This window comes from Oncorhynchus kisutch, linkage group LG3 (genome assembly GCF_002021735.2).
Source record: "Oncorhynchus kisutch isolate 150728-3 linkage group LG3, Okis_V2, whole genome shotgun sequence".
NCBI lineage: Eukaryota > Metazoa > Chordata > Actinopteri > Salmoniformes > Salmonidae > Oncorhynchus > Oncorhynchus kisutch.
The window spans coordinates 50,134,226-50,278,404 of NC_034176.2; the positions used below are offsets into that span (position 1 = coordinate 50,134,226).

Sequence of the window (144,179 nt, forward strand, 5' to 3'; positions counted from 1 at the left end):
AAACTAGTGACATGCGTAATAGATAGTGCTGGTACAGTATGTTGAATAATTTGAAAGCAAAAAACTACCAACCAATTTTTGTGTGTGAAATCCTTAGACATGAGATAATAACATGTCTAGCCGGATATCTAAAAGGTTGCATCTTGCTACAGATCTATAAAGATGGGTACCCTAAGACTGGACTAGGGTACTATATGACAAAGACTTGATGTTCTCTTGTCAGTGATAGGGATCAGCACTCTCCCATCATTCTGTGAAAATGTTAGTCACATTTCTGTCAGTTTCTCCCGCTTCACCAAATGACGGGGTCAGCTCCTCAGCTCCTCAGAAAACCTCCGATTAATGCACCTTTAAAACCATGACAGCTGAAAAACCCAAGTTTGATTCTTAGAATGTCTATATCTACATAAGGTCAGACACACCAGGAGCTGTGCCTTGGAGAATAATGTCTGCTCATCCTCTCAATTGATCACTATATGGAGTACCCTGGTTTAAATAGCAGGTTGCAAAAATCCCAATAAAGGACAGGCGCATAGAGCCAGTTTCCCGGAAACAGATTAAGCCTAGTCCTGGACTAAAAAGCATGTTCAATGGAGATTTTCCATTGAAACAGGTTTTCAGCGCAGGACTAGGCTTAATCTGTGTCTGAGAAACCGCCCCACAATGTTGCATGGTTATGGCTTTCTCACCTTAGGTTGTATAGGTTGTATAATTTACATTGTCAGCCTGGTTAATTTTCTGTATTTTCCACCCACTTTGGCTACCCTGAGGTATCTGGACAGGTAGTGTGGCCGGTGACAGTCATTAACAATGGCTGGTGCTGAATGAAGACAAACGGTAGACAAGGCCAGTTTCCAGTAGGGCTAAGCTGCTTACAAGATAAATACTCACAGGGTGACCCTTCAGTCCATGATGAACAACCTCTTGTGCTCTGCACAGCCTCCGCCCACCACCTCCTATAGCCAGACCAGACGCTGGGGGAAGGGGCCACTATGAACTCACCTTCTTTAGCCCTAGATGGAATGTACCATAGTAGCTCATTAGGATACCTTCAGGTGAAAGAAATGGTGGCAAAAAAAGAAAAATAATATCATAGACTGGCAAGATTCTGTCCCCAAGAACGACTCAAGGTATTGAGCTACTTCAATTCCATCAACTCGCCAATCCGGTCATAAAGCAAGGACGAAAATGGATGTAAAGCAGCAGATTCGATCTCCCTTTTCACTTGTGATTGAATTACTTGGGCACTCTGGATACCTACAGTACACACTACAAACCCCAATATTTTCAATATTTACATTTAGAATATTGTATTACAAGGATGCTCCTGCCTGTTTTAAAAAAACGACTCATCAACTAAATGTTATATCAAGTTGGGCAAATGCTAGGTTTAAAGCTGTTTTTGAAAAGAGAAACACAATGCACCCCCTGCTCCTCCATGTAGTTACATCCAGAGGAACAAGGGCACTATTTTGGATGGTTTTCGACACACCTTGCCAATTAAATCTCAAAGAGGGATTCTCTGCTACAGTAGCTGTAATGTTTGTGGTTCCTGTCTGTTCGGGGACCAAGGTCAAGATAGGAACCCCTAGGCCACCCTAATTATGACCCAAAGCCATGCCACTCAAGAGCCACTGGGGTTGCAGGGTCAGAGGTCAAAATCAGAGTGGGGGTGCCTAGAAAGGGATGCAGTCCGCACCTATTGTCCATTGATGTCTAGTGCATACCTCTCTGATATACAAGGCTTTGATAGAGGTGTTTATCATTAACTTGTAAGATAGTGATACATTGATGTTTATATCTGGTGCAGATTTTCATGAATCAATGTCACACACACAGTCCAATAGATATTGGATTATCTTCTGTTCTATTGAATAGTACTTATAAGGCCTATATTCTGAGTACTTTGTGTACTTGATCTAATATCAAATTGTATTCAAATCGATATCGCAATAGATCCTTAGATTAAGGATCAACAATGTTTAAAGAGGAAGACAAGACGTCTTTTTTTTTTGTCAAAAAAATTTAATTGGTTTAATTTGAAATTGCTACTGTATCGTCTGATCTCTGGGTGCTAGCTAGGTTGCCATTAAGAGCTTTTTCACAAGATTTTGCATTCCCCATACAGCAACTGTCTTAACACCTATATACTCCTGCATATGTTGTATATCACTTGTCATGATTGAGAAAAAGAAAACCCTCGTATCATTTCTGTAGATGATCAGCTTCACTTCTTCCTCAGTATGAAAACTATTTTCCTACTCTCTCCTACTGTAGAATCTAAAAATAAGTCAATAGTAAAGGTTCCCTGCTTCCCGCCAGCTTCCAGACCCCCAGCCCTTAACCTTTCCCAAAGTTGCAGATGAAATGTCAGCGGCAGACCCTCAGGTATAAGTTAGAGGCCTAACCGGACAGCACCATGGTATGAATCACTGTCATTCTAAATGTGGAATCAGCAATTCCAGACCCATCCTATCTGGACATTTAAAAGGGAAAAGGGCTGCTCCAGGAGCTTTGGTATTGATTTTTTCCCCGAACAAAGAGACTTTCTCTAATACATGATACATCATAATCACTTAATTTGTAACCTTGCCACAACAGATGTACAGGAGTTTCAAAACAGACATTTACCTGTAAGGGTACGGACCGACTCTTGTGTCTAACAATGACACACTGAGAACAAAAAGTATGTCGGCCCTAATGTATGGGGTATCTACAGTATATCCTCTATTGAAATTGTTTACACAATGAAAATGTGGGTCTTTATTTGGTCTGTTCATGTCCATTTTCCTTTTCTCAATGAATTTGACATGATTGTAAGTCACAATGTACTGTCTATCTGCGTTTTGTCTTCAGTGTGTTACTGGTAGAAAAAAATAAACATCTGAAAATGATGGATGGCCTCCAAACAAAAACACTGTTTGAGGAAAGAGGGACAGTGACATATACATAACTCAAAATCGTAGTGTCTGTTTTTGTTACAGCATATTATAATATTGTCTTTATTATTTTCTGTCCTTTGTCCAACATTCTGAAGTAGAAAATGACTATAATTTATCCTTGTCGATTGTATATGTTTTAAATGTTTTTCTGATATTTATTGTAAAGATGTGGGAATTTAAGCTTAAGCCAGGGTTCCCAAACTGGCAGCCTGCAGGCCAAATATGATTTTATTTGTCGCCCCAAGTTTTCTGAGCAAACAAAGATAATATATATATATATATACTTTTTAAAATTGTTGGCCATAAAATAACGTAAAACCAGCAGCGAATCAGCTCCAAATAATCTCAATTTGGGAAATCTGTTCCAAAGTATTCCCAAACATATTAGAGAGATGATCATAAAGAAATGTGAGCAAGGTTTGAAATTATTATGTTTAAGTCAGATATTATATCTAATTGGGATTATTGAGGTCAATTTGCAGTCAATAAATTATTTTTAATTATGTTCCATTCCCCCTGACCATCCGTTCAAGAAAAAATCGTCCCGCGGCTGAATCTAGTTGATGATCCCTGACGTAAGCTATCATTTGCCAATAACTTAGTTAATTATTAATAGCCAGAGAAATGCACTTTCTTAACAACCACATTTCCATTTTCATTTTGATTTCTAATAGGAGAATCATCAAACAAAAGGTTCAATCAGCCCCCACCCCTCCCACCCACCGACACACCCCACCCACCCTGAACACTTTGCAATCTGGGCTAAGATGAGGATGGCGGCCCTTGAAGTGGCCCGGTGAACGATGTGAGACACACACTGATGCCTCCTCTGTCTGATCTGCACTGAATCTCCTCTCCTCCTCTCCTGGGCGGCGAGGCTCACAGCAGATGCCACACTGCATCAGAACCAGTTTGCCTTCCTCTCTCGGACAGTCTAAAACACTTTTCCTGATCTCTTTCATCTTGATGGATTGTCAATATATGGATTGTCTTGCTCTCTAATTCAGTGAAAAAATCTAGTTTTCCATTAGTCTCTGCCTCTCTAATTTTCACTACAGCTTTTCTAAGTGTAATTATTAAAGGCAGATTCAAGAAAGCAATTACTGAACTAGTGTTCGTATCTTTGAAATCTTAATAAGCAGACAGAATGGGGTGTGGAGAACACAATACGATGGTACAATTCCCTGCTAGCCTTGTTATCACCTGGCACTATCAATTTATGTTACTCAAATTTAGCGTTTAAGGGTATTTACCAAAAAAAAAGAAATTCAATACTAAGCCAACCGATGATGTGAAAGTAATAGCTATATTATATTGCATGACGCAGACATTCATTGGTCAAACATTTACAATTAAATGTTACTGTATGAAAGGATATACTCAGACTGGCATCTACAGATTACTGCTGTATTGAACTGCAAGAGATGCAAATTCATTTATTAGAACAACATGTAAAAGTATTGCAAAAAATCAGGGATGGACAGAGACCAGAAATTGTCTCTTTTTTTACGAAGCATTGTCATCGAAGTATACAACTGTATGTACAATGCGATTTATGCGCCAAGACAACAGAACATACAACACTTCCAAACTAAATGGGTACAACAAAAACATCATGAAAAGAAAAAAATCCTGAGACAAGACAAACAAAAATGTAAAAAATGTGTTACCCCTGAACCCCCTCAAGTTCAAATCAAATCAAATGTATTGGTCACATACACATGGTTAGCAGATGTTAATGCGAGTGTAGCGGAAAGTTCCTCTGCTGGTCAGGTCCAATCTCCTGATGAGTTGAGGTGGTCTGTGCATGGTTCTTCCTCTGACCCAGTGGGCAAAACTGGTTGGAATGACACCATTTCAGTGGGTCTTCAAGTCTTTGACATGAGACAGTATTGTTTTAGTCAATACAGTGGGGATGATACCATGAAGCTATCTACACCACAGTAAACTCAAGCTATTGTACCACATTCAAAATAGATGCTTGGTACTGCCCTGGTCCTCCCTGCAAAAATGTATACATCTTCTCTCTAGACCACAAGTCTCATCTATGAGGAATGGTAGGCACTTTATGTTGATGACAGCTCAGCTTTTCATTTATGATATTACGCTTCTCAATATACATCATTCACAACATCACATTATTCATGTACTGATACTGATGTAGACATTTTCATACGCTTTATGTGCAAGGTGTTGATTTGTCATGTCGTGCACTTCTAAGAACTTTGCTGCCATCGACAGAGACTACCCACTGGGCACACCATGTCATTTCAACGTGGACAATTGGGTAATATTTGGTTGAGACGTTGATCAACAACCTATATTCACCCACTTAAAAAGACAGACAAAAAAGTTTGTTGAATTTCCAATGTGTTATCAATTCTAAAAGCACAACCAAATTCCGATGGAAAAACAATGTCTGATTTTTGGTTCAGTTGTCACCCAAATGTCTTTCACTCTGCTTTCAACCATTTAAAAACACAACAAAATTCAAATGGGAATACAATGTCAGATATTTTGTTTATTTATACGACAGATTAATATAATAGCAGAACCAAATGACCTGGATTACAGTAAAAGTACATGATACGAGTGATCAATGCCATTCGAGATTCTGTACAGATTAATACAGCAATTGTGAAGATCTCCACAGACCTGCGATGACCTATGCATGCTATCTTGAACATGCTTTATACGATTACATAAGAAGAAATGTATAGTTGCAAGTAACCTCAAAATTTAGCCATGGTTGTGTTACTCATTTTAAGGTTCATGTCACGCCCTGGCCATAGAGAGGTTTTTATTCTCTATTTTGGTTTAGGCCAGGGTGTGACTAGGGTGGGCATTCTATGTTCAGTTTCTATGTTTTTTGGTCCACACCTTCTTCATACGACGACCGTTACAGTTCAATGGTATAATTGTTTGTAAAAAAACTTTCCCTTTCGGCTATTTATTGTATTTCAAAAGGGATATTGTGTTTGGTTGTCAACCAAAACTAAACATTTGAAGGAGATTTATCTTCTGCTTAGAAAGTTTAAATCTGTGCCACTGACTTAGTCTGGCTTTAATTCCAGTTTGTCTACAAATTAATAATTGATGTGTTGGATTCACGATCTCCATCTCAACCAAAAATCTAAGTCAAAGATGGAGAGATATAAACTATTCATTTGTAGACAAACTGGATTAGTCTACAACTCATTCAAATGTTGATATTTGGTTGAGTTGACAACCAAACACAATTCAATATCACTAAATCTCTTACAATTTGAAATCAACCAGAGCTTGAAACCCTATACCGATTGTATTGTCAATTGTTTGTTGAATTCTGGGTGGAATTGAAACAAAAGCTATTGATGACTTTGCAAATGTTATATACAGTGCCTTCAGAAAGTGTTCAAACCCCTTCACTTATTCCACATGTTGTTGTGTTACAGTCTGAATTCTAAATGGATTCAAGTCCTTTTTTTTCTCAACCATGCACACACAATACCCCATAATGACAAAGTGAAAACATGCTTTTAGAACTTTTAGCAAATTCATTGAAAATAAAATACAGAAACATCTCATTTACATACAGTAAGTATTCACACCCCTGAGGCAATACTTTGTAGAAACACCTTTAGCAGCGATTACAGCTGTGAGTTTCTCTGGGTAAGTCTCTAAGAGCTTTCCACACCTGGATTGTGCAACAGTTGCCATTATTCTTTTCAAAATTATTCATGCTCAGTAAAATTGGTTGTTGATCATTGCTAGACAACCATTTTCAGGTCTTGCCATAGATTTTCAAGTAGATTTAAGTCAAAACTATAACTCGACCACTCAGAAACATTCACTGTCTTGTTGGTAAGTCATAACCACCATCGATAAAAGACAGTACTGTGCAGCTGTCTTCATCGACCTGGCCAAGGCTTTCGACTCTGTCAATCACTGCATTCTTATCGGCAGACTCAACAGCCTTGGTTTCTCAAATGACTGCCTCGCCTGGTTCACCAACTACTTCTCAGACAGAGTTCAGTTTGTCAAATCGGAGGGCCTGTTGTCCGGACCTCTGGCAGTCTCTATAGGGGTGCCACAGGGTTCAATTCTCGGGCCGACTCTCTTCTCTGTATATATCAACGATGTCGCTCTTGCTGCGGGTGATTCCTTGATACACCTCTACGCAGACGACACCATTCTATATACATCTTCTTTGGACACTGTGTTAACTAACCTCCATACAGCTTCAATGCCATACAACACTCCTTCCGTGGCCTCCAACTGCTCTTAAATGCATGCTCTTCAACCGTTCACTGCCCGCACCCGCCCACCCGACTAGCATCACTAATCTGGACGGTTCTGACTTAGAATATGTGGGAAACTACAAATACCTAGGTGTCTGGCTAGACTGTAAAATCTCCTTCCAGATTCATATTAAACATCTCCAATCCAAAATTAAATCTAGAATCAGCTTCCTATTTCGCAACAAAGCCTCCTTCACTCACACCGTCAAATATACCCTCGTAAAACTGACTATCCTTCCGATCCTCGACTTCGGCGATGTCACCTACAAAATAGCTTCCAATACTCTACTCAGCAAACTGGATGCAGTCTCTCACAGTGCCATTAATTTAGTCACCAAAGCCCCTTATACCACCCACCACTGCGACCTGTATGCTCTAGTCGGCTGGCCATCGTTACATATTTGTCACCAGACCCACTGGCTCTAGGTCATCTATAACTCTATGCTAGGTAAAGCTCCATCTTATCTCAGCTCACTGGTCACGATAACAACACCGACCCGTAGCACGTGCTCCAGCAGGTACAGTGCCTTGCGAAAGTATTCGGCCCCCTTGAACTTTGCGACCTTTTGCCACATTTCAGGCTTCAAACATAAAGATATAAAACTGTATTTTTTGTGAAGAATCAACAACAAGTGGGACACAATCATGAAGTGGAACGACATTTATTGGATATTTCAAACTTTTTTAACAAATCAAAAACTGAAAAATTGGGCGTGCAAAATTATTCAGCCCCTTTACTTTCAGTGCAGCAAACCCTCTCCAGAAGTTCAGTGAGGATCTCTGAATAAAATACAGTTTTATATCTTTATGTTTGAAGCCTGAAATGTGGCAAAAGGTCGCAAAGTTCAAGGGGGCCGAATACTTTCGCAAGGCACTGTATATCTCACTGGTCATCCCCAAAGCCAACACCTCCTTGGCCGCCTTTCCTTCCAGTTCTCTGCTGCCAATGACTGGAACGAATTGCAAAAATCACTGAAGCTGTAGACTTATATTTCCCTCAATAACTTTAAACATCAGCTGTCCGAGCAGCTAACCGATCGCTGCAGCTGTACATAGCCCATCTGTAAATAGCCCATCCAATCTACCTACCCCATCCCCATATTGTTTTTATTTACTTTTCTGCTCTTTTACACACCAATATTTCTTCTTGCACATCACCATCTGCTTATCTATCACTCCAGTGTTAATTTGCTGAATTGTAATTACTTCGCTACTGTGGCCTATTTATTGCCTTACCTCCTCACGCCATTTGCACACACTGTATATAGACTTTATTTTTTTCTATTGTGTTATTGACTGTACGCTTGTTTATTCCATGTGTAACTCTGTGTTGTTGTTTGTGTCGCACTGCTTTGCTTTATCTTGGCCAGGTCACATTTGTAAATGAGAACTTGTTCTCAACTAGTCTACCTGGTTAAATAAAGGTGAAAAAAACTCCAGTATAGAATGGCTTTGGATTTTAGGTTATTGTCCTGCTGAATGGTGAATTAGTCTCCCAGTCTCTGGTGGAAAGCAGACTGAATCAGGTTTTCCTCTAGGATTTTGCCTGTGCTTAGCTCCATTCAGTTTATTTTTCATCCTGAAAAACTCACCAGTCCTTAACATACCCATAACATGATACAGCCACCACTATGCTTGAAAAAAATGTAGAGTGGTACTCAGTAACGTGTTGTATTGCATTTGCCCCAAACATAACACGTTGTATTTTTGACAAAAGTTCATTGCTTTGCCAATTTCTTTTGCAGTATTACTTCAGTGCCTTATTGCAAACAGGATGCATGTTTTGGAATATTTGTATTCTATACAGGCGTTCTTCTTTTCACTCTGTTAATTAGGTTAGTATTGTGGAGTAACTACAATGTTGTTGATCCATCCTCAGTTTTCTCCTATCACAGCCATTAAACTCTGTAACTGTTGTAAAGTCACTATTGGCCTCATGGTGAAATCCCTCAGCGGTTTCCATCCTCTCCAGCAACTGAGTTAGGAACGATGCCTGTATCTTTATAGTGACTCGGTGTCAAAGGGACATTCAATATTTGCTTTAAAAATATATATTATTACCCATCTACCAATATGTGCCTTTCTTTGCGAGGCATTGGAAAGCCTCCCTAGTCTCTGTGTTTGAAATGCAGTGCTTGACTGTGGGACCTTACAGATAATTGTATGTGTTGGGTACGGAGATTTAAAAATCATGTTAAACACTATAATTGCAGACAGAATGAGTCCATAAAACTTATTATGTGACCTGTTAAGCCAAATTTGACTCCTGAACTTATTTAGGCTTGCCACAACAAAGGGTTCAATTTGAATTCATTTGTAAACATTTTGAAAAACATAATTTCACTTAGACATTATGGGGTATTGTGTTTAGTGACAAATAATCACAATTTAATCCATTTTAGATTCAGGCTTTAAGACAACAAAATGTAGAACAAGTTAAGGGGTGTGAATACTTTCTGAAGGAGCTGTAGGCCTAAATAGCATCATTGATTATATATGAGTCATAAAGCATGGTCACATTTAATTGATCTATTAAGCCTATACCCTTTGGAAAGACTTTGATAGCAACAGTGACTCTATTTAGTTTTTAAGTGGTCTAATTAGTTCTCAGTCATTCTCATGATAGCACATTGGTAATAGCCTGTGACAAATATCATAGCTGGGCTGGGCCTGGTTAAAACCCTGGATAGAAGACCAAAGGGTGGCTGTAGATAGATCATTCCATTCGCTCCTTGCCAGCCATTATTATGAGTCGTCCTCCCGTCAGCAGCCTCCACTGGTGGTTATAACTATGAAGATCTGACGTTTTTTTAAATGTACAAATTCAACATATTTTATACAAGGTTTGTCTGTGTTGAAATTTGGTTACCATGATGACATTATCCTGTGTTTGAAATTTTTACCCTCAAAACCACAATTTACTTTAAAAAAAATCATGTATAAAAACATGTATTTTCCATGTAGATTCCACCACCACAATACATTGACGAATAAACGTTGATTCAACTAGTTTGTGCCCAGTGGGAAGGAACTTTGTGTTTGAAAATGACCTCCGCAGTAGCCGTCAACGTTTGAGTAATTTCCAAAGTAGCAAAAGGAAAACTGTCAAGCTAGTTTCTGACATAAATTTCCATCCCTCAGTGTCAAGTGACACCAGTGAAAGGCCAGGGGAAACTGTTTATTGATCTGTGTAAAACTATTCAAGGGAGCAGATGAGGTTATATCTGAGATAGGCACTTACCAACCAAGACATTATGCTGCCCACCAGAGTGCTTTAAAGAACACAACTTCATTACATCACGCCACTTGTATTTATATCATTTTAAAGACCCTGCTGATTGGTTTGTATAGGTGTTGATGGGAGCGGCTTCCTAGCACATCAGAGCTATTAACTGATAATCGTGCCCATTCATAATCTCCTGCATACTAAATGCTTGGATGTCACAGTGCATTTACAGGGCCAGGAATTGGAACGTGGCCAGTTAATGAAATGGGAAGAACTCCAGCCCAAGCCATTTGACACTGCCAGCTGCACCCTCTCACAATTAAATTAATTCCATTTGCAATTCTGACCTTTCCCCGAAGCGAACAAAGAAAATAGGCAGCAGGAGACTCGATTTTGGACCGCTCACAATGAGGCAAATGATCTTTTCTCAACGCATTCATAATGGCTTTGATTGTTGGTGACATTAATAAAAGCACTTGATCAATATCTTCAATCAGATTCTCAAAGAAGTTCAATTAAAATAAAATAACAAACTGAATTTTATAACATCTGCACTCTATTGTTTTGCCATTAATTTCAATGGAAAGAGCGGAAAAGCAGTTAACTGCTCTTATTGCCATGAGTAGACAGTGAGGGAAAACTGTCAGAGTCCATAAAATGCCCATCACAAATGATAATGTGCTGTGCAGGAGTCAGCACCACAGCTCTCAAGATGGGAAAATATTGGCAAGTGTCAGATAGCCAATAGATTTATGTATGCAAATGTGCAGGATCAATATGTCTGCCATTGCTGAAATTCACAATGGCTTTTGTGGTTCTCAGGAATATTTTCTGTCAAATAAAATCAAGTCGCAGAAAAAACTGAATATGAAAGGAAAACAGTCCTAACCCGGAGGAAGAGCAGAGATATTGTGAAAAGGCCACTGTCAATGTTCCACAAGGACTTTCAGCATGATTAAATCAACAATGAATGTCACCAAAAGGACAAGGGAGAAGTATAGCTACATCACTAAAGCATTTACATTGTGGTATTGAAATTCACTTTGTGTCCTTCAAAAACATTTATTACATTAAATAAATATCTCTCCTCCTCCACGCGTCCTACAAAATGGTACACCCAACTACTTTACAAATAAAGAACTGAATAGATAATATGAACGAGAAAAAACAAAAACAAACTAAGCACAAGGGGACAGACATGCTTGTAACAAGACAGTGGCATTGGTACCCATGGGAACTCAAGTCAAACGTAAAGGTTGTGGTATCTGCATAATCATTACCACTTGGACAGTAAGTCATTCTGTGAAGACAATCAATGTTTTTTTTAAGGAATCTTAAAAACAAGGGAGAGTGCTTTAACGAAGATCTAGTGGTCATGTAAATGGCCAAGTTGACAATATTGCTATAAGCAATTGAGAAGTAATCTGAATTCACATACATATTCTAGTTGGTTAACAAACAAAATACTATTATATTATTCGGAGTGGCTGCACAACCTTTGTTCGACCCACCCTTAAGGCCGCTTTTCCCTCATTTTGAAACCTCCTTTTAATGCATATTATTCACCCCATAGGATAAGAAGCACCTCGTGTATGGCAGTCTCTAACTTAGACTAAAGTGATAGCACTCTAGGTTCAAATGCTCTTAAACAAAACACTTCAACTCCTTTAAATGCTGTGTCCACACTTGCAGACAGTGACCCTCATTTGGAAGTGCAGATTGAGCCCAGTTTAATAGTCACCCATGGATAATATCACATCTTCTGCATTGAACCAGAACAGAACGACTTGCTCATCTGAGCACTTTTCTAGTTATCAGGCCTCATCTTCTCTGACTCCAATGACCCGGAGTCCCTGACGCCAGAGGGCCACATGCTCAGTGTTGAGCTGTGGAATTAAGGTTAGGTGGTAAGACACAGAAACTAACGGGAGCGCAATGGGGAGTCATTTCTCTTCCAGCCACAAAATGAGCAGGCAAAGGATCATCCGAGACCACATGAGCCCCACTATCAACAGATAAGAGAAAGAAATGAATACGATTGGGCACTGAACTTCAGCCCTCCCTTATCCTTTAGTATATGAACTCGAGACAGATTTAATAGAAATTTGCGAAATCAGGAAACCCTAATATCATGCAATCTATCAGTGAGTTAGCTGTGGTACATACTCTTTGCTTCACACTAAAAGTCTGAAAAGAATACTAAAATCAAAAATCAAATTGTATTTGAAACAACAGGTGTAGACTAAGACTGAAACACTTACTTACCGGCCCTTCTCAATATTGCAGAGAGAGAAAATACAAAATAATAGAAAGATAATAACACGTAATAATAAAAGTAATAATAAATACACAATGAGTAACACTGTTTATAAAACTTATGTCGTTCACATCATTTAAGCGTGAATGTCATGTAAGCGACTGAGCAAACACTTTGGTATGAATGATCACCCTGTACAACTTTGACTAAAATATGTAAAGAAAAACCAAAAGGCATAACCAGGCAGATTACACAAAGACCACCAAAAATAACCACTATGGGAAACAGTTTATTTTACATCATGTCCACAATCCTGCATAATTACAAAATAGTACAATCAGATGCTTTCAAATATTTGTTATCTTTATTATCTCTTTATCAGCACAACCGTATAGAAAAATACAAAGCCCAGAGAGTAATCATTGCTCACTGATAGTGACAGTGGAAAGACAAATGTCTAACCACTGGGACGACTGCTAGAGATCTGGGAGAAAGGGGGCTCACATTTGCAAGCAAATTATATTTTGGGAGAGCTGGCAGCAGTGTGCATGACAAACTGGTGCAATTTCAGCCATGTCGCAGGAGCAGGGCGATATTTGTCTCATGTTGGCAAGGGTTAGTTTCCTGCTGTACGTAGTGCTCTCAGATTTGAATCGCTAGGGGTCCAGGGGCCTTCTCTTGACAGGGCACAAATAATTACAGTACACTCTTTTCAGTGTACTCTATTATATTGCTCTTCTTATCTGTGGGCTGAGGGTGTACTTGATCAAGTAAGGTCACTGTATTTTGACCACAACACACCATTACATTGCTATTTGGAGATATGATAAATAAAGCCAATGCTAGACAACATTTTTATCTGTTCTGTAGCTTTTTGTTCATTCGGCTCTTTTTTTTTTACCTCATAGTGTACATATACTGAGGAATGTTAAAACTACAAAGGGAAAATAGAGAGAAAATACATTCAGAGTGTTTTTGTGTAATTGATGAGGTAAAATAAATGTACCTACATTATTCTAAACCTGCACTGAATGCCTCCGATGTCAGGATAAGTCTTGGTCTATAGGATGCAGAATAGGCTTTTCTAGAATAATCCATGCGATCACTTTGTGTCTCCTTTACAGTGCAACTCAAACAGCACTCTTACAAACAGCTGATTTATTAACAATATGTTATTTACATAGAAATGTAATTGCATTTAACTAAAAGCAAATTACAACTTTAAATACAAATGTACAGGATATCATATCCAGAGTACTGAATACAGTGGGCTAGAAATAGTTTTTTCCCCATAAACAATCACATATAAAAATATGTTTGGAGTAGCTCAACCCTGTCACAATTTATTTTTCCTTCTTTTTGATAATAAGAAGAGGCTATTGATGCATGTTCCATGCAGTTCCTACATGGAACACAGGGTGTGTCAGTAAGAGAGAGACAATACTACAAAACAGTACGACAAAATCCTATAGTGAGATAAGGTTCATACAAAATCAAATCAAATGATATTTGTCACATGCTTCGTAAACAACAGGTGTAGACAAACAGTGAAATGCAGGTCCTTTTCCAAAAATGGCGAGTTAAAGATGAAGATACACATTTGAATAAAACATTCAAGTAGTGACACGAGGAATAAATACATAGTGAATAACAATAACAAGTAAAAATCGCTATAAACAGGGAGTACCAGTACCGAGTAAATATGCAGGAGTAAAAGGTCATTGAGGTAGCTATGTACATACAGGGGTAAAGTGACTAGGCAACAGGATAGATAATAGAATGTAGCCGTAGCATATGTGGTGAGTGTGAAAGTGTGTAAGTTTGTGTGTGCGGCATCAGTGTGGATGTGTGTACATATTATATATGTGTGTGTGTGCACACAGCAGGTATCGTTCCTCTTTACAAGAGTCAGAAGGGAATCTGAAATTACAATTCCATTTTCAATGCTTCTCTATGAGTACAAATTTGGAATTTCAGTTTACTTCCTGAATTGAAATGGAATTTACTCCCAACCCTGGCCCTGACTTTTATCTCACCAACAAACAATATCCTAACTAACCGGTTTAACTAAGAATTGGTTGAATCAACCAAACGTTTGATGAGGTGGCATTACATGTCCCACTGAAACTAACTATGGGTGGATATATTTAATTCAAGATGTAGTTTAAGTAGTACAGTACGTGACAACTTGTAATCATTAGTCCAAACAAATGAGTTTCTATTGGAGAAATTCAGGTGGGTCCCTCCCCGTTTTGTCCATTTAAGAACATTTTGCAACAGAATCGGCATAATGAATACACCCCTGATATGATTTTGGAGTGTTTCCTGTTACAACAGCTTAGTCTCCTGCATTGTATCAAATCCTGATAAAGGGTAGGAATGTGTATGCTATTGAAAACACCTGTGAGTTTCTCGTGAAACTGGGCTTTGTGGTTCCCTGCAAGAGCGCAAAATTGAGTGGTGTCAATAGTGACATGGTGCCATACACAAAGGCCCTTAAGGAGTGGACTCACTTCGTGTCTCTCATAATGGGCTGCCTCACATATGAATTTCCTCTTTTACAGATACCTAAAGCAATGCATTAATAAGACAGCTTGTCAATATGACAGCGACAATGCAAAGTCATGTGCACTGGACTTTCTGACAGCCTCTTTGAAGACGTATTACGCAGTTCTAAACACTGGACAGGACATGTCGGGATGGTTGTGTTCTGTATAAAGTTGTTGGGCTACAAAGAGACGTAATACTGGCCAGTAAAAGAAAATCAAGTTGTAAATTGGCCACTGCTTATAACAAACTGGTAGTTCTATCAATAAGTGTACAAAACAATAGAAACAACTTCCTAATACGGAGTTGCACCCCCTTTTGTCCCCAGAACAGCCTCAATTCATGGAGTCCACAAGGTGTCAAATGTATTCCACAGGCCTATGTTGACTTCCAATCCTTCCCACAGTTGTGTCAAGTTGCCTGGATGTCCTTTGGGTGGAGGACCATTCTTGATACACACGGGAAACTGTTCAGCGTGAGCACACTCCAGTGTGCCTGGCGCCTATTACCATACCCCATTGAAAAGGCAATTAAAATGTTTTGTCTTGCCCATTCACCCTCTGAATGGCACACACAAACAATCCATGTCTCAATTGTCTCCAGGCTTAAAAATCCTTAAATCTCCTCCAATTTATTGACACGGGTCGAAGTGGATTTAACAGGTGACGTCAGTAAGGGATAACAGCTTTCACCTGGATAGTCACCTGGATAGTCGGTGATGAGAAGACATTAGATGTGTTCCTAATGTTTGTACACTCAGTGTATGTCTCAATAACATGTAGTGTTAGTGTATTAAAGTATATTTGAATGAGAATGAATGGAACTGTTAAAGAAAATAAACAAGCTCTCCTCAAAAACTATCATGTGGTCCGCATGAAATGCGTATGAAGCACCGTAGTAACCGAAAACTCCTTCGTGTACAGTACAAATATAAGGCCTGTCAGTAAAAGTGATATGCACAGCGACAACACCATTTCAAAACATCACAACCAACACCGAGATACATTCCTTTATTAGAATTAAAGTACTCAAACATTTGCGGCACGGGAATGTAAAGTCAAAAGAAAAGGCTTTCAAATTAAACAATACAACAAAAAAATCTAGTAAAAGAAATCAACCATTGCACATTAGGTGGCAATTATTAAATGCACAAATCATACTGGTAGTAAATAAGACAGAGTAGTAGTGTTTGATCAATCAGGGAGTGCGAAGTCCCTGGCTTATCACAGTCCTCGTGCGGTTAATCTCTCAACAGAAATGGGACAGGTGCTTCTTTCAGGTGAAATCATAGGGTAACAGAGCAATTCTCCACCAAAATTAAGTGGTTTTATTATGCATGTCAAAACGTGTATTTTGTTTCTCCATGCATTCTCTTGAAGGCGTGATCTGGACGTAAACATAAGAAAATGTGTGATCATCAGACAGGGGTGCTATGGTTGGCAAAAACGCAGGCAAGGCAGGCCATCCAGTTATTATGCGATAGCTTTGGCTTCGGGTAAGAACGCCTCCCAATACTTTATCAGCTGTGGAGCAGAAGGGAAAATACAGCGAGAATCCAATTAGCTACATGACCATGCATTAGACTTTTAAGGTAATCCTTAGGAAAATGAAGTTCATGAATGTCTATTGTCAGTATAAAAAAAAATCTAACAGCAAAACATTAGGTGGTATTGGGCCCATATGTTTATTTCCCTTTCAAATAGTATATTAAAAAAAAAATATTATTGCAAAGTATGTTTTCAGGCATATTTTATTCTGAGTATTATGCTAATTAGATAGTATGTAGAATTCTGGGAAAACATGCAAGAATCACTGAATTGTCAACATATTTTAATACATTTCGTAATGAAACATAAATTATGACATTTGTTACAAGTTGGTGCAAGTGGTGTGTGTGTGTGTGTAGTTATGTCATTTTACTCTCCCACTACACTACCAATAGGAATCCAAACCCAGATATGCTGTACCTGCTGTTGTGTTTGCACAAGCGACTCCAGGTATTTAATAATGACAACTTTGAAGTCCTTCACTCTTTCTTTCTGTAACAAGAGAGACATGGTCACAGGTCAGACAAAATAACATTATGATGAGAACACATACGGTCGGTGTAATAAATCACTATCAAAACTATCATAATACTGCAGAATTTTTTAAATATATATTTTAGTTAGGGCTGTCCTGATATCACAAATCAACAATTCAGTGTTTATGGAAACATCAAACTACCAATAAGGGTAAACATTTGCACTTCTCTTATTTCTAAACTTTAGTTTAACAGGCCCCTCCCATCCACATGATGCCCATATTCTGGGGCGAAACCAAATACACAAAAGGTGTTTTATCGTGTTCATCATACCTCGAATCGGCTCACTTCTTTTCGAATGGTTTTGGAAATCAGCTCAAAGTCTTTTTCACCTTGCTGGACCTTCCCCTCCAACTGCAAAGACAAAATGACAAGTTCTCTCCACTAAGAAAGTCCACGGTCCAAAACAAGTACACAAGTGTACAGATGTATTCTACACTGGTGTACTGGATTTATACACTAACCTGTTGCATAATTAACTGTTACTGGTCAGTTACTACTGTATACATTATCCATTAGTCAATTGCATTTGGAAAAAAATGTAAAAAGGTATTAAGTAATTACTAGTAATGAGGATAGACAAATTCTCAGGAGTTGTGGGGTAAAGTAAACTCACTATTCACGGAGATGATTGACAATACCAAGTTAATGGTGAAGCAATGCATATTAAGTTGGAGTAAAAAAAAGTTTGAATTTAAGACAAGCCCATTTTTACACTTGCAAATACGAAACAGTCCTGTTCGTATAGATAGTGTAAGACAGTCACATGAAGCAGTGCACAATGCTGTGCCAATTTGCACAGTCCATTTATATATTCAGTTCATTAGGTTTTTCAACCCTCACTTTGTCAAATCCTCATCCCCTAGTCCAGCATTTCCCAAACTCTGTCCTTGGGACCACAAGGGGAGCACGTTTTGTTTCTTGCCCTAATAGTACAGACGATTCAAATAAAAAAACTTGATGATTAGTTGATTATTTGAATCTGCTGTGTAGTGCAGGGGGGGGAATAACTCAAACGTGCACCCCTTGGGGTCCCGGGGACAGAGTTTGGGAAATCCTGCCCTAGTCCCAAAGTGATCACTTGTCTATTGATATCATTATAAGTTTCAAATGAACTAGCCAAACATAGTCTTTTGTCAAAGATGATCCATGTGACACTAGATAGGCACTCCAATGGGTGCAGTTTAGTGGTGAAATGGAGGGAACTGTAAGTGATGAAGAAAAGTAAATTTAAAAAAGCCAAGCCCAGGGTCCTACCTCCTCAATCTCCTTGGTAGAGGCATGGCAGGGAAAATGCAGAAATTAAAGAGGCTGAAAATGTTTTGTTCTTAAAATAATTCAAACATGAACCCACTGTTGCCAAACACAGGTGAACTATAGAGGAATGGCATTCCACTGATCAAAGCAAACAGTTAATAGGGTAGTAGCCGTTACAGGAGTCACCCTGGTTAGCATGCAATACCCAAGACAGAAAGGGGAGATATTCAACTTAAAAAACAACCCCTCTGTGAATATCTCCAGTAGCATGCGTTATGACAAAATGTCTGGATTAATCTACCACCCCCCGAATCTTATTGTCCTTAGTGTAATACTTATCATTGACCAGAGGGGGCAGTATGGTTCAATATTTGGTAAATTAGTAAGTACATGGATAATACAAAAATATGCTTTATTGTCACATACACAGGATAGATGCAGTGAAATGTGTTGTTTTACAGGATCAGCCATAATAGCAGGCCCCCCCTGGAGCAAATTATAGTTAAGTGCCTTGCTCAAGGGCATAGATAGATTTTTCACCTTGTCTGTTACAAACATCCTAAGCAAAGTACTTCTTAGGTTTCTCATATTTAATGCAAACATTTATTTATGTTTAAAATAAAGTGTAAAGTATGTGCATACAATTCAGAAGCGTTTTAACAATTGAATCGATGGCAATACACATAGGGAGGAGATGTAGCAGGAGAGGAAAAGGAGAGAAATAAATAGTGTTCTCATAAAGCTAATGACATTTAAGTTGAGTAGCGGAACATGTAATGATGGGCTAATTGTAAGCATGTCAAAACTGATCATATTCAAATGAGCAATATAAGCTAACGCTAATCATTTGTGACTCTTTAACCAGTTTTTCCAACCTGATGCCCAAATAACAGATCTAGAGATGAATGCCAAAATAAACTCAAGTAATTGTTTTACCAAAACAACCGACACACTAAGGTTAGCTTGCTATTCCAAATCAAGGAGAGCAACTGGGGTTAACATGCTACATTCAAATTTAAACACCCCTTCAAGAGTACCTGAATTTCCAGTCAGTAATGGAATGTGAAATAAAGCTTTAGGTGAATTTAATTAAGCTTATGTTTTGGGTTAGACTCCGCTTGATTGAGTAGCATCCAGATACTATTCTCAATACCATTTTAATGTTGTCAACGTGAAAACTTCTTGAATACATTTTGTAACTAACTTCACTGAACAAAAATATAAAACGCAACATGCAACAACGTCAAAGATTTTACTGAGTTGCAGTTCAAATAAATTCATTAGGCCCTAATCTATGGATTTCACATGACTGGAATACAAATATGCATCTGTTGGTCACAGATAACTTTTTTTATTTTTAAAGTAGGGGCATGGCTCAGAAAACCAGTCAGTATCTTGTGTGACCACCATTTGCCTCATGAGGGCGATACATCGCCTTTGCATAGACTTGATCAGGCTGTTGACTGTGGCCTGTGGAATGTTGTCCCACTCCTCGTCAATGGCTGTGCGAAGTTGCTGGATAATGGCGGGAACTGGAACACGCTGTCGTACACGTCGATCCAGAGCATCCCAAACATGCTCAATGGGTGACATGTCTGGTGATTATGCAGGCCATGGAAGAACTGGGACATTTTCAGCTTCCAGGAATTGTGTACAGATCCTTGCGACATGGGGCCAAGCATTATCATGCTGAAACATGAAGTGATGACGGCGGATGAATGGCACGACAATGGGCCTCAGAATCTCGTCACGGTATCTCTGTGCATTCAAACTGCCATCAATAAAATGCAATTGTGTTCATTGTCCGTAGCTTATGCCTGCCCATACCATAACCCCACCATGTAACACTCTGTTCACAAAGTTGACATTAGCAAACCGCTCGCCCACAAGACGCCGGTACAGTTGAAACTGGGATTCATCCGTGAAGAGCACACTTGTCAAAGGTGAGCATTTGCCGAATGAAGTCGGAAACGATGCCGAACTGTAGTCAGGTCAAGACCCTGGTGAGGACAATGAGCATGCAGATGAGTTTCCCTGAGATAGTTTGTGCAGAAATTCTTCGGTTTTGCAATCCCACAGTGTCAACAGCTGTCTGGGTGACTGGTCTCAGATGATCCCGCAGGTGAAGAAGCCAGATGTGGAGGTCCTGGACTGGCGTGGTTACACATGGTCTGCGGTTGTGATGCCGGTTGGATGTACTGGCATATTCTCTAAAAAGGTTGTTGGAGGCAGCTTATGGTAGAGAAATTAACATGGTAGAGAAATTAAATTCTCTGGCAACAGCTCTAGTGGACATTCCTGTAGTCAGCATGCCAATTGCACGCTCATTCAAAACAAATCTGTGGCATTGTGTTGTGTGACTAAACAGCACATTTTAGAGTGGCCTTTTATTGTCCACTGCACAAGGTGCACCTGTGCAATGATCATGAGGTTTAATTGGGGCAGCAGGGTAGCCTAGTGGTTAGAGCGTTGGACTAGTAACCGGAAGGTTGCAAGTTCAAACCCCCGAGCTGACAAGGTACAAATCTGTCATTCTGCCCCTGAACAGGCAGTTAACCCACTGTTCCTAGGCCGTCATTGAAAACAATAATTTGTTCTTAACTGACTTGCCTAGTTAAATAAAGGTAAAAAAGAATCTATAAAAAATATCAGCTTCTTGATATGCCATTATTGGCAAAAGAGGAATACTCACTAAGAGGGATGTAAACACATTTCTGCAAACATTTTGAGAGAAATAATCTTTTTGTGCATATGGAACATTTCTGGGATCTTTAATTTCAGCTCATCACTTTACATGTTGCGTTTATGTTTTTGTTCTGGGTGTCCTGCCACTATATAGCTGCCCTCCCTTGCAATTCTATCCAGCCTATTTGAGCACACGTATCATTCAAATGTCTGTTTGCTTGTTAGTGAGGTGCATTTTTCGCTTACCTCTTTGATTTCGTCCTGAGCCTGCTGTAGCTTGTCAGGCTTGTTTGCGAACTGGAGTTTGGACTCAGCCTCACGCTTCTTCTGCAGCAAGAGCTGGGTGTCCTGCCACTTGGACCAAGTCTTCATCCGGTGGTCAAATACACCCTACGGAAAGAGACAAAGCATACGTTTAGGTTCACTGCTAACCTCACATTAAAAGGAATCGAAATGGGAATGTGCCTTTATTACAACAGCCAAGACAAAATGTTGAAAAGCAGAATTAGGGCCTGCAACAAGGTTTATAGCAGCAGAAGGCTGGTGTGTAAGTTATTTTACTCTAGGTGAAATTCAACAACTAAAGAACATTGGAAATGTATTGCAGATAATGAAGCCTTGGTAAGGGTATACATTCATAGGACTGTGCTAGGTGTCCAATGATCAAAAAAAGAAGGTGATACGCACATCCTAAACCTGAGAATATCAGTATGGGCTAAAAAATAATACAGATAAAGAAATGTGAGGCCCACACAGAATATATCTGTTCCCCAGTGCTTTATTCCAGCACAGTGGTACAGGTCTCCAGTGAATACCTTGACTGCAGTGATGAGACGTACATAGTCCCCCAGCAGCTCGGAGAACAGGTAGAAATCAGCGTAAGCCTGGTCCTGGTGCAGCTGGTCGATCTTCTCCTCCACCTCGGCCAACTGCGACAGGGCCCGCGACAGAGCTGTGTGGTCCTCGGAGTTCCCAAGCATGGCTGCCGACTTGGCGAAGGATGCCGTGTTTACCGACAGCTCTGAAGATGAGAAGAGAAGAGAAAGTGATCATGACATTGTTCAGAAAGAGAGCAGGTTCATAGGTGAAGAATTGAAAAGTGGTCCAATTTAAATGGTTCACAAATAATGTGCAAGACAATTAAAAAGGTCCAATGCAGCCATTTTTTAAAATCTCAATATCAAATAATTTCTGGCTAACAATTAAGTACCTTACGGTGATTGTTTAAATTTAAAACAATTTGTGTTTTAATTTAAAACAATCAAATATAAAGAAAAACAGCTTCTTAGCAAAGAGCAATTTCTCAAGCAAGAATATCGGAGGGACTGTCTGGGAGTGGTCTGAGTGGGGAGAGGAAAACGGAAAACTAGCTGTTATTGGCAGAGAGGTTTGGAATGCGCTTTCTTGTTGGTCTATTAACTGGTAACTCCACCAGGCAAGCCAAAACTTCATCCCGCCAAAACAGACTGAAATTATCTTTTCAAATAGTTCTTAAACTAAAACGGGTTTATCAAACTTTCAAACATGTACAGTATCATTCTAACCTCAGTGTGGAAATATACAGTATATAAAACAGGAAATCACGTGTTTGACTGCACTGGGCCTTTAACAAAATAACAACATTGTTCAATTGAGAATTGTATTATACATGGCAATCGTTTGATAATTGTAACACCAGATATTGTCCAGAATTAGACAGCACATGATATATACAGTTGAAGTCAGAAGTTTACATACACTTAGGTTGAAGTCATTAAAACTTGTTATTCAACCACTCCACAAATGTCTTGTTAACAAACTATAGTTTTGGCAAGTCAGTTAGGACATCTACTTTGTGCGTTACACAAGTAATTTTCCCAACAATTGTTTACAGACAGATTATTTCACTGTATCACAATTCCAGTGGGTCAGAAGTTTACATACACTAAGTTGACTGTGCCTTTAAACAGCTTGGAAAATTCCAGAAAATGATGTCATGGCTTTAGAAGCTTCGGATAGGCTAATTGACATCATCATCAATTGGAGTTATACCTGTGGATGTATTTCAAGGCCTACCTTCAAACTCAGTGCCTCTTTGCTTGACATCATAGGAAAATCTGAATAAATTAGCCAAGACCTCAGAAAAAAATTGTAGACCTCCACAAGTCTGGTTCATCCTTGGGAGCAATTGCCAAACGCCTGAAGGTACCACATTAATCTGTACAAACAATAGTATCTATATCCACAGTAAAATGAGTCCTATATTGACATAACCTGAAAGGCCGCTCAGCAAGGAAGAAGACACTGCTCCAAAACCGCCATAAAAAAGCCAAACTACGGTTTGCAACTGCACATGGGGGCAAAGATCATACTTTTTGGGAAAATGTCCACTGGTCAGAAGTGTGTGGCCATAATGACCATCGTTACGTTTGGAGGAGGAAGGGGGAGGCTTGCAATCCGAAGAACACCATCTCAACCGTGAAGCACAGGGGTGGCAGCATCATGTTGTGGGGGTGCTTTGCTGTAGGAGGGACTGGTGCACTTCACAAAATAGATGGCTTCATGAGGAGGGAAAATTATGTGGATATATTGAAGCAACATCTCAAGACATGAGTCAGGAAGTTAAAGCTTGGTCACAAATGGGTCTTCCAAATGGACAATGACCCCAAGCATACTTCCAAAGTTGTGGCAAAATGGCTTAAGGACAACAAAAGTCAAGGTATTGGAGTGGCGATCACAAAGCCCTGACCTCAATCCTATAGAACATTTGTGGGCAGAACTGAAAAAGCGTGTTCGAGCAAGGAGGCCTACAAACCTGACTCAGTTACACCAGCTCTGTCAGGAGGAATGGGCCAAAATTCACCCAACTTATTGTGGGAAGCTTGTGGAAGGATACATGAAACGTTTGAACCAAGTTAAACAATTTTAAGGCTGTGCTACCAAATACTAATTGAGTGTATGTAAACTTCTGACCCACTGGGAATGTGATGAAAGAAATAAAAGCTGAAATAAATCACTCTCTGCTATTATTCTGACATGTCACATTCTTTAAATAAAATGGTGATCCTAACTGACCTAAGACACAGAATTGTTATGAGGATTAAATGTCAGGAATTGTGAAAAACGGAGTTAAAATTAAGTTGGCTAAGGTGTATGTAAACTTCCGACTTCAACTGTAGTATATTAAATATACATTATAGGAAGAATTTTACTGGCAGTTTGTGAAAAAGCACTACATGCGGTGCAATCAAGTTTTGGAGTAATTGCAGAGTTGCAGATATTTAACGCACTGCTTGTGCATTTAAAAGAGCAGAATGTGGCCTTACATGTCTAGAGTATGTCTCTAAACTGGGTCTCAGGGTCAGGACTCATGGGAGGATTACCTTTCCGGTGGCAGACCAGACACTCCACACTAGCATGCAGTTTTCTGAGTTGCAAGTCGAGGTTCTCAAACTGCTGGTGCTTCTCCTCAAACCACTGTTGACACTCACAGAAATAAAATCAAGCTGAAACATAATACAGTTTCTCCACAGAATTAAATTATAATAGTATGAATAAGTAATGATAGTAACTATGTATGTTTTCAAAACATTTGCAATTATTGATTAATAAATAAATTAACACATTACATTTGAAATTATTTTTACATACTGAGTCACCCTGTGCGAGATGCTAGGTTTACATTCAACACATTGACGGTGTAAGACAGGCCCCATATCCACAAGCTATCCAATGCCAAAAACGCTTTTAACAGTTTACATTTGAATGACAAGTGTATCAAAAATAAAGGCAGTTAATAAATTGCAATGAAGTGGAAAATAAAAATAATATAGCTTTTCCCAGTAAGGAAGGAAAGGACCACCCCCCGAGCAGCACCTGGCTTGTGCCTCTACTTCTTTTCACTCACACAATCTTAGAATTCAAGTGGAAAGCCTCATTAATTCGTCTCATTATTCAAGTCCAAAAATCAGCCCTTACCGCATCCGATTCATTCATCTTGATTGTCATTTTGTTGACAGCGTCGGCAGCTTTGTTTACCATCCTCAATATTCCGGCCCCACTCAGCGCCTGGGTGCTAACCGCTCTCGGCAGCTGGGATAAAATGACAAATAAGTGCAAACAAACCGGTTAACAGGCTAGGGCTCCGACCCAATCCCAGAGGGAGCCCCGCGCCAGGAGCTGTGTGGTGTTTTCTCCACTCCCATACATTTCAATGTTGTTAGAATCTAATTTAATCCATTTACTGGGAAAACTCTCAGAGGAACAATGGGCAAAAATAGCTTTCAATTGCTTTCAGCCATTTATCCTTCTTTTCTACAGTGGCATTTCATTACATCTGGATTAATACAGTAATTTCATTGGAACATGTTGCTGTGACACTGGCCATTTTCAAAACAAAGGTCACATATGTTCTTGAGCTTATCCCAAACTATTTCCAGAAGTTGGCTTTATTAAAGGATAGTGAAATAGGGGAAAAATATCACCACAAAATAACAAAAAAAATTCATTCTCAATTGGGTGTCGTACACAGATTGAGATTAAACGCTACCTCTGAACTCTCCAGGAACATCATGACATCCGGATCCTTCAGCAGGATGGGATGTTTCACTGTTCTCATCAGATACCTATTGAGCATAAAAGAAAAGGTTACATTGTGTAGATAAATCATTACCATGCTCAGTGCAGAGGTAACAATTAATGAAAAAATATTAAATACAGTTGGGCTAGGATTTGCCAGGGACCTCACAATACCATATCACGATACTTGGTCCTGTGTGGCTCAGTTGGTAGAGCATGGTGCTTGCAACACCAGGGTTGTGGATTCATTTCCCAAGGGAGACCAGTATGAAAAAAATACAAAGATGTATGCACTCACTACATTACGTCGCTCTGGATAAGAGGGACTGCTAAACTACATGAATGTAAATGTACTTAGGTGCCAATACAGTATGTATTTTGATTTTCACAATTCTATATGTATTGCAATTTGATGTTCCAAACAGATTGCTCTCTATATTTCTGCTACAGAGAGACAAAAGCACATGAGAAAATTAGTTTTGATCCTTGTGCTTAAAACATGGCTCACCATTTAAAAAAGGAAGATGGAGAACAAGCTATAGGATCTATAGGATAAAAAACACCAGAGTTTTGGCGCAGGTACAGCAGACTAATGTTAACTAACGGTACCTAGCAACACCAAAAATCGGTATGTGGAGACAAAATGTGGAGACAAAATATCGATATAATAGCATCCAAAATAATATTGCAATATGGAACTATCACTCAAAATTGTCATCCAATTCAAATTGGCTTTGGTAACCCCCCCCCCCTTTTTACTCCTAACATAATGGTCATTTTGGACAAACAGTTCTATTTTTGTTTCATGAGACCAGAGAACATTTATCCAAAAAAGCACAATCTTTGTCCCCATGTGCAGTTTCAAACCGTAGTTTGGCTTTATGGCGGTTTTGGAGCAGTAGCTTCTTCCTTGCTGAGAGGCCTTTTTAGATTATGTTGATATAGGACTCGTTTTACTGTGGATATAGATACTTTTGTACCCGTTTCCTCCAGCATCTTCACAAGGTCCTTTGCTGTTGTTCTGGGATTGATTTGCCCTTTTCGCACCACAGTACGTTCATCTCTAGGAGACAGAACATATCTCCTTCCTGAGCAGGATGACGGCTGTGTGGTCCCATGATGTTAATACTTGCGTACTATGTTTTTGTACAGATGAACGTGGTACCTTCAGGCATTTGGAAATTGCTCCCAAGGATGACCCCGACTTGTGGAGGTCTACCATTTTTTTTCTGAGATCTTGGCTGATTTATTTTGATTTTCCCATGATGTCAAGCAAAGAGGTACTGCGTTTGAAGGTAGGCCTTGAAATACATCCACAGGTACACCTCCAATTGACTCAAATGATGGCTTTAGATGCTTTTGATAGGCTAATTGACATGACATCATTTTCTTGAATGTTCCAGTCTGTTTAAAGGCACAGTCAACTTAGTGTATGTAAACTTCTGACCCACTGGAATTGTGATGCAGTGAATTATAAGTGAAATAATCTGTCTGTAAACAATAGTTTGAAAAATGACTTGTGTCATGCACAAAGTAGATGTCCTAACCGACTTGCCAAAACTAGTTTGTTAACAAGAAATTTGTGGAGTGGTTGAAAATGAGTTTTAAATGACTCAAACCTAAGTGTTCCGACATCAACTGTATAGCAAAACAGCATTTTATCATCTGCCCATTGACTGACATGAAGGTCAGCGTTTACAAGTGGGCAGGGTGTCAGCTTTGTACACCTCACTGTTAAAGAACCTAATCCTGATGGCCAAAACAATTAACTTGAAGTAAGTTATTTGAATGCATATATATTAAAATACCTTATGTTACAATTAAAATTAATTGTTTTGGCCATCAGGATTCAGTTCTTTAACAGTGAGGTGTATAAATCGGACACCCTGTCCACTTGTAAACACTGACCTTCATGTCAGTCAATGGGCAGATGATAAAAAGGGCAGAGAAATGTCAGGGCCTCACTTAACGTAAATTGTTATTCGATTCATCAGAATGGGCTAAAACCAGGGATGGGGCAGCAGTAGTCATCCTCGGGCTGAACACCGAAAATGTTGGACAGCTCTGTCCAGAGGATACGGTGTGAAGCTCGGGAGGAAACCCTCCCCCATTCACGTGTTGACAGCCTCGAATCCCTGGAGCGCTGTGATAATTATTTACCTAATATTTCTAGGTTAACCTTTCAAGCCACAAAAGACCAGAACAAGAATGCTCTTTAGACTGAAGGGGCTTTTCACGTAAACGTTTTGTGTAAGACATGAGAGCTGTCTCGTCTGACAAGTAGGGCATTAAATGAGCTGCGTGGCGAGGATCATTCACTGTTGGAGGACAGGCGTGGATGTATGTCGTAAAGATCGCCAAAACAAATGAAACAGCAGAATAATGATTTGATGGAATGGTTACATGTTTGCAGTAGGTCTGAAGTACTGAAAAACTACTGATTTTGAGAAGGGTTTCTTGTATGTTCATAGATACCTTTCTAAGGCTGATCTTCTCTTCTCGACAAATTCTGCAGAAGACAAATCCTCTTTCCCAACTTTGACCTTAGTCATTCCTGTAGATGAAGACATATACAAATGTTTACACACAGTCATTCCTGTAGATGAACAACGTTGCCCAGGCAAAATGACTGCCCTCTTTACACACTACTGTAGGAAATATCAGCTCTGCTGTTTTGCTACCACAATTCATGACATACATGACTAAACTAGCTAATGCAACAATAATAATAATAATAATAATAATAATAATAATACCGTATTCAATTCAATTCACATTCATGCAGATTTCACTCACCCACAATGCTTTTCTCTGGAGCGGGAGGGACTATGTATCCTATATGCAGGTACCTGGAGGCTAGTTTGCTGTGCAAGCCTAGAAAGTCACTAAACCTCCTCCTTACAGTGGTTTCATTCTTGCTGAAAATGGTCATAGAGGTCTAGATGAAGGAGGAAGAAGACATTGACAAGGCAAGAGTGGAAAACGTCATTTTTCTTTTTAAACTTATCACAAATAATACAACTTATTATGTACAGTGCATTCGGAAAGTATTCAGACCCATTCACTTTTGTCACGTTACAGCCTTATTCTAAAATGGATTAAATAGTTTTCCCCCCCCTACACCCACACACACAATTCCCTATAATGACAAAGCAAAAACAGGTTTAGACATTTTTGCACATTTATAAAATAAATAAAAAACGGAAATATTACAGTTACATAAGTATTCAGACTCTTATCTCAGTACTTCGTTGAAGCACCTTTGGCAGCGATTACAGCATCAAGTCTTTTTGGGCATGACGCTACAAGCCTGGCACACCTGTATTTGGGGAGTTTGCCCCATTGTTCTCTGCAGATCCTCTCAAGCTGTCAGGTTGGATGGGGAGCATTGCTGCACAACTATTTTCAGGTCACTCCAGTGATGTTTGATCGGGTTCAAGTCCAGGCTCTGGCTGAGTCACTCAAGGACATTCAGAGACTTGTCCTGAAGCCACTACAGTTGTCTTGGCTGTGTGCTTAGGGTCGTTCTCCTGTTGGAAGGTGAACCTTTGCCTCAGTCTGAGGTCCTGAGCACTCTGGAGCAGGTTTTCATCAAAGATCTCTCTGTACTTTTCTCTGTTTATCTTTGCCTCAATCCTGACTAGTTTCCCAGTCCCTGCTGCTGAAAAACATCCCCACAGCATGATGCTGCCACCACCATGCTTCACCGTAGGGATGGTGCCACGTTTCCTCCAGACGTGACGCTTGGCATTCAGGCCAAAGAGTTCAATCTTGGCTTCATCAGACCAGATAATCTTGTTTCTCATGGTCAGAGTCTTTAGGTGCCTTCTGGCAAACTCCTAGTGGGCTGTCATGTGTATTTTACTGAGGAATGGCTTCCGTCTGGCCACTACCATAAAGGCCTGATTGGTGGCATGCTGCAGAGATGGTTGTCCTTCTGGAAGATTCTCTCACCTCCACAGAGGATCTCCAGAGCTCTGACAGAGTGACCATGGTCACCTCCCTGACCAAGTCCCTTCTTCCCAGATTGCTCAGTTTACTGGGCGGCCAGCTCAATCAAGAGTCTTAGTGGTTCCAAACTTCTTCCATTTAAGAATGATGGAGGCCACTGTGTTCTTGGGGACCTTCAATGCTGCAGAAATGTTTTGGTACCCTTCCCCAGATCTGTGCCGTGACACAATCATGTCTCAGAACTCTACGGACAATTCCTTCGACCTCATGGCTTGGTTTTTGCTCTGACATGCACTGTCAACTGTGGGACCTTATATAGACAGGTGTGTGCCTTTCCAAATCCAATCAATTGAATTTACCACAGGTGGACTCCAATCAAGTTGCAGAAACATCTCAAGGATGATCAATGGAAACAGGATGCATTTCGAGTCTCATAGCAAAGGGTCTGAATATTTATGTAGATAAGGTATTTCTGTAAAAAAAAAAAACACAAAAAAAAGATTTGCAAAAATTTCTAAAAACCTGTTTTCACTTCGTCATTATGGGGTATTGTGTGTAGATTGTGGAGTATTTAAAAAAAATCTGTTTTAGAGTAAGGCTGTAACTTAACAAAATATGGAAAAGTTCAAGGGTCTGAATACTTTCCGAAGGCACTGCATATTTTTATGTGGGGAAAAAGTCAGTTATCAATTCTTCTGTGCTGGTTAAAAAAACATTTTCATGCAATAGGTTTTGGTTACACTTGTAAAATCTGTGCCCATATGGAAATTCTGTAAGAGTAATATATATATATATATATGCCAATTATTTGACTGTCCGATCTCATTCTGTCTCCTATCAAAACCCTTAAATTTTTTTGGGGGTGCCAGCGAGAATGACATAAGAAAGACGACAAGCTTGATTAATCCTCCTCCATGTATATCTCACCAGGTCAGGATATTTCAGCCTCCATATATCCACTAGTTCCAATATATCCACGATATTCGTGATTTCCATAAGAGCATAAGGGTGATAGTTTGTAGTTTGTAGTGTGATTTCCTTTACGGCCCACTGAGGTATTTAAAACTCTATTATAATCTCCCACCATAACAATAGAGTCTTGTATTGCTTGTAGGTTTGATAAATTATTATATTTATTTTCAAAGAAGCTTGGATCATCATTATTCAGACCATTTAGATTAATGAGCCAAATCTGTCCAAAAACATATTTAAAAGAATAGACCCATTCATCGAATAATAAAAACTTAACAAATATACTTATTGTACAGGTACTAAAAAAAAAGGGAATCACTTTGTTGTCTTGAGTCACCTCATGATACAGTTTACAAATAATAACTACAGTGATATCAAATATGGGCACTAAAACCATGCCTATTAACACTGTCAATCTATTTGTTGCCTTCTGCCCTAACATATAGTATACCCCACTGAAAGTGTGGATACGAATGTGCAGTACATGTGTATAATCTTAATATCAACTTCAACGGTAACCTTCCCTGATAACTTTTTGGGGAAAGTTACCAGAATTTTGCAACCCTACTCTGAACTTGTCCCAAGTGAAAAAAAAAAAAGAAGTAGAATATGAAGATATTTTCCTTACCTTTGTAGTTACTTTGTATCCCATGTAAGCATTCATTCCATCCCCTTAAAGAAGAAACATAAATATTAGCGTAAACCAAAGTCACGGCATTGGTTTAACTATTCTCTCCTCGATACAACAGCATTGTCGCTCATTTTCTACTTGAGAGAATAATACAAAGTATTCATCCCCTTGGATTTTGTTGCGTTACAAAATGGGATTGAAGTGGATTTAATTGTTTTCCCCCCTCACGGACCTACACAAAATGCGGCATCAACATGAAAAGAAAATTATATAAATTAATAATAATAATAATAATAATAATAATAATAATAATAATGTCTTCACCTCCTTTGTTATGGCAAGCCTAAATAAACACAGGAGTCAACATTTGCTTAACAAGTCACATAATGTTGCATTGACTCACTCGGTGTGCAATAATAGGGGTTAACATGATTTATTTATGACTGCCCCCTCTCTGTACCCCACACTTACAATTATCTGTAAGGTCACTCAATTGAGTAGTGCATTTCAAGAACAGATTCAAATCACAAAGACGAGGGAGCTTTTCCAATGCCCCGCAAAGAAGTGCACTGATTGGCAGGGTAAAAATAGAAAGAGCAGACAAGGAATATCCCTTTGAGCAAGGTAAATGTATTAATTTGGCTTTACTTGGTGTATCAATACACCCAGTCTCTATAAAGACACAGGCGTCCCTCCTAACAGAGTTGCCACAGAGGAAGGAAACCGCTCAGGGAGGCCAATGGTGATTTTAAAACAGTTACGGTGTTTAATGGCTGTGATGGGAGAAAACTGAGGATGGATCAACAACATTTTATTTACTTCAGAATACTAACCTAAATGACAGAGTGAAAAGGAAACCCTGTAGAGAGAAAAAAAATACTCCAAAACATGCACTCTGTTTGCAAAAAGGCAGTAAATGTCCTAAATGTTGTATTCTGGGAAAATACAACACATCATTGAGTACCACTCTCTATATTTCCAAGCGTAGTGGTTGCTGCATCATGTTGTGGAAATGCTTTTCATCGGCAAGGACTGGAGGAAATCTGGTGCAGTCTGCTTTCCACCAGACACTGGGAGACAAATTCATTCATTCCTTTTCAGCAGGACAATAACCTAAAATCTATACAGCAGATGCTTACCAAGAAGAGAGTTCATGTTCCTGAGTAGCCTTGTTACAGTTTGACTTAAATGTACTTGGAAATATTTGGCAAGACTTGAAAATGAATGTTTATGAACAACCAACTTGACAGAGCTTGAAGAGTTAAGAAAATAATAAAATGGGCAAATATTGCACAATCCAGGTATGCAAACGCTCTCAGAGACTTACCAAAAAAGATTGTATTGACTCAGGGGAGTGAATACTTATATAATGAAGTTGCCGTTTTATTTTTCATTAATAACAAAAACAAAAAAAGCATTGTCTTCCAGTCACTGAGCTAACGCTAGTTAGGATTGGCTCACAAAACCACCTCTTACTTCCTTCAGACTGAACACAGAGACATAACAATGGTATCCATGAGTTCATCTGACTCTGGGGAAATAGACAAAGGGCTTCATTGCCAAAATCCCAAAGTATCACTTTAATATATGAATACATTAACACGGTATTAAACGTACCAACTTTTTCTGGATCGGACACTGCTATATGCATGTCAAAGGTGTCACCACTATCGTCCTCTTCAATCTAAAAGGAAAAAAATATATTATGAAAGTTGCACTCTCAACCTCTCCTTGCAGTAAACCTTTTATACTACCAATGCTTTGGAGGCTAACATTTGTGGTATTAAAAGTCCACCTTGCCCTTTGTGTTATGAGAATGCTCCATGGTGAAGTTTCCCCAAGGTACAGATCTAGGATCAGCATCTCCTCCCCCAATATGAACCTTAACCATTATTTGGGAAAATCCAAAACTGGCCCAAGATCAGAATCTAGGGCCAACTTAACCCAACTACTTACCTCATCCAGGGATCTCTCAAACATCTCGGCAGTGCCCAGGCCCATCCTGGGGGTGAGCATAGCTGTGGGGGTGACTGGGGTGATGGCCGGAGATGGACCGTCTGACAGGATGGGCTCCCTCTCTGGACTATCCAGAGAAACCTCCTCTGTTGCTTCTGAAATACAGACAAAGAATAGAGAATGATACAAACAAAACATTACACTGGAGAAACAAAATACAAGTGATGACTCCAAATGGAAAGGGAAACACTTGGAGAATTATGGTATTCACGTAGTGCTACGGTTTAACCTTTGAAGCGCGTAATACAAACGCTTCAGAGTTAAACGGTTTATTTTTAAAAAGGGATAGTTCACCCAAATTATAATTTGCATTTGTCTTGTTTCAAGTCCAAAACATCTTACAATAACTTTGAGCTAAACAATGAATTTTACACTTTGGGATGATTTGGACATGAAATGTGAAAAATTGCTATATTCCATTTGACACCAATCACTTTTTGACCACACACCTTATTTGAACAAAACTTAAAAGGACAGTTGAAGTCAGAAGTTTACATACACCTTAGCCAAATATATTTAAACTCAGTTCTTCACAATTCCTGACATTTAATCCTCATAAAAATTCCCTGTCTTAGGTCAGTTAGGGTCACCACTTTATTTTAAGAATGTGAAATGTCAGAATAATAGTAGAGAGAATGATTTATTTCAGCTTTTATTTATTTCATCACATTCCCAGTGGGTCAGAAGTTTACATACAGTCAATTAGTATTTGGTAGCATTGCCTTTAAATTGTTTAACTTGGGTCAAACGTTTCATGTAGCCTTCCACAAGCTTCCCACAATAAGTTGGGTTAATTTTGGCCCATTCCTCCTGACAGAGCTGGTGTAACTGAATCAGGTTTGTAGGGCTCCTTGCTCGCACATGCTTTTTCAGCTCTGCCCACACATTTTCTATGGGATTGAGGTCAGGGCTTTGTGATAGCCACTCTAATACCTAGACTTTGTTGTCCTTAAGCCATTTTGCCTCAAATTTGGAAGTATGCTTGGCGACATTGTCCAATTCGAAGACCCATTTGTGACCAAGCTTTAACTGATGTCTTGAGATGTTGCTTCAATATATCCTCCCTCATGATGCCATCTATTTTGTGAAGTGCACCAGTCCCTCCTGCAGCAAAACACCCACACAACAGGATGCTGCCACCTCTGTGCTTCATGGTTGGGATGGTGTTCTTCGGCTTGCAAGCCTCCCCCTTTTTCCTCCAAACGTAACAATGGTCATTATGGCCAAACAGTTCTATTTTTGTTTCATCAGACCAGAGAACATTTCTCCAAAAAGTATGATCTTTGTCCCCATGTGCAGTTGCAAACCGTAGTCTGGCTTTTTTATGGCGGTTTTGGAGCAGTGGCTTCTTCCTTTCTGAGTGGCCTTTCAGGTTATGTCGATATAGGACTCGTTTTACTGTGGATATAGATAATTTTTTACCCGTTTCCTCCAGCATCTTCACAAGGTCCTTTGCTGTTGTTCTGGGATTGATTTGCACTTTTCGCACCAAAGTACGTTAATCTCTAGGAAACAGAACGCGTCTCCTTCCTGAGCGGTATAATGGCTGTGTGATTCCATGGTGTTTATAATAATGTACTATTGTTTGTACAGATAAGCGTGGTACCTTCAGGCATTTGGAAATTCCGCCCAAGGATGAACCAGCCTTGTTGAGGTCTACCATTTTTTTTTCTGAGGTCTTGGCTGATTTCTGTTGATTTTCCCATGATGTCAAGCAAAGAGGCACTGAGTTTGAAGGTAGGCCTTGAAATACAGCCGCAGGTACACCTCCAATTGACTCAAATGATGTCAATTAGCCTATCAGAAGCTTCTAATGCCATGACATCATTTTCTGGAATGTTCCAAGCTGTTTAAAGGCACAGTCAACTTAGTGTATGTAAACTTCTGACCCACTGGAATTGTGATGCAGTGAATTATAAGTGAAATAATCTGTCTGTAAACAATTGTTTGAAAAATTACTTGTGTGATGCACAAAGTAGATGTCCTAACCGACTTGCCAAAACTATAGTTTGTTAACAAGAAATTTGTGGAGTGGTTGAAATACGAATTTCAATGACTCCAACCTAAAGGTATGTAAACTTCCGAGTTCAACTGTACCCATTTGCCCATGGTAGAAAGAAACTTTTTGGACCTGAATGCAAAAACATTTAGGAGATAGAGAAGCTCAAGTGTTTACCCATTTTGCATACCTTACCATGACTATCCTTGACGGTTGAGATATCATATATATATATATATATTTTTTTTACAAGGCCAGCCGTGCCGCCCTGTTCTGAGCCAATTGTAATTTTCCTAAGTCCTTCTTTGTGGCACCTGACCAAACGACTGAACAGTAGTCCAGGTGCGACAAAACCAGGGCCTGATAGTGTTAAGAATGCAGAGTAGTGCTTTATTATGGACAGACTTTTGTGATTTTATACACCAAACAGCAATGGGTGTGCTGAAATAGCCGAATCTACTCATTTGAAGGGGTGTCCACATACACTATATATACAAAAGTATGTACAAAATTACATGACTGTAGCTCAAACATGGGCAGGAGAAATGTTTGTTCAAAGTTTGGTGGGAGACAAAGTCTAATTTGCTGAAATTCTAATGGGCGGAGCTTATAGGTCCTTATAGGACACATTGCTCATGAGGGGCTGCATATTCGTACAACATTTCATGACTGTAGCTCTAACAGGACAGGCATCTAACAGGACAGATATGCTTGTTCAAAATTCAGTTGATTACTATAGCACCCCCCTTGGGCCAATCAGTGTAAATGCCGGTCCTCTATGGCAAGACGCATCTTTCACCCAAGTTTGGTCAAAATCAGGCCAGCGTGTTTCTTTCTTAGGGGGCTTTCACACACCCTTAGTTTGTTTCGTTTGGACTGGTGTGAACACCATCTGCACTTGGGAGCACACTAAACAACGCACTGTGGTTTGTTCAAAAAGGGTGGTCTCGGCCCGAACGCAGACCGGACCAAACACACGAAAATAACCAGAGTTGCACATTATTATTGGTTGTGCAGCATTATAACTTTTTTATAACCTTAGATCTCTGAAATATTCTGTAGGTACCAGCACATTTATGAACTCATCCGATGCAGATTAGAGAAGAATGTGATTAGATTAGAAGAATGTGCTATACCGGGGATACAGGCTACTGATATAGGCTATAGTCCTATTCACGTCGCAGTTAGAGCAGCGATTGAACTATTTACTCCTGCATGTTGTTGGAAGACAAGTGATGCTTCATGACAATCAATAAATGGATTTAACTTGAGTATCTTTGTCCATTAAACCAATGACTTGCATGGACACATGGTTTTGTTTCGGAATTTTGTTCATTTGACAATGAGAAACCAACCAGACCAATTTTTTTATATTTAACCTTTATTTAACCAGGCAAGTCAGTTAAGAACAAATTCTTATTTTCAATGACGGCCTAGGAACAGTGGGTTAACTGCCTGTTCAGGGGCAGAATGACAGATTTGTACCTTGTTAGCTCGGGGGTTTGAACTTGCAACCTTCCGGTTACTAGTCCAACGCTCTAACCACTAGGTTACCCTGCCGCCCCTGAAGAAAAATACAAATGTAACAACAAATAGTCAAACTCGGATTTGAACTGTAGCTCAAAACTGTGTGAAAAATACCTTAAATTGCACTGTATGCTTTTATTACACTGTATGCTTGAATGATGTACATTTGATAAATTGTGTTAATTCAGGGATCCCTTGAAAAAGAGGCCTTGGTCTCAAATGGGACCAAAAATAAAGGTGAAATAAAAAAAAATTCAATACATTTCAGGCACATAAAACTCCTTAATACTCCTCTAATACTCCTTAGTGTATGGGTTGCTCAGTTGGGTGTCTAGGGTATAGGGTTGGAGACCGTTCCATCATGATAGGAGAATAAATAAATAAACTATATTTCCAATTTATTTTAAATTGTATACCCCTTATCTGCACAAAGTGGAAAGCTCTCTCTCACAACGACTCCCATTGTTAGGGCGGAGACATGAGCATCTCGTCATTATATAGAGATCTCTGGTGTAAATGGGAAGATGCACAGCACAGAAGGAGCGAACTAGACCAAAAAGACAACATGAGAACAAGAGGACAGAAACTCTCATAAAAACATTAAATACAAAAAAAAAATTGATTTGAAAGATTTGGAGTATTGCATTTGGAGTATTGCACAAAAACAAATTTGAATTAATAAAATTAATTCGATATATCGCCCAGCCCTACTTCAGACTAGGGCTGTTACGGTGACCGTATTACCGCCACACCGGCGGTCACGAGTCATGATGGCAGTCAAATACAACATTACCGTTTAGTCACGGTAATTATGCTTCTCCAAGCTCTGATGCTGCTGATTGTCATTAGTAACCTACCAAACTTGCTAAGGTTTGTATCACAACTAAAGTGGCCAAATTACTTCAAATGAAGCACATTAATTCGCTTTACAATGGGTGTAGAGCCTAACTGCCATTCATGCACAGCGCGTGAGTTTAAAGTTTGGGAAAGATAATTTTCAACATAAAAATGCACCTTTATAATAAAAGCATTAAATGCATAATCTCATTTGTGGTCACTTTTGAGAATGGTGTTTTCCTGCTAATGGAACATATGCGCTGCGCTTATGTAAACAAATAGCCTAACAGTTTATCAACATTTTATGCTTAACGTTCTCATCTGTTGCATCAGCCTCATTGCTTAAAACATGTTTTTTGACGCTAGTGATTGTATTAATTTGGGATCTATCGCATCCCACAACGGTTCCAGACTATGTTGGAAATATTTATAGCACAGAATAGGTCAACTTTTGTACTATGGGGGACAGTAGATTGACATAGCCTAGAGCTTTTGCTAATAGAGAGCCTGTGTTATTCAGCAATGTTTAATTGTATTCTTCATACTATAAAATAACACCATGGAATTCTAAGCAAATCTTGTCTGCTAAATGAACTAGCATAGCCAGATCAGGGCCTAACATAAGGACAACTCAGAGTATGCTATTCTGTTAATCTGAAATAGAATACATTTTCTTCATATCATAATTCTTTGGACCTGTCTAAAATAAATAATGGCTTTATTGAGATGGTGTAGGTTATATTACAAGGATTAATTGGACTTTTTCAAAAGTACATGTTCCAAAGGCCTGCATCAGAGGCTTGTAAAGGCTATGTGTGGAAGCCAGGAGACGCTAAATGTGTTTATGTTAATGAAAGCCAATCACCGTGAGACTGGCAGTTATTTGCATGACAATCACCGGCTGAGAAAATGTCACGAACGCCACAGCCCTACTTCAGACTAGAGGTCGGCCGATTATGATTTTTTTCAACGCCGATATCGATTATTGGAGGCCCAAAAAGCCGATACCGATTAATCGGACGATTTTTATTTATTTATTTGTAATAATAATAATGACAATTACAACAATACTGAATGACCACTTATTTTAACTTAATATAATACATCAATAAAATCAATTTAGCCTCAAGTAAATAGTGAAACATGTTCAATTTGGTTTAAATAATGCAAAAACAAAGTGTTGGAGAAGAAAGTAAAAGTGCAATATGTGCTATGTAAAAAAGCTAACATTTCAGTTCCTTGCTCAGAACATGAGAACATATGAAAGCTGGTGGTTCCTTTTAACATGAGTCTTCAATATTCCCAGGTAAGAAGTTTTAGGTTGTAGTTATTATAGGACTATTTCTCTCTATACCATTTGTATTTCATTAACCTTTGACTATTGGATGTTCTTACAGGCACTTTAGTATTGCCAGTGTAACAGTATAGCTTACGTCCCTCTCCTCGCTCCTCCCTGGGCTCGAACAAGCAACACAACGACAACAGCCACCATCGAAGCAGCGTTACCCATGCAGAGCAAGGGGAACAACTACTAGAAGACTGAGTGACAGTTGAAACGCTATTAGCGCACGCTAACTAGCTAGCCATTTCACTTCGGTTACACCAGCCTTCGGTTACACCAGCCAGCTTGAAGTCATAAACAGCGCAATGCTTGACGCACAACGAAGAGCTGCTGGCAAAACGCACAAAAGTGCTGTTTGAATTAATGTTTACGCGCCTGCTTCTGTCTACCACCGCTCAGCCAGATACTTAGAGACTTGTATGCTCAGTCAGATTATATGCAATGCAGGACACGCTAGATAATATCTAGTAATATCATCAACCATGTGTAGTTAACTAGTGATTATGGATTGATTGTTTTTTATAAGATAAGTTTAATGCTAGCTAGCAACTTACCTTGGGTTACTGCATTCGTGTAACAGGCAGTCTCCTTGTGGAGAGCAACGAGAGAGAGGCAGGTAGTTATTGCGTTGGACGAGTTAACGGTAAGGTAGCAAGATTGGATCCCCCGAGCTGACAAGGTGAAAATCTGTCGTTCTGCCCCTGAACGAGGCAGTTAACCCACAGTTCCTAGGCGGTCTTTGAAAATAAGAATGTGTTCTTAACTGACTTGCCTAGTTAAATAAAATATATATTTAAAAAAAAAATAGATATATATATATTTTTTTTCTTTAAAACATTTTTTAAATTATTATTATTTTTTAAATCGGCGCCTAAAAATACAGATTTCCGAATGTTATGAAAACTTGAAATCGGTCCTAGTTAATCGTCCGTACCAATTAATCGGTCGACCTCTACTTCAGACCACTGCAATTTACAAAGACTACTTTTAACAACTCGCACAGGAAATGTAACAAAAACACTTGAGGAACAGTGCAGATGCAAAGCTTGGTAACAGAATGACAGTTTGTGCTGTTGGTGCCATCATTCTGTTACCATGCTTTGCAGCTGCACTGTTCAAGTAAATCTGTTTTTGTAAATGTTCTGTGTAAATTGTTAAAAGTAGTCCTTGTGCATAGCTATTTTGCATTTGCATTTATACCATGGACAAATATGTATAAAAAGTTTCATTCAAATCAAAAGGGCTGCGGTCAAAAAGTGATTAAAATCAAATGGAATGACCCCTAGGGGATATCCACTTGGATTGGTTTTGCGCCATAAGTGCAAAAAAAGTTAGCATTTTAAGACAGTGGGCAGGTAAACAAAACCAAAAATAATAGATTGGTGTCTTCCATAGACTGCTTACAGCAGGGGTAGGGATCCCTGGTCCTGGAGTGCTACAGTTTTTGAAGACCAGGTGTGTTGAATTTAGGCAATTATTGAACTGCTCAATTAGCTCAGTTGGTCAGGTGTGGTGCCTAGCTGGAACAAAATCCTGCGGCACTCCAGGAACAGGGTTGCCTACCCCCCGGCTTAAAGGGTAAGGAAACCAATAGGACATTTTGTAATTTAGGTTAACTATCCCTTAAATAATAGAGTTAACCGAGGAGAGGCATTTAATCAGAGGTGATGGGAATACCTGCAAACAGATCCTCTGGGTCATCATCCAATGAAATGTCTTCTTGCTTAGGTCCATTTGTGCTGATGCCTTCTGCAGGCATGCTGGGTGGATCTGGAGATGAGGGTTCTGGAGACTGCAGAAAAGCACAAACGTAATAAAAATAACAGAAGCCCAAAGACCAAAAGAAATCTGATCAGTTAAGACTAATCTTATTAGGGGAACATAGGCCTAGATAAAAGGTTAAACCAATGTTAACTTAAAAACCAATTAATTTCAGTATAGGCCTATTATGTGACATGTTGGAAACAAACTAGCATATGGGCCTACAGGAACCAAGTACAAAAACTGAAACTGTTGCATCATCACGTCCTCAGATGACAACATTATTTTATTGGAAAGTAAACACAAAAAAAAACACATGTCAGGTTCCAATGAAATAGGATATGAGCAGCCATACTGTAAAAAGGAGGAATCATAATGGGCAGGAATATATTGTTTTAAATGAATTTAAAAAGGTGCAAAAATGTTATTTTCAGTTGGTGTACAAAACTAAAAGTAAAAGACACCGTCACAATTCAAGAACACTTTAGAGTGTGCGTAAATAAAAGCTGAGCTAAGGAGAAAGGAGCGGAAGTGGGACTGATAATGGGAGGTTTCCTCCACCTACTACTCAGCACAGGATAAGAGAAATCAGGAAACTCTCCTTGGCATCAATGTTTGTTTGCTGCTGAGTTCAAAATTAAAGTCCACCACAGGCAAAAAAACAGCAGCAGCAAAGCCGTATGCCTCGATCACACTTACAGCGTGTTTGCGCAAAATGGTATGTAGCATGATCTGGATGTGTGTAGCAAAAGTTCGACATTCACGGAATGACGCTGTAGGTGTAACATGTTAATGAGGCCTCGATCACACCTACAGTGTCATTGCGTTTTGGTACACCAGAAGTACATTCATTTCCAATGGAATGCTGCGTTTGCCTTGCAGCATTGCGTTGCAGAGGCAGTTGCGGTGCATTCTGTGTAGTGCATAGGTTGGATTTATCAAACATATGCATCAAATGGCACACGTAGATGGCTTGACGGAAAGGGTAGCAAAAGGTGAATGTTGAACTTTTGCTGCACACATCCAGATCATGTTGCACAATGAAGCTGTAAGTGTCTTATCTGATGGGCCTTCAGGCTTCACATTCAATCAACATTTTTTGCTTTTGAAAAGTAAAAGTTAAGAAAACTAAGTTGGGGCAAAAACCTACCACTTCCTTGATAGTAGAAAAGATATGACAGAACATTAGAACATTAATAAAAAATAAAATAATAATAATAATAATAACAATAATAAGAAGAATTGTGTGGGGGGGTGAGGCAGCGGTCAATGGAGACTACTCTTAACCTTAGTCCCACTCCACTTAAAAGTGCAGAAAGAGGTCCACTTAGTTAACATGTATGCTCATCATTTTTCAGTTGTTTATTGGACATTTCCAAGGACCATCTATGCAATAAACACACACCTGACTTACACCTGTAAATTCACAGCTCACAAGGGAAATGTATGACTGACGGAGAGATTATGGTCTACATTTCAGGAGAGTCAACTTCTAGGATTGGGCTCGTGCACTCTCCCATAATTGGTGATATTCCAAAGAGATATTTCTAAACGTTTGTAGAATATTAGGCTTTTAGCATTTTACAACTAAGAGCATAAGACCGCCTGTTAAATAACTAAAATATCAAATATAAATTGCACAGGAACAAATTCGGCTAAAGACCAAGCTAATGTTTGTAGAACTCCAATGAGTGTCCCATTGTTGGTTTATCCCATTTTAAACAAATAATATGATATTAAAATTGTACCACACATGTGATTATCCCCTGATCTATTGAAAACCCGGAAACCAGTAAACAGCGCAGACGTTCTGCGTTTTTCTGACGCACGGCTGAATCTCAAGAACAAACCCCCTCCCAGTATGCGTTATTGGCCATCATCAGGATAGTGAGCTGGCTACAGATTATCATTCATGATTATAATAAACTGTAGTGGCTACTTTGTTGCATGATTTTCATTTAAAGAAACTAACACCCGAAGCACAACCGTGTCATAAGCCTAGCAGCATCTAGCTCACAACAACGGAAGGTCGCCTGACTTACTTGTCGTCTAGTACTGTATCAATGAGCATCAAGCCCCTAGTTGCTTTCAATTCTCGGCCTCGGATCACTCTTACCTCTAGTGTAGTGACAGTACTGACAAAAAAGCCTTCTCCATCTTCTATTTCCCTGAAGTCAGTCTGTCCTGCATCTCCCAGTGGTGGCGGTTCCATCTCCGCAGCCATCTTCCTTTAGCAATAATATCCGAGTAAGAAAACAATCGACAGAAAGGAGTCAGGAGGTTCGCTAGCTGTCATGTGACTCACAGGAACAGTTTAGTCAGAGAGGAAGAGGCGAAGCGAGAGCATTTACTCCGCCCAAAAATCTGTCCGCGTAAACTATGCCCTGTTTGTATCGAGGTACACGAGTAAGTGTTGAATTACGTGAGGCTTATTTGACCGAATAGAAGTTTGTAACAGAAGACTTTTGTACTGATATAAGGAAATGTACGTGGCATTACGGCAACTTTGAGAAAAACGACCACGACAGTTGTACCTGTTGTTCACAAGCGTATCTGCCCTCTCATCGCCCTTCTTCAATTATTGAGGGCGTGTATGTTCATTGTTAGAGCGGTCACTTGGCTATCTTGTCCATATAATATATGATCTTTGATTTAGTCTTGTGACAGCTGGCGCTTTCATGGAGATCATATTTCGCTCTGGTCGCAGTAACTCATTTAGTTTATGCTGATGACGAAAAGTACGATGACCAAGTGCAGTGTTTGGGTGAAGTGAAGTAACATTACATGTAATTCAACTACATTTTGCAGTAGTTGAACTAAATTCAAATCTGGTTTCAGTAGTTAATACAAATTGTTTTGCCATGTAGCAGTGTAGCTAACTACTGGAACTACACACTAGTTATTTTGCTAAAAGGCAAGAGAATATGGATTAAGTAGGCAGTCATTTCCTTTCTTTTTCGGGCATCAGACCTGCCTAATTCCCACTTGACACATTGTTTTAGTGTTTAATACATTGTTAACATATGACCCCAAAGTGATATGTTCTTGCAATTTGTAGTCTATGACATTTAAGATTTACATATGAGTTTTTCACGAAGTAGTTTGGATCTAGTGAACTTCCTTTTTCAAAGTAACTTTGGTTAAGTAAATCATATTTTTCTTAAACTGATACATTTGGATTTTGGCAATGAAGCCCTTTGTGTATGTACTTCAGTCTGATGAATGCTTGGATACCATGTTTATGTCACTGCCTGCAGTTTGTAGGAAGTTGTTAACTAGTGTTAGCGCAATTACTGATTCTATAGTAATTGCTAGCATGCTAGTAGATAACAGAATCCCAGTCATTGTGCTTACACTAGTTAGCATTGGCTCACACAACTACTTCTAACTTCCTTATTACTGGATGTAGAGACATAAACATGGTATCTGTGAGTTCATCTAACTCTGGGGAAGTAGATAAATCCGGAACTGTCACTTTTTAAGGGTAGATTTAGTGTAGCTAAACTTCTTTCAGTGTAAAGTAATTGGTAGATGGTAATTCTCTCTTCTCTGAGGACCTGAACCCGAGGACCATGCCTCAGGACTACCTGGCCTGATGACTCCAGTCCACCTGGTCGTGCTGCTGCTCCAGTTTCAACTGTTCTGCCTGCGGCTATGGAACCCCGACCTGTTCACCAGACGTGCTACCGCATCTCTCTACCGCACCTGCTGTCTCTAACTCTGAATGATCGGCTATGAAAAGCCAACTGACATTTACTCCTGAGGTGCTGACCTGCTGCACCCTCTACAACCACTGTGATTATTATTATTTGACCCTGCTGGTCATCTATGAATGTTTGAACATCTTGGCCGTGTACTGTTATAATCTCCACCCAGTACAGCCAGAAGATGACTGGCCACCCCTCAGAGCCTGGTTCCTCTCTAGGTTTCTTCCTAGGTTCCTGCCTTTCTAGGCAGTTTTCCCTAGTCACTGTGCTTCTACATCTGCATTGCTTGTGGTTTGGTGTTTTAAACTGTGTTTCTATATAGCACTTTGTGACATCGGCTGATATAAAAAGGGCTTTATAAATACATTTGATAGATAGCTTGGTAAACTATACTGAACAAAAATATAAACGCAACATGCAACAATTGAATTGACATTACTGAGTTCATGTGAAGAAATCAGTCAATTGAAATAAATAAATAAATTAGGATTAGGGCCTAATCTCTGGATTTCACAGATAGCAGATGTTCTGAAAGAGCTGCAAAACCTGGACCCATACAAATCAGCTGGGCTTGACAATCTGGACCCTCTATTTCTGAAACTATCCGCCGCCATTGTCGCAACCCCTATTACCAGCCTGTTTAACCTCTCTTTCATATCGTCTTGAGATCCCCAAGGATTGGAAAGCTGCTGCAGTCATCCCCCTCTTCAAAGGGGGAGACACCCTGGACACAAACTGTTACAGACCTATATCCATCCTGCCTATCTAAGGGCTTCGAAAGCCAAGTCAACAAACAGGTCACTGACCATCTCGATTCCCACCGTACCTTCTCCGCTGTGCAATCTGTTTTCCGAGCCGGTCACGGGTGCATCTCAGCCATGCTCAAGGTACTAAACGATATCATAACCGCCATCGATAAAAGACAGTACTGTGCAGCCGTCTTCATCGACCTTGCCAAGGCTTTCGACTCTGTCAATCACCATATTCTTATCGGCAGACTCAGTAGCCTCGGTTGTTCTGATGACTTCCTTGCCTAGTTCACCAACTACTTTGCAGACAGAGTTCAGTGTGTCAAATTGGAGGGCATGCTGTCCGGTCCTCTGGCAGTCTCTATGGGGGTGCCACAGGGTTCAATTCTCGGGCCCACTCTTTTCTCTGTATATATCAATGATGTTGCTCTTGCTGCGGGTGATTCCCTGATCCACCTCTATGCAGACGACACCATTCTGTATACTTCCGGCCCGTTCTTGGACACTGTGCTATCTTACCTAACGAGCTTCAATGCCATACAACACTCCTTCCATGGCCTCCAACTGCTCTTAAACGCTAGTAAAACCAAATGCATGCTTTTCAACCGTTTGCTGCCTGCACCAGAATATGCCGACCTAGAATATGTGGACATCTATAAGTACCTAGGTGTCTGGCTAGACTATAAACTCTCCTTCAAGACTCATATCAAACATCTCCCATCTAAAATCAAATCTAGAATCGGCTTTCTATTCCGCAACAAAGCCTCCTTCACTCACGCCGCCAAACTTACCCTAGTAAAACTGACTATCCTACCGATCCTCGACTTCGACGATGTCATCTACAAAATAGCTTCCAATACTCTACTCAGCAAACTGGATGCAGTTTATCACAGTGCCATCCGTTTTGTTACTAAAGCACCTTATACCACCCACCACTGCGACCTGTATGCTCTAGTCGGCTGGCCCTTGCTACATATTCGTCGCCAGACCCACTGGCTCCAGGTCATCTACAAGTCCATGCTAGGTAAAGCTCCGCCTTATCTCAGTTCACTGGTCACGATGGCAACACCCACCCATAGCACGCGCTCCAGCAGGTGTATCTCACTGATCATCCCCAACGCCAACACCTCATTTGGCCGCCTTTCGTTCCAGTTCTCTAATGCCTGTGACTGGAACGAATTGCAAAAATCGCTGAAATTGGAGACTTTTATCTCCCTCACCAACTTCAAACATCTGCTATCTGAGCAGCTAACCGATCGCTGCAGCTGTACATAGTCTATCGGTAAATAGCCCACCCAATTTACCTACCTCATCCCCATACTGTTTATATTTATTTACTTTTCTGCTCTTTTGCACACCAGTATCTCTACCTGCACATGACCATCTGATATTTATCACTCTAGTGTTAATCTGCAAAATTGTAATTATTCGCCTACCTCCTCATGCCTTTTGCACACAATGTATATAGACTCTTTTTTTTCTACTGTGTTATTGACTTGTTAATTGTTTACTCCAACACTCTGTGTTGTCTGTTCACACTGCTATGCTTTATCTTGGCCAGGTCGCAGTTGCAAATGAGAACTTGTTCTCAACTAGCCTACCTGGTTAAATAAAGGTGAAAAAAAAAAAAAAAACTAGTAATACATTCTAGGGTCTCCCGAGTGGCGCAGTGGTCTAAGGCACTGCATCTCGGTGCTAGAGGTGTCACTACAGACCCTGGTTTGATCCCAGGCTGTTTCACAACCGGCCTTGAACGGGAGGCGCAGCGTCGTCCGGGTAAGGGGAGGGTTTGGCTGGTGTAGGTCGTCATTGTAAATAAGAATTTGTTCATAACTGACTTGCTTACAGAGTTATATAAAGGTGAAGAACAATGAATGCATCTGTTGGTCACATATACCTTTAAAAAAAAGGGGGCCTCACAATGGGCCTCAGAAATACACTTCTTGTGCATATGGAACATTTCAAGGAGCTTTTGAGACATGGGACCAACACTTTACATGTTGCGTTTATATTTTTGTTCAGTGTATATTTTCAGAGTACCTTCCCTAACACTGCTCACATGATATTTATGTATTTCCAGTATCACTAGCTGGAGAGCAATTGAAAAAAATGGACCTATTTAATTTCCACAGTAACTTTGCACACTCTTCGGAACCTTGCCTATGGAAAAGGGGCTTCTAAAAGGCCTGCAGATCTACTATGTGTACAGTATCAATGTAAATAGGCCTATGGTATACCTGCACTGTAATTATGTGTACCTATGCTGTAATATAATTGCAATGTAAATACATTTTACATTTACCACTTTTTACACAGAAATGGCTCATTGATGAATAAGGAATGTTATACCCAGACACAAAGACTTGATCACAGTTTATACACATTACTGTACACCTACCTCTATGCTAGTTTGTGCTATATATTTTAAAGGTTTTGCCACTCATGATAAAGATAGGCATAGGATTACTTGTAGAAGATACTAGCTAGGCTACTCTGTGTAAAAAGTTGGAATATCTCGTCAGACAATGTATTGGTGAAGAAGACATCTTGACATAACTTTACAGAGAATGCTTAGAAACATGGGAGGTTTCCATTACCTTGTCTAATCCATTGTGTCACATATCACATCAGCAGTATGGGAGACATGTTCCAACAGGATACAAAGAGAGAAAGGGAGATGGGGAGATTATTTTATTGATGTCACAAAATAGGGTGACTAGGCTATTAGTTAAAGAAGTATAAAACTGTGTTGGATGAATTGCATCGCACAGGACTGTGGGTGACTTAAGGAAACTGCGCCCACATCTGTCTCTAACTAAATGACAACTGTAAAGGTAATTCCCGGGATGCAACAGGATAGGGTGACAAAATGTTTTAAATCCTCAAACTAAACTCTCGCATTGAACCCTGACAGTTTGAGAGCCCAAGATAGGGCCCCACGGGACACCATCCCCCACTCCCTGCACCCTCAACCCCCTAGACCCCCCCAGTCCAGAATCGCAGACGGGCTGAACGCAGGCATCGAGCTGTAACGACAGTGCACTTGTCTGCCCCGCGATAATGAGCTGCTATTTACAGCAAATAAGGTGGCTAAGAGAACACAGGCCTAAATGAAGCGCTGGTGAAGCCGCCACTCCCCTGAGGGCAGGGCCAAGGGCCTGGTAGGGAGGCAGGCCGGCATTGAGGGACTTCTTATTCCTTTCTCCGTGGACACACTTCTGAGCTTTAATGGGAGACACTCACCAATCAATGGAATAGGTTAAAGGAGCCATTGCATTCCAATAAATGTATGCTGGGCCCATCCGACTATGGCATTGGAGTGGGTTGAAGCACAGTGTGACATACGCAATGAAAAGTGCAGCCCCGGAAATATTAGGCTACAATCTAATAGGAAAATAATAAATCCAGGGCATGATAAAGAAGTTGAATAATGACTGGATGTTAGAATAAAGAGGGTTCTCCTTGGATCATTGGTTGCACTTGCAGACATTTCCCCTTCTGTTTAATAAGAACTCATCACTATTTTTTAACACTAGATTACCTAATCTGATCCCAGATCTGTTCGTGCAATAATGTCAACTCCTTGTCATGGAGCACAAACATATCTGGGACCAGGCTATAGATTACCCTATGTCCTAGAAATTGAATAATTTCTAATCATAAACCAAGGCATAATTTTCACAATCAACTTTGGTAACGGTATATAGAAGGTCAAAGTGGGACTAGGTCAGTGGTTCTCTAACCATATTTCTTGCCACACCCAAACCAGGAGGACCCAAGAGGAATTGGCTGGCTGGCTCCTGACTGATCCATTTGGGAAACACTGGTAGGCTTTAGGCAGCAAATAACTCTCTTTCATAATAGTTTTCAGAAATAGAAGGTGGTGGAAACGTCACCTTTCCTCCGTCAATATAACTCCTGGTTATGGTAAAGGATGCCCAGTAATGGAGTAAGCTTTTTCTTCCTGCTCGTAAGCATGATAATGTTTTATAAAACTCAGTATTGCATGACCTCAAGGCTGCACTGTACTTGAAGTCCACTACAAAGGATATCATTTGTAAAACTACTGGAGCTGATGTCCCAGACCCAGGTTAAGCCTATAGTCCTGGAATAAAAATCATTTTCGATGGAGAATCTTCATTGAAAGTGCATTCCAGGACTAGTCTTAATCGGTGTCTGGGAAAACAGCCCAGGAAGTATACAATTAGTCATGCTTTGTTCTTTCATAACTTTTACATTAGACATTTCAAGAAATGTGTGTCTTTCAGGAAATGGTAATGTGAGGAATCTGTACACACTGCAGATTGAGTCAGCGGGAAGAGTTGTCCAACTGGAACTGCTTTCATGAAATGACAACATAGAAAAGCATTTGGGTGAATAAAGTGGCTTACAACACAAAGTGAGACAGACAGACAGCATAGGATAGATGACAGAAGTACCCTTTAAAGGCCCAGTGCAATCAAATGGGGTTTTCCTGTGATTTGTATCATATACATGTAACTAACACTAAATGTGTGAAAAATGTGATCAGTGTTATTTCCTGATAGTTGCTGGTTGAAAATATAATTTACACAGGACCTTCTAATCCTGTAGGTTTGGCATGTGTGGAGTTTTGGCTTGATGGGTGACATCCCCAGGCAGTATAAGTTCATAGACCAATAACAAAGAGAATTTGAAACCTCTGCCAATAACACCATCGTTTTCAGGTTACATATCCCTCCCATTTGGCCCCTCCAATTAGGCTCCTCACTCAGACCACTCCCAGACAGTCCTAGCAAAATTCTTGCTTGAGAAATAGACTTTTGCTGAAAAACTTTTTATTTTTTACAATTGGAATGGGAAAGTATTAGAGTAAGAAAGGACGTTGAGATAAAAACAGCCACAGAAGTTTTTGGGAAATATATTTTTTAAGATTGAGTTGTATTGTTTCCAGAATACCTGTCAGCTACTTGTTTGAGAAGGAGTTCTCAGGCAGGCAAGCAGCCTGACAGCAGGTCAAGGGTAATTTCTAGCAGTACAAGAACACCACTCCGTACGGACACTCAGTGGACTGACAGACATAGGTACCCTCTATAAGGAATAATTTGACAATCTCTCTGAATATGACAGCAGCTATTGTTTTCTCTATTCTCTCCAATGGCAGCTGTGCACAGTTGTATCAACCAGGTATGCGCACCATTGGTGGTGGATGAGGTAAATTCCCCATTACAAAGTAGTGTTAAACACGGAAATACACAAAATAAATCCAATCTATTGTTATCATTACAGTAATCTCGGTTAACCCTTAATTAACTAAATTCTCCGTAAATGGTCAGCTGCTCGATTAAGTTACGGGTCCATATGTTAAGAGAAGAGATGCTAGAACAAGGAGTGGAACCAGAACAAAGAGCTCCACCCTATCTCTTTGTTTATGGGCCGAATGTCCCATGCGCTTCCGAAATTCGAAAGATGCTAACACCTGCAAAACCGTAATTTGTCCAAATAACCAGTGCTGAAAAATTCAAACACCGGAACTGCTGCTGCTCGTTATCCCACGCATCCCATTCCTTCCCGACATATTCTACCGGTACCAGTTACGTTTACGTAGATATGTCCATGAGAGATTATCATTACATAATTCAAGAGATGCCCACTACACACATATTTCAACACATACTTGACTTCATACTGTGCTGCAACACTGTACTGTACGTACATAAAATGTTTTCCTTTCTCTCTCTCTCTTCCAAAGGGAAAATGGGTATCATATGTTGCAACTTTCAAAATATGTAAACTGCAATAAAAACCCATTTGTTTATCATGATCTTCTACTGATGCTATTTTCACATTTCAATCTTTAATTTGTTGGGTGACCATTATTTGCCCTCTTCTCCTCTTATGAGTGACTGTTATTAAAGGAGCAATCTGGGATTGGTAGATACATTTTTGGACGCATAAATTAATGATATATAGCCATTGATTCTTGAAGAATATAATTTATAAACGCCTCATGAGCTCAGTTCAACTGTCGTTCGCCATCAGAACCTAAAATCATTTGTAAGCAATGTGATTGTAAACGAACTTAAAGCATGGCTAAAACTATAATTCTCATGGATGGTTAGTCCTTGCTTCAATAGCTCTGTTTAAAAATTTGAGAGTGGTTACATTTCTTCAGCCTCATCCCACAGCTGTTTACCAAATCAAGGGGTGAGGTCTCCGCTTTGTTGTTTTTCAAATTCTGGATTGCCCCTTTGAGATGTTAAATAGAGTGTTTTACTATTATGGAATGTGTCCTAAATGGCACCCTATTCCCTGTGTAGTGCACTAATTTTGACCAGGACCCATAGAGCTCTAGTCTAAAGTACTGCACTATATAGGGAATAGCCTAGGGTGCCATTTGGGACAGGACCCATGTTTGGTCTGGAGCCATCTCCGGGGACTAGGGATTAACAATGAGCTGCCTGTCTCTAGTGGCTGTGTTGACAGACTTCATGTTGTTATGATTTACAAGGTGCTCTACAAACAAGCATCATTATTAATGCTGTAAAAAAGGGAAAGATATCATTCTCTATTATCTATTTCCTCCTCACTAATGCAAATCAAAAAGTTGACATTACAATTTCATGATGTGCTCATGAGGTATTTTCAGACAGTTAAATAGTAGTTGTAATATACATCTGCCAGATGACCCCTGTTTTGCAGTATATTTCTAAAACACATTTGATGCATACCAGTCTCATGCCCACATAAGTCAAATATACACTATGTAATGTGTGGTATGTTTATAAGGGGTCCATCAGGAATAACTTAAAAACCCAAGCATTCCAGTCCAAATACGGAGTGTGAATGGTGCTGCTTTCTAATTCCAAAATAGCACTCGCTTAAAAACCAAATAGCCATTATTCTTTCTTCCATGAATATGAAAAAAATATATTTTTATTTGCAAATTATCTTTTCTACTCTCTGGTTATGTATATTAAAATAGTTATGATTATTACGTTATTACCAATCACTTAATGTTTTTAGCATACATAAATGATACATTTGGAGGTTTTAATGAGTTTGCATCATCATAAGAGTTTTTGCTCTGTTATGAACATGCTCTATATTGAAAACTTGACTGCTGGCATGCACATTTTTGGGAGGATTGCATTAACGTTTTGAGTGTAGTATAACTTTAAACATACTATAGCAATATACCGGGTATATGTTTAATACGGCACAGAGACAAGACCTAACTCCTTTTCTTTGTGGATAACCCTTACTTAACGACTTCAATATACCAACAGACAATTAGTCCATGTGACCTAAGACTTTTGGAGCCTGATTGAAAATCACTGGACTTTCAGGTTCCACCTAATTTTTCATTCTCAAAATGTCTTTAAGTAAAAATAAAATTGCTTTGAAAGACTACCTGTTCATTGCTGGATAAAGATGACAGCTTTTGACAGCACAGGTAAATAATATCAGCAAATAAATGTTGAGATAAACAAAATGGCTTTGGTTTGTGAGTTACAAGATGTAAAACAGTACTAAGAGAATGAATGATGCTGTTATTTTGTCTTTTTGCATGTGGTGCAACTTGAACAGCAATGCTTCCCTCTTCTGGTACACTGTGGAAGGAACAATCTACCCTAATGGATACCAAGCATTTTTCTGAATGAGTAGATGGCCATTTGCTATCTTAATATAATGCAACAATGACTAACCATATACGATATAAAGTTGCAAATGTCTTATTGTGAGCAAATCTATAAAATAACAAACTCCATGCAATACAACGAGTGAATGCTGGATACTTTCTTTTTTTTTTTTACAATCTTTTTACATGCAAATGTGTTTGCTTGTGTATGTACAAAACTGTGTCTTACAAAAATGTGCTTTTCAAGTTGTTCCTATGCCATGAACAAAATAATACGTGGGGCTTTTGTGATGTATCATTGTTTACCGGCTCCCAGGTTCAACCAGCATGCATGTGAGCAATACAATTACCTTTTTTCAAAGGTTGCATTTATTAGTATCCATCATCTCTGCCATTACATCAATTAATGCTGTTGACGGGTGAAAGATTGTCACAGGCCAGGCAGAAACCTTTTCCCATCCTTCACAGGGAGAAGTTTCCTCCTAGCGTTTTTTTCCACTGGCATTTACTGCTGTCATCCCAGAAACAACAGAGCCCAGTGGTGTCAATTATATTTGATTGACTGAGTAAAGCACACACAAATAAGCCAAAACAATGGACACAAAAATCTATATATGACTCCCCTTGTCAAATCAAGTGCTTGTCTCCTCCATTTTCATGTTGCACACCAGGCCTGGCGCCCCATGCTTAAACGTTTCCTCTCACACCATCACCCAATTAAACTCCCTGGGTCTTCAAAGGTGTGGAATGGCTCCCTGGGATATTGACTCAAACTGTTGTCCAATAAATGAGGTCTAATTTGTCAGTTTAACTTCACCAAAAAATTGCTCGTTTTTTGGAACATGAACTGCGATCTGCTCCTGTGGTATAAAATGAAAATGTCTCTCAACCGATTCCCAAACTGATGCATTTTATGAATGTATTCAATTGACACTACTCACATCTGTGAATTATTGTTAGGCTAATTGTGTACCTATGGAAAATGTTTCATATTGTGGACTAAGATTAAAAACTACAATTAGTGAAGATCCATTAGATTCCTTTGGGATACTTACATGTAATAAATATAGGTTGATTTCCTGCAAAATACCAACATATTGTTATGTATAACGTTACAGTAATGTGTTTCTGATAGCATGAAGCCACAACATGTATAGTGGCTATAACAACAACATACATTTTGATGTCTGAACAAACCATATTGAAAGATTGTCTTAAGTGTCACCCCATGAAAAATATATGATCTTATTTAAACCCATCAGTCTCAATGAACTATCTCAATAGAACAAACCAATGACATATTACACTTTGATACAGCCTATCTATTGGTTGAATTGGGTTTAAAAAACAGCATAAACTCAATGTGTTGTATCTAAAAAAAAATTGCCAACCTCTGTCAGGCTCCTTAATATAGAGTAGTCATCTTTAACTATGCTTGCTAAGAAATGATTGAATGGGCTCAATTGAATGGACTCCTTTATTTCCTGTTCTGATTATTTGTATGTACTGTATTTTTGTTTATTGAACCACACCCCACAAGACATTCCCTGCACAGGAAAATAAAGTTACTTGAATTGAATACTTGGGGGGACACAACTTACATTACATGTGTAATAACTCTGTATTACCTCATCATGATGGCATTTTATCTTGATTATGGATTGTGGTGAGCCAATACTGGCTCATGACTGCATTTGGACTAACATCTGAGAACGACCCAGGTAATGTTTCAAACCGTAACAATTTCAGACTTGTTTTGAATCCACAGAATCATACAGACAAACAGGAGACAGAAGACAAGTAATGGTTTATTTCAGCTCGGAGTTTGTCGTAACTAGTGGGAGGGTGCAAAGCATCATCAACATTTGGTTAATTCCGTCTTTGTGCATACAAAACCTAACAACTCTTTTACAAAATGTAAAATACACTTTAGGTTTAACACCGCACATAGACTAGAGCAACTATTGCATTTGTACTGAAGGAAGTGTCAAATTCATCGTTTGACATTTTGTCAAATATGTGTTACACCAAAGATAAGAACAAAAAACATGATCAACCATTTATATTCCACCAGAGCCCTAACAATGCTATCATAATTAGAAAAGGACACGTGTCCTCATTCTCGAAGTGTGGTTATATTGAATCACTGCATTCAAACCTCTCATCAATACATGTCACTGATACAGACAGGAACTCAAATATTGGCAATAACCAACCACTGCATAGATAATGAAACTACGAATGACTAGAAGTGATGTGAAGGAAGCTTTAAATATATACAGTGGTTGCAAATACACTGAACTAAAATATAAACGCAAAATGTAGTGTTGGTCTCATGTTTCATCAGCTGAAATAAAAGATCCCAGAAATGTTCCACATGCACAAAAAGGCCCATTGTCGTGCCATTCATCCACTGCCATCACCTCATGTTTCAGCATGATAATGAACAGCCCCATGTCGCAAGGATCTGTACACAATTCCTGGAAGCTGTCCCAGTTCTTCCATAGTCTGCATACTCACCAGACATGTCACTCATTTAGCATGTTTCGGATGCACTGGATCGACAGCATGTTCCATGTCCCGCCAATTTCCAGCAACTTAGCACAGCCATTGAAGAGGAGTTGGACAACATTCCACAGGCTACAATCAACTGCCTGAGCAACTCTATGTGAAGGAGATGTCACACTGCATGAGGCAAATTGTGGTTAAACCAGATCCACGCCCCTACCCTTTTTTTTAAGGTATCCGTGACCAACAGATGCATAGCTCTATTCCCAGTCATGTGAAATTCATAGATTAGTGCCAAATGAATTCATTTCAATTGAGTGATTTCCTTATAAGAACAGTAACTCAGTAAAATCTTTGAAATTGTTGCATGCTGCGTTTATATTTTTAATTCAGTGTATATGCTTTGTGCTAGTGCACATTAAGTGCATGAGAAAAACCACAGGTTGTTTTTCCAATGGTATAACTGTGTGTGCATAAGTATACATACTCTAATACAATTGTATTGGATACTTCAGAGGACACTTCAGTTACAGATAAATTGTCAAGTTGATCAAATACTGTGAGAGAAAGTACAATGCTTTTTATTGTGTCCTTTAAAAAAAAAAAAAAAAGGCCCCTAAACAGCACTAGCTTTGCTCTTGCCCTTGGAGTGCCCACATGGACTGGTTTTAACCTCAGTTTTCCTGCCAGGCGAGCCCTGGGACACACCACAGCTTGACTGTTTGACAGAGGGAGAGGTTTGGACATTATTATTGTTGCTGTTCTGATTTCCACTCAGTGATTCCATTAGGGAGCGGAATGTCCCGAACGGGCGCTTCACCGTCTCAGACCCTGTGGGAGTCCTACCTCCGGCTCCTTCTTTACTGTGGGCACCCTTGGGCGGCTCACTCTCTGGTGGCCCCGTCTTGTGAACCACCTGCTCATCAAAGGTCACCCTCAGTTTCAGGTTCTGGGAGGTCTTCCTTCGAGAGGTAGGCGATTTGAGTGCACTTTTGGGGCTCGTCGTGATCTTTTGTCCATTGTTGTAGTCGGGGAAATCTCCACCGGCCTCCGGTTTCCCGTCAGCGTCAAGCTCGCTTTTGTCCGATGTGGGCGAGGGGTATCCATCCATGGACTTGGAGGTGCTGAGGGCGAAAGCTGACTTGTGCTCGGTGGTCGAGGTGTGCTTCTTCATGCCCAGATGCAGGCTGCCGACAGGTTCCTCGCTCTCTGCAATGGGCAGGTGGCTGGGTCTCTCTAGGCGCACCCCTGGGGGGGGGCCATGTTTGGCCTCTTCAGGGGGGTAGGTGTCCGAGTCAGACTCGCTGAGAGAGCGCTGCATGATCTGCTTGAGTCTGGCCAGCTTCAGCTCCCGTCTTTCCACCACCCCCATCCTGCGCAGGGGCCCAGGGTTGGCCCCGTTCAGACTAGGAGGCCCCGCTTTGGAGCCCTCCTGGAACTCCAGGGACAGCTTCTCCTTGGTGCACACCTTGTCTGAGATGTCTTTACCCAGTAGTTGGCGCAGGACAGTGTCTGAGTCGACGCTCCTCTGCCTCAGGATCCAGTGGCCATCCCCGGGGGTCCCCTCTGCGGTCAGGGTCATCTCAGGCCACGCCTCCACAGACGGGACATGGGAGCTGATCATCAAAAAGACAGAAATGACTGATTTGGATATATTTAATTTACATGTACGTGCTTGTAATCAATGTGTAGACGGTGAATGGTGTACAGTACAGTATGTGGTGGAAGATCAGACCTGGGCGATCGTGGCAAAGTTCCCTCTGCTTTTAAGGGATCCAGGTGTAGCTGAACTTGATTCTGTAGAGCATTCGTCTTTGTTGCTTGTCTGAAATTTTTTGGAACAATATATAATGATAACACTGACATGCATTCAAGGTAAATTAACCAGCTAAGGAAATCTTCATTTTTAAAACATTGATTCATAAAAATTAACCTCCAGAAAATCCTCAGTGCATCTCCATTTCCAAAACGCTGTATAGAAGAAGTTTGCATGCTAAAAATGTACATTTTCTGAAATACTGCGGTTATTACACCCTTTTAAAGAAATGATTATTTATTTTTATCCACATTGGTGTAAAGACTAGGTTTATGTGCATCCCAAATGGCACCCTATTCCCCATGTAGTGCACTACTTCTGACCAGCACAAAGTGCACTGATAGCCAGAGGTGAGACCAAGTCCCTATTATTCGAGTAACAAGTGTTGTAACAATGGTACATACGTCTTCATCAGACTTATTGATTATTAATAATATTAACAATCAACATTCATACATGGAACAATAATTCTCTATTGTGCAACGTACTGACTCCAAAGTGTGGCACACAGTCCACGTAGCCTAGAATAGGCACTGAGGTGGGCGCAACCAGAATGACAGAGACATAGGACACAGAAACACGGAACTCCGACATAAACAGGGAAATATGAGAAACGATACATTGAATTAAATAAACAGAACTTCCACCACATGAGTCTCACAAACGCTCATGTGAACAATAAACCTTGCGCTGCCTCAGAGTGTAAGAAATGTTAAATTAAAATGTATCGTATCAAACAGAAAAGTCCAAGTGTTGCAATAAATAGTACGGGCATGGAATGATGAAACGCTAGCAATTATTGTCAGATTAGATTAAATATAGATTTACCATGTATGCATTTAAAACATGTGAAAGTAACAGCAACCATTTCAACAAGAAAACAAAGCTCTCTGTCGAGAATTGCGCCACAGTAATAATGAATTTTAACATCAAATTCCAAATGTAAGATTCATAAGTAAACTTTAAATTTTAAGCAATTTTGACATACCAAAAGACCAGTAAACCTATGCTATTAATTGTTCCTTGATGCCCCATTGCTGGTGAAGTTTCATTTACATTTTAATTACTTAACAGATGCACTTATCCAGAGCGACTTACAGGAGCAATTTGGGTTAAGTGCCTTGCTCAAGGGCAGACAGATTTTTCACCTAGTCAGCTCGAGGACTCAAACCAACAACCTTTCTGTTACTGGCCCAACGTTCTTAACCACTAGGCTGTCTGCAGTTAATATTCTTGATCACCAATTCTTTGGGGAGATGCATATTTATTTATTATGGCAATCCTCTCTCACTACCATTTCATGTTTGCGCTGCACCTGTACAGCAAATCAGCAATCTGTTCGCTAGCTCACCCGACCTGTGTTGAGGGTGTGAGGGTCGAGTGTGCATTTCACTAGCCAATCTGTTGCCTTTTTTGCTAAGGCGATGCTGTGGCTACTGTCTCTGACTGCATGGAGAGTGATCCGCGGAGACTCTGTGCCACAATGAGTGACAAAATGTTACAAAACCTGGCCGGATAATTTCAAGTCATCAGTCTCAAGTCTTGAGAGTCCAAATCAAGTATTAAGTTATTTTCTTTTCTATTAAGTTGAGTCTCAAGTCATCAAATTTGAGACTCGAGTCCAAGTCATGTGACTCAAATCCAGAACTCTGCTAATAGTACTATATAGGGAATAGGGAGTAAGTTCAGACAACACAAGTAATCTGAGGTGAGTTAAAGGCCGCATCCTGAATAACACCCTGCTCCCTATATAGATAACTCCTTTTGACCAGGACCCATAGGCCTCTGTTCAAAAGTAGTGCACTATGTATGCAATAGGATGCTTTTTGGGACAGATCAAAAGAGTCAGACAGGAACCTCCCACTCACTCGTTGAGCTGCTTGGTGAGCTTGACCACCTGGGAGGCCAGCGACATGCACGTCTCCACCACCACCAGGTAGCGGGCGCAGGTGGTGTGGCCCTGCCGTTCGGCGCTCTGGGAAGGCCTCTCGCCGCCCTGGTTCTGCACGGTGACGTTGGAGCCGTACTCCACCAGGGTCTGAGGAAAGAAAGACATGCTGCTTTGTCAGTTCATGTAGTAGGAGCTCCAAACAAAGACCTATCGGCTGTTAGTAGTGTCTGAAATGGCATTGAAGCCTTACCAAAATAATGAATAGCTGTTCAAGAAAATGGTACAGAAAGCATTTAGTGCAAACGGATGGGCAAACATCCAAAAAGTACATTTACAAATGTCCTTACTGTCCAGTATTCTTCCTCTAAAACAACTTAGTTTAACAACAAAACATGCAAATGAAATCTGTATTATCTAACGTACATAGAAGTGCAGAAACAAAGTAAAACAATGTTTTCAATGTTTCCTAGGCCCAGCTTGTCTCTCTGAAACATAGTTAATGTGGTCACCGACCGTACTTTGATACGTCTGGCTTGCTGAATCAACAGCCGGCCCGCATCCTCATTCTATTTTGTAAAAGCACAGTCTAAAGTACAGATCCTCTCTTTTATAGACAAGGGCACAATAGAATGAGCGGATATATTACTCCTGATTTGTTTCCTGCTGTTGATTCAGCAAGCCAGGAACAAGCAAACGCTGCACTTGACACATTTACAACATTGCTTATTCCAGTTACTAATAAGCATGCATCCAGTAATAAAATGACTGTAAAAACTGTTCGATCCTCTTGGACCAAAGAGGAATTAAAAAAATGTATGGTTGAGAGGGATGAGGCAAAAGTATGGCAAATAAGTCTGGTTGGCAAATGTACTACAAATTAAGAAATCATGTGACTAAAGTAAATAAAAATAAACTTATGAAACAAAGAAAAATTATATTAAAAAAATGATAGTAAAAAGCTTTGGGGCACCTTAAATGAAAAAAAAAAAAAGAAGCCAACTCGGCACCATCATTGAATCAGATGGCTCATTCATCACAAAGACCACTGATATTGCCAACTACTTTAATTACTTTTTCCATTGGCAAGATAAGCAAACTTGGGGATGACATACCAGCAACAAATGCTGACCACTACACATCCGAGTATATCGGACCAAATTATGAAAGACAAGAATTATATTTTTGAACTCCATAAAGTCATTGTGGAAGAGGTGAAAAAAGTATTGTTGTCCATCAACAATGACAAGCCACCGGTGTCTGACAATCTGGATGGAAAATTACTGAGGATCATAGCTGACGATATTGCCACATCTTTAATTTAAGCCTACTAGAAAATGTGTTCCCTCAGGCCTGGAGGGAAGCTAAAGTCATTCTGCTACCCAAAAATAGTAAAGCCCCCTTTACTGGCTCAAATAGCTGACCAATCAGCCTGTTACCAACCCGTAGTAAACTTCTGGAAAAAATTGTGTTTGACCAGATACAATGCTATTTCACAGTACACAAATTGACAACAGACTTTCAGCACACTTATAGGGAAGGACACGCAACAAGCACAGCACTTACACAAATGACTGATGATTGGCTGAGAGAAATTGATAAAATGATTGTGGGTGATGTCTTGTTAGAGGTGTTGACATGTTGTTAACATTATCGATCATTCTGCTGCTGGAAAAACGTATGTGTTATTGCTTTACACCCCCTGCTATAATGTGGATAAAGAGTTACTTGACTAACAGAACACAGAGGTTGTTCTTTAATGGAAGCCTCTCAAACATAATCCAGATAGAGTCAGGAATTCCCCAGAGTAGCTGTTTAGGCCCCTTGCTTTTTTCAATCTTTAATAACGACATAACGGCAGTCACAAAATGTTAGCAGCCGGTGATTGTCAAGCAAATAACTTCCGGTCTCACGGTAATTGAACATTAATTAACATCAATATATTTAGCATCTCCTGGCCTATGCCCTCCCAGGCCCACCAATGGCTGTGCTACCCAGCCCAGTCATGTGAAATCCATGGACTATGGCCTAGTGGATACATTTCTTTGAAATTGTTGCATGTTGCATTTATATTTCTGTTCAGTATGTATACAGTGGGGCAAAAAAGTATTTGGTCAGCCACCAATTGTGCAAGTTCTCCCACTTAAAAAGATGAGAAGAGGCCTGTAATGTTCATCATAGGTACACTTCAACAATGACAGACAAAATGAGTAAAAAAATCCAGAAAATCACATTGTAGGATTTTTTATGATTTTATTTGCAAATTATGGTGGAAAATAAGTATTTGGTCAATAACAAAAGTTTATCTCAATACTTTGTTATTTACCCTTTGTTGGCAATGACAGAGGTCAAACGTTTTCTGTAAGTCTTCACAAGGTTTTCACACACCGTTGCTGGTATTTTGGCACATTCCTCCATGCAGATCTCCTCTAGAGCAGTGATGTTTTGGGGCTGTTGCTGGGCAACACGGACTTTCAACTCCCTCCAAAGATTTTCTATGGGGTTGAGATCTGGAGACTGGCTAGGCCACTCCAGGACCTTGAAATGCTTCTTACGAAGCCACTCCTTCGTTGCACGGGCGGTGTGTTTGGGATCATTGTCATGCTGAAAGACCCAGCCACGTTTCATCTTCAATGCCCTTGCTGATGGAAGGAGGTTTTCACTCAAAATCTCACGATACATGGCCCCATTCATTCTTTCCTTTACACGGATCAGTCGTCCTGGTCCCTTTGCAGAAAAACAGCCCCAAAGCATGATGTTTCCACCCACATGCTTCACAGTAGGTATGGTGTTCTTTGGATGCAACTCAGCATTCTTTGTCCTCCAAACACGACGAGTTGAGTTTTTTCAAAAAGTTCTATTTCTGTTTCATCTGAACATATGACATTCTCCCAATCTTCTTCTGGATCATCCAAATGCTCTCTAGCAAACTTCAGACGGGCCTTGACATGTACCGGCTTAAGCAGGGGGACACGTCTGGCACTGCAGGATTTGAGTCCCTAGCGGCGTAGTGTTACTGATGGTAGGCTTTGTTACTTTGGTCCCAGCTCTCTGCAGGTCATTCACTAGGTCCCCTCGTGTGGTTTTTTTTATCATTTTGACCCCACGGGGTGAGATCTTGCGTGGAGCCCCAGATCGAGGGAGATTATCAGTGGTCTTCCATTTCCTAATAATTGCTCCCACAGTTGATTTCTTCAAACCAAGCTGCTTACCTATTGCAGATTCAGTCTTCCCAGCCTGGTGCAGGTCTACAATTTTGTTTCTGGTGCCCTTTGACAGCTCTTTGGTCTTGGCCATAGTGGAGTTTGGAGTGTGACTGTTTGAGGTTGTGGACAGGTGTCTTTTATACTGATAACAAGTTCAAACAGGTGCCATTAATACAGGTAACAAGTGGAGGACAGAGGAGCCTCTTAAAGAAGAAGTTACAGGTCTGTGAGAGCCAGAAATCTTGCTTGTTTGTAGGTGACCAAATGCTTATTTTCCACCATAATTTGCAAATAAATTCATAAAAAATCCTACAATGTGATTTTCTGGATTTTTTTTCTCATTTTGTCTGTCATAGTTGAAGTGTGCCTATGATGAAAATTACAGGCCTCTCACATATTTTTAAGTGGGAGAACTTGCACAATTGGTGGCTGACTAAATACTTTTTTGCCCCACTGTATATATATATATATATATTCTTTGGGGTGCCAAAGAATCAATATCTTCAAAAATAACATTCTTGAAGCACACGGCAAATAGTTGTGTGAAAAACCCAGCAGCATTTCAGTTCTTGACATAAACCGGTGCGCCTAGCACCAACTACCATACCTTGTTCGAAGGCGCCATGCTTTTCCAACAGCCACAGAAGGATACATACCTGAATGCAAGTGAGATGGCCGTACTGAGCAGCTACATGCACTGCACTGTTTCCGTACTGGTCCACTTCGTCCAGAGAAATGGCTTGCTCTTGCATGAATTGGAGCAGCCACAGCAGAACCTTTTCCTAAAAGAGAGATCATGAACATCCAAAAGGACAAAATATACACTAAAAAAGATTAAAGAAAATGGGATTCAAAAGTCATACTATATAATACTAAGTGTGGATAGATATTGCGGTAACAGAAATGCTGCAGTGGTGACCACACTGCAATATACTGTATATATTTACACTAGAGGTCGACCGATTAATCGGAATGGCCGATTAATTAGGGCTGATTTCAAGTTTTCATAACAATCGGAAATCAGTATTTTTGGGCGACGATTTTGCAGTTTTTTATTATTTAATTTTATACCTTTATTTAACTAGGCAAGTCAGTTAAGAACACATTCTTATTTTCAATGATGGCCTAGGAACGGTGGGTTAACTGCCTCGTTCAGGGGCAGAATGACAGATTTTCACCTTGTCAGCTCGGGGGATCCAATCTTGCATCCTTACAGTTAACTAGTCCAACGCTCTAACCACCTGCCTCTCATTGCACTCCACGAGGAGCCTGCCTGTTACACGAATGCAGTAGAAGCCAAGGTAAGTTGCTAGCTAGCATTAAACTTATCTTATAAAAAACAAATCAATCAAACATAATCACTAGTTATAACTACACATGGTTGATGATATTACTAGTTTATCTAGCGTGTCCTGTGTTGCATATAATCGATGCAACGCTGGGGGATGATTTAACAAAAGCGCATTTGTGAAAAAAGCACAATCGTTGGACGACTGTACCTAACCATAAACACCAATGCCTTTCTTAAAATCAATACAAAGAAGTAAATATTTTTAAACCTGCATATTTAGCTAAAAGAAATCAAGGTTAGCAGGCAATATTAACCAGCTGAAATTGTGTCATTTCTCTTGCGTTTATTGCACGCAGAGTCAGTGTATATGCAACAGTTTGGGCAGCCTGGCTCATTGCGAACTAATTTGCCAGAACTTTACGTAATTATGACATAACATTGAAGGTTGTGCAATGTAACAAGAATATTTAGACTTAGGGATGCCACCCGTTAGATCAAATACAGAACGGTTAAGTATTTCACTGAAATAATAAACGTTTTGTTTTCGAAATGATAGTTTCTGGATTCGACCATATTAATGACCAAAGGCTCGTATTTCTGTGTGTTATTATGTTATAATTAAGTCTATGATTTGATAAAGCAGTCTGACTGAGCGATGGTAGGCAGCAGCAGGCTCATAAGCATTCATTCAAACAGCACTGTCGTGTGTTTTGCCAGCAGCTCTTTGCAAGCACAGCGCTGTTTATGACTTCAAGCCTATCAGCCTAATGGCTGGTGTAACCGATGTGAAATGGCTAGCTAGTTAGCTGGGTGTGCGCTAATAGTGTTTCAAACGTCACTCGCTCAGACTTGGAGTAGTTATTTCCCTCGCGGCTTTTGTGGAGCGATGGGTAACGCTGCTTCGAGTGTGGCTGGTGTCGATGTGTTCCTGGTTCGAGCCCAGGTAGGGGTGAGGAGAGGGACGGAAGCTATACTGTTACACTGGCAATACTATAGTGGCTATAAGAACATCCCATAGTCAAAGGTTAATGAAATACAAATGGTATAGAGAGAAATGGTCCTATAAATACTATATTAACTACAACCTAAAACCTCTTACCTTGGAATATTGAAGTCTCATGTTAAAAGGAACCACCAACTTTCATATGTTCTCATGTTCTGAGCAAGGAACTCAAACGGTGTACTTTTACATATTTTATTTAAATCGGCATCGGCTTTTTTGGTCCTCCAATAATCGGTATCGGCGTTGAAAAGTCATAATCGGTCGACCTCTAATTTCCACACTTAAAAGATGCACTACGCAGAAATCGCTCCGCCATTTCATGGTTGCTAAAATTCTAATAGTTCTAATTCTAATAGTTAGATTTCCTCACTGATAGGGTTATAAAATGGTGTGCGTCTCCCATACCTGTCCGTAGCGGGCTGCGTAGTGGATGAGACTGGGGTGCTCTCGGCTACAGCTTAGCTCGGCGATGGCCTCCGTCTCACTCACCATCCAGCGCACACACTCCAAATGGCCATTCTGCACGCACACAAACATGCACAAGTTATTCTGTAGATCAGTTTGATATAGACAGTGTCCTCTTTTATTGAAGACAAGGAATGAAAGAGGGTAAATGAGAAAAATACAGATAAGTATCCAAAACCCAGACTTGCACAGCCGGAGACATGGTGTCATCTTTCCCCACAGGAATATCAAGGTCTTAACTAACAACCAACTCTAGTTGTTCCAAATAGCACCCTTTTCACTATATAGCGCAGTACTTTAGACTAGGGCCCATAGGGTGCCATTTAGAATGAAACCTAGACGTCTGCCTTGGTTGACATGGTAGGTGGACATCATTGGACATGGTTGACTCGCAATGTCCACAAGTTAAGTTTTCTAGAGGCCCTGACCCAATCTCTCACCCGTCCTCTAACCCCTCACTCACCTTCACCCCGAGCCCAGCAGGTGTAAGCTGGTGGTTGTTGCGCTCGTTGAGGCAGTCCTCTCCCATGAGGGAGGTGAGGTGCTGCAGGCAGTCAGCGTGGCCCTGGGACGCAGAGATGTGGAGCAGGTTGTTCCCCTCCTCGTCCTGGATCAGCTCCAGGTTATCAGCGGCCAGGTGAGGCTATGGACAGAGAACACCAGGAATAACACTCAGTGAGTTGCTGATACAAAATGGTATTGTTCATATAGCCTACAACTATATTGTATGGCTTTTCCCCATACTGTTGACTTACCAACAGAGAGATCTGCCCCTCTCGGATGATATTGATGATGTTCTGGGATTTCTTGGTCTCGTCATCACACTCTCCGTGCAGTCTTGTACCGTTCCAGGTCTTACTGCTGTCCTGCCTAGACCCAGCACAGCCCTGGAGGGGGAACATCAAAGCCTGGCTGCTCCCAGGGGTGTCAGCCCCTGTCTTGTGTGCCTGTGTCTCTGGGTAGGCCCTGTTGGCTAAAAGTTTATCCATGTCTGAGGCAGAGGAACTGCTAAGTGATCCTGGTGTGGAGTGGTCATAGCCCCCAGCGGGTGGCCGGTGATTGTCCGGGTCCAGAGATTTCAACTTCCTCATATCAGACCATTTGACGGGCGAAAGCATACAGTACTGGGTGACACTTGCAAGGCTCTCAGGGTGGGTAAGTGTGGAGGTCTTAACGCCATGGCACCTGTCACTGGCGTTGCCACCGCCACCCACCGTCCTTTTGTCATGGGGAACTCTGGGAAGAGTAGAGACATGTTGGCTGGATTTAATGTAAGGCACGTCCAGTATCTCATCCATGTCCAGGTCGTAGTGCTCCAGCTCCCCAAAAAGAGCTCCTCCGGTTCCCAGGCTCTTGGCTTTAAATCCCTGGCCTTCGCAGGCTGCAGCTGTTTTGTCTGAGGCTTCTTCTTTGCTGCTGCCTTCCCCATTGTGAGCCTGAGCCTCGTTGTCACTCTCGTTGTCAGAGGTCTCCGGTTGATGTTTGAGTGGCGAGACCCTCTTCACAGGCCGGAATTTGCTGTGGACGTCGGCGATGCCGGTCGGCTTGATTCCACCGCCACTATGTGACGACACACCACGGCTCCAGTTGATGGCTGGGGCTAAAGATGGTAAAATAAAACAAAAACGTTTCTATCTGCCATTTAGGCTACCTGTAGTGCTACAAAATAATAAGACATTCATTTAAAAAAAAATACATTTGCAATAATAGCCTACAGGCCACACCTTGTCTTTCTTCTCCCTGACCATCGTTTCTTCTGGACAGCTCTGGAATGTTCTTCAAGGATGTCACAGAATACTTTTACAGGGAAGAGACCGTCAACATGTTTGTCTATAAGTGCTTATTACATTGAAATATTAATTTAGCCAACTGTAGCCTAGAAAGTACTCCATATAGAGGTGGTTTCCCCAGACGACACAGATTAAGACTAGTCCTGGACCAAAAAGCAAACTCAATGGAGATTAGGTTTAATCTGTGTCCAGGAAACTGCCCCATAGACTATGTTACATCCCCTGGCATAGCCAGATGGTGTGTAACTATTTACTGTAGAACAACCTGAGTTTTGGACTTTTACTCACCACTGAATCATCAGTGAAGTCAATCTCATCCAAATCCAAGTACTCAGGAGCATCCATCTTCAGTCAGCATTATTCTTGACACCCTAGTGAGAAGCAACCTGTTTGATAAAGCCTGATATTAGCATTCCACATTCATTTACAGCCTAAGTAAAGACAGCTTTGTGATTTATAGATCTGGACCGTGTCTTAAATAGCACCCTTTTCCATATTGCGTGCACTACTTTTGACCAGGGCCCATAGGGTACTATATAGGCAATAGGATGCCATTTGGGACACACTATTGACTATAGGCCACTTCCTGCAAATCTGTGATGACCAAGTTTCTATGACCTAGAGTGGCTGTTTGAACTGTCTCGATCCAAAAGTCACCCAACAAAGCTGATCAATGTCTACAGGCTAAATCCTTTAGGTGACTTACTTAGACTGTTCAACGTAATGTGACTAGCTGTGCAGTGTTTAGGGTTGACCCCATTTAGTTGACTGGTCGATTGATTGGTCGATAGGCTGTTGGTCGACAGATTTCTTTAGTCAAGCAGTCGCAAATATGATTACTTTTTCAATGTCTCAATGGACTAATCTATTGCGGAGGCTGCGGGGATGGCAAAGCCCATCACTGTAAGACATGTGATACTGAAATTGTATATGGTTGTATTGTGTAAAAATAATGGTGCTACACTAATAAATCAAATATTATTTTGGATATGGTCACTGTCCGCAGTTCTGAAACAATCTTCAGTGTCCTGTAGAATTGGCACCTTTCCCTTTGTTGCTATATGCATAATAGTTAACCAGTATATTGGCTCTGGCGCTACCCCAGGTGAGCCGGCACCATTCTGACCCAGAGCCCTCTGTTGTACATATGTTTGTGTATGTCACTTTCCCTGAGTTTTCCCCGCATTCCCAGCATAAGGCGCTCATCGATTCAGGCGCGGCTGGGAATTTTATTGATAGAGCGTTCACCCATTGTTCCCGTGGCTGTGCCCTTCCCCATTCACGCCTTAGATAGTCGACCATTAGGGTCAGGGTTGATTAGGGAGGTCACCGCTCCTCTGTGCATGGTGACGCAGGGGGGTCACAAGGAGAGAATTAGTCTCTTCCTTATTGACTCTCCTGCATTTCCCCTGGTGCTAGGCCTACCCTGGTTAGCTTGTCATAACCCCACTGTTTCTTGGCCACAGAGGGCTCTCACGGGGTAGTCGCGAGAGTGCTCGGGGAGGTGTTTAGGGGTTTCCGTTGGTGCTACTACGATGGAGAGTCCAGACCAGGTCTCCACCATGCGCATTCCCCCTGAACATGCCGATTTGGCTCTCGCTCTAGTAACCGCATTTCAGCTGTGTGTAATTGGCCGACTCCAACCACGGTAAAGGAGGTGCAGCGGTTCTTAGGGTTTGCCAACTACTACCGTAGGTTTATCCAGGGTTTTAGTCAGGTAGTGGCTCCCATTACCTCACTGCTGAAGGGGGGCTCGGTACGCTTGCAGAGGTCAGTTGAGTCACCTGAGGGCTATGTTCACCTCGGCTCCCGTGCTGGCCCATCCAGATCCCTCTTTGGCGTTCATAGTGGAGATGGACGCATCCGAGGCTGGGATAGGAGTTGTGCTCTCTCAGGGCTCGGGTAAGCCACCGAAGCGCCGCCCCTGTGCCTTCTTCTCGAACAAGTTCAGCCCAGCAGAGCGAAACTATGACGCGGGGAACCTTGAAGGTGTGGAGACATTGGCTTGTTGGGGCTAGACACCCTTTTCCCATCTGGACTGACCACCGTAATCTGGAGTACATCCGGGCGGTGAGGAGACTGATACCTCGCCAGGCAAGATGGGCCATGTTTTTCACCCATTTACCCTTTACTACAGACCAGGCTCCCAGAACGTGAAGGCAGACGTATTGTCTCGGCTGTATGACACAGAGGTGCGGCCCATGGATCCCACTCTCATACTCCACGCCTCCTGCCTGGTGGAGCCCGTAGTGTGGGAGCTGGACACGGACATTGAGCAGGCGTTACGTGCAGAGCCCGCTCCCTGCCAGTGTCCCACTGGGCGTCTGTATGTATCGTCTGCTGTTCGTGACCGGTTGATCTATTGGGCCCACACGTCACCCTCCTCTGATTATCCTGGGATCGGTTGGACAGTGCGCTGTTTGAGGGGGAGGTACTGGTGGTCTACCTTGGCTAAGGACGTGAGGATTCATGTTTCCTCCAGCTCTGTGTGCGCCCAGTGTAAGGTTCCCAGTTCCTAGGCACTAAGCTACACCCCTTACCCGTTCCACAACGGTCTTGGTTGCACCTGTCGGTGGATTTTCTGATCGTACATCTCAGGGTAACACCGCGATCCTGGTCGTTGTGGATCGTTTCTCTAAGTCAGGTTGTCTCATCCCTCTGCACGGTCTCCCTACGGCCCTACAGACTGCGAAGGCCTTGTTTAAGCACCTCTTCCGGCACTACGGGGTGCCTGAGGATATAGTGTCTGATCGAGGTCCCCAGTTCACCGCACTTAGTTTTTCTAAGTGGCGCCCATTTTGGCTGTAGTGTTTTCATGCCCGTGGATGAGAGCGCGTTCTTTGTTGTATAACGATTCTACGTCTTAAATTTGATTGTTTATTTACATATTAGGGTACATGAGGTTTGATTATAAACGTTGTTTGACTTGTTTGGAGAAGTTGATTGGTAACATTTGGGATTCATTTTGTATGCATTTTGAAGGAGGGAAACCGGTCGATTATTGAATGAAGTCCGCCAGCTAAACTGGGTTTTTGGGGATATAAAGAAGGACTTTGTCGAAGAAAAGGACCATTTGTGATGTAACTGGGACCTTTTGGAGTGCCAACAGAAGAAGATCTTCAAAGGTAAGGCATTTATTTCAATCTCTATTTCTGACTTTCGTGGCGCACCTGCCTGGTTGACATTGTTTTTTAAATGCTTTTGTGTGCGGGGCACTGTTCTCAGATAATAGCATGGTGTGCTTTCGCTGTAAAGCCTTTTTTGAAATCTGGCAGCTGGATTAACAAGAAGTTAAGCTTTTTTCACGAATTCATGAATATTTTAATGAATTTCTGTAATTAGAATTTCGCGCTCTGCAATTTCACCGGATGTTGTCGAGGTGGGTCGCTAGTGGAACGCCTGTGCAAGAAAGGTTAACCAACAGTGCAGATCAAGAAGAGTTAAGAAAATATTTACCAAGTAGACTAAAATAAAAAGTAATAATAAAAAAAAGTAACACAATAAGGATAACTAATGAGGTTATATACAGGGGGCACCGGTATTGAGTCAGTGTGCGGGATCAGGTTAGTCGAGGTAATTTGTACATGGAGGTGGGGGTGAAGTGACTATGCATAGACAATGAACAATGAGGGAGGGAGGGGGGTCAATGTAAATTGTTCAGTGATGATTTTATGAATTGTTCAGCAGTCTTATGGCTTGGGGGTAGATGCTGTTGAGGAGCCTCTTGGTCCTAGACTTGGCACTCCTGTACCGCTTGCCATGCAGTAGCAAAGAAAACGGTCTATGACTTGAGTGACAGGAGTCCCTGACAATTTTATGGGCTTTTCTCTGACACCGCCTATTATATAGGTCCTGGATGGCAGGACGCTTGGCCCCAGTAATGTACTGGGCCATTCGCACTACCATCTATAGCGCCTTACATTCAGATGCCGAGTAGTTGCCATACCAGGCGGTGATGCAACCGGTCAGGATGCTCTCGATGGTGCAGCTGTAAAACCTTTTGAGGATCTGGGGACCCGTGCCAAATCTTTAAGTCTCCTGAGATTTAAAAGGTTTTGTCGTGCCCTCTTCACAACTGTCTTGGTATGTTTGGACCATGATAGTTCGTTGGTGATGTGGACGCTCAACCCACTCCACTATAGCTCCACTATAGCCCCGTTGATGTTAACCTTTTTGGGATAGGGGGCAGCATTTTCACTTTTGGATGAATAGTGTGCCCAGAGTGAACTGCCTCCTACTATGTCCAAGATGCTAACATATGCATATTATTATTAGTATTGGATAGAAAACACTCTGACGTTTCTAAAACTGTTTGAATGATGTCTGTGAGTATAACAGAACTCATGTGTGGCAGGCAAAAACCTGAGAAAAATCCAACCAGGAAGTGGGACATCTGAGGTTTGTAGTTTTTCAAAACTTGGCCTACCAAATACACATTGCGATATGGATAAAGTTGCACTTCCTATGGCTTCCACTAGATGTCAATCGTCTTTAGAAACTTGAATGGAGGATTCTACTATAAAGGAGGGGCTCATGAGACCTCTGAGTCAGTGGTCTGGCAGAGTGCCTTGGTCTCATGACGTGCGCTCCCGACAGAGTTACCTCTCGTTCCAGTGCTTTTCTGAAGACAAAGGAATTTTCCGGTTGGAACATTATTGATGTTTTATGTTAAACACATCCTAAAGATTGATTCCATATATCGTTTGACATGTTTCTAAAGGACTGTAACGGAACATTTCGAGTTTTTGTCTGGACGAAGTGCCTGCGCCTCATGAAGATGGATGACTGGGCTGAACACGCTAACAACAAGTGACTATTTGGACATAAATGATGGAACAAATCAGTCATTTATTGTCGAACTGGGATTCTTGGGAGTGCCATCTGATGAAAATCATCAAAGGTAAGTGAATATTTATGGTGTTGTTTCTAACTTTGTTGACTCCAAAATGGCAGATATTCCGCTGGCTGTTTTGGGTTCTGAGCGCCGTTCTCTGCCACATCCAACGAGCGTCAGAGCCGGTGTAGTAGGATTCAATCTTAATCCTGTATTGACGCGTTGCTTGTTTGATGGTTCATCTGAGGGCATAGCGGGATTTCTTAGCGCCCGGATTAGGCTCCTGCTCCTTGAAAGTGGCAGGTCTTTAGTTCAGCCTTTAGTTCGATGCGGATGTTGCCAGCAGCAACATTATGTACACAATAAGTTAAGAAATAAGTTACACAAAACGCAAAAAAAACTAACAAAATAGCACAACTGGTTGGGAGAATGTAAAACAACAGCCATGTTCTTCGGCGCCATCTTAAAACAAGATAATAGCCTGGCCAGCCGCTAATAGCCTGGAAAGCCGCTAATGGGCGCTATGGATCTCCACTATCTATAGCGCACACTACCGGCTGCCCAGGCTAGTACGCTATCTAGGCTAAATCTGGTCGTCACTAGTTACCACAGACATAAAGTCATAAACCCTGTATATTTCAAAAATGTTGCTTCATAAAATCTGATCTTAAGCCTGACCTTAACCACACTGTTAACTGTATGCCTAACCCTAACTTTAAATTAAGACCAAAAATCATGTTTGTTTTCATACATTTTTACAATATAGACCATTTTGATTTTGTGGCTGTGGTAATTAGTAATAACCGCCATGTCCCGTTCCCAAGCTGGAATAGCCTAAAACATGCCACTTCAATACAGCTATGACCGAAAGTGACTTTATCGTAACATGTTAATAGAATTTACGTAGCAGGTTAGGAGAATTAGGCTGAGGTCAAGTAAAGGGTCATATGCTTCGGCATTCAACATGCTCTTACTACCTGAGTGTGTTACTACATTCCTTCCGCAGCTGAGGGGGCAGTGTTGTCGCTTGGTTCCTTGATCTGATCTATAGGCTAGTCATCAAAGTAGCCTATTTTGCATTACTAACCAAATATAATCTCAACGACTGTTCAAACAGTAAACCAAACAACAAGAATCCACCAAAAAGGTGATTATAGGCTATTGTGAAATGGTAGAACCTACTGTAGACAACTAGCTAGCCATGTGCTTTTTTACTCTGTGACCAAAACATGATAACATTCTATTTTTAGCTGATGTATATGAATGAATACACAAGCAGCAAATCAAATCAAATCAAACTGGGTTAGCCTGGGAAGCCAAGGCTCAATGTGCATTCCCAGTAATACACTCGTGTCCCCAGTGGGGCATCATATTCCTCCTTAACTAGCTTTATAACGGGGAGAAGGCAGAGAAAAACTGGCATACTTTCTTTATGAAACACCATTTTCACCACCGTGCTAGAGTGGCTAATGTCTAGGAATGCTACCTTCTGATGTTGCGCCTTACGTTCAGTCTTGGGTAAACAACAGACTGCAACCTGATTGGCTCAAAGCGATACACAACATCTGGGATTATCATTTCTAAGCATTAGCCACTAGCATGGGGGTGGAAAATGGTATTTCATAAAGTAGGGATGCACAATATAATTGGTGAGCATATATCGTAATTGGACGATATTAGCTAAAAATGCCAATATTGGCCCGATGTCTAGCTTAAAGCTGATGTGCAAAACCGATGTCATAGCTGACGTGCATACGTAAGTAGATGACGTAATGACGCCACGAAAAATACAGAGCTACACAAAACAAAACGCAGAAAAAGATACGTACACTTCCAACAACTAAACAAGTTCAAGTCATTTGAAAGTGTAAGAAAAATGTGAGACAACTAAAGGCAAAATCCATTGACGCAAAGATAATGGAATTCGTTATGCTACTTGCTAAGGTGTCAAGACTGACATTTGAACCAGCGATGTCAGCCCCATGAGCATGCTGAGGAAAGCCGTATTGCATGCTCAAGAATATGCTGGTTCTCATATCACTGCTGCCATTTCAATGGCATTTGAGAACATGTTTGAAACATGAACACACTCCTGGCGCCATTCGAACAACTGACTCGAGAAATAAGCTAATCAACAGCGTCTGCAGCAGACGTGATACCCTCTCATGGCATTGAAACGCCTGCTCAACAATACTGTCGACACAGACGTGGGGTTAAAACTTACAAAAGTACTCGAGGCTGTGAACGAGCGATTAGGTGGTTCTCTCTCTGAGCCTCTTTACTGTGTCGCCACCATGCTCGATGCTAGGTACAAGGACCGCTACTTCGATGCAGACAAGAAACGGGGTTTACGTGAAATTTTACATACACAGCTGGACAAGATGGAAACGGACACAGTGACAGTGCGCACCGAGGAAGAGAGGCCACGGACAGACAGAGCTGAAACTTCACTGCTTGACATGTATGATGAAATCCTGGTTGAGAATGAAATGACTGAACAACGAAACAGCACAGCAAGTAAGTGAAATAAATATGTTTTGATTATGTTTGACTGGTGATGTGGACATAGGTAAATGCCAACAAAATAACTTTTTGGTCAGTGTGTGTGTTTCAACTATACTAGAACGCTTAAAAGTCAGCAAAAAATGTTAATATCGGTTATCGGGTATTTTCGGCAAGGAAAATATCAGATATCCGTATCGGCCAAAAAATGTCATACTGGTCCATCCCTAAATAAAAGCATTACATGCAATAATTGCATTTGCGGTCACTTTTGAGAATGGTGTTTTCCCACTAATGGAACATTTGCGCTTATAGCCTACTGCCATGTGCGCATTGCTGAGCTTATGTGAAGAAATAGCCTAATAGTTTATCAACATTTTAAGCTAAACATTATGATCTGTTGTGTCAGCCACATTGCGTAATTAATGTTTTTTGATGCTAGCGGTTATATTAATTTAGGACCTATCGCATCCCGCAACTATCCCAGACTATGTTTGGAAATGTTTCTCTCACACAGAATAGGTAGACTTTTGTACTATGGGGGATACAGATTGACATGGGCTAGGGCTTTTGCTGTCCGTTAGGCCTACTCATCTTGTTGGCTGACGAAAAGTAAATGTGGAAAGTTCTTCCAATATCTTCAATATGCACCTCGGAATTGTATAAGGACGCCCGCAGTTGCGTCCCCGATGTGTCTGTCTTCACTTGTACCTGTGAGAAAGATCCGATCACATGATGGAGAGCCATGTTAGTGAGGTGCTACCGAGCACGCATCACTCAGGGAGAAGGGCACAACAGCCACTGGCTGCAAAAGGCATGGATTCTTTTAGGGTGCATTATGGCCACACAAAGGGGATGCTGCCGTGAAATTCTAGGCATTATCAAGTGTTTGTCAAATTGTGAATGAGTGACTGATGAAGTGTGTACAGCCTGCGCAAAAAACAAACAAAGCAGAGCTCATGCATTTCAAGCAACTTTTTTCAAATCATCATTAGTCGCATCATGCAGCCTTACAATGTATTAAACATCAAAACATATAGCCCAACATTTGTAGAACAACTAAAGGTACATTATTAACTCTAAATTAAGCACACAGCAACACCCATTTCTTTGTTCACCGCTCAACACAGAATAGCCGTATGTGCGCACTCCCTCAAATCGCTTGGAGAAAATATCCTTTCTATTTTATTCAGATTTGTCCAATTATATCCTTCAATTGTATTCTAGAAAACATTGACGATAAGTAAAGCTTATTAAAGAGCAGTGATACTATCAAGAGCAGTGTCTGGGTTTCTTCTTTTTTCTCATTCTTCATGCTATAAAATAATGCCACAGAATTCTAAGCCAATCTTGTCTGCTAAATGAACTAGAGTAGCCCACAGCTATTTGGCAAAGTCAGATCAGGACCTAACATAAGCTATTCTGTTCTTCTGAAATAGACTACATTTCCTTCATATCATGCTTCTTTAGACCAGTCTAAAAATAAATTACAATTTTCGGTAGGGGGGGGGGGGTAGCTAGCTAGGACAATGACTAGGGCGCCCGACAATGACTAGGGCGACACCTTGGCAGTCATTGAGGAACAAATGCGGGCGCTCGATGGGCGGTGTTCATGAAGGAGCCAATGGGATGCTCGACGGGGGGCATTGCTGAACATGCAGCAACGCCCAGAATTGCAGGCTGCAGTTGCACACTACCAAAAGGTGTCTCCTACTACAAAAATCCCACTCCACCCACGTAGATCAACGGAGTGAAGCTTGTAGTAAGCGAAAAAATATTTACCGAACCTGCTAAGAAAATATCTTCGTACGAAGTGATGTGTTTTTAGGAAGTCCCTAGTTAGCTAGCTAGCTTGATGGCTGGCTGGCTGGCTGGCAGGCATTTGGAAAACAAATAGCTAGCTACCGTTAATTACATCAAACGTTAAATGCCTAACTAGCAAGCTAATTAACATGCAGTATTGGCAGTGAACATTTGACACGGGGGAAAAAAAGGTCTGACTGCTAGCTAATTGAGCAAGTATCACCATTCTGTGGAATGACCATCGACTCCAGCATCTCAAGGCAAGCAGGTTAGCCTTTTAGCTAACGTTAGCTAGCGAGCAGTTGGAAACGAATCGGGTCATCAAAAAGAGGGATGCAGATAGCGACACAAGTATTCAACAAACACGATTTCATATAGCTTAATATATAATATTATAACAAATAATTGTTTTCGTTTACAATACCTTTTAGCTCAGTTAGCTAATACCCAGGTTTTGTCTTCGACTATTTTCTAGGCTCAGTTCCAGATTCCAGCTGTTTTTGAGGTCCCAGACTGGACCAGCGTCTCATCAGCAACATTTGAAAAGTACATCCGTTCACGGAATTTTGGAAAACGTTAAAAATAAAAGTCCCCCACGTAATAGTAGAAAAGTGTCATTAACCTGTATTTATTCATGATATTGTTTATGAACAAGGATTGTCAAAACATCAACAATGGTTCATACTTGTTCATTTTTAAGTGACATTAGCATTAAATGGGGGTTTCAAACATATTTCCAAAGTTCAATAAATGCCCACAATGCACTACACTGTGTGTGAAATACATATTGGTTTACAGAGAAAAAAGTATTATATGTGCCGATGTAAAATTTGTGTTGGGAATACTCAGTGGGGTCTGTAGAATCCTATGCATGGTGTTATGGGGGACTCTGGTCTAAATACCCACTCCATAATGATGGGTCAAAACAATCGATACAGTTACAGTACATATCGGGATATTATTTTTGACGATATATCATAACATTTTGACAATAACGCAATCTTATTTTTTTGCGCCAAAACTAGTACTTTTCCTTTGTATCTTGTTCTCCACCTTTTTATGTAGGGAGTCTGATCGAAACTAATTTTCTCATGACCTTCACTTGTCCCTCTGCAGCAGACATATGGTGAGCAATACGATTGGAATTAAAAGCATGAGCTGGCACACAACCAGAAAGATTAGTTTGTGTGGAGGTGCAGACGGCGAATAACGGCGAATAAACTGTAAACTATCAAAATAAAGAGAGTCGCACACTCCATATATAAACTCCCAGTAATTTATTGGGTATTTACCAACGTTTCGGCATCACTGTGCCTTCTTCAGGGTAATGTCAGGAATACTTGAACCAGGTTATGAAGACAAACAGTGCAATTAGTGCAACCAATGAAAATAGTGAGGGGTGTGTCATAACGATTAAATGAATTAGAATTAATTAGTGAAACTGTTAAAAAAAATAGTTTATGGCATATTAAATATATTTGGCTGTTGTTATCATATAGAAACATAATTGAATATTGTACATAATATTAGCATCAAGATACATTATTGTTTAATTAAATTTCACATATTTAATTGTTTCGTATTTAATTTCATATTTGTTACATGTTATCTTTTGGTTCAATCTTAATGCATAATAAGCATCATCAACATGGGGAACATATTAGGGGTATGCTAATAAGCTGTAGAAAGAATATATCAATTTCTAAGACTTGTTCATAAAAGAAAGAATTATTCATAAGAAGGGCCTGAGATCAAAGTCAATATTCAGACCACTAGGGGTCAAAATTTAGATAGAATACCCAGTAAGCCGCCCTTTGTAGTAGTAGGATCTCGATGTTACCTCCTCTCCTTGGTAGAGCAACATGCTCAATGCCTGTGTATTTGAGGGGGGAGATTGAATGGGTAGCTTCAACAAAGTGAGCTGCTACTGGATAGGCAATGTTCTTACACCTAATTGAGCTGCGGTGATCAGCTATGCGTTGTTTTAATTGTCTTAATAGTTTGTCCTACGTAGGCTTTTCCACATGAACAGGTGATGAGATAGATTACTCCCTTGGTCTTGCATGAGAAGACACCCCTAACAGGGATTTTTCAACCTGTATGTGGGTGTCTGAAGAAGGATGTTTTTATAGTGCTATTGCACTGCGCATGAGCCACATTTGTAGTTCCCATTTGGAATGGGTGTCAAAGGTGTCTGAGTGGGCTCAGGGGGCATGTCAGATCTCACCAAACTACAGTGCCTTGCGAAAGTATTCGGCCCCCTTGAACTTTGCGACCTTTTGCCACATTTCAGGCTTCAAACATAAAGATATAAAACTGTATTTTTTTGTGAAGAATCAACAACAAGTGGGACACAATCATGAAGTGGAACGACATTTATTGGATATTTCAAACTTTTTTAACAAATCAAAAACTGAAAAATTGGGCGTGCAAAATTATTCAGCCCCCTTAAGTTAATACTTTGTAGCGCCACCTTTTGCTGCAATTACAGCTGTAAGTCGCTTGGGGTATGTCTCTATCAGTTTTGCACATCGAGAGACTGACATTTTTTCCCATTCCTCCTTGCAAAACAGCTCGAGCTCAGTGAGGTTGGATGGAGAGGATTTGTGAACAGCAGTTTTCAGTTCTTTCCACAGATTCTCGATTGGATTCAGGTCTGGACTTTGACTTGGCCATTCTAACACCTGGATATGTTTATTTTTGAACCATTCCATTGTAGATTTTGCTTTATGTTTTGGATCATTGTCTTGTTGGAAGACAAATCTCCGTCCCAGTCTCAGGTCTTTTGCAGACTCCATCAGGTTTTCTTCCAGAATGGTCCTGTATTTGGCTCCATCCATCTTCCCATCAATTTGAACCATCTTCCCTGTCCCTGCTGAAGAAAAGCAGGCCCAAACCATGATGCTGCCACCACCATGTTTGACAGTGGGGATAGTGTTCAGGGTGATGAGCTGTGTTGCTTTTACGCCAAACATAACGTTTTGCATTGTTGCCAAAAAGTTCAATTTTGGTTTCATCTGACCAGAGCACCTTCTTCCACATGTTTGGTGTGTCTCCCAGGTGGCTTGTGGCAAACTTTAAAAAACACTTTTTATGGATATCTTTAAGAAATGGCTTTCTTCTTGCCACTCTTCCATAAAGGCCAGATTTGTGCAATATACGACTGATTGTTGTCCTATGGACAGAGTCTCCCACCTCAGCTGTAGATCTCTGCAGTTCATCCAGAGTGATCATGGGCCTCTTGGCTGCATCTCTGATCAGTCTTCTCCTTGTATGAGCTGAAAGTTTAGAGGGACGGCCAGGTCTTGGTAGACTTGCAGTGGTCTGATACTCCTTCCATTTCAATATTATCGCTTGCACAGTGTTCCTTGGGATGTTTAAAGCTTGGGAAATCTTTTTGTATCCAAATCCGGCTTTAAACTTCTTCACAACAGTATCTCGGTCCTGCCTGGTGTGTTCCTTGTTCTTCATGATGCTCTCTGCGCTTTTAACGGACCTCTGAGACTATCACAGTGCAGGTGCATTTATACGGAGACTTGATTACACACAGGTGGATTGTATTTATCATCATTAGTCATTTAGGTCAACATTGGATCATTCAGAGATCCTCACTGAACTTCTGGAGAGAGTTTGCTGCACTGAAAGTAAAGGGGCTGAATAATTTTGCACGCCCAATTTTTCAGTTTTTGATTTGTTAAAAAAGTTTGAAATATCCAATAAATGTCATTCCACTTCATGATTGTGTCCCACTTGTTGTTGATTCTTCACAAAAAAATACAGTTTTATATCTTTATGTTTGAAGCCTGAAATGTGGCAAAAGGTCGCAAAGTTCAAGGGGGCCGAATACTTTCGCAAGGCACTGTATCTCCAATATTGTGACCACGCTTATAGACCACCAGTGGAGGTTCCTTGAAGAGGTGTGCAATTTTTGTTGTTGTCTGATTGCAGAATATGCCAGTGCTTTTTCAGGACCGCCTTCATTTTCTCCGAACCCTTGGTGTACTTAGTGCAAAAGACGGTTGCCTTGTTTTTCCTCTTTGGTTGAGTTTTTAGTAATTCCTCTCTTGGTTTTTGAGATATTTTCATCATTGCAGCATCAAGAGTTTTGTCCTTGTAGCCTCTCATTTTGAATTTATATGTCATTTTTTTAGCATTGCTGATACAATCTGTCTGGTGGCCACAGATTCATTTAACCCTGCATAACTGGCTATATGGTAGAACATTCTTGAGGGGACGAGGATGTATACTATCTGCACATAGCAAGGTATATATATATTTTTTAAATAGAATACTGTGCAATGTGTCTGCCCTTACAGAAAAAAAGCAGTGGCATCTATCCCTGCAATTGGTTTAATTGAAATCAAAATGAGAGAAGAAAAAAAACATCAATTTTGATTACTTCCATTACTTTTTACATGATTCATTGCATCAAACTCAAAATGGATTATTCATCTTAAAAAAAAAATCACAACCACTGTGGGCTTTGTGTATAAGTCTGAGTGTAATGCATCACTCTCTTTGATGATCCATAAGTCCAGGTAGTTTATTTTTCTCTCATCAGTCTGCATGATGAATTTGAGGTATTCAGAGCTCTCGTTTAGTAGAGTTTGGAATTCATTTAGTTCCTACATATCGTATCGGCACCTAAGTATTGTTATAATATTGTATTGTGAGTTTCCTGACAATCCCCAGCCCTGTTCCATAGCACCCAATGCAATACACTGTAGGTCTATAAAGAAATGTTGAGCCATTTTTGGAACTGTGCCCCAGAAAAAAACAGGAGAGCCATGCTTTTTCAATTTCAATATTGCTCAGTGTTTTAGAATTAGTTGCTAGTGATGGGGGTCACCTTGGGGTCATGATAGGGGCTGCACCAAATAATTGATGTATTATAATAATTGATTATACTTATGTTGTATTAATAGAAGGGGAAGGGATATAAGACCCTCCCCCACTACATGTATAGGGTCCTGGACCACAGATTAGCAATATATGCATAATAAGCTTTAATACTGTTCGACAGTTCTTTTCTAGTCTCTGTCTCTTATAAGAAACGGTGTGAGAGATGTGTGAGGTATTGCAGTCATAACAGGGTTTCTGTGAGAAAGCGCCTCAAGGCTAAAAGAGATACATAGACACAGAACCCTGCAGGGGAGTAAAGAGATAAGAGACAAGTCAGACATACCACTGTAAGCCACACGGGAATGGAAAATTACTGCTGAGCCCTTAGAACACACTGGGCTAATGTTTTCTCCTGCAAGTTTGTATAACTGTAAATGCATGGGCTTGGTCTCATGAGTAGAAGATGTTGACGTCGGCAGTTACATCACTAGGGGTTGACTGAAAGCATATTAAAGCAACTTTGACCTTTTTAATTTTGCAGAACTTACTCTGAAACATGCGTGCTATGTTTCCATTGTCAACTTCTGTCTGCAATTGCACTAAAAGGTTTGATTGATTTACTTAAAGAAGATATTGTCAGATTGCTGATTTCACCAATAAGCCAATGATTGACAAGCAACATACCCAAACACTAGTTATAGCTCAATATGTGCCCGATGCTGCCACTCATCCCTGATTCTCTGCTGGGCGCACAACATCAAGTGTGCCTATATTTAGTGTGGTCTCAATCAAATGATCCATAGTCTATATTAGGCTATAGGCCTAGGCTATATGAAGTGCATGCTCAGAGAGGCATTTTGATTTGTAAAAAAAAATGCAATATACAGTGGGGCAAAAAAGTATTTGGTCAGCCACCAATTGTGCAAGTTCGCCCACTTAAAAAGATGAGGCCTGTAATTTTCATCATAGGTACACTTCAACTATGACAGACAAAATTAGAAAAAAAATCCAGAAAATCACATTGTAGGATTTTTAATGAATTTATTTGCAAATTATGGTGGAAAATAAGTATTTGGTCACCTACAAACAAGCAAGATTTCTGGCTCTCACAGACCTGTAACAACTTACAACCTGTAACAGCTTTCTTCTGCATCTTACAGTTTGCTGTAAACAGCCCTTCTTCTTGTCCAATACTATGGTCCTCTCACTCTTCCTCATCAACAAGAGGCACAGCTTGCTCAGTCCCTGTAGCATCTTGCAGAATCATTTCTGACAAAACATGTAAAAGCATAGCAGAAACAAAAATACTGGTATTAGAGTATTGGTGATGCAGTGGGTTAAACTGAAAAAATATTATTGGATTAAATTATGAGAAAAAGTTACATTAAACTCAATAATATTTACCTTTCACTCTTTGTGCCAACTCCTCCTTGACCAGCACATGGTGCTCCACCCACATCAGAGAAAAAGCCAGATTCAAGGCAGCTGCTTTGAGGTAGACTGGATCTGAAAAGGGGGCAGTGATTCCATCTTATGTCCTGGCCATTTTCACATGGATGAAGATTCCAAGAAATCTTTTGTTCAGGGATGCCTGGAGACTTCTGACCAGGCCGCTCAGGAAATGGACTTGAGGCTTCCGCTGCTCCAGGTGGTGATTCAGGGACAGGACCGAGGGAACAACAGAACTGATTGTGACTATCTTTTCCACCTGTGTCATATCTGTTGCTTCTCCAAATGGCTTCAGGATGTCCACCAACTCCTTCAACTTATTCCACTCCCATACTGTGAACAACAACTCCTTGTGCCCAGCCTTTTGTAGAACATGATTGAGCTTAAGATGATCACATTGGATAACTGCCTTCACTTGTTTCAGTGTTGAGTTCCATCTTGTGTTGACCGCAGCAGGGATACCTCTTTCCCCAAATTCAGCCTCAAACACCTCTTTGAATGTTGTGCTTGTATGTAGCAGTGAGCAGATTTTTGATAACTTTGAAAGAGAAGGAGTCATCACTTCACACCACCAGCTGGAGAGTGTGGGCAAAACAATGCAAGTGCTGTTTTTTGCAATAGCAGCATCCACTGTTTGCTGGTCTTCCAGGGTTAGGTCATTCCAGAGCTCTGGGTCATCAAGGTGATCTTTTTCAAGTACTTCATCTTCTTGTTCAATGGGGAAGCACACAGTGAATGTTTTTCTCATGTTGGCAGCATTGTCACTAATGATATAGTCCAATTTATCTTTAATGCTGTACTCACCACATATGGCCTCAAATTGCTTACAGATTATTTTGGCCGTGTGTGGGCCTTTGAAGCGGTCACAGGCCAAGAGATTGGACTTGAGCTGTATCCTCTCTCCATCTTTCTCCATACAGTGCACAGTGACACCAAGGAACCCCCTCATCTTTCGGTCAGACCAAATGTCCACTGTGACTGAAACATGGTCTGTCTTGCTCAACTGAGTTTTCAGTTTTGAACTTCTCTCTGTAGCGAGGTTCTCTCCTTTTGATGTCAATGTTCTACGACACACTGGGCTGTACTTACTGTCAACCACTGACAGAAAGTGACGAAAACTCTTGTTTTCCACAATAGACAGAGGCAAGTTGCAGTCGATAACCAGATCGGACAGTATTGCATTGTTGATAGCTTTCTGCTGTGGATGATTCATGCTGTACTGCCCTACACTGGTCTCCATGAACTGTGAGATTGGAGACTGTTGTGGTTCACTTGTGACACTTTTGTTAATCTGGTATTGTTCAAATCTGTAAGCTTATAAAAAAATTATTGAGCGGGGCAGTAGCACAATCTTGCCTGGTCTCAATCTTGGGTGCAATGATCAGGTTCCCGCACTGGCTGACTGTGTGGAGGCTCATTGATTTAACGTTATGTTAGCCTACATGCTATACTAGCAATGTTATATATAGCTGTCGGCTATATTAGCCACAACTTACCATTCTTTGTGTAGCTTCAAATGTCGAATAAAGTTGGAAGTTGTTATGCCTCCCTCCATCTGTCATTTTCTTCCCGCACGTTTTGCAAGTTGCAATCCATTTTTTGTTGACTACAGTGTGGTCTGTAACGTAAACTCACGTAAACTCGTACATCGCCTTGGTCCGTACAATTGCCCTTATTTTAGCACCCCAAAAACGTAATACTTCCAGATCAACTGTAATGTCAATACCATTGTAAAGCACAATTTCTCCCCTTTCCAACAAAATCAATTACATGACCTAAACGCTGCCCTTTTCTGCACAATTCAAGCAGGCAATGAGCCCCATCGGGTCTTTTTAAAAATGGCGGTTGGGAAAGCGAAACTAATGCGTGATATTGAGAAGGAGAGATGTTGTGTGGGAAAATGGCTTTTTTTTCACTCGATCTGTCCAACTTATCACCTTATCGCCTCTAAAATGTAAATAAAACACTATAAAGAGTTTATATAATGTGTCATTACATACCTATTTGAAGGTTTATGTCAAATTTGAATCGGGTTTTTAGGGCGGTGCTAAAGTGATCTTAGAAGTAAACAGCGGCTTTGAGAATGATGATCGCATGCAATGACGAAAAAAATGACTAGGTATCCCCCCTTACCCCTGTCACTGTACATTTCTTGTTTTTAAAGGATGATGGAAGTGCTACACCTGGTGGAGAGAGATTGTAAGACAGAAATAGTTGCTTTATGCGTGCTGTATGTTACGACATGACACGTCATGATGTAATGGAGGGTCAGTTTTTTCAACTTTTTTCCAATACTATAGAGCCATTATCATGTCGAACAACGCTTGAATAGAAACCTAGTTCACACCCCCAATTTTGACGTCAACACAGTCGCTACAGTCCCATTAGTTTTCTTTGTAGCCTCGTTTGAATGTTGGGGTTGCGCACATTTGTACGGAATTGGGTGAGTTTATGTTATAACCACAAATAATAATTTGGGGTATCATCTTTCCAATGGTTCAATCTGAATTCACCTGCCGACCTCAAGTCAGGTCGAGTCATAAGGCTCAAGTCCAAGTCAAGTCACGAGTCATTGGTGTTAAAGTCAAAGTCGAGTTGCAAGTCATCATATTTGTGGCTACCACCATAACTGCATTGTTGTACTGAGGTAGGTAGCTAGCGAACTAGTTATGCTAACATTAGTTAAAACGTTAGCTAGCCTGCTGCCTCGCTTTATCAATAGATAGCTACCAACATAACCAGCAATAATTAAACATATGTGGCTGTGGTAACTAGTGGAAACCCTAATTCTATGCTTTAGAGACTGACCAGATTGGATTAGATCCGGGCTAGTGACATTATTACTGTTTGTTGCTCCTAGTTCACTGTGTTAGTCAGACTTAGTTAGCTACCACCATAACTGTAATGTTGTAATGAGGTAGCTAGCAAGCTAGTTACGCTAACATTAGCTAAAACGTTAGCTAGACTGCTGCCTCGCTTTATCAAAAGATAGCTACCAACATAACCAGCAATAACGTTATTTAAGGTCTTAACTAAATTATTCCAGAGAAGTCATTATATTCCAGTATCTCTAGTTACACTCCACACTTGAGGACCAACGAACTCCAAGGACCAATTTCTTTAAAGAAAAATTACACTAGATGTAAACATACACACACGAACAACAACTTACACATGCACACAAACAACGACTACATCTCCTCTGCCCAGACCGACATGCTCACACCCCCATCCCTAGCGCCTGCATTCATGTTTTCTACATGGCCTTAAATTGTACCAATACATTTTTTTATGGTGCCTATGCTGTTTAATAAATCATTCGTTTTTTCCATTGTGTTAATGATGGCAGATTGATGGATTTCAGAACATGGGCCGTTCTTACAGGGTTCTCCCTGTACACCAAGTCAGAACCTTAGGATAAATTAAAGCTGGGACTGAAAAACAGCTTCTATCTCAAGGCCATCAGACTGTTAAACAGCCATCACTAACATTGAGTAGCTGCTGACAACATACTGACAACATACTGACTCAAATCTCTAGCCACTTTAACAATAAAAAAATAGGATGTAATAAATGTATCACTAGTCACTTTAAACAATGCCACTTTATATAATGTTTGCATACCCTGCATTACTCATCTCATATGTATATAATGTACTCTATACCATCTACTGCATCTTGCCTATGCCGTTCGGCCATTGCTCATCCATAAATGTATATGTACATATTCTTATTCATTCCTTTACACTTGTGTGTATAAAGTAGTTGTTGTGAAATTGTTAGATTACTTGTTAGATATTACTGCACGGTCGGAACTAGAAGCACAAGCATTTCGCTACACTCACATTAATTAACATCTGCAAACCATGTGTATGTGACAAATAAAATAGGATTTGATTTAAATAAAGGGGGCATATAAGCAGACAATGAAAGCTCTTACAATATTTGATGATTACATGTCTCTAAAACAGGTTATATATGTGCACCCCCAAGTCAGAACAGTAGGTGAAAATAAGTGGGGCAAATAGACAACATGATTAGGGTGAGGCACATGGGCTACTAACATCTTACTACACTACATACACTTAGTATTACTTTCTTAGCTACAGTATATATTACATTATTTTATGCAGCAGCATACAAACACATTTTTGGACTCACTTGAACAGGAAGGTGGCGCGGTGGACCTTTCTGGGTACATTTTGTCATCAAAGTCTGGAAATCTCTGGAATTATGGTGCTTTCAAAACAACTGGGAACTCAGAAAAAAACAAGGTCGAATCATGATGGCGTCATTGATCTTCAGGTCGAAGCTCTATAAAGAGGCTGGATTTACAATTCTGAGTTGGATGACCGTTCAAAACGTATTTTCCCAGTCAGAACTCGTTTATTCCCGACATGCCAGTCGTCTTGAAGTTTTCGCAGTTCCGAATGAACAGTTGTTTTGAACGCAACTCTAATCATGCCTCATTGACAGTATGGCGAATGTTTAATGTTTTTAGTTTTAAACTTGTAAAAGAGCCCCAACTTCTTCAGGCTAGGGTCTATTTTTCTCCACTTCCTGTCTGACTGACATGCCCAAAGGAAACTGCCTGTTACTCAGGCCGAGAAGCCACAATATGCATATAATTGGTACCATTGGATAGAAAACACTTTGAAGTTTGTAGAAATGTTACAATAATGTATGAGACTATAACAAATGATATGGTAGCCAAAAATCCAAAGAAAAACCAACCAGAAAATGATTTGTTTTGAGAGCCCATGCTCTTTCAATGTAAAGCTTTGGGTCCTACGCAATTCCAGCTCCCAGATTGCAATTCCTATGGCTTCCACTAGATGTCAAAGGTCTTTGTTCAAAGTTTCAGGTTTGTTTCTTCCCAAACGAGGAAGAATTTAGAGTTTTGGTACTGGGAGTCAGAGATGGAAATCACTGTGCGTGCCAGACGAAGAGGACACACATTTGCTAATTTTACTTTTCTATTGAACATACTTCTTTCTGTATGAAATATTATAGTTTAATTACAGTTTAGGTTACCCGAGGATTACATAGAAACGCATTTTGTTTTAACAAAGTTTAGAGGTAGTTTTTTGGATTCCTTTTCTCTGCATGTTGAACGAGTGGATTACTCAAATCGATGGCTCAAACTAAACAGACTTTTTGGGATATAAAGAAGGATTTTATCTAACAAAACAACCATGCATGTTGTAGCTGGGACCCTTGGGATTGCAAATCAGAGGAAGATTTTCAAAAAGGAAGTGAATATTTAATAGCTATTTGTGATTTTACGAAGCCTATACTGGTTGAAAAATATTTTGATGTGGGGCGCCGTCCTTTAAACAATCGTATGGCATGCTGTTGCTGTAAAACATATTGTAAATCGGCTAATGCAGTTAGATTAACAACATTTTTAACAAAATGTTTAACTATTAACCGATATAAGACACTTGTACTGTATGTGTTTAATATCCATAATTTTTATGATTATTTATTTAAATTGTGCGCCCTAAAATTTCACTGGATGTTGTCGACAGGTGTCCGGCTGACGGGACGCCTAGCCCTAAACCCCTTAATCCCAGATTTGGGACCGCACAGACACTCCACTGATTAGCAGGCTGGTGACTGCTTTGCAATGCTTGCAGTTAATGTTAGCCACTGTCACTGATTCCTTCCAAACCACTCATTGTTGAATTTGTGATTTCCAACTTGTGTAATATGTATGTCCAATGGCCGATGAGCACCGATACGTTTTATCTATAATAAACTATTAATAAACTATAATAAACTATATAAACTCTTTTTTCAACCACTCCACAAATTTCTTGTTAACAAACTATCATTTTGGCAAGTCGGTTAGGACATCTACTTTGTGCATGACAAGTAATTTCTCCCAAAATTGTTTACAGACAGATTATTCCACTTATAATTCACTGTATCACAATTCCAGTGGGTCAGAAGTTTACATGCACTAAGTTGGCTGTGCCTTTAAAGAGCTTGGAAAATTCCAAATCATGTCGTCATGACTTTAGAAGCTTCTGATAGGCTATCATTTGAGTAAATTGGTGGTGTACCTGTGGATGTCTACCTTCAAGACCTACCTTCAATCTCAGTGCCTCTTTGCTTGACATCATGGGAAAATCAAAAGAAATCAGCCAAGACCTCTGAAAAACAATTGTTGACCTCCACAAGTCTGGTTCATCCTTGGGAGCATTTTCCAAACACCTGAAGGTACCACGTTCATCTGTACAAACAATAGTATGCAACTATAAACACCATGGGACAACGCAGCCGTCATACCACTCAGGAAGGAGACGCGTTCCGTCTCCTAGAGATGAATGTACTTTGGTGCGAAAAGTGCAAGTCAATCCCATAACAACAGCAAAGGACCTTGTGAAGATGTTGGAGGAAACAGGTATAAAAGTGTCTATATGCACAGTAAAATGAGTCCTATATGGACATAACCTGAAAGGCCGCTCAGCAAGGAAGAAGCCACTGCTCCAAAACCACCATAAAAAAGCCAGACAACGTTTTGCAACTGCACATGGGGACAAAGATTGTACTTTTTGGAGAAATGTCCTCTGGTCTGATGAAACAAAAATAGAACTGTTTGGCCATAATCACCATAGTTATGTTTGGAGGGAAAAGGGGGAAGCTTGCAAGCCGAAGAACACCATCCCAACCGTGAAGCACGGGGGTGGCAGCATCATGTTGTGGGGGTGCTTTGCTGCAGGAGGGACTGGTTCACTTCACAAAATAGATGGGATCATGAGGAGGGAAAAGTATGTGGATATATTGAAGCAACATCTCAAGACATCAGTTAAAGTTAAGTTAAAGCTTGGTCACAAATGTGTCTTCCAAATGGACAATGACCCCAAGCATACTTTCAAAGTTGTGGAAAATTGCTTAAGGATAACAAAGTTAAGGTACTGGAGTGGCCATCACAAAGCCCTGACCTCAATCCTATAGACAATTTGTGGGCAGAACTGGATAAGCGTTTGCGAGCAAGGAGGCCTACAAACCTGACTCGGTTACACCAGCTCTGTCAGTAGGAATGGGCCAAAATTCACCCAACCTATTGTGGGAAGCTTGTGGAAGGCTACCTGAAATGTTTGACCCAAGTTAAACAATTTAAACGCAATGCTACCAAATACTAATGGAGTGTATGTAAACTTCTGACCCACTGGGAATGTGATGAAAGAATTAAAAGCTTAAATAAATCACTCTCTACTATTATTCTGACATTTCACATTCTTAAAATAAAGTGGTGATCCTAACTGACCCAAGACAGTTACTAGGATTAAATGTCAGGAATTGTGGAAAAACTGAGTTTAAATGTATTTGGCTAAGGTGTATGTAAACCTCTGACTTCAAATGTATATACAATTACTAATATGGGTAAATGGGAATCAGGAGTGCGTAATTAGACAGTTCAGTGATGCCTAGAAGGCCAGTGATGTAGAACTCCGGAACTGGTGCACTCTGAATGAGCAATTAATTAGATCTGCTTTCATATTGTTGAATAATGGAAAAAAGTTTTCATATATTTGTTGTCACTTATTATGCATTCTATGTATTCAAATATTTTTTGTAGTCCACTTAAAGTTTTGCTTTAGATTGTGATTAATTTTTTATTTTTCCTATTGCCATTATTTTGTTTTTTTCCACGTTAATTTTATATCCTGAGAATATTTTTAGCAATATTTTTCAATATTGGTGAGGTATATCAGGAGAACATCTGCAAATAAGTTTAGTTTATATTAGTGTTTACCAATACTCATACCTGTTACGTTTGAGTCCTGTCAATTGCTAGTGCAAATTGGAGGGGGGAGAAGTGACATCCTTGTCCTGTGCCCCTTTCTAAAGAAATTTCATCAGATAAGGTAATATTTGTATAGATTTTTGCTTTAGGACGTTTACATCATTTAACATGTATTATTTCAGCTGGAAAGCTTCCAAAAGTTGAAAGCTTCCAAAATTTTGAATAGAAAAGGCCATTCAAAATAATTTTCAGCATCAACAGCCATTATTGATCAATCTACATTTAGTTATTTTGCATATTTTACTGAAACATGTTCTTGTATTTATCAGCAGTGGACTCTCCAGATTTTCCTGGTTTTAATATAATTGGAATAACTGTTTGATATAAGGAACTAGAAAGTACTGAACTGAGTGACGTGTATGTTTTCATGTGTAAATAGGGGCGCAACTTTTTCCCAAAATGTTGAATATGAGAAAGCTATTCATCCATGGTACATGTCAACATGCAAATGTATTAACAGTATCTGATATTTATTTTTGGGTAATCTCTGTTTTCAGTGATTATTTTTTGGTCTGCTGATAATTGCTTCAGGGTTGTTGAGTCTAAAAAAGCTATTTAATTCTGATGAGTCCACCTGGTCATGCTGCTGCTCCAGATTCAACTATTCTGCCTTCTGCTATGGAACCCTGACCTGTTCACTGAACGTGCTACCTTGTCTCAGACCTGCTGTTTTGGACTCTCTCTCGACCGGTTGGGGTCTCCCGACCCCTCCTGTCTCAGCCTCCAGTATTTATGCTGCAATAGTTTGTGTGTCAAGGGTCTAGGGTCAGTCTGTTATATCTGGAGTATTTCTCCTGTCTTATCCGTTCTCTTGTGTGAATTTAAGTATATATTCTCTCTCTCTCAGGACCTGAGCCCTAGGACCATGCCACAGGACTACCTGGCCTGATGACTCCTTGCTGTCCCCAGTCCCACCTGGTCATGCTGCTGCTCCAGTTTCAACTGTTCAAACTGTTCCAGTTTCAACTGACCTGTTCACCGGACGTGCTACCTGTCCAGACCTGCTGTTTTCAACTCTCTAGAGACAGCATGAGCGGTAGAAATATTCTGAATGATCGGCTATGAAAAGCCAACTGACATTTACCCCGGAGGTGCTGACCTGTTGCACCCTCTACAATCACTGTCATTATTATTATTTGACCCTGCTGGCCATCTATGAATGTTTGAACATCTTGGCCATGTTCTGTTATAATCTCCACTTGGCACAGCCAGAAGAGGACTGGCCACCCCTCATAGCCTGGTTCCGCTCTAGATTTCTTCCATGGTTCCGGCCTTTCTAGGGAGTATTGCCGTACTTCTACACCTGCATTGCTTGCTGTTTGGGGTTTTTAGGCTGGGTTTCTGTACAGCACTTTGTGACATTGGCTGATGTAAAAAGGGCTTTATAAATACATTTGAATGATTTATATACATTTTCATAAAAGCTTTTAAAATTGTCATTAATAGCATTGTTGTTTCTAATTACATTTGTATATTTGTCTTTTAAAATTATAACTGGTTTAGCGTGCATTCGTTTTGTAAAATCTGTGAGATATTTACCAGGTTTATTTGCCATTAAGTAGTATGCTTTATTTGATTTTAACCTGTAGTTCTTGGCGCTCTTCAAATAGTAAAAGATTGTATTCCTGCTTATGGTCTTTTTCTAAGATAGAAAGCAATTTATTTTTCAAGAAATAACCTAAATCTTATTATCATTCGCCTAATGTACGCCTTAAAGGCATACCAAATTATATCGAGGGTCAGCTTTTCTCTGTCCTCTATGCTTTTGTAATGGTAAAGGTTTTCATTTACGTATTTAATCAGTTTCGGGTCCAGAAGATGCACTGTTCATTCTCCATATTCTGTTGCTAAGTGTATATTCTATTGGTGTAATTAAGCATGATACCAGAAAATGATCAGTATATCAGTAGTAATCAGTATTTTTTTCCCTAAATGTGCCTTTTTTTTTTTACGTCTGTCAATCAAATGTATGATTTAGGTCACGTGCTAAAATAATGGTTCCTGTCTGATCTATTATAGATTAAATTAATCTAAAAGCACTACATTTGCCCCTGGTTAGATATACTATGAAATCAATGTGTAGTTTTCACCACAATTCAACATTAGAAAGTGGCCTTCTTGGTCCATGTGCTGGGATATAAGGGCAAATGGTGTATTGTTATTTATCAGGATGCCTACACCTCTGAAGTTAATACAGTAGTAGCACAGGCCTCGCCAACCCAGTTCCTTTTTAAATATTACAGTTCTCCTTTTTAAAAAATGTAACTCTTGCAAGAAAATCTGCTGACAATCTGTACGTGTTCGAGAACCAAGTGTTTGAGAGCACCTGCGCATTCCATGGTTGGTCTTTACGTATAGAATAAAAGTTAACCTTCTGTTCCGTCTATTGTTGAAGAACCAAGTAAAACATTTGAGCAGATATGACTGCAGTGAGCATTCCATAGAATGGGAGGATCATAGTATAAATACATAGTTATTGTATACAATACACATTTAACAAGAATCACACATGTATGTATTGTGCTTGACGTGCATTTTTAGGAATTTAAACAATTCTCCTAATGTACCACAAGTCTGTGGATTATGTCATTGTACACTGGAGGAAGGCTGTACTGTTGTCAATTTGTATTACCTTATGAATAAATAAAAAATATAGTGGCTGGTGGGGGTCTACTTGGGGAGAGTGTGTCCATCGAGAGACTAAAATGGGGTGTTTGGAGGCCCGAGGGACAACGCCCTCCCAGTCACCCCATCCCAATGCACCGGATAAAGCTCCCCTCCATTCTCACCAATAGCCACCATTGAATCTTAGTTATAATGACAAACAAGGAATAAAGATTTAACATCCTTTCCTAATTTGTCCAGAACTCTTATTCATTTTACAGTGGATTTGCAAGTCCCCAATAAATAAATAAAGTTACATTGTAGTATAATTAAGTACTTCCTTCACTCTCTCTCTCTCTCTCTCTCTCTCTCTCCCAAACCCAATCCATCCCTCTCCACCACCCCCTCCCAGTTCTACCACCTTTACCCCACCCAAGCCAAGCTTTTCACCACCTCCCATCCTTGCCCTTTTTTACCCACCCAAGTTTGTCACTCCCTTCTTTCCCCCCTTCCTTCTTCTCAGACACATTTACACCCCTCTATACATCTACTTACTCATCCATTCTCCTTCATTCACACACAAACACAACATAAACCCCATAATTCCGCACACCCATTCTCTCCCGCCCTCCTACATCTATTCATCCTCTGTCACACTTTCATTTATATGCAGACACATACACCCACTCACACCCTCTTGCCAACACAGTGTTCGTAAAGTATTCAGACCCCTTGACTTTCCCCACATTTTGTTAAGTTACAGCCTTATTCTAAAATTGATTACATTTTTTCAATCTAAACACAATACCCAATAATGACAATGCAGAGACAGGTTAAGACATTTTTGCTAATTTAGAAAAAAAACACAACTGCAATATCACATTTGCATAAGTATTCAGACCCTTCACTCAGTACTTTGTTAAAGCACCTTTGGCAACCATTACAGCCTCAAGTTTTCTTGGGCTACAAGCTTGGCACACCTGTATTTGGGGAGTTTGTCCCATTCTTTTCTACGGATCCTCCCAAGCTCTGTCAGGTTGGATGGGGAGTGTCGCTGCACAGCTATTTTCAGGTCTCTCCAGAGATGTTCGATCAGGTTCAAGTCTGGGCTCTGGCTGGGCCACTCAAAGACATTCAGAGACTTATCCCGAAGTCACTCCTGCATTGTCTTGGCTGTGGGCTTAGGGTCATTGTCCTGTTGGAAGGTAAAACCTTTGCCCCAGTCTGAGGTCCCAAGCACTCTCGAGCAGGTTTTCATCAAAGATCTCTGTACTTTTCTCTGTTCATCTTTCCCTCAATGCTGACTAGTCTCCCAGTCCCTGCCGCTGAGAAACATCTGCCACCACCATGCTTCACCGAAGGGATAGTGCCAGGTTTCCTCCAGACGTGTCGATAGGCATTCAGGCATCAGCTAATTATGTCGTTACTTTCTAGAGAGGAACAGTTACATGGGGAAAATAGTCTAGATTGTATTGGGGGAGAGGGAAATAATATTGTCTCAACTTAAGATAAGCTGGTCTTGGGCATCACTGTATGTAGCCTAGTGTGCTTATCACTTTTTTCTGCTTCTTCCTCTCATTCAACTGGACAGGTTTCCTGCAGCCTATTCCGGGCTTCATTGGCACTTGTGAACTCCATCCTCTGTGTTCCCTTCCATTACCACAGCACTGTAGGGAATCAGAGTTCAGACTTTATTCTTTTTTCTTTCAGTGACTGTCTGATTGTAATGAATTGCTTGCGTTTTTCCACAGCTTAGCAGACATGTCTTGGATGAATCGAAAGAACTGGCCATGGATTTAGGGACAGTATTCTCATGTTTGAATGTTTGGTCTCATTCGGTATTTCTTGCTGGTCCAGTTCCTCTTCTAAAGTTTGCACATTTGTTTCCAGGAGGCCAATTTTGTTGTCCTGTTCATCCACGCGCCCACCCTGTATATGGGTCTTTCTATAAACTAGTCTACCAGTGAAGATTTCCTACACTGGACAACCTGTTACAGCTGTTGATAAGTCATTAATAATAATAATATACCAATTTTGCTCATGTCATTATATTAAGATATACAGTAAGGGGGATCATAGCTATATTCAATCAAATTCACAAGTTGATTAGAAACCTGTGTTTAACCCTTTATCATGGTTGGTGTCTAGGGCTGTTATGTTGACGCTATTACCGCCACACCGGCGGTCAACCGCTCACGTTATTAGGCTTCTCCAAGCTCTGATGCTGCTGATGGTCATTAGTATCCTACCAAATGTGCTAACTGCCGGGTACTCGGGCACTCTATTGTCCCTCTAAATCCCTCAGACATCAATACAAATGGGATTGAAAATCTAATAAAACACTTCATTTGAGCCCGTGTTGCGCAACATTTCTATAGCCTATGCAATTGCGTGAGAAAACAGAGTAATGTCCTCTATTACAAGTGATGGGCTCCCGAGTGGCGCAGCGGTCTAAGGCACTGCATCTCAGTGCTTGAAGCGTCACTACAGACACCCTAGTTCGAATCCAGGCTGAATCACAACCGGCCGTGATTGGGAGTCCCACAGGGCGGCACACAATTGGCCCAGCGTCATCTGGGGTTTGGCCAGTGTAGGACGTCATTGCCTTGTCTGGCAGCGAAACAGTTCATTCAGCCTCATTTACTGCCTTTTTAAAAAACATAGCTGATATGAATGTAGTTTCTACTGACAATTGAGATGTACAAACTATGGCATAAGGGGACGACAAGCGGATAAGAGGCAATAGTAACTTCGATTAAGACATTATTAATGAGCGAGCTAGGACGGACGTAGTCAATATAACTATTTGTTCAACACTTTTGAAATGTACAGCGACAGAATTCAGAACATGGGCCGTTCTTACAGTATTCTCCATGTACACCAAGTCATAACCGTAGGATAAATACAAAAAGGCATATAAGCAGACAATTAAATCTCTTACAATATTTGATTATGAAATTTCTCTAAAACAGGCTATAGGCTACATGTGCACAAACAAGTCAGAACAGTAGGCTAAATTATGAGGGGAAAATGGTGAGTCACATGGGCTACTAACAGCTTACTACCCAACATACACTTAGCATTACTTTCTTAGCTACAGTATACATATCTCCCTGGCATATTACATAATATATGCAGCAGCATACAATACATTTACGGACTCACCTTGTTGTGCTGTCCTCACTTGAACAAGAAGGTGGTGCGGCGGTCCTTTGTGGGCAGATTATGTCATCAACCTTTGTCATCAATGTCTGGCATTCTCTGAATTTATGGTGCTTTCAAGACAACTGGAAATTTGGGGAAAAACAAGGTCAAATCATCAAATCAAATCAAATCAAATTTATTTATATAGCCCTTCGTACATCAGCTGATATCTCAAAGTGCTGTACAGAAACCCAGCCTAAAACCCCAAACAGCAAGCAATGCAGGTGTAGAAGCACGGTGGCTAGGAAAAACTCCCTAGAAAGGCCAATACCTAGGAAGAAACCTAGAGAGGAACCAGGCTATGTGGGGTGGCCAGTCCTCTTCTGGCTGTGCCGGGTGGAGATTATAACAGAACATGGCCAAGATGTTCAAATGTTCATAAATGACCAGCATGGTCGAATAATAATTAGGCAGAACAGTTGAAACTGGAGCAGCAGCACAGTCAGGTGGAAGTTGAAACTGGAGCAGCAGCATGGCCAGGTGGACTGGGGACAGCAAGGAGTCATCATGTCAGGTAGTCCTGGGGCATGGTCCTAGGGCTCAGGTCAGTTGAAACTGGAACAGCAGCATGGCCAGGTGGACTGGGGACAGCAAGGAGTCATCATGTCAGGTAGTCCTGGGGCATGGTCCTAGGGCTCAGGTCCTCCGAGAGAGAGAAAGAAAGAGAGAAGGAGAGAATTAGAGAACGCACACTTAGATTCACACAGGACACCGAATAGGACAGGAGAAGTACTCCAGATATAACAAACTGACCCCAGCCCCCCGACACAAACTACTGCAGCATAAATACTGGAGGCTGAGACAGGAGGGGTCAGGAGACACTGTGGCCCCATCCGAGGACACCCCCGGACAGGGCCAAACAGGAAGGATATAACCCCACCCACTTTGCCAAAGCACAGCCCCCACACCACTAGAGGGATATCTTCAACCACCAACTTACCATCCTGAGACAAGGCTGAGTATAGCCCACAAAGATCTCCGCCACGGCACAACCCAAGGGGGGGGCGCCAACCCAGACAGGATGACCACAACAGTGAATCAACCCACTCAGGTGACGCACCCCCTCCAGGGATGGCATGAGAGAGCCCCAGCAAGCCAGTGACTCAGCCCCTGTAATAGGGTTAGAGGCAGAGAATCCCGGTGGAAAGAGGGGAACAGGCCAGGCAGAGACAGCAAGGGCGGTTCGTTGCTCCAGAGCCTTTCCATTCACCTTCCCACTCCTGGGCCAGACTACACTCAATCATATGACCCACTGAAGAGATGAGTCTTCAGTAAAGACTTAAAGGTTGAGACCGAGTTTGCGTCTCTGACATGGGTAGGCAGACCGTTCCATAAAAATGGAGCTCTATAGGAGAACGCCCTGCCTCCAGCTGTTTTCTTAGAAATTCTAGGGACAATTAGGAGGCCTGCGTCTTGTGACCGTAGCGTACGTGTAGGTATGTACGGCAGGACCAAATCAGAGAGATAGGTAGGAGCAAGCCCATGTAATGCTTTGTAGGTTAGCAGTAAAACCTTGAAATCAGCCCTTGCTTTGACAGGAAGCCAGTGTAGAGAGGCTAGCACTGGAGTAATATGATCACATTTTTTGGTTCTAGTCAGGATTCTAGCAGCCGTATTTAGCACTAACTGAAGTTTATTTAGTGCTTTATCCGGGTAGCCGGAAAATAGAGCATTGCAGTAGTCTAACCTAGAAGTAACAAAAGCATGGATTCATTTTTCTGGATCATTTTTGGACAGAAAGTTTCTGATTTTTGCAATGTTACGTAGATGGAAAAAAGCTGTCCTCGAAATGGTCTTGATATGTTCTTCAAAAGAGAGATCAGGGTCCAGAGTAACGCCGAGGTCCTTCACAGTTTTATTTGAGACGACTGTACAACCATTAAGATTAATTGTCAGATTCAACAGAAGATCTCTTTGTTTCTTGGGACCTAGAACAAGCATCTCTGTTTTGTCCGAGTTTAATAGTAGAAAGTTTGCAGCCATCCACTTCCTTATGTCTGAAACACATGCTTCTAGCGAGGGAAATTTTTGGGCTTCACCATGTTTAATTGAAATGTACAGCTGTGTGTCATCCGCATAGCAGTGAAAGTTTACATTATGTTTTCGAATAACATCCCCAAGAGGTAAAATATATAGTGAAAACAATAGTGGTCCTAAAACGGAACCTTGAGGAACACCGAAATTTACAGTTGATTTGTCAGAGGACAAACCATTCACAGAGACAAACTGATATCTTTCCGACAGATAAGATCTAAACCAGGCCAGAACATGTCCGTGTAGACCAATTTGGGTTTCCAATCTCTCCAAAAGAATGTGGTGATCGATGGTATCAAAAGCAGCACTAAGGTCTAGGAGCACGAGGACAGATGCAGAGCCTCGGTCCGATGCCATTAAAATGTCATTTACCACCTTCACAAGTGCCGTCTCAGTGCTATGATGGGGTCTAAAACCAGACTGAAGTATTTCGTATACATTGTTTGTCTTCAGGAAGGCAGTGAGTTGCTGCGCAACAGCCTTCTCAAAAATTTTTGAGAGGAATGGAAGATTCGATATAGGCCGATAGTTTTTTATATTTTCTGGGTCAAGGTTTGGCTTTTTCAAGAGAGGCTTTATTACTGCCACTTTTAGTGAGTTTGGTACACATCCAGTGGATAGAGAGCCGTTTATTATGTTCAACATAGGAGGGCCAAGCACAGGAAGCAGCTCTTTCAGTAGTTTAGTTGGAATAGGGTCCAGTATGCAGCTTGAAGGTTTAGAGGCCATGATTATTTTCAGCATTGTGTCAAGAGATATAGTACTAAAACACTTGAGCGTCTCTCTTGATCCTAGGTCCTGGCAGAGTTGTGCAGACTCAGGACAACTGAGGTTTGGAGGAATACGCAGGTTTAAAGAGGAGTCCGTAATTTGCTTTCTAATAATCATAATCTTTTCCTCAAAGAAGTTCATGAATTTATCACTGCTAAAGTGAAAGTCATCCTCTCTTGGGGAATGCTGCTTTTTAGTTAGCTTTGCGACAGTATTAAAAAGGAATTTCGGATTGTTCTTATTTTCCTCAATTAAGTTAGAAAAATAGGATGATCGAGCAGCAGTAAGGGCTCTTCGGTACTGCACGGTACCGTCCTTCCAAGCTAGTCGGAAGACTTCCAGTTTGGTGTGGCGCCATTTCCGTTCCAATTTCCTGGAAGCTTGCTTCAGAGCTCGGGTATTTTCTGTGTACCAGGGAGCTAGTTTCTTCTGATAATTTTTTTTAGTTTTTAGGGGTGCAACTGCATCTAGGGTATTGCGCAAGGTTAAATTGAGATCCTCAGTTAGGTGGTTAACTGATTTTTGTCCTCTGGCGTCCTTGGGTAGGCAGAGGGAGTCTGGAAGGGCATCAAGGAATCTTTGTGTTGTCTGTGAATTTATAGCACGACTTTTGATGTTCCTTGGTTGGGGTCTAAGCAGATTATTTGTTGCAATTGCAAACGTAATAAAATGGTGGTCCGATAGTCCAGGATTATGAGGAAAAACATTAAGATCCACCACATTTATTCCATGGGACAAAACTAGGTCCAGCGTATGACTGTGACAGTGAGTGGGTCCAGAGACATGTTGGACAAAACCCACTGAGTCGATGATGGCTCCGAAAGCCTTTTGGAGTGGGTCTGTGGACTTTTCCATGTGAATATTAAAGTCACCAAAGATTAGAATATTATCTGCTATGACTACAAGGTCCGATAGGAATTCAGGGAACTCAGTGAGAAACGCTGTATATGGCCCAGGAGGCCTGTAAACAGTAGCTATAAAATTTCATTTTTTTTTTGTAAATTGAAATTTGCTATCGTAAATGTTAGCAACACCTCCGCCTTTGCGGGATGCACGGGGGATATGGTCACTAGTGTAGCCAGGAGGTGAGGCCTCATTTAAAACAGTAAATTCATCAGGCTTAAGCCATGTTTCAGTCAGGCCAATCGCATCAAGATTATGATCAGTGATTAGTTCATTGACTATAATTGCCTTTGAAGTAAGGGATCTAACATTAAGTAGCCCTATTTTGAGATGTGAGGTATCATGATCTCTTTCAGTAATGACAGGAATGGAGGTGGTCTTTATCCTAGTGAGATTGCTAAGGCGAACACCGCCATGTTTAGTTTTGCCCAACCTAGGTCGAGGCACAGACACGGTCTCAATGGTGATAGCTGAGCTGACTACACTGACTGTGCTAATGGCAGACTCCACTATGCTGGCAGGCTGGCTAACAGCCTGCTGCCTGGCCTGCACCCTATTTCATTGTGGAGCTAGAGGAGTTAGAGCCCTGTCTATGTTGGTAGATAAGATGAGAGCACCCCTCCAGCTAGGATGGAGTCCGTCACTCCTCAGCAGGTCAGGCTTGGTCCTGTTTGTGGGTGAGTCCCAGAAAGAGGGCCAATTATCTACAAATTCTAACTTTTGGGAGGGGCAGAAAACAGTTTTCAACCAGAGATTGAGTTGTGAGACTCTGCTGTAGAGCTCATCACTCCCCCTAACTGGGAGGGGGCCAGAGACAATTACTCGATGCCGACACATCTTTCTAGCTGATATGCACGCAGAAGCTATGTTGCGCTTGGTGATTTCTGACTGTTTCATCCTAACATCGTTGGTGCCGACGTGGATAACAATATCTCTATACTCTCTACACTCGCCAGTTTTAGCTTTAGCCAGCACCATCTTCAGATTAGCCTTAACGTCGGTAGCCCTGCCCCCGGGTAAACAGTGTATGATCGCTGGATGATTCGCTTTAAGTCTAATACTGCGGGTAATGGAGTCGCCAATGACTAGAGTTTTCAATTTGTCAGAGCTAATGGTGGGAAGCTTCGGCGTCTCAGACCCCGTAACGGGAGGAGTAGAGACCAGAGAAGAATCGGCCTCCGACTCCGACCCGCTGCTTAATGGGGAAAACCGGTTGAAAGTTTGTCGGCTGAATGAGCGACACCGGTTGAGTGTTCCTACAGCATTTCCTTCCAGAAACCGTGAGAAAGTTGTCCGGCTGCGGGGACTGTGCCAGGGGATTTACACTACTATCTGTACTTACTGGTGCCACAGACGCTGTTTCATCCTTTCCTACACTGAAATTACCCTTGCCTAACGATTGCGTCTGAAGCTGGGCTTGCAGCACAGCTATCCTCGCCGTAACTGTGGCCCTCTCAAAAAATAAAAATCGAATTAACTGTGAATCATGATGTTAGTGATCTTCAGGTCGGAGCTCTAGAAAGAGGTCGAGTTCCTGACTTGAAATTCCGTGTTGGATGACCGTTCAAATTGTATTTTCCCAGTTGCAGCTCGTATTTTCTGAGTTCCCAGTTGTCTTGAACTTACTGAAGTCTGAGATTTCCTAGTTCGGAGTTTCCAATTGTTTTGAGAGCGGCAGAAGTCATGCTGGATTGACAGCATGGCCAATGTTGAATGTTTATCATTTTAAGCTTGGAAAAAAAAGACCCTCTGCCCTACACGAAGGGTCGCCACTGGGAGTTGTCATGGAAATTCGAATTAATGAGGAGAGACTGTCATTTCTACAAACAATCAACCTTTATTTAATAAGAATTGCAAAAATGCAGGTGGTCAGTCCTCCACTCTGAGGTGAAAGGCCGAGAGCCCAAATGACACTAGAAATGCAGGAACCTTATATAGTCAGGCTGTCTTATGCAAACATATACAAAACACATGATCTTTGTATGTGCGTGGAGAAAAAGGACTAAACTGGGATAAAAGGTACAGAATTTGGTTGTCTCGTCCTGTAGCAACTGCTGGTTATTCTAATCTTCTAGTGAGGACAAAGGACAATAGGTGTCAGAGCAACAGGAAAATCACTAGTTCCTCATACATTAGCCAGCAAGCGCCTTTTGCTGTCTGCCAAGATGATAGATGGTTTCACACCCACACATACACAATCATGAATCTTTCACCCAGCAACAAGCTAATACCAGGACAACATCTTTATCACTGGTGCCCAGGATACAACACTTTGCTCTGTTTTCAGTAGATTAAGAGTAATCAGTTCATTCTCTTCTGACTAACAGGATACCATTGGTCGCTCTGGTCAACTCTTGGCTGTGGGCCCAGATCAGACAATGGGAACCTACTTCCCTAGGTAGGTTCCTATACTACACACACACACGTTAAAACAGGCCTATACTAATGCACACACATTTATCTTATATGATCTGGCTTCTTTAACAATAAACATTTCTGCCTAAGCAACTAAGCTTAAAGAAAGATTTTGTAGTATACAAGCATCAGTAAGGTTTAACAGAAATTGCCCTTACAGAGTACCTATTTCTTTGTTAACCTCTCAACACAGAATAAACGCATGTGCGCTCTCTCTCAAATCGTTTGGATAAAATATATTTCTTTAGACCTGTCTAAGATAAATAATGGATTCATTGTGAAAGTGTGGGCTATATGACATGGATTTATTAGACTTTTTAAAATGTAGATGTTCCTGCATCAGTGTCTTGTAGGCTATGTGTAGAAATTCTGTGACTGCCACAGCCCTATTGGTGTCTTCATGGATTTGTCCAAAATCTTGTCACATAAAACATTACTTTTTGGCCTTGCATTTATGGCAGTGGAAGTTGTCATTATATCAATCAAATGTATTTATAAAGCCCTTCTTACATCAGCTGATGTCTCAAAGTGCTGTACAGAAACCCAGCCTAAAACCCCAAACAGCAAGCAATGCAGGAGTAGAAGCACGTGGCTAGAAAAAACTCCCTAGAAAGGCCAGAACCTAGGAAGAAATCTAGGGAAGAACTAGGCTAAGGTGGTGGCCAGTGCTCTTCTGGATGAACCGGGTGGAGATTATAACATAACATGGCCAAGATGTTCAAATGTTCATAGATGACCAGCATGGTCAAATAATAATAATCACAGTAGTTGTCGAGGGTGCAACAGGTCAGCACCTCAGGGGTAAATGTCAGTTGGCTTTTCATAGCCGATCATTCAGATTATTTCTACCGCTCCTGCAGTCTCTAGAGAGTTGAAAACAGCAGGTCCGAGACAGCTGGCACATCCGGTGAACAGGTCAGGGATCCATAGCCGCAGGCAGAACAGTGGAAACTGGAGCAGCAGCACGACCAGGTGGACTGGGGACAGGTAGCTAGGTAGTCTTGAGGCATGATCCTAGGGCTCAGGTCTGCCGAGAGAGAAAAAGAGTTAGACTTAAATTCACACAGGACACCGGTTAAGACAGGAGAAATACTCCAGATAACAGACTGTCCCTAGCCCCCCTGACACAAACTATTGCAGCATAAATACTGGAGGCTGAGGGGTCGGGAGGAGAGGTCGGGGGACACTGTGGCCCCATCCGACGATACCCCCAGACAGGGCCAAACAGGCAGGATATAACCCCACACAATTTTCCAAAGCAAAGCCCCCACACCACTAGAGGGATGTCCAACCACCAACTTAACACACTTCATCTGACCCAAGAACGAATTTTCAGAATGAACAGCTGTTGTGATAGCACATGTGATGTAAAAACTGTACAAGTGCTGGAAAAAAAGATGTTTTCGCGAGGAATGTCCAGAATATTTGGGAGTCTCATTAGTACCGAGGTAAAGACAGTTTGAAGTTGGATATTCGACGGTTATTCACGCATTCTACCCTCAAGAGCTTTCAAACCACTTGAGCCACAGACTCCAAATAAGTGTCATTATGTTGGAAAAATTGCGCACAACATTGCACAGGTCTTATTTTCACGATTTGAACATTCACTTTCCAAAGCTAATAAACATGTGGAATGTGAGCAGCATTGTATTCCTAGTTGAATTAGTTAGAGAGTGTAAACAAAGTACAAACTTTTTTACCATTTGAATTTCAATAGCTCATTGGTCATGTGACCTACTTGACTCAAACAAGGTCCAGAATGTACACTGACTACCCTTCTATATTGCACATCCTTTAGTTAGTCCATTTTCATCTCACACATTTAACATGGATTTCCCCAAATTAAAAAATGTAATAGCTCCTTGATCATGTGACCTAATGACTTCAAACAAGGTTCAGAATGACCACTGACTACCCTTCTATATTGCACACTCCTTAGTCCATTTTCATCTCACAAGATTTTACATTCATTTTTCAAAATGTAACATTTCAATAGCTCCTTGGTCATGTGATCTAGTGACTTCAAACAAGGTTTAGAATGTACACTCAGTGGGCATACATATTGCACACCCTTTAGTTTGTCCATTTTCATCTCACATGATTTTACAATAATTTTTCAAAATGTGAAATTTCAATAGCTCCTTTGTCAAGTGACCTAGTGCCTCTAAGATAACATGTTCCAAATATTTTTGTAAGTCTTTAGCTGACACTCTAGGATTCTTCTTAACCTCATTGAGCATTCTGCACTGTGCTCTTGCAGTCATCTTTCCCTTACGGCCACTCCTAGGGAGAGTAGCAACAGTGCTGAACTTTCTCCATTTATAGACAATTTGTCTTACCGTGAACTGATGAACATCAAGGCTTTTAGAGACAATTTTGTAACCCTTTCCAGCTTTATGCAAGTCAACAATTCTTAATCTTAGGTCTTCTGAGATCTCTTTTGTTCGAGGCATAATTCACATCAGACAATGCTTCTTGCGAATAGCAAACTCAAATTTTGTGAGTGTTTTTTATAGAGCTGGGCAGCTCTAGCCAACATCTCCAATCTCGTCTCATTGATTGGACTCCTGGTTAGCTGACTCCTGACTCCAATTAGCTTTTGGAGAAGTCATTAGCCTAGGGGTTCACATACTTTTCCCAACCTACACTGTGAATGTTTAAATTATGTATTCAATATAGACAAGAAAAATACAATAATTTGTGTGTTATTAGTTTAACCCCACTGTGTTTGTCTATTGATGTGACTTAGATGAAGATCAGATCAAATTTTATGAACAATTTATGCAGAAATCCAGGTCATTCCAAAGGGTTCACATACCTTTTCTTGCCACTGTATTTTCTCTTCTATTTGCAAAAGAAGTAGAGTGTAGTTCCTGTAGTTAGCTACACCATTACATGGCACAAAGTAATTAACTACTGAATACACGACCAAGATTTTAATTTAGTTCAACTACCACCAAGTTACATGAAAATACAAATCAATTGCTAGTTGAACTACATCTACTTCACTTACTCCCCATCACTGGTTAAGACTCGGGGGGGGAAAGTAAATACATTTTGGGATTATCATGCTATTTCAATGGCAATACATATTTAAAATTTTGGGAGGAAGTTGCCAAAACTTTTCCAATTGGAAAACCCATTCCCCCTGGGCACACATTGGTTGAATCAACATTGTTTCCATGTCATTTTAATGAAATTATGTTGAACCAACGTGGAATAGACATTGAATTGACGCTTGTGCCCAGTGGGTTATCACTAAACATAGTGTAAAAAAAAATATGTGGAATATGTGGGACAAGAATCGAGGTAACACTCTAAGTCTTGTTAATCAGATTGAGGAACAGGTTTAGTGACCAACTCTTTGAGCCCGTCACCCATATGTAATGACATAGGAGATGACGATGACAGCACAAACTGAAGTCAATGAAACACAGTCAAAACCAAACTAATTGATACAAAAACACCAATCAAACACAGAGAATGGGGTGGAGAAACTGTCAAGCCCTGACCATAGAGAGCCTTCGGGGTTCTCTATGGTGTAATAGGTCAGAGCATGACTAGGAGTTTTTTTTTAGTTATTTGAGTTCTATGTTGGTGTTTGAGTCTGGTTCCCAGTTGGAGGCAGCTGAATACCGTTGCCTCTAATTGGGGCTCATACTTAGTGTGTCCCTTTTCCCACCTGCGATGTGGGATATTGTTTAGAGTTAGTGCCTGTGTGTACTATGTATTTGCACGTTCGTTAAATCTTTGTTGTTTTTGTAAGTTTCATTATAATAAATACGTGGAACTCTACTCACGCTGTGCCTTGGTACACTTATTTATTCACGGATGTGACAGGATAAGAAATCCTACAGGAAAACATGGTTCAGTCTTGCTTTCCAACAGACATTGGGAGATAAATGTACCTTTCAGCAGGACAATAACCTAAAACACAAAGCCAAATCTACACTGGAGTTGCTTACCAAGATGACATTGAATGGTCCTGAGTGACCTTGTTACAGTTTTGACTTAAATCGTCTTGAAAATCTATGGCAAGACTTGAAAATGACTTTCTAGCAATGATCAACAAACAACTTGACAGAACTTGAAGAATTAAAAAAATAAATTATTATACAATCAAGGTGTGCAAAGCTCTTAGAGACTTACAGCTGTATTTGCTGCCAAAGGTGATTCTAACATGTATTGACTCAGATACTTTCACCTGTATGCAGATGACAATGTGGTCTATGCTATTTCCCCCACAGCTGGCCAGGCTCTGTCAGAGCTTTAATCTGCCTTTATTGCCAGACAACAAGCCTTTGTTAAACTGAAATTGGTACTTAATGCAGGTAAAACAACATTTATAATTTCCCAAATCACGTAAAAATGTATCTATGTATGTTATGCGTATGTACTTTGGATCGTGTCCCAACTTATATATCTGGGCATCTGAATGGACGAAAAGCTATCTTTCAAAAAGTATATCGAAAAGTTAAGAAATTACCAATTAAAATAGGCTTCTTCTATAGGAACAGGTCCAGTCTTTCATTAAATAGCAGAAAACAAATAATTCAGTCAACATTCATTACGGTTACTGACTATGGAAATTATCGTCTATATGAATGCAGCTGCCACTGTATTGAAGCTGCCACTGTATTGATGCACAATGTGTTTATTTTGGGTGATAGTTTCAGTATACATCATTGCATTTGTGTCAGAAAATAGGCTGGAGGTAGGGGGGCCCCCAGACAGCGCATGATAGCAAAATGTGTATAATTGCAGGAAATTAGCTTTAACACTGTACCATTCTCTAAGCCTCATGACAACGCTAGATAGCATTTTCGCATCATTCGCTAATGTAGCTAGCTATTGTTACCGCCAATAACTATTTTGCCATATCCACTATAAGCTTAGACCTTTCTGCTTTCCACAACCCAAGTCGTATTCATAACCTTACCAATGAAAGCCATGAAGTTAACTTTATTCACTATCAAAGTGTCTTTTGACACAGCACATTCATGATCGCAAGATTTCTGAACAGGTCTCGAAATCATGCCAGGACCAGCAGAGGCACCAGCCCTGACAGTGTGTCCACTTATTACAGGAGCAGCCATGGAAGCTCCATCAGTCCGCACTGTAGTTCCACCAGTCTGTTTAACAGCCTCTAAATATGATACATTGTGGCTGATTCTATATCTCTGAGACTCTCTAGTCTCTATCTGCACCTGAAATCCACCAAACGTTTTTTTAACAATGCTCCCACATTCACCAAAATCATGTTAACTTCCACATTTGGCACATATTTTTATTTCCTTTACACTGAGTAATTATACATACCATTCTTTGGCATTTAAAACACTAACACCGCAATGGGGAAGGGACAAATTCTCTGACATTGAAACTAAGGAATCCTACTTGTACTTTTCCAGGCAAAAACCTTCACAAACCTCAGCAGCACTGATAAGCTTTCACTTCTTTGACCCTTTTTCCTACTGATCAAGCTTTTGACCTGAATCACTCTGCCTCCCTTCACATGTTATTTAATATTATCTATGGACATAGATATTGGGACCCCAGTGATGTCTGGCCTCAACCTAGTGTAAGCACCAGGGACATGGCTTCTAATCTTTTTAATCCCATTAAGCTTTTCCATTTGCAGAATCTTCCCTTGCTGAGCCGGACTACCACAAAACATGTGCAATCTACCTTTTCCAATGAACCGGGCTAGTTTGACTTCACCTATCTCTTTCTCTGTGGCATTGGTTAGTCAGATAAGGTGTAAATGATGCCCTGTGGTCTAATCAAACACCATCACGACTTTACACTCCAACACATTATTACTCTTGCGTCCTACCTTGGCCCTCTTTATGCTTCCTTTACTAGATGGTCCACTGCTTTCAGTATCATGATATCTCTTCTTCCTATATTTTTCCACTACAGACCATTCGGGTCTTTGACCCTCATCCTCCAGCTCCATATAATCAGAATTGACACCCATATTGTTCACATTACAGAACAGCTGTTGCTTCTCCAAACTTTTCTCCATTTCGTATTTTTCGTCCACACTACTCACTGCCATTTCCAACACCAACGCCCCAGCCAAGTGTCACACATTACCGCCATGTAAAACTGCTGTCAAACTTTCTAAACTGTATAGGCACACGTGACACCAACTTCTTCTTTCTGAGTGTGGGTTGCTGCCACATGTGGCTTCCATTTTGGCAGCAGAGTGTGAGAGGTGAGAGATCAGTGTGATGTCACTTCCTGGTTCTTTTTACTTCTTCTTTTGAATGTGCAATGTACAATGTGCGTCACTAAAAAAAGGTTGACTAAATGTTTGCTGAGTTTTTCTTAAACAAATATGTATAAGTGAGAGTTCACCAGGAAGTTAAATCACACTGACCTCTCACTCTCCTCTGCAACACAGACTTTCAATTATATTGACCAGATACTCTATTGTCCGATCTAACAATGTAAATCAATGTCTTAAAAATAGTAGACATTCAGGTGGAGGCAAGATCAGATGGGATCATTCTAGTGAATGTGAGGAATATACACGTGTGAACAACAGGCACAACTCCGATATGAAGTGTTTTTTTCTCAAAGATGCCACAAGAGGTCTCTTCAGAGTCCCCAAGTCCAGAACAGACTATGAGAAATGCACAGTACTACATAGAGCCATGACTACATGGAACTCTATTCCACATCAAGTAACTGATGCAAGCAGTAAAATTAGATTTAAAAAACAGATACAAATACACCTTATGGACCAGCAGGGACTGTGAAGCAACACAAACAGACACATGCATACACACACGATAACATATGCACTAAACACACATGTACTGTGGTGGAATATTGTAATCAAGTGAGAGACTTTGTAATTTCTTCAAACAATCATCTTTATTCAATATCGATGAATTATTGCAATAATGCAATAATGAGACTGGTTTTCCCAACAGTGGCTTACCTTTTACAGATCATGCTGTTTCTTATATAGCTGATACCAAGAATGCTTAATCATGGCTGGTTCCACCCCATCCATATAGATTGGGGAGCACCATAAGCCATTTTGGGTTCAAATCCTGTGGTCATATGCCTCTGGTGTTATTTCCCAGATGCAAGGATGAGAACAAACAATGAGATGTCTGTTCTATTCCTTCAGGCTATCTTGAGTCACACACACAATGCCGGCCCAATCAGACCGGAGACATATGTCTCACATGCACCACTAATCATAGAATGGAATGTAGCTGTTTGGTTTTCCTCACCAAGCCATCTCTCAAACAGTTGCCAGCCCAATAATCAAAAGACTCCTCTCAGTTAACTCGGAAAGGAAGACAGAGAGAGTTCTAAGAACCTTACTCTATTTCATAAAACAACAATTTGGTGCATAAACATTATAAAATACTCTTGTAATTCTGCTACCACAGTACACATGGATGCTGTACTGTAGATATGTGGTAGTGGTCGAGTAGGGGCCTGAGGGCACACGGTGTGTTTTGAAATCTGTGAATGTATTGTAATGTTTTTAAAATCATTTAAACTGCCTTAATTTTGCTGGACCCCAGGAAGAGTAGCAATGGGGATCCATAATAAATACAAAAATACAAATGTCACGTGTCCTACTATTGGTACACTCGTAAAAACCTAAGCAATACCAAACATATATTTGTAAGCCACACGTAGCAAATAAGCTATTAAATGATTGTTAACCAAATTCAACACTCACTTATTGACCTCCATACAAGAACTACTCGCTTGGTGGACAAAAAAATAATTATAATAATGATTTACAATTTTAAAAAAACTCCACCTGCTGGAGGAGACAGATTTTGGGCCCAATTATCCCTCTCGCTTTGCCTCTTCTTCTCTGTCCTCGCTTGGCCTCTTCCTATTTCTGTCTGTTAATTGTTAATGTTTATAAAGGTTGTAATATGCAAATGTACAAAGTCTCAAAATTGTGAAATAACATTGTTAACTAAAAGTTTTATTTGTTTTATGATGGTTTAGTAACGTTTATTGAACGAGTTGGAAACATGTTGGCATTGTGCCAGTGCTTAGCTGGCTAGCTAGCTAGTCACCCATTAGTGAATGATGGGGAAATGCTAGTTAGCTATGTTTACCACCACCTTGTGTTAGTATGTTTTACTAATTCAAATAGTTATTGCTTTGAGTCTGAAATTGAGAATTCAATTTGAAAGGTGTGAAAATGAATCTTTGTCAAATCCATTAAAGAATTGCCTATTGCCTATTGTCTGCAAACTTTGTTATATTGTAACTATATAGTAATTCTCAAGATTATACCATACTGGGTTCAACTTTACATTAAGTTGCTTGCTCCTGGGTAGGTTCATGATAATTACAAGTATATAATATGTAACTACATTGTTCTTAAATTACACTTGATCAGTGGTGAACCATTATTCAGGGTAGGTGGGGTTTTAAATACCACATTTCGAGCAAAAGAAAAACAGGCTTGCCTGTTTTGCATGTTATTTTGGCATGAATACGTGTCACATATCAGTTTGCAAACAATGTAAAAATATATATATCATTGAGTTAATAAAGCTGCATACAAATATTGGCTCTTTTTTGTTTTCTTGACTAAGGCACCTCCAAAATGCATGTGTTTCAGCCTAGCTCAGTGCTTTCTGTGGTGGTGGGGCAAGCCAGCAGAAAATACAGAGCATTGCGCTGTGATTGGCTCAGTGTTCTGTCACTCATGGTGGCACTGTGTCACCGCCAAGTCTAAGGATAGAGCTAGAAAATTGAGGCTTCTTGGGTGCTGCCATAGAGTTACATTAGAAGTGCCCATCCAAGAGGGCTCAAGGTCATTGGCCACAGATAAAATGACTTCAAAACACGTTATATGTACAGTAGCATTGATTGGACATACTTTCAAAATCTTAGCTAGCAGTCATCATCCTGAAGCAAATCTACTGACAAATCCTTTCTAATCCTTGTCATTTGAATAGAAATAATAATAAGATAAATTATTGATAAAACATATTGGTGCTCATCGGCTATTGGACATAAACATTACACAACAAATTCAACAATTAGCGGTTTGGAAAGAATCGGTGACAGTGGCTAATCACTAGCCTGCTATTCAGTGGAGTGGCTGTGTGGTCCCAAATTAAGTGGCTCTTTTCCAAATTTAAAATGATAAACATTCAACATTGGCCATGCTGTCAATGAAGCATGATATGTGCCGCGCGCATAACAACTGTTAACACGGAACTGCGAAAACTTGACTTCAGTGAGTTCAAGACACCTGGGAAGTCGGAAAAAACGAGCTCCAACTGGGAAAATACGTTTAGAGCTACCACCTGAAGGACTACCACCTGCATATGTTCTATAAGTTATCATAGGAGACGGTGCCAGAAACATGCCGGAACCAACCCTATGAACTATGCCTATATAACGTGTCTGTAAGCAGTATATGAGGGATCTAATGGGTCGGCCCCGGAAGAGCTCCTGACAGACGTGTACTGTGGTGCATCAAGTTGGTTGGAACCTCTCCAGTTAACTGTTAATAAACAATGATTCATTTAAGATTGACTTTGAGTGGCTTCCCAAGTGGTGTAGCAGCACAGCATCACAGTTCGATCCCAGGCTGTGTCATAAACCGCCATGACCGGGAGTCTCATAGGGCGGCACACAATTGGTCCACCGTCGTCCGGGTTAGCGGAGGTTTTGTGAATGTATGAAAGTTAAATATTTCAAGTAAGTGTTTTTGAATTTCACACTCTGCCATTTCACTGGATGTTGTCAAATCAATCCCGCTAACGGGATTTGATCCATAAGAATTAAAATAATGATGAACTGTCGTTTCTCTTTGCTTATTTGAGCTGTTCTTGCCATAATATGGACTTGTTCCTTTAACAAATAGGGCTAACTTCTGTACACCATCCTTACTTTGTCAACACTGCTGTAATGCTCCGGGTATCGTGGGTGTGGAGTCAAATGCAGGAGACAGAGAGTTCAATGCTGTGCGTCTTTTAATAGCACCACAGGGTGCTCACAAAAGTTACGTTCCCAAACACAGGGAATCAAAATGTACAATGGAAAAAATCACGACCAGGCACAAACACGTACCTCTACAACAGAGCCGAAGGTTACATTGAAATAATCCCACACAACAACCAGGCGGGCCAGCTGTCTAATAAAGACAAACTAATTAACCATACACAGGTGCTTCCACTAAACATACAAGGAGGGGGAGGAAAAACAATCAGTGGCAGCTAATAGGCCGGTGACGACGACCGCCGAGCACCACCCGCCCGGAAAGGGGAAGCACCCTCGGTCGGACTCGTGACAGTACCCCCCCCCCCCGACGCGCGGCTCCTGCAGCACGCCGACACCGGCCTCGAGGTCGCCCCGGAGGACGAGGTGCAGGGCGATCCGGATGGAGGCGATGGAAATCCCTCAACATGGAGGGATCCAAGATGTCCCCCACCGGTACCCAGCACCTCTCCTCCGGACCGTACCCCTCCCAGTCCACGAGGTACTGCAGGCCCCTCACCCGGCGTCTTGAGTCCAGAATGGCCCGGATCGTGTACGCCGGGGTCCCCTCGATGTCCAGAGGGGGGGAGGGACCTCCGGCACCTCACTGTCCTGCAGGGGACCAGCTACCACCGGCCTGAGGAGAGACACATGAAACGAGGGGTTAATACGATAATAGGAAGGGAGTTGTAATCGATAACACACCTCGTTTATTCTCCTCAGGACTTTAAAGGGCCCTACACACTGCGGACCCAGCTTCCGGCAGGGCAAGCGGAGAGGTAGGTTTCGGGTCGAGAGCCAGACCCTGTCCCCCGGTACAAACACGGGGGCCTCACTGCGGTGGCGGTCAGCACTCCTCTTCTGCCGTCCACTCGCTTGTCGTAGAGATTCCTGGACGGTCCTCCAGGTCTCCTTGGAGCGCTGTACCCATTCCTCCACCGCAGGAGCCTCGGTCTGGCTCGGATGCCATGGTGCCAGGACCGGCTGGTAACCCAACACACACTGAAAAGGGGACACGTTAGTAGAGGAGTGGCGTAGTGAGTTCTGAGCCATTTCAGCCCAGGGAATGTATCGTGCCCACTCCCCTGGCCGATCCTGGAAATACGACCGCAGAAACCTACCCACCTCCTGGTTCACTCTCTCCACCTGCCCATTACTCTCGGGGTGATAACCGGAGGTCAGGCTGACAGAGACCCCCAAGCGTTCCATGAACGCTCTCCATACCCGAGACGTGAATTGGGGGCCCCGATCAGAAACGATGTCCTCCGGCACCCCGTAGTGCTGAAAGACATGGGTGAATAACGCCTCCGCAGTCTGTAGGGCTGTAGGGATACCGGGCAACGGGAGGAGACGGCAGGACTTAGAGAACCGATCCACAATCACTAGAACCGCGGTGTTCCCCTGAGACGGCGGAAGATCGGTCAGGAAATCTATGGACAGATGTGACCATGGCCGCTGTGGAACGGGGAGGGGTTGTAGCTTCCCTCTAGGAAGGTGCCTAGGAGCCTTACTCTGAGCGCACACTGAACAGGAGGAGACATAACCCTTAACGTCCTTAGCCAACGTAGGCCACCAATACCTCCCCTGAAGGCTCCCCACTGTCCTCGTCACCCCAGGGTGACCCGAGGAGGGTAGGACGTGAGCCCACCGAATCAGTTTGTCCCGAACACCAAGCGGCACGTACCTTCGCCCCGCTGGACACTGAGGAGGCGCGGGTTCATCCCGTAACGCCCGCTCGATGTCCGAGTCCACCTCCCATACCACTGGGGCTACCAGCTTTGAGGCGGGAACGATGGGAGTAGGTTCGGTGGACCCATCCTCCATGTCGTAAAGGCGGGACAGTGCGTCAGCCTTTACGTTCTGGGAGCCCGGTCTATAAGACAAAGTCAACCGGAACCGGGTGAAGAAGATGGCCCACCTTGCCTGACGTGGGTTAAGTCTCCTAGCTGCCCGAATATACTCCAGATTCTGGTGGTCGGTCCAGATGAGAAAGGGGTGCTTAGCCCCCTCAAGCCAGTTTCTCCACACCTTCAGAGCTCTAACCACCGCTAGCAACTCCTGGTCCCCCACATCATAGTTACGCTCCGCTGGGCTGAGCTTCCTTGAGAAGAAAGCGCAGGGGCGGAGTTTTGGTGGTGTACCTGAGCGCTGTGATAGCACGGCACCCACCCCAGCCTCGGACGCGTCCACCTCCACTATGAATGCTAGAGAGGGGTCCGGATGCGCCAACACGGGCGCATCAGTGAACAGCGCCTTTGCTGACCACTGCAACCGCACCGGGCCCCCCTTCAGCAGTGAGGTGATGGGAGCCGCTATCTGTCCAAAACCCCGGATAAACCTCCGGTAGTAGTTGGCAAAACCCAAAAACCGCTGCACCTCCTTTACCGTGGTCGGAGTCGGCCAATTACGCACAGCCCTAATGCGGTCACCCTCCATCACTACCCCCGAGGTGGAAATGCGATATCCCAGAAAAGAGACGGCTCGTTTAGAGAACACGCATTTCTCAGCCTTGACGTATAGGTCATTCTCCAGCAGTCTACCAAGCACCTTGCGCACCAGAGACACATGCGCGGTGTGAGTGGCCGAGTAGATGAGAATGTCATCGATATAAACAACCACTCCCTGCCCGCACAGGTCCCTGAGAATCTCGTCTACAAAGGATTGAAAAACGTCTGGAGCATTTTTTAACCCATACGGCATGACGAGGTACTCATAGTGGCCTGATGTAGTACTAAATGCGGTTTTCCACTCGTCTCCCTTCCGAATACGCACCAGACTATACGCGCTCCTGAGATCCAGTTTTGTGAAGAACTGCGCTCCGTGGAACGATTCCACCGCCGTAGCGATGAGAGGTAGAGAGAAACTATACCCCACTGTGATGGCGTTTAGACCTCTATAATCGATACACGGACGCAAACCTCCCTCCTTTTTCCTCACAAAAAAGAAACTCGAGGAGACGGGTGAAATGGAGGGCCGAATGTACCCCTATCCAAGCGACTCCGTGACATATGTCTCCATTGCCAACGTCTCCTCCTGGGACAGCGGGTACACGTGACTCTTGGGAAGCGCAGCGTCTACCTGGAGATCTATCGTACAATCCCTTCCCGGTCGATAAGGTGGTAATTTAGTCGCTTTCACTTTACTGAAAGCGATTGCCAAATCGGCATACTCGGGGGGAATGCACACCGTGGAACCCTGGTCTGGACTCTCCACCGACGTGGCACCGATGGAAACTCCCAAACACCTTCCAGAACACTCCTCTGACCACCCCTGGAGAACCCCCTGTCTCCACGAAATTTTAGGATTGTGCCGGGCCAGCCAGGGAGTCCCCAGCACCACTGGAAACGCAGGCGAATCAATAATAAAGAAACTGATACGCTCCCTATGATTCCCCTGCGTCACCATGTCCAGTGGGACCGTGGTCTCCCTGACCATCCCTGACCCTAATGGCCGGCTATCTATGGGAGCGGAGGGGCTGGGTGGTGGAACGCACAGGACCCTCTCTGAACGCCTGCGGGCAGCCAGCAGATTATCCAGTCGAATGGACATGTCAATCAGCTGATCCAGTGACAGAGTGGTGTCCCGACACGCTAACTCCCGGCGGACGTCCTCTCGGAGACTACACCTGTAGTGGTCCATAAGGGCCCTGTCGTTCCACCCAGATCTGGCTGCCAAGGTCCGGAACTCCAGCGCGTAATCCTGGGCGCTCCTCCTCTCCTGCCTGAGATGAAATAGTCGTTCTCCCACCGCTCGGCCGTCTAGAGGGTGATCAAACACGGCACGGAAGCGGCGGGAAAACTCTGGGTAGTGCTCCCGCGCTGAGTCTGGGCCATTCCAGACTGCGTTCGCCCACTCCAGAGCTCCAGATGAGGACACTCACCCTCTCTGCTCCTGAGGGAGTGGGTCTGATGGTGGCCAGGTATAGCTCCAGCTGAAGCAGAAACCCCTGGCAACCCGCCGCCGCTCCATCATAAGCCCTCTGTACCGTCAGACGGAGGGTGCTGGAGTCGGGAGATGGGGAGTCCGGAACCGTGGGTGCCGAAGGTGGAGAGAGGAGACCACTCCTCTCCCATCTGTCCATTCTCTCCATCACTTGATCCATCGCGGATCCGATCCGATGGAGGACGGTGGTGTGGTGGAAAACCCGTTCCTCCATCGATGGGAGAGGGTTGGCTGCTGCTCCTGCTGACTCCATTCAATTTGATGGGTGCGGGATTCTGTAATGCTCCAGGTGTCGTGGGTGTGGAGTCAAATGCAGGAGACAGAGAGTTCAATGCTGTGCGTCTTTTAATAGCACCAACGCACCACAGGGTGCTCACAAAAGTTACGTTCCCAAACACAGGGAATCAAAATGTACAATGGAAAAAATCACGACCAGGCACAAACACGTACCTCTACAACAGAGCCGAAGGTTACATTGAAATAATCCCGCACAACAACCAGGCGGGCCGGCTGTCTAATAAAGACAAACTAATTAACCATACACAGGTGCTTCCACTAAACATACAAGGAGGGGGAGGAAAAACAGTGGCAGCTAATAGGCCGGTGACGACTACCGCCGAGGGGAAACACCCTCGGTCGGACTCGTGACAACTGCTGATAGACTCAAACGCATTAAGAAGGAAATAAATTCCACAAATTAACTTTTAACAAGGCACACTTAATTGAAATGCATTCCAGGTGACTTCCTCATGAAACTGGTGGGCTACTTTGAAGAATCTAAAATCTGTTTTGATTTGTTTAACACTTTTTTGGCTACTACATGATCCCATATGTGTTATTTCATAGTTTTGATGTCTTTACTATTATTCTACAGTGTAGAAAATAGTAAAAATAAAGAAAAACCTTTGAATAAGTAGGTGTGTCCAAACTTTTGACTGGTACTGTTTGTAATGAGTATTTGCTTGTCTGTCAAGACTGATTACTCATTATCATCTTTGCATCTTTACCGGAGGAAAGTGGAAATCCTACTTGAGCGCGTGTGAAAAACTGCACTGCATCTACCTCTCACTTTGATCTAACTTTTAATGGATGATGCGATGGAAGCTATCAAATCATTCTGAATTGATTTCGACATCCCAGAAAAGATTTCGACATCCCAGAAAAGTTCCATATGTTCAGCAAGTGAAGCATTGTAATGTGCAATTACCTCTGCAAACTCCTTGTAGTTCCACTTGTTAGAGGAACTTTCCCTCTTGTTGTGTCTTCTAAAAGCCAATTATTGCATGCCCAAAAACGCAGTGGTGTAGATTTGTCGCTTGAGAACATCTCTGTTTCTTCTTACTTTCTCGTTGTGTTGCGCAGTTTGAATTCGCAGACCTTCGTCATGATTGATGTGGCTTTTTCTCAGAAGCTTGAATCTGATTTATATGCTTCCTGCTTTTGTTTTGCCGTTTAGCTGAACAATCAATGTTCTTCAGGTCACTTCCAAAAAGCAGGCAAAGACAGCAATACAGGTGGCTTGATTAAAGGCTCCCTCTTAACCAACTTTTGAAACAAATTGGTATTGAACACCCTCACCTTTTCATCCTTCTTCATGAAACTGATCTCAGGTAGAGGTCGATCCTCGGTTTTAATTCACACCTTTTCCGTGTACCCCAGAGAATGAAAGTGGTTCTGCAACAAAAAGTCATCAACATTTGCGATAGCATTGGTGGTGAAAGGTGCACACTCGAGCTGGTAGCTCGAAGTTGGCAAGGCAAATTTAAATAAATTGCACTAACTGGACACAAAAATAAAGTAATAAAACCAAGAAAACGATTTAAATCTACCTCCTCCGTCTCCTGTAATTTGAAAAAACAAATTTAAATGGAATAATATCCTAAAGATGCTCAACTATCACTTTTCAATCTCTATCCAACGATGTTACCAACTCATCAAGCTTCTCAACACATAGAACCCCCCCCCCCACACAATGCTCTGCGGACAACCCCAATACGACACACTAGGTATATTCTCTGATTCTAATGCTATGATTGGATGGACAACATGTCAGTTCATACTGAAAAAGCTTTGATTGGTTGGAGCTCGTCCTCCGGAAGTGGTCATATTTACCTTGTAGGTCTATGGAAGAGGGTGAGGCCTACGAGCCTCCTAGGTTTTGTATTGAAGTCAATGTACCCAGCGGAGGACAGAAGCTAGCTGTCCTCCGGCACAATGATGCTTCCCCAGAGAGTGAAGTTACTATAGACCTTCATTGCAAAACACTGTGTTTTAATCAATTATTTGGTAGCATATGAACATATTTAGTATAGTTTTATCTAAAAAGGATAACTTTTTAAGTGTTTCACAATTTTGTTTTCCATGACATTTCACTGCTGGGAATATAGGAGCAACGTAATGTAAAGTGTTACCAGTAAATCAGCTTTAATTTTTTTTGTGCTTTTCATGTGGTATGATCTACAAAAGTCTATAATTAAAGTTGGTGGATTTGGTGCCTCTAGGGCTTGCGCAAAAAAACAAATAGCAGATTTCCTCAAAAAGACTTTACATTGTGACTAGGGGCAGTATTTTCATTTTTGGAAAAATAACGTACCCAAAGTAAACAGGACATTTTGTTAGGACAAGATGCTAGAATATGCATATAATTGACAGCTTAGGATAGAAAACACTCTAAAGTTTCCAAAGCTGTAAAAATATTGTCTGTGAGTATAACAGAACTGATATTGCAGGCGAAAGCCTGAGAAAAATCCAATCCGGAAGTGCCTCATGTATTGAAAGCTCCGCGTTCCAATGCGTCCCTATTGAGCAGTGAATGGGCTATCAACCAGATGACTTTTTCTACATATTCCCCAAGGTGTCTACAGCATTGTGACGTAGTTCTACGCATTTATGTTGAAGAATACCCGTAAGCGGCTACATTGCGCAAGTGGTCACCTGATGCTCCCAGAGTGATTCTCGCGTAAAATACAGAGATAGCCATTATTCCAATTGGTCCTACTGAAAAACGAATTGTCCCGGTGGATATATTAGGTGGATATATTATCGAATATATATTTGAAAAACACCTTGAGGATTGATTATAAACAACGTTTGCCATGTTCCTGTCGACATTATGGAGCTAATTTGGCTGCAATTTCTGGGCGATTTCTCAGCCAAACGTGAAGAACAAACGGAGCTATTTCGCCTACAAAAATAATATTTTGGGAAAAAAGGAACGTTGGCTATCTAACTGGGAGTCTCGTGAGTGAAAACATCAGAATCTCATCAAATGTAAACTATTTAATTTGATTGCTTTTCTGATTTCCGTGACCAAGTTACCTGCTGCTAGCTGGACAAAATGCTATGCTAGGTTATCAATAAACTTACACAAATGCTTGTGTAGCTTTGGCTGTAAAGCATATTTTGAAAATCTGAGATGATAGGGTGATTAACAAAAGGCTAAACTGTGTCTCAGTATATTTCACTTGTGATTTTCATGAATAGGAATATTTTCTAGGAATATTTATGTCCGTTGCGTTATGCTAATTAGTGTCAGTCGATGATTACGCTCCCAGATCCGGGATGGGGAGTAATCAAGAGGCGCATGTTAGAGAACCTTTTTACTGAAGTATGTATTTGTTTCTTATGATTGTGTTTTGCTCTTTGTGTTTTGTTTGCTTTTCAAGTATTGTGTAATTGATGTATATATAGATATGTATTGTGTAATGGTTGTTTATGGTGCTTATTGATGTATTAGATAGGTCGTCATTGTAAATAAGAATTTGTTCCAAGTGCCAAATAAAGTAACAGGGTTCTCGATTTGTTCTTAAATCACCCATACATCCCATTGTGACAGGGGGAATGGAAGCTTGTTGTGTGCAGCAGGAAGTGGCAATTGAAAGCAAGCTTCACTAAAACATCTTTCTTGTTGAAAAATGTCTGTCCTGTCTATCTACGGGTAACAGAGTTGACATGTTATGCTCGACCCGCTCAGTTTTCCACCACAAAACACCAGAAAATGGGCAAAAAGAGTATAATCAGATCACCTGATTTTACTCTATGGTTTGACTATTAGATGTTCAATGTTTGTATTGAAATAAATATTTTAAAAAGGAATAGTTTCACCATATTAATACGAGAGTTCAGTTCACAACAGGCTTGACCTTAAAATGAGGGCCAGACGTAAATGAATCATTAATCACATGAAATAAATAATTATCTTCAGGAATTACTTTGTCAAGCAACAAAATAACTAAGGCTTTACAATGATGGTGAAACTTTGAGACATTTTGGGGATTAAGTGGGTTAAAATCTTCCTAGAAGTGACAAAGGGATGGCGGAAGGACGTGTCAAAATGCTGAATCTTTTTTCGTATTCAAAATTAGATTTATTGAATTCTCCATCTGGACTATGTTAAAGGGCACTTCATTTAATTTAACAGGACTTTAAAATGTAATATTGGTGCACAATTTCTACTTAAAATATCAAAAGGAACTCATTTCGTGGAATGACCCTACAACCACTTAGAGAAAGAAAGTTGTGGTAGAGGTTTATCAGATGAAAACTGAATCAGATGAGCAGCATGGAGAGCTTGACATCGAAATAAGTAAGGATACACTGAAGTGAGTTTTGTCAGATGAGGCAAATATTGGAGGGTTCAGGCTTACCGCTAAACCATGCTTACTTACCACTTACTTTTACAGATCCTACAGAGTAATTCCAACCCCACTTTTACTTTTTACTTTTATATATTTTTCTCTCAAAGCCAATATGTAAGCCAATATGTAATTTATAGGCCTATAGTGTGTTGCATTGCAGTGAATGGAATGGGTGGAGTAGAATGTGTTGCTGGGTATTTAGACCTAAGTCCTCCATGAAATAACACCATATATAGATTCTACAGACACTACTGAGTATTCCCAATGCCACATTTACATCAGCACATTGAATAGTTTTCGCTCTATAAGCCAATATATAGTTTATAGGCTTCCAGTGTTTTATTGGGACCAATTGAATGGGTGCAGTGGAACGTGTTGCTGGGTATTTAGACCTCAAGTCCCCTATGAAATAGAACCATATATAGACTCTAGTGCTAGATCAGTAGGGTCTGAATATTATGCTCTTAACTTTCATTTACTTCAGATCCAACCATTTCTCAATATGCTGCACTTAAAATATTATTTATCTCACAAAAAGTAGTAATTATCTTTAGTTTAGATTTACCCCCGAAGTAGATATAATTTTGTAACAGCATTTTCGTATAATATCGTTTTGTCGCAGGCTTTTATTTTGAAGGCAAAATCGGAAAACCAGAAGTCTTAATGTTGCTGCAGGGACGCTAATGTTGCCGTCGTGACGCTAATCCAGACTGATTTGCAAAAGCACAAAGGCTTCTTCTGACATGGGGAGCTGACGAATCGTAGCCTGCTATTTTCCGTTAGTGCTAACTGGAATGTTTGGGACGTCCCAAGGATCTCTTGTAGACTTTACCATTTTCCTACGGGGTACCGGAGGGTACAGTTTAGAAGATCCGTTTTCCTCTTCGGGATAGTTTTCTTTTAGTTTGAGTTTATTTACGATTATCAGTGACAATTGCATGCATTTAAATAGTAAAATCTATGTAAACAAGTGCTTGTTATGGGAAACTTCACTTTGAACAAAAATGCCGGACCATTTTCAATCAAAACCGGTAAGTGACATTCAGGTGTATAACATTTAAATTATAATCGATATAGTTACACACATTACACTGTTGCATACAGCACCAATTCTACTTTTTCTGTTATGTTAGTTTCCCTCTGTGCAGCCTAGGTTTTGGTTGGGATAGCCTGAGAGGATTTAAATAGACCAGCTTGTAAATGAGTGTAAATATGTGCATAAAAGGTAGTCTTTTGATGATGTCATTTGTTTTATTTAAAAATGTTTTTATTTATGATAATTGATATATATTGATATCATCATATATCATGATTATAAAGTACATTCAGTCTGGTTTTAGACAATCCTATTCTGCTGAAACTTGTTAACTATACTTGACAGATTTATCAAATAAGAAATTGACAAGGGCATCTTCTGTGGTATGGTCATGCTTGACCTACAAAATAATTTGATACTGTGAACCATATATATTTTATCGTAGGCCTACCAAATGAAAGCAATTGGTTTTTGCACCAACTCCTTATTATGGGTGACGTCATACCTAACTGATATGGTCCAAAGGGTGGATGTGGGCGGGAAACTGTCTGATGCAAAGGGGATAAAATGTGGAGTCCCCCAGGGGAGCATTTTGGTGTCTTTGCTTTTTTTGCTCTACATAAATCACATCGATTCTGCCTGTTCATGCCCTCTGTTCCAGTATGTGAATGATTCTGCCCTCTTGGTATCATATAAGAATAAGGAGACCATTGAAAAGGCATCCTGAGTGACGCACTGATCGGGAGTCCCATAGGGTGGCCCACAATTGGCTCAGCGTCATCCGGCTTAGGGGAGGGTTTGGCCGGGGTATGCCGTCATTGCAAATAAGAATTTATTCTTAACTGACTTTCCTAGTTAAATAAAAATATATATAAATGAAAAAGACCCTAAGCAGTGAACTGACTAAAGTCAGTAAGTGGTTAACCGATAACAAACTGTCTCTCCTATTTGGTTCCAAACACAAAGTGAGAAACTCTTACAACTTCAGTCAAGTGTAGTAGTGTGGCAGTGAAGGAAAAACACTCTGTTACATACTTGGGATGTGAACTGGACCAACACATGACAGGTCAGCTCATGGCTTTGAATGACATTGGGAAGGTTCACTCCAAGACAAACTTCCTGGCAAGGGTAACCAAGTTCATGGATACAGAGACTATGAGGACCCTGGAAACATTATGATGCAGTGCTGCAATGACTATGCTTGCATCTCATGGGTCAGGGGTATAACCAAAAATTTAATTAGGCAAGTCAGTTAAGAGCACATTCTTATTAACAATGACTGACTTCCCCGTCCAAACGCAGGCAATGCTGGGCCAATTGTGCGCCGCCCTATGGGACTCCCAATCACAGCCAGATGTGATGCAGCCTGGATTTGAACCATGGACTAGAGTAAAACCTCTTAGACTGCTGCGCCACTCGGGAGCCCCATTCAGTCCTTGTCCAATTCAGGCACACATTGACGATATATTGGAAGAACTGTCTACATGTACTTTTCATCAGCCAACAAGATATTTATTTCTCACACAGAATAGAATATGCCAACTTTTGTACTATGGGGGATCCCCCATATTAATACTACCACTAGTCTCAAAAAAGCGGCTGACACAACAGATCAGAACATTTAGCTTAAAATGCTGATGAAATATTAGGCTATTTCTTCAAATTATAAGCGCAGCAATGCACACATTGCAGTAGACTATGAGCGTGAATGTTCCGAAGTGCAATCAATTAGTAGGGAAAACACCATTCTCAAAAGTGACCGCCAGTGCGATTTATGCATGCAAAGCTTTTATTATAAAGGTGCATTTTTATGGTATAAATTATCTTCCCCAGACTTGTGCTGCGTATGTATGCCAGTTAGGCTCTACACCTGTTGTGAAGCGGATTAATGTGCTTAATTTTAAGAAGTTATTTGGCTACTTTAGTTGTAATTACAAACCTTATCAAAACATACATCATTCACCAGTGATAATATATAATTCACAAGTGATAGGCTAATATTATCAGCCAACAGACTGTTCTTGATTTAATCTTGTCTTTACATATACTAAATAATATATGTGTGAAATTTGTTTTGATTTAGAATGGACCATTATCATGCACCTGTCACAAAATACATGTCGTCCATGGACTTTGATGGCCACATGAAAAATGTTGTGTCTCTCATGTGTTTGATTGGATTTTCAATGACCGGGACAATAGAGTACTGAGTACCAGGCAGATATCAATTTTGGTTGGCTACTATTGTCCATTAGCAGCATCAGAGCTTGGAGAAGCCTAAATACCGTGACTAAACAGTCACCTGGAATTGCTGACAGCAGGAATGTCCACCGGAGCTGTTGCGAGAGAATTGAATGTTCAACGTTGTTTCAGAGCTTGTTTTTAGCATAAAGCATTGAGAACCAAATCGCTGTTATAGATAACTTTATATAATCAGATCAGTTTTATTTTCTTCCTAATCTTAAACTAACAAGGGGTTTGCCTGTGCTTTTTGCCATTTTCTTTCATAAAAAAGAAACACCCTCAATTTGAGTCTTGGTTTTAACTTAAGAAATAAGGGGTAGGCCGTGTTTGACAGACAAAATTAGGCTGTAGGCGGCTATATCCATAGCTTTGTCGGTCAATTTCTCCACCCACCGTTCACTATTTAAATAGCCTACCTCATGTCAGTGAAGGGATGTTAAATATGCTCCAACACAACACCGTATTGTTGTTAGTAAAGTCTAATTAAAATGAAGACGGTTTAAATGAATTATGCCTACATGAATTGACCTACTTTCAGAACCATGAGCTGTCCATTTCCAATAGATGGTGCTGCTGCTTTAAGTTTCAGCATCACAATGTAAGTTACTTGAATCTGGCTTATTGTGAGGGTAATAACTGATAAATACATCATGGGCAAGAACTTATTTTTTAAAGAATATAAATTATAGTGGTATTAAGCTATCAAAGTTGACTTCTGGTCCTCCTCATCTTCGACTCTCCTTCTCAAACTGAACAGAACATAGGCTATAGGCTAGTCTGTGTGCAACAGGCCTCATAAAAACATTTTGGGGGAAGAAACCTTTAACTCTACTCCTGAACTGCCACCATAGCCCAACACAGGTTTTTGATCCGCAAGAGCAGAGCCCTAACCAGCACAGCCATTGGTTAAGCAGTGCACTAAACACTTTTTGATCAGCAATAGCAGAGCATTCCGGGGATCAGGGTTGGAATGTTCACTGTAGTGTGTAGTGCAGCCTAGTTTTATTCACACCATCCCAGCAGCTATCTTTGGGCTCCCGAGTGGCGTGGTGGTCTAAGGCACTCAGTGCTTGAGGTGTCACTTCAGACACCCTGGTTCGAAACCAGACTGTATCACAACCAATCATGATTGGGAATCCCATAGGGCAGCGCACAATTGGGCTAGCGTTGTAAATAAGAATTTGCCCAGCAACAGCCCCAAAACATCACTGCTCTAGAGGAGACCTGCATGGAGGAATGGGCAAAAATACCAGCAACAGTGTGTGAAAACCTTGTGAAGACTTACAAAAAACGTTTGACCTCTGTCATTGCCAACAAAGGGTATATAACAAAGTATTGAGATAAACTTTTGTTATTGACCAAATACTTATTTTCCACCATAATTTGCAAATAAATTCATTAAAAATCCTACAATGTGATTTTATGGATTTTTTTCTTCTAATTTTGTCTGTCATAGTTGAAGTGTACCTATGATGAAAATTACAGGCCTCTCTCATCTTTTTATGTGGGAGTACTTGCACAATTGGTGGCTGAGTAAATACTTTTTTTGCCCCACTGTATATCAATCACACATTGAATATCAAACATCTATATATCAATCACACATTGATATATAGCCTAATAAGCAACTAATTCTAAAACACTGAGAAACGTTGACATTTCATCAATTACAAATTTCATGATCCTCCCCTGAACTAGATTTTAAAATACTAAAAACTCCTCGTCTGAATTTGAAAAAGCATGACTCTCCCCCATTTTCCTCCAGGTAGTCATTCTGTAAATGTCTATCCATCCCTAAGGAGAGAGAGGAAGAATGCCAGAGAGTTCAGCAGCCAGCTATACAATATTCTCCACATGTTGTCTTTGTGTTTCCTTCTTTGACATATACAGCGAACGTATGTATGAATGTACTGTGACAGTGACACATTTTTTGTTGTTTTGGGTCTGTACTCCAGCACTTTGAATTTTATGACTGAGGTTAAAGTGCAGACTGTCACCTTTAATTAATCCATATTGGGTGAACCGTTTAGAAATTACAGCACTTTTTGTACATAGTCCCCCCATTTTAGGGGACCAAAAGTATTTGGGAAAATTCACTTATGTGTATTAAAGGAGTAAAAAGTTAAGTATTTGGTCTCATATTCATAGCAAGCAATGACTACATCAAGCTTGTGACTCTACAAATTTGTTGGATGCATTTGCTGTTTGTTTTTGGTGGCGTTTCAGATTATTTTGTATCCAACAGAAATGAAGGGTAAATAATGTAGTGTCATTTGAGTCACTTTAATTGTAAATAAGAATAAAATATGTTTCTGAATACTAATACATTAAATGTGGATGCTACCATGATTACAGATACTCCTGAATGAATCATGAATAATTATGAGTGAGAAAGTTAGAGGCAAAAATATCATACCCACCCATCACATTCCCAGTGGGTCAGAAGTTTACATACACTCAATTAGTATTTTGCCTTTAAATTGTGTAACTTAGGTCAAGCGTTTTGGGTAGCCTTCCACAATAAGTGGCCTCCTTGCTCGCACACGCTTTTTCAGTTCTTCACAAATTTTCTGCAGGTTTGAGGTCAGGGCTTTGTGATGGCCACTCCAATACTTTGACTTTGTTGTCCTTAAGCCATTTTGCCACAACTTTGGAAGTATGCCTGCGGTCATCATCCATTTGGAAGACCCATTTGCGACCAAGCTTTAACTTCCTGACTGATGTCTTGAGATGTTGCTTCAATATATCCACATAATTTCCCTTGCTCATGATGCCATCTATTTTGTGAAGCGCACCAGTCCCTCCTGCAGCAAACCACAACATGAATGCTGCCACCCCCGTGCTTCATGTTTGGGATCGTGTTCTTCGGCTTGCAAGCCCCCCCTTTTCCTCCAAACATAACAATGGTCATTATGGCCAAACAATTCTATTTTTGTTTCATCAGACTAGATAACATTTCTACAAAAAGTACAATATTTGTCCCCATGTGCAGTTATAAACCGTAGTCTGGCTTTTGTATGGCGGTTTTGGAGCAGTGGCTTCTTCCTTGCTGTGTGACCTTTTCAGGTTATGTCAATAGGACTCATTTTACTGGGGATACAGATAATTTTGTACCTGTTTCCTCCAGCATCTTCACAAGGTCCTTTGCTGTTGTTCTGGGATTGATTTGCACTTTTCGCACCAAAGTACGTTCATCTCTCGGAGACAGAACGCATCTCCTTCCTGAGCGGTATGATGGCTGCGTGGTCCCATGGTGTTTATACTTGTGTACTATTGTTTGTACAGATGAACGTGGTACCTTCAGGCGGTTGGAAATTGCTTCCAAGGATGAACCAGGTCTTGATGATGTCAAGGCAAGAGGCACTGAGTTTGACAGTAGGCCTTGAAATACATCCACAGGTACACCTCCAATTGACTCAAATTATGTCAATTAGCCTATGAGAAGCTTCTAAAGCCATGACATAATTTTCTGGAATTTTCCAAGCTGTTTAAAGGCACAGTCAACTTAGTGTATGTAAACTTCTGACTCTCTGGAATTGTGATACCATGAATTGTAAGTGAAATAATCTGTCTATAAACAATTGTTGGAAATATTACTTGTGTCATGCACAAGTAGATGTCCTAACCGACTTGACAAAACTATAGTTTGTTAACAAGAAATTTGTGGAGTGGTTGAAAAACAAGTTTTAATGACTCCAACATAAGTGTATGTAAACTTCCGACTTCAACTTTAAACACTTCCATACATTTTTTCAACTGGTACCAGGGGACCTTCAGATGAGTGCTGTGAGGCCTGTGGGCGTCCGAGAGCAAAACAACGTAGGTATGTAACTTTCATCAAATGCTCCTCCATTTCACATGTTCCTAAATAGGGTGTAGTAAGCTCACTAAACAAATTGTGGAGGAAAGGTTTAGAACTTAAGTTATAATATTTTACACAGAATGTTATCAGTGCAAGATCAAATTAAACAAAAATATGTTCTGCAATGGTATTTTCCGGCTTTGTTATAAAATAAAAATATCTAAGTGCTTATCGAAGACTCACTTAATATATGTATACCAGCATAAACATTCCACGATTTAAAATCCAAAGAAGAAAGCAATTTGATATAAATATGTCAACATTTATTTGAATAGGCCTATTACCAAAAACGCTCAAAAGTATTGACAGCAAACTCACCTGTTGCACCGAGGAGACTATACATTTCTTTGATTATCCACTCTTTCGATGTCGGCTGAAACAAAAGATTGTCTATTATATTGACAAGATATTCCAGCGACTGCTTTCACAATGGAAATACATGTCCTCAAAGATGGAAGGCAGGTGGGAGGAGGCGAGATCAGGTTGGACCACACGAGCCAATGAAAGGACAGATACATGTGTGAACAACAGGCCATAGAGATAGATAGAGGACTCGTCTTTGTCTGTGCTATTATAGCAACTGTGAAACGCATGGGCAGCGCCATTGAGGCTCTCCATTTTAAAGTAGCCCATTTTGCTGATTTGCTCCCAAGTCATAGTAATCCCCACGCAGTTGACTACTTTTAAATGGTGGAAGCCCTCAATGGCTATGTCCATGCTAAAACGGGTTATATCCATGAGTTATCTCAGTGACAACTCCGATATACATTTCTTTTTCAAAGTTGCCAAAATGCCACGAGTCCACTTATATCAGTGCATTCTTAACCACCTAAGATTACAAAACTTCTATTCAATCAAATAAGCCTTACGTAGGTAATACCTATTCAATGTTTGTTGACCAAATTCGACACTCTCTTGTTGACCTCCATACAAAAATTCCTTACTTCATGTGCTTATTTTTGTGGACAGATTTCGGGCAGAGTAAAACCTTTCGCTTTGCCTCTTCCTCTCTGCTGAAACTCCTATGCTAATATTGGTTGCGTTCCCAATATGCGTTGCCCTGCTCAGACGTTGTATGCATCATCAATGGTTGCGTGCCATGTCATCGACTGTGTCATCAACTGACAGATTGCTTAAACATAATGAGTCGGCCCGAGAATTGAACCCTGTGGCACCCCCATAGAGACTGGCATTCCAAAGGCGAGGGCCAGTAGAGGCAAAGGTCCTGTCGCTCATGGTGCGAACCCTGGTCTTTGGGACCAATTTTCAAAGCATGGAAATAAATATTATGAAAATTCCAAAAATACATGTTTTACCTTAAAAAAAAAAAAAATATATATATATATATATATATATATAAATGCAACATGCAACATGCAACAATTTATGAATTCATATAAGCAAATCAGTCAGTTTAAATAAATTCATTAGGCCCTAATCTATGGATTTCACGACTGGGCAGGGCTGCAGCCATGGGTGGGCCCTCGGATGGCATAGGCCCACCCACTTGGGAGCCAGGCCCAGGCCCAGCCAATCAGAATTAGTTTTCCCCCACAAAAGGGCTTTAATGAAGACAGAAATACTCCTCAGTTTCATCAGCTGTCCGGGTGGCTGGTCTCAGACGATCCCAAGAAGAAGCCGGATGTGGAAGTCCTGGGCTGGCGTGGTTACACGTGGTCTGCGGTTGTGAGCCCAGTTAGACGTACTGCCAAATTCTCTAAAATTACATTGGAGGCAGCTTATGGTAGAGAAATGAACAATTCAATTTTGTTGGACCATTTTGCATTCTCGTTCCCATTGTTATGATAAGAGCAAGTACGTGCATGCTCGCACATGGAATTGTATCGCTTGAGTACAACAAAATTGAATATAATGTTGTGGATAAAGTTAGGAATTATACAATTTAATATGTAAAACATCTAAAGACCTGCGTCACTATACTGAGAGCTTTGCAGTTTCTAAAAGGACATATTTAGGTTTTTTTGGAGCCTTTGTTAATTTTTATCCGTGGCCCGTATACTGCAGAATGAGCAATGACGAAGTCTTGCTGGTGCAGTAAGTTTTTCAAAACTGAGTGAAATTGTGTCTGGATACATCTATATGATAGTAAAAAAAATGGAACGACTTTAACATGTGTGTCTCTCGCTCTAGCTGAATCCATCGTTCCAGTCCATGACCTTGTTGTATTCGCTGATCTTGTGTTTTATGTGGGACAGTTTGCACTTCAGGTACTCGCAACACTCCCTATTCTCCAGGAATGTGGGGTCCTGACAACAGGAACGGGAGAACAAGAGAATGAGTGACATTCTTACATTTGTGGACTGTCTCCAACTCTTCATTTTGCTGTCTGCCACACACCATCACACGCACAAACACCCTCCTAAGACATCAGTGGAAAAAAGTCCCATATCATGTCTTGCAGTTTCATGTGGTAAAAGCTGCATTTGATCTTTCATCTAGCAAATTTCCTAGTCTGTGATATTTGTGTGTGTGTAGATGGGACAGAGATTTTGCTTAAAGCAAACAAAGTCTGAGGAATGAGTGGAGAGAAGAAGAGCTGGGTTGGGGTCCATTCCATTTAATTCAGAAAGTAAACCAAATCATTCCAATTATCATTGAAAAGCTTCAAAGAGAGTTGGAATTTCAGAGTACATCCAGAGTTGACTGGAAATGGAATTGACCCTAACCTTCGTTTTCATTATGCATGATCAGTTTAATGGAATGAAGAGTGACATTTGCCCTTGGGGATTATAATATTTTCTACTACTGTACTAAGTGACTTCACCTCAGATATTGTCAGGGAATATCCACTGGTTTTCATCTTAGAACAAAGACGACAAAATGGGAAAGGGTGAGGCAAAGTATGTCATATAACACAAGAATTGTGTGTGTCCCATCCCGCCCTCACCTCCTGTGCCAGCCCATCCCACCTCAGCCCTACCTTGTGGCGCCACAGCTTCAGACACACGCCGGCGCCCACAAAATAGATCAAGATGTTAACAAACAGGAAGATAATGGCGGCGGTCTGGCCGGGCTCTGAACGGCAAAACGCCCCGTTAACACCATTATTGAAGACGGGGTAGTTAGACTACCCCTGCTGCCTTGTAGAGCACCCCCAAGGTCAGGTTAATCACACACTCGCTCAGGGGCCCCTAGGACAAGTCTAGGATAATGGTACGGTAGTACATGGTAATCCCCAGGACTAGCATAATGACTGTCACTATCCAGGCCAGCCCGGCCACCACTAGAAGGACTTAGGTCCAGTGTAGCTAACCGATCCACTGCCCCCGAAGGCTGCCACGCCACCCGCTAAACCCCCGGACTTCAGTGACTGGGAGTAGCCAAACATGTTGCCACTCATTGTCCCTGTGCACGTAGGCACATGCTCAGGCATAGACGGCAGCACCCAGTAAAAGTTCCACACAGCGCAGAATGCGCAGTAACCCCAACCAGGACTTCATATAGGCATAGCGCTGGTGGTATTCCTCCACCCGCTCGCTTTAGGTCATGACCGAGCAGAAGGTGTGATCCGAGACGGTCTCGATGGCTTCGGGTCCTAGCAACATGGCGTCACGTTCTTTTCTGGAGTTGTAGCTGCCACCAGAGCCTCTGTACGGGTCCAGGTAAGAGCCGGGGAGGGGAGCAGCAGACACCTCTAGTGGTTCCTGATTTGAGGTCATCTTTTTCCATCACAGGCGTGGAGGGAGGCGGGGGTAAGGAGAAGGGCTTGCTGTTACCGCGGATACTATTGCCATGGAATAAGTTATTGACGAAGTCGGGAAGTAATCGGTGGACAGGTTTGATGTCCATGGCCGTGGTGACGTTGTCCAGGAATTTTGAGGCGCCATTGCTAGGGGGGGTAGAAGGCCCACAGCAGGCTGGTCCAGGAGGGGGCAGGAGGGACCAGGTCGAAGCGGCCAGAAGAGTCACCTCCAGCAGACATGGGGACTCACTGGTCTCTGCCCTAGTACAGACAGACATACAAAGAGAGGCTGCTATTAGAACATGCTGGTATAAATATATTACCAAAAGATGAGCCATTAGGTTCACCCCATCAGCACTAGCAGCATGGAATGTGATACCCCATTTCAACTTGTAAGCCAGGCATGTAGGACTACAGCAATCTAACACCAATGACAATTGGTCCCTTTTCTTTGAGATAAGACCTTTTTCCTTGATGACAATATTAGTATTAGTATGTGTGTATGTGTACAGTAGTTGCATGCAAACTACCTTGAATTATGTATGCTTGAATGCTTGAGATTACTGGGTGTTGAACGTAGAAACCATGGCAAGAGAACAATAGGCCTACCAGATAAGCTGTTAAAACACAGATCACACAAATAACCTCTAATTCACCCAAACCTCGTGCGGAATTGAGATTCACTGATTTATTGTTGTTTCTGATCCATATACTCCCAGTCGATGTGCAAGTAAATAAGGAATTCCCTCGACCACTCCCACAAATTGGGGGAAACAAACATTCTTTCCATTCATCCCCTTTGTAAAAGAGCCAATTTCTTTGTCGATTTTTTTGTTACACAGAAATAACAAAACATGCCGAAAAGTTGTTGTTCAATGTACATATAACCAGGTCAAAAATCCTGACCTACGGATCGCAATGCTTCCACGTAGGGAAATAGAGCCTGCGAGAAGGGACATGTGGCTTCAAGCTATTCAACGTGGGAGAGTGGGAAATGTAGGGACCCTGTGTCCAAATAGGCTTTGTGTGTAGAAAACATTTCATCACAGGTAAGACCTTTAACTTGTTTACTATAGTCCATGTGTAACTCCATTCACCACTTGTAGCTGTATAGTCTATTTGTTTGTGTTGGTCTTGGTTAGCTTAATATTCCGGTCGTTCGATGGTTAGCAGCCACGTGAAAAGGGGCATGAAAAGTGGCATGAGGGAAGCCCTACAATACTACATGTTTTTAGTGAGTAGTGACAACGGTCTGGAGAAGGCAATGTTTAAAAGGAATCTTTAGACATGTTGTACTTTTCTTAAATGTAGTTTTGTAATTGACTAAAACAAGCAGACAATAAGGAAATTGAGTTTAAAAAGGGTCACATTTTTGCTGTGAGCCAATGGGGTAATCTAGGTAAGCACAGAACCGATCTACTACCGACTGGGACTATGAGCCTGATTGTATCAGGTTTTCGTTCAGCATTGACAATTGTTAGTGAGTGGACTATGCTGGTGGTTAAATCAATAAAAAATAAATTAAACTTTCCTCCCAAACCTCATCTACTATATAAAAAAAAAATCACTTTATTTTTACAAACTGTGCCTGATGTGGGAAAAATCAGTAAGTTTAGTGTTCTGTAAAAAAGTTATCTGACATTATCTTCCTTTACCAAATGACCATAACATCTTTACAAATTTTGGCAAGAGACAACAGTAATTTTGCAGGAATAATAATTTTAACAAAACAACAAGAGTGGTGGAAATATAATACCTCTTTCACGTGCAGTCACTGGGTCAGACGTAAATGGTCTTGCTGTTCAGCTTGAACATGTTTGGATGTCTTCTCTCACTGTCACTCAGGTTAGGTGTTTGGGCTTTGATCATATTTTTTTTCTTAACCAGATAAGAAAGAAATAATGTTATCAACTCTTGGGTACACTAAAAACAAAATCCATGTATTTTCGTCTTATTGTTAAAATAATTCAAAATCAATTCTGGTATGCAGTCCACCATATGGCCACTTTGGACGAGAGGAGGTAGGCTAAGTTCGGTAACATTTGGGATAAACACGCACTCCATTTCCATCCTGATAATCTATCTCCTGATCAGTAACAGACATTGGCCCAACCTGTCTATCAAAATGAAACTATTTGACTTTTACGGATTGATGGTTGTTTCTGAGCCTGATTGTACCAGGTTGCAGTTTAACATCACTAAAAGTAGGCTATTTCCATCAGATGTATCATATTACACACATCCGCAGTAGCACATTTATTGACACATCTGGATCTATTCCTAAATGTGACAATTCAGTTGATGTTTTAATTATGAAATGGTTTCAATTTCACTTACCTGCCGTTGATTAATCCACCCTTTTCTTTCTGCCAGTTACCTTATCACCAACTTCTCTCTCCCTGTAGTCGTCTGACAGAAACCCACCTGGGAGGTCGAACTAGACTGGTGAGTTGGGTACGACTGGTGCTTTCTCAAAACTGGGATCGAAACTGGTGATATCCGACACCCCCCTGGCCCCTAGGACTTCTAATTGCTACTTTTTACCGTTACTCTAATTTACATTTCACTCATAAAATGTAGACTAGACTTGTTCCTCCAACTAGATATTTCAGTTTATACAGTTTAGACAGAGCATCAACATCAGAAATATAAGCCATTTGCCACACACACACAACCTATGCACAAAATGAAATGCCCTTTTATATTGTTATACTTTTTGAAAATCATGTGGAATTATATGTATCTCTGATCAGTGCATTGGACCTTTAACTCATGCATAGTAAATCTGGATCATGGACCATACACAGCCAGTGGAGGTCAGTATGGTATCATCGACTAAAGCTGAAGGCTGCAAGGAAACTTCAGTTGATAGGTCGACACCATGACAAATGGATGGAAAGTAGCATAGGCCTATGGCTTTACGGAGAACCTACAATCACCAGTTGATCGTAAATACATTTATCTTCCTTATTATGTGGTTTCGCCATCATTCCTTGTACAGTATAAAGCTTTAGCCATACAAAACTACCACTGTCTACTGTTACAACCTGTGAGTATTTTATGGAAATACTTTAGCTGTATGAGGCCAAACATGACTGTGTATCTATCAATGTTTACAATAAATTATGTATATATCAGAAGATTATACATCTTCAAAATAACATTTTAAACAAAAACACTTAAAAAGGCAATATATTAAGGGGGTGTGGACGTACAGTTTAAGTCAGAAGTTTACATACACCTTAGCCAAATACATTTAAACTCAGTTTTTCACAATTCCTGACATTTAATCCAAGTAACAATTCCCTGTCTTAGGTCAATTAGGATCACCACTTTATTTTAAGAATGTGAAATGTCAGAATAATAGTAGAGTGATTTATTTAAGCTTTTATTTCTTTCATCACATTCCCAGTGGGTCAGAAGTTTACATACACTCAATTAGTATTTGGTAGCATTGCCTTTAAATTGTTTAACTTGCGTCAAACATTTTGGGTAACCTTTCACAAGCTTCCCACAATAAATTGGGTGAATTTCAGCAAAGAAAGGGAAGAGAGAGACACAGGTGAGTCAAACATTTCCTAGTGTCTTTGTTGTCGGATCGAGGTGCCTATCATACTCACTCCGGTTCTTCTAAGGTCTAGGCGTACCCTCTGCATGTCTGCCCAAGTGTCCGAGTGACTGGTAGAACAGGTGGGACCAATTCCTGGTGCCAATTGGTTGCAGCACCTGGAGTGGGTAATATTGGCGTTGAATCACCAGCCCCAGTTGGTGCCTGTAGAGCTGTCCATGGTGCTGACTCACCTTGGCCTCTCTAGCGTCTTGAGCTGACCAAGGTCCTGCTTCATCGTTGAAGCTAGGATTGCAAAGGGTCCAAACTTTCCGGTAAATTTCTGAAAATTTTCCTGAGATATTCCATGGGAAATTAAGTCTGAGAATTTTTGCTTAAATTCATAAAAAAAGTTAGCTTATAACAGTGAACCTTTTTTGTGGGATACACATAAGGCAATGCTAGGTCTTGTGGCATACGTTGGTTAAACTATCCCCAATTCAATGGAATTGCAACCCTCTGCATGCATAGTGCATTCTTCCATCACATGTGCAGTGCACTCTTCCATCACATGTACAGCTGATTCTCAAGATCTTGCACACTAATGAGATGCTATTGAGCCCACACTACTACACTGCCTGAGCCAAGAACTACATGCTTTCCGGTGAGTTTTGATGACAATACTGGGTGGGGTGAATATATTTTATATGACAGACATCATTTTTTGTTAACTAGTAAATAGTAGCCTACAGAAAAGTGTGTTTAACTTCTTTGGGGTAGGGGGTAGTATTTTCACGTCCGGATGAAAAGCGTGACCAGCGTAAACTGCCTGCTACTCAGGCCCATATGCTATGATATGCATATTATTAGTTGATTTGGATAAAATACTCTGATGTTTCTAAAACAGTTTGAATGATGTCTGTGAGTATTATAGAACTCATATGGCAGGCAAAAACCTGAGAAGAAATTCCAACCAGCAAGGGGTTTGGTTTGTTTTTTTCCTAATAATTGCTCCCACAGTTGATTTCTTCAAACCAAGCTGCTTACCTATTGCAGATTCAGTCTTCCCAGCCTGGTGCAGGTCTACAATTTTGTTTCTGGTGTCCTTTGACAGCTCTTTGGTCTTGGCCATAGTGGAGTTTGGAGTGTGACTGTTTGAGGTTGTGGACAGGTGTCTTTTATACTGATAACAAGTTCAAACAGGTGCCATTAATACAGGTAACGAGTGGAAGACAGAGAAGCCTCTTAAAGAAGAAGTTACAGGTCTGTGAGAGCCAGAAATCTTGCTAGTTTGTAGGTGACCAAATACTTATTTTCCACCATAATTTGCAAATAAATTCATAAAAAAATCCTACAAATGTGATTTTCTGGATTTTATTTCCTAATTTTGTCTGTCATAGTTGAAGTGTACCTATGATGAAAGTTACAGGCCTCTCTCATCTTTTTAAGTGGGAGAACTTACACAATTGGTGCTGACTAAATACTTTTTTGCCCCACTGTATATCCAATGCAAAAAACATCTACATTTAAATGGTTCCACCTCTAAATATTCCTGTGTGTGTGTGTGTGTGTGGGAGGGAGGGAGGGAGAATGTGTGTGCTGTGCTCAAGTGTTAGAACATTGATAGGAGGGAGTAAGCCTACTTAAACATTGGGAGCATTAATAGCTGTATGTTAAGGATACTTTTGTGTTGTTTATGGTGAACATGCTAATAAGCATTCTGATGTAGACAATTTTGTATTTTCTGACCCTTACAATCAATTCAAGGTATGTCTAACTCAATGCACTGCTTTTTAATTTGAAAAATCTCTCTTTGTGGGCAAATATGAGCAATTTTATTTTTAATCTAATGTCATTAACTCAAATTTATTTTAATCCTTTGACAACCCTAATATATTTATATTCAAATCCCTGAATGGTGGATAGGATCGTCTAGATCATGTATTCCCAAACCCCCAGGGGTACGCACAATGCCGTCGGGGGTACGCCAAATAAAAATGTGATTCACATTTTCAACAAAAAAAAATCTCACCTGAGTAGCCTTGTTTCACTGACAAATATTAAATGAAATACAAATACAGGTAGCCTAGTCAAATAATTAACATCCAATCACATTAACCGTTACTCTCTTGTGGGAATTCCACTAACTGTCTGTATGTATCCAAACATAGCTTCTGCTGATTCCGTTTGCTTGAAAATTGATAAATGGTTAAAAAAAGTAAGGCCCTCGTCCATAGAGAGACTTGCCAGCTCTACTGGTAGTACTGCTACTACCAGCAGTACTACACCTGCACCTGTCGACGACACAAGTTGTTCTGCTTCCACGATCACATCCAATGCTAGCATCAGTAATTCAACATTTGTTGTTAGCCCAGCTAGCATGGACACTGACAGTTGTGAGTCTGATGGGTCTGGCACAGCTCCTGGTATATGTCCGTTACGTTTATGGGGTGTCAATTAAGGAAGACATCCTCTTCTGCAAACCACTGGAAACCAGGACAACAGGAGATTATATTTTTAAGGTACTGGACAGCTTTTTGACATCAAATGGACTTTGGTGGTCAAGATGTACTGAAGGCGCAAAAGCCATGACAGGGAGACATAGTGGAGTGGTAACACGCGTGCAGGCATATCCCTTTCATGCCCTGCCTCCATTCCACTTACCAATATCTGAACAAGAGAGCCTCTCTCTGAATTTAATCAGAAGCCACTGCCAGATTTCTGGATTGGGCTGCGCTCAGAGTATCCTGCCTTGGCAAATCACGCTGTTAAGACACTGATGCGCTTTGCAACCACGTACCTATGTGAGAGTGGATTCTCGGCCCTCACTAGCATGAAAACTAAATCCAGGCACAGACTGTGTGTGGAAAATGATTTAAGACTGAGACTCTCCAGTACAACCCAACATTGCAGAGTTAAGTGCATCTTTTCGAGCACACCCTTCTCATTAACCTGTGGTGAGTTATTCACAAATTTCAATTAACAAATAAGGTTTTATATGTAAGATGGTTAAATAAAGAGCAAAATGATTGATTATTATAATATTATTATTTGTACCCTGGTCCTATAAGAGCTCTTTGTCACTTCCCACGAGCCGGGCTGTGAAAAAAACTCACATACATTTATTAAACATAAGAATGAGTGTATCGGCTTACAATGATGGCAAGAAAGAACAGGTTAAACTTTGGCTATTTAAAACACCAATTGTGTATGTGAAGTACAGCAGTCCTAATGCTGATTTATTCTAAAGTGTACTTCAGTGTTTTGTCTACTTCTTTTTTGGAATTTGGTTGGTGGAGCACATCCAACTTGTAGGTGCATACAACGCCACCTAATGTACTGGAGTGTGAGGCCAGTCACAGCCTAACTACATGAAATTCTCTTCATTAGTAATGTTACTCTAAGAAAGTTAAATATAGCCCAGACACCACCACCTACACTAACTAAAAACACACTACCCCATTCCACTACTTTGACCCTATCTGATTCTGCACCATGCCAACGGCCTGGGAGGACAGGACACCACCCCTCAACACACTCTGTAACTATTTTGAAGTCAAATCTCGTATACCCAAATACATCTCTGCAGCTGCCACCACAACATTTACTGTGATTTGCGTTCCATTTCTGCGGTACAGTTGATAACCATTGCTATGAACGCTAAGAAGCCAACCTTACTGAAGCATAAATCACTCGCTGGCCTATCCTTCTGTGCTGGCACAAATCTACTACTCACCCTGGAATCCGTTCATTATTTCGTGTTTTGTCATATTGGATTGTGTGATTTGTAGTTCTAAGTGTTTCATAGCTTGATTTATCAGTCTCCAATGCACACAAAAAATGCTGAGGCAGACATAGGTGTAATATACTGTAAATAAATACATTGAGTAATCAGTGCCATCAACATTGCAACATACATTTGATATATATTTTGTTTTACAATTCTACACAGAGCAACATAACAGTAAACAATTCCACATTCGATTATCGTAACATGACATTGGTGGTGAGGCACATTAAAATATATTAGCTCAGGAAATATTTAAAGCTTAAAGAGGTTCAGTTAAACTTCATACATTCTGTGATTGTTTTATAATATATCAAATTGTTACTGCTTTAGAATTTCAATAGAAAGTGACTAAGGTTACACAGAGGCTGATACATTCATGTAAAAGCAGGCTTAAAGAAAGAGCAGCAGAGCTGTTCAAGAACAGTTAGATGCTATTGCAGTCTGCACAGCAGGGGGAAAAAAGCCTGGTTTGGTCACTGTATGCCTCCCAAATGGCATCCTATTTGGGAGCCCTGGTCAAATTGAGTGCACTTAATATGGAATAGGGTGCCACTTGGGACGCATCCACGATGAGCAGATCATTCACTTATAGGGCCCTCTATTCCACACCCTTCGTCAACTCCCTCTCTCTCTTTGGGGTGCTGACCCAGAGATAGGCTTCTGTCTCAGCCTCTTGGACCAAGGAGAGCTGAATGTCTGTAGAGTCTGATGATTCTGGTGATGCCCCATGATGACACTTGTCCTCTACTGCACTCTACTGGACAAGGTTGGAACTGCAGCTGCCTGTGTACGCACGGTTGGACTTGTTTCAATGTTTATTCACCACGTGCCCAGGGCACAACAGGTATAGTGTGTCAGTATAGTGAAATTCTTTCATTGAGAGCTCTTTCCAACAATGTAGTGATAATAACAAATCTACAAATTGTAAACAATGGACATCAGCATAATGGAGTAATACATCTCATCAATAATCATTTTAGCAGCAGAGTAGGTTGACTGAGTGGGTAGAGACCTATGGATGGGCATAGAGTCAGTGTGGATAGTCTGTGGGAGAGGGAGAGCAGTAGTTGTTAGCCATTTAACAGTCATATGGCCAGGGGATATAAGCTGTTTAGAAGTATATTTGTCTGAGCCTTGATGCACCGGTAGCGCCTGCCGGACAGGAGCATGTTGAACAGTCCAAGTCTGGGGTGGCTGGAGTCTTTGGCAATTTTTCAGGCCTTTTTCAGACATGTATGCACGTCTTGGATGGCTGGGAGCTCACTCCCAGTGATGAGCTGAGCCGTCTGCACCACCGTCTGTAGGGCCTTCCAGTCATGGGCCCTGCAGTTGCTATACCAGATGGTGATACAGTCAGGATGCTTTAAATAGTACAGCTGTAAAAGTGCCTGAGTATCTGAGGGGCCATGTAACATCGTTTCAGCCTGTTGAGGGAGAATAGGCATTGCTGTGCCTTCTTCACGACTGTTCTGGTGTGAGAAGACCATGTTAAGTCTTCAGTGATGTGGACACCGAGGAACTTGAAGCTCTTGATCCCCCCCCCCCCCCCCGTTTCTGTAGTCACGATCAGCTTCTTGTTCTTGCTGACATGAAGGGAGAGGTTGTTGTCCTGGTACCACACTGCTACTTCTCTGACTTCCTCCCTGTAGGCTGTCTCATCGCCGCTGGTGATCAGGCCTACCAACCTTGATGTTGGAGTCATGCGTGGCCACACAGTCGTGGATCATTAGGAAGTACACGAGGGGTCTAAGCACACACCCCTGGGCAACCCCTGTGTTGAGTGTCAGCGTGGCGAGGCTGTTGTCAAGACTACCTGGTCTGACGACTCCTGGCTGTCCCCATTTCTCCTTGTCGTGCTGCTGATCCAGTTTCTACTGTTCTGCCTGTGTTGACCTAAACCTGCTGTTTTGACCCTCTCTCTCCCTCTCGCTCTTTCCCCCTCTCTCTCTCCCCCTCTCCCTCCTGCACCTGCTTTCTTGACCTCTGAATGGTCGGCTATGAAAAGACAACTGACATTTACTCCTGATTATTATTTAACCCTGCTGTTCACCTATGAATGTTGGAACATCTTGAAGAATGATCGAGCCTCACAGTTTTCCATAGTTTTTGTATTGTATTTCTGAGTCAAATGCGTGGTAAGAAAACAATTAGCAATGATCATCGAAATTGTTACAAGGTTGTAAAAACAATTCTAATAAATGCAGTTGGACAACGGATGAACATACTCGCCAATTTAAAAAAGTATATATCATCCATCAGATGTTGACTGAAATATAGCACATATATTTTTAGTTCAGAGATTTTGGTTGTGAATTAATACATTTTTCTTAGAATGCACTTATATACATTTTCTCATTGTAGCAGGTATTTAAAATAAATATTTTGTGTTAAAATAAAGACAATTATACATGCCGCATTTGCATAAACGCACAGGGTGTATTTTCATATATGAATGAATATAAAAGTGTGAGACAGGGTTACAACCGCCAAACACTTGCTCTGTCTACCCTACCTGTGCATTGTCTAGACTGCCTCATTAATTACGGTTGTGGTCACGTTGTCTTGCATAAACAAGTGTGTCAATAGCAGGATACCATCGGATTAAACATCAACATGTTTGGCTCGAGGTTACACCTATCTAAACATACTTTACATTGTTTGCAACACCAGACATAATATCACTAGATTCTAACACTAGAGTGTTAATTTTCGGGAAAATTGCAAACATTTCAGGTCACACACACACTTAATTCAGCAAATCATCAAGACCTAGATTAGCTAAATCAGATGTTTCAGTGCTGCACTGGAATAAAACCCTGCACACCCTGTATCTCTCCTGGATCAGGGATTTGTAACCAAACAAAGGAGGGTCCCCTACATTTCGTCTGAGCTGGAGCACCCGTTCTCTACTGGCAGCAGCACTCCTGGTACACACGGGCAGGCCTCGATTACATTGGGGCCCTGGCATGCCCCCAACACAGTCAGCTTTAGGGTACAGATAGAGAATTTCAACACATCTCTATGGCTAGGGCACAGACAGTATAAAGCCAGCTAGGACACAGACAGAGAATTAGAACATAACTATAATAACATAAAAGATTATATAGTTGTGATGGAGATGTTCTTGTGAAATGACTGCCCAAAGGAGTAAACCACACTATCACTCATAAGTCATTTGGCAGTACGCCCCGAACTTTGCTCAGGGAACTAGAAGGAGTGATACAATATCTCAGTTTCAAGGTAAGAAGCCTTTATGTGGTGTTAGTCAACCACATACAGGAACCAACCATACTTATACAGTTGCAAGAAAAGGTTTGAATCCTTTGGAATTACCTGGATTTCTGCAAACAAATGTGATATGTGGTATGATCTTCCTCTAAGTCACCACAATAGACAAACACAGTGTGCAAATAACACACAAATTATTGTATTTTTCTTGTCTATATTGAATACATAATTTAAACATTCAAAATGTAGGTTGGAAAAAGTATGTGAACCCCTAGGCTAACGACTTCTCCAAAACCTAATTGGAGTCAGGAGTGTTACCAGTTGATGTTATTCTTCAATAACACAAACCCCAAAGCAAATCAGCGGGAGAAAAATTGATTTATTTGAAAAGGACAAATCATAGATGTTATGCTGGGAGGTAGATGTAGAGTCTCCCCTGTCCTCAGCTTTTCTCCACAGAACAAAGGAACAGGATGTCGTCATTTTTACCCCCCCCCCATCCTAGCCTGGGATTGACCAATCAGAAGTCCTTGCAGTAAAACTGGGCCAATGGTCAAATAACAAGTATCCTGCTACAGACTGACATTCCACAGACTGACATTCCACAGATTCTAAACAGCTGTTGAACTGAAAACCAACTCATATTTACATTGACAATTCCCTATTTACTAAAAACGAAATAGAGTTCTAATAGTCCTCTCGCCCTCTTATCCTCTGCGTTGTGTATTTACAGTTGAAGTCGGACGTTTACATACACCTTAGCCAAATACATCTAAACTCAGTTTTTCACAATTCCTGACATTTAATCCTAGTAAAAAATATTGGGTCAGTTAGGATCACCACTATTTAAAAAATGTGAAATGTCAGAATAATAATACAGAGAATAATTTATTAAGCTTTTATTTACTTCATCACATTCCCAGTGAATTAGAAGTTTACATACACGCAATTAGTATTTGGTAGCATTGCCTTTAAATTGTTTAACTTGGGTCAAACGTTTCGGTAACCTTCCACAAGCTTCCCACAATAAGTTGGGTGAATTTTGGCCCATTCCTCCTGACAGAGCTTGTGTAACTGAGTCAGGTTTGTATGCCTCCTTGCTTGCACACACTTTTTCATTTCTGCCCACAAATGTTCTATAGGATTGAGGTCAGGGCTTTGTGATGGCCACTCCAATACCTTGACTTTGTTGTCCTTAAGCCATTTTGCCACAGCTTGGCTAATTTCTTTTGATTTTCCCGTGATGTCAAGCAAAGAGGCACTGAGTTTGACAGTAGGCCTTGAAATACATCCACAGGTACACCTCCAATTGACTCAAATTATGTCAATTAGCCTATTAGAAGCCTCTAAAGCCATGACATCCTTTTCTGGAATTTTCCAAGCTGTTTAAAGGCACAGTCAACTTAGTATATGTACACTTCTGACCAACTGAATTTGTGATATAGTGAATTATAAGTGAAATAATCTGTCTGTAAACAATTGTTGGAAAAATGTCTTGTGTCATGCACAAAGTAGATGTCCTAACCAACTTGCCAAAACTATAGTTTGTTAACAAGAAATTTGTGGAGTGGTTGAAAAACTAGTTTTAATGACTCCAACCTAAGTGTATGTAAACTTCTGACTTCAACTGTACCTCTTCCTGACCATGGCCAGAGTGTTTAGATTTACTCACTCACCACTCTTAATATATTCCAATTGAACAATCTTCTAAGGCCGTGTTACCCACTTCCCTGGAGAGTAGTTATGGTATTTGTGCCTTTTAATTGGTAACGGAACCTGATACCTAGTATTAGAACCAATACTATAACGTCTGCCAATTTACTACTGGAGAATATGTGTTCCTTTATTCGATCACACAGCACAGTCCATCGTCTGTCCATAATATAAATCTCTCGTCAACACACACACTCAGGGAACAAAAACAAACACACAAAACAAACTGTGTTTGGTTAAGAACGTCTTCCTTTCTTATAATTTGAAAAGAGTAATATCTTCTCCATCAAAATAATTTTTAGTTACTCTATGCAATTTTCAATGTTGTAACCACATGGGAGTTCCTCCTAAGCACATTTCCGTGTAGGGTTTAAATGTATAGCTGGTTTCCCAATC

At 41.0% G+C, this 144,179-nt stretch overlaps 2 protein-coding genes, 1 long non-coding RNA gene and 1 pseudogene across 6 annotated transcripts; 1 reads left to right on the forward strand and 3 right to left on the reverse strand.

Moving 5' to 3' along the window:
* Positions 1 to 16,246: 16,246 nt before the first annotated feature.
* On the reverse strand, positions 16,247 to 43,444 carry snx2 (sorting nexin 2). The gene is made up of 15 exons (XM_020476522.2): positions 42,987 to 43,444; positions 40,787 to 40,901; positions 33,345 to 33,499; positions 33,006 to 33,072; positions 31,386 to 31,429; positions 28,631 to 28,772; positions 28,310 to 28,388; positions 25,806 to 25,881; positions 25,235 to 25,348; positions 24,640 to 24,733; positions 22,093 to 22,298; positions 21,524 to 21,667; positions 17,609 to 17,689; positions 17,220 to 17,291; positions 16,247 to 16,775 (listed from the first exon to the last, which is right to left on the reverse strand). Exons 1-15 carry the CDS (start codon positions 43,092 to 43,094, stop codon positions 16,725 to 16,727), a joined length of 1,548 nt encoding a protein of 515 aa, XP_020332111.1. The 5' UTR covers positions 43,095 to 43,444; the 3' UTR covers positions 16,247 to 16,724.
* An 11,291-nt stretch (positions 43,445 to 54,735) lies between these two features.
* Positions 54,736 to 76,592, reverse strand: sncaip (synuclein, alpha interacting protein). Of its 4 annotated transcripts, none has more exons than XM_020476531.2 (10): positions 76,478 to 76,592; positions 67,203 to 67,300; positions 66,849 to 66,921; positions 65,880 to 66,724; positions 65,588 to 65,767; positions 65,065 to 65,178; positions 63,022 to 63,147; positions 59,140 to 59,309; positions 57,191 to 57,280; positions 54,736 to 57,071 (listed from the first exon to the last, which is right to left on the reverse strand). In XM_020476531.2, exons 2-10 carry the CDS (start codon positions 67,257 to 67,259, stop codon positions 56,072 to 56,074), a joined length of 2,655 nt encoding a protein of 884 aa, XP_020332120.2. In that variant the 5' UTR covers positions 67,260 to 67,300; positions 76,478 to 76,592; the 3' UTR covers positions 54,736 to 56,071. The 4 variants fall into 4 exon arrangements, with proteins under 4 accessions (XP_020332120.2, XP_031663775.1, XP_031663780.1 ...); XM_031807915.1 differs by having other exon boundaries at positions 66,849 to 66,900; positions 76,478 to 76,581; XM_031807920.1 differs by having other exon boundaries at positions 66,849 to 66,900; positions 67,203 to 67,285; positions 76,478 to 76,570.
* On the forward strand, positions 75,901 to 76,820 carry LOC109884580 (uncharacterized). Its single transcript, XR_004205978.1, has 2 exons — positions 75,901 to 76,404; positions 76,529 to 76,820. It is a non-coding gene; the product is annotated as an uncharacterized LOC109884580 (long non-coding RNA).
* Positions 76,821 to 129,949: 53,129 nt separating this feature from the next.
* Positions 129,950 to 135,350, reverse strand: LOC109874155 (MARVEL domain-containing protein 2 pseudogene; annotated as a pseudogene).
* Between the last annotated feature and the right edge of the window lie 8,829 nt (positions 135,351 to 144,179).

Excerpts from the sequence above, each read along its gene's own strand:
- snx2 (XM_020476522.2), bottom strand. The coding sequence starts at position 43,094 with ATGGCTGCGGAGATGGAACCGCCACCACTGGGAGATGCAGGACAGACT. Across the intron at positions 22,299-24,639 it reads TCTGGTCTGCCACCGGAAAG|AGCTGTCGGTAAACACGGCA; the intron begins GTAATCCTCCCA and ends TCTCATCTTCAG. Across the intron at positions 17,690-21,523 it reads CTCAGGACGAAATCAAAGAG|TTGGAGGGGAAGGTCCAGCA; the intron begins GTAAGCGAAAAA and ends TTGTCTTTGCAG.
- sncaip (XM_020476531.2), bottom strand. The coding sequence starts at position 67,259 with ATGGATGCTCCTGAGTACTTGGATTTGGATGAGATTGACTTCACTGAT. Across the intron at positions 66,725-66,848 it reads TCAGGGAGAAGAAAGACAAG|CCCCAGCCATCAACTGGAGC; the intron begins GTGTGGCCTGTA and ends TACCATCTTTAG. Across the intron at positions 57,072-57,190 it reads ACTTTGCCACGATCGCCCAG|CTCCCATGTCCCGTCTGTGG; the intron begins GTCTGATCTTCC and ends TTTGATGATCAG.